This window comes from Scophthalmus maximus, chromosome 5, assembly GCF_022379125.1.
Source record: "Scophthalmus maximus strain ysfricsl-2021 chromosome 5, ASM2237912v1, whole genome shotgun sequence".
Classification (NCBI taxonomy): Eukaryota; Metazoa; Chordata; class Actinopteri; order Pleuronectiformes; family Scophthalmidae; genus Scophthalmus; species Scophthalmus maximus.
This window is the reverse complement of record NC_061519.1, coordinates 20971268-21114255: the sequence shown is the minus strand read 5'-3', so window position 1 is coordinate 21114255 and position 142988 is coordinate 20971268. Positions and strand designations below refer to the sequence as shown.

Genomic DNA, 142988 nt, shown 5'->3' with positions numbered 1-142988 from the left:
CCTGCTGGTTGGCATTGCTGCTGTGCTTTTCTATTCAGATCTGCCATATGCTTTGAAATAGCTTCGTCTCTGTGATGTGACTCTCCCATGGGATCGTGGTCTTGAGCCTTACGGACCTCACTGTATTTTCACCAAGGCCCAGCCCCGGAGTGTAGACAAAGACGCACGCAGAATGTGAACCAGGACTTCTCGGAAAAGAAGCAAACTTTTTCAAAACAAGAAAGTTCTGAACTGAAGATTTCTGAGGTGCATGTCTCTCTTCTTTTTGTTTTTACGTCTGTATGCCCTCAGCAGTTAAACACATAACTTACGAACGCTCCATCATGAGACGAGATCTACACTGCAACAGCAACATGCAGGTTTATTCAGCCTCACTGGACAGCATTTGACTCGGGGGTATGGCGGTTCCCATCACTGGTCCAGCAGTGCAGCTGCAGGAGGCAGGGAGAAAATACCTATTCGCCCCCTCTCAACTGAGCCAAACACCACACTGAGACATCACTTGGACCAATTAGCTTTTTCTGCCACTCTGCTGTCACACCTTGGCTCAGCGTATGGTAACACAGAGGCTGGATGTTACCGGCAGGCACCAGAATAGACACCGAGGAATGATGTATTACCCGCCGTGATGGAATCCAAACACACGGCAAACGCTGTCACCAAGCAAGGTTTTAAATAGACGCGCTATTTAGGGCAACGACTAATAATTCTTTTTTTTTTCTTTTTTTAATTCATTGTTGATTTATTTTTTTCCGATAAACAATTTGAAACAAATGCCGGCCTCAAATTTGTGAACATCAAGATTTTGAGGTACTTTATTAAAAAGCATCTTAACATTTAAGAAATCACAGCTGCTGAATATTTGTCATTGTTGTTTGATACATAACTGTACTAAAAGTACTTTTATTATATTTGATGGTTTGTGATGATGTGACATCCCCCCCACCCCCCCGGTGAACATGAAGCTTAAAACTAAATAAAAATCTCTTAGTGTCTTTCTCTGTAACATCAAGTGAGAACACCGCTGTGTATTGGAAGACTCCACACATTCTGTCCCCTTCTCCAGGAGTGAGAAGTGCCTGAAACACAGTCTGAAGTTGTGATAAAAACCCTAGGGGAAGTCTGGACGTTTCTCTGATTCATCCGCTGGAAAACCTGAAGCGATTGTCACCTGGTGTGTTAATAAAGAAGCTTTTGGGGGGAAGTTCAGTGTGGTAGACGTTTCCTTTCTCATTTCCTCTTCTACTCATCTGCATTTAAATCTTTGCCGTCTCTTTCTCTTAGTTCTAATTTATTCAATTTCCAGCCCATTTGCAACCAAATTCAATTTTGAATCATTTCCCATTCCCTGCCCCTCCCACACTAAAAGCTCTTCTCATTCACAAAAAGCATATGTCACCAATCTGCCCAATCAACTTTCTGCCCACATATTACAAACGAATCAGTTGTTGGACGCTAATGTTTAAAGGGCACTTACGTCATATGTCAGTCACCCTCATCACCATAATCTTCCGATTGTCTCGGAAGAGTTGCCTTCTTTCAATCCTTAAAATGAATACAATATTTCTATTATCTGTTTTTATCGTTTTACGTATCATGTATGAAGCGCTTATCCAACCTAATTCTATTTGTAATTTATATTAATGACAATTAACATTAATAAGACTATTGATAATTTAGTCATAATTTCTACTTTTGTCATTCCAGTGTGCCCTCGTCTGCACTCTGTACATGAGCAGTTGTTTTGTTTGGGATTTGGTTGTGTCGGGAGTGTGTCTTGCCAACACACAAATAACAACATGTCATTAATAAAACATCAGACTGAATTAACCTGGGACCAAAGGCGGAGGTTTGAAGCATATTAAACAGCGGAGAGAGTTTTGGCGTAATTGGGCTGCACTGAAAGCGCAAGGTGCTGCCCCAGTTATGTAATTAGAGAACAACAACTACCAGAGCACAAAGGCACTTATAAATTTCTACATGTGACATGCTTTGTGCACTCAAACATGTGGACACACAGGCTCGCACATGGCGACACGGAGTGCAGCTTTCACCGCTTTGGGTAAAACATATCCTTAAGGTGCAATTTGCATTACAAATCTGCCCGGAATCCCTTTTCGTGCTATCCGAGAATCTTTAAATATTGAACAACAAAGGATGCCTGTTCACCGCTCTGACATGAAAGCATTTTATCACATCAATGTTGCTGTTGTTCAGAGTAGAAATGACAACTTAAATCCACAAACGGGTATTGAACACCATCATCTCCCCTCTAACAAGTCCAGGACCAGATGTGTAAATAACGAATACGTACAAAAATACACACACAAACAGAGCATCTGTTGGGAATGTGTGCAACCTATGCATACGGTGGACCGTGTTCACACCGCTTTAAAGACACCCATGTGAAATATAGTGTTGAAATGAATGAACCTCCATCAATTATCCTGGTGAATCTTTGCCTTTGTCTTTTTGTTACTAATCAACTGCAGTTTTCTTGGCGTGACCCTGCATTCGGGTGTGATTCTTGTGAGGAACTCCCTTCGCATCACATTGTGATTTGATCTAATGACTTCATATGAAAATGAAAATAACAGCAGCTTTACATTTTTGTTAATTAATAATTAGCCGGTGTCACCAAGCTCGTAGATTGTGTTGACAGTCAAGGGTGCATTTGTAAACTTTTAAAAAATCAAGTGATTTTCATTAGATTTAATTTCATTTAACTGACCATGACCTTTTTAAAAATATTTTACAACAGAATTTATATTTATTTCTATGTAAACATTTAATAAATAATGTTCTGCATGAATTTCCATCAAATGGAAAGAGGTTTTCATTTGCATAATTTAGTTCTGCTAAACTTAATTATGATGTTAGATGACATCAGAAGCCATTTTTGGAACAATGAGATAAAACTGGAAAGTGAATCCTAACTGATTAACTTGTATCATCTTTTTATATAAATATAATAAACCTACAGGTCCGAGGTTATATTTTAGCCTCCCTGCCCACTAAACTGTCACCCATCATCCACCACTGTAACCACTATCCATGCTCCATTTCTTAGGAATCCATGTACCACTACTGAGCACATGTAGAGGCAAGTTTAAAATGAACTAGTGGAGATCCATGGTGCCAGACTAGCGCTGGGAAAACAAAAACCATGGAAACACATCCACATGGGGCATTCGAACACCATGGTAACAAATCCATGTGACGCCACGCAGATTCCAGCCGGGTTTAGAAGTTTTGCAAGCAGCCAAGGTGAGAATCCCCCGGGAAGCCGCTTACTGTGTTAAGCTGCAGAAGAATACGATTTGTTTTATCACCGATGCATCCTTTTCCTCTTGTTTTTTTCAAAGTCACTGCGGAGTGCTGCCATGCTCGGCAATGCCTATCACCAGGGAAGATTGTCTTATCCATGCCCGACAGGGTAAAGAATCCTTTAAGAAGATCAGGAGGAAGCCACAAACATGTTTTTCTGCTTGTATTGTATTGTTCAGATCAGATCACATCTGTGTTGATCACGGAATAACACAGCACTCATACCTCCCACAATTTGGAAGTTTAAGGGAGCACTGGGACGATATTCAATTTGCAAGGGGAAATTAAATCCGACACCGTAAGGTTTGTGGTCCGAGGGTTGGGACAAATTTATTTTCATTTGTGACTGTGAGGACTCCCTCTCTCGCCTGAGAATATTCTGGATGGTCCAGCATGTGTTCATCTCTGAATGATGCAGCACTGTGTTGGTGTCACAGCAGACTGGAGTGATGCGTTATGTGATATCTCATAGCCTCTGCTTCACTAAGTTGCGAAGACTGTGAGTGGGCTACGCCTGGAAATAGAAACGTATTTATAGGGGCAGGTCAGATTGCTGATAATAGCAGCACTGTACAGCACATGAAGCCTTTTATCAAGACATCCACTTCTTAAGGTATCTCTCAAGTGTCTCTGACTTCCAACACGTCTTGCACACTCAGGCCTGTCTCCACAGCTCTGTGTCAGTGCTGGACACTGCTCGGGCTGCACTCACTGTCATTCGGCTACAGGCAAAGAAAAACCCTCCGGAGACGGTTGCACCAACTAGTCTTTACTTAAGACTGGTCTTGACTGCCAAGACCCTCTCAGTGAAGACCAGTCTTTTGAAAAGACTTAACGTCGGTTGCACCAACCGAACTTACGTCTCGTCTTATCTACGCCTGGTCTTAGCGGTTCACGTGAACGCCAAATTGTGTGCCGATAGACAACGATCCCGGTGATGGTCAGAGCGATCACTGATGGTTATCGATTAAAATTAAATTTGCCTCGCCACATATGCCATCTCACAAACAACATTGCAGTTTGTTCCAATCTCAGTCAATGCTACGGCAATATTACTGGAGATTAAGAGATTCATTTCTCCGGGTTTATGAGTTGGGACCACACGTTGAACATTTGTATCAGAAACATGCTTGTTATATTATCTAACGTAAATTAGGGCAACTTGAATATAAGATGCAGTACGTGGTCAGCCCTCCTGACTCAGATCTAGACCATCTTCATCTTCATGTTCAACTCTAACTGAAATGAAATTGAATTGAATTTCACAAAACGCCACAAAGAGCGAGAGCAGATATCTGTAGGACATTTGAGTGCACAGCAGAATCCTAAGCATGAGGCAGAATGAAAGACTACACTGAATAAAAATAGTGTAACTACACTTTTGAAAGTTTAGTTTAAGTTAAGTTTAAGCTTCAGTTTAGTTCTTCACCATTGCAGCATATGAGAGAGAGCTGCCCCCGCCCCCTCACACAGCTCTATAACATCAGAGCTTATTGATATAACGTTCTTATAACAATAATAAATTACCCAATTTCCAAATTTCCCCATTACGGGACGAATAAAGGTATATTTTATCTTATCTTGAAACAGTCCGTTTAATGGCAGATTTCTGTAGCCGTCGCTTTAACAAAATTATTATCCTAAAAAGGGATGGATAATTCAGTTTGATAAGTATCTGAACAAAAGTGTGTGCTGTGTTTTTTTTTTGCCGTCAGACCTGCGTGCTTCAACACCTTCGGCTGAGCGAGCCATAAAAGCTGCGAGCTTTACCAATGAATAGCAATTCAATTAGTACACAACGGCGGCGGTTGTCAGGCAACACCAAGGACACGCCATTCTTTTGTACTGTGGCATTCAGCGGTTTCACAAACTGCAATGACATTTCACTGAAAATCACAGCCAAGGATGATTATAAACCTTTCGAGAAGCTCGGATGAATTCAGGTCCTCACCCACGTCCTGCTTTGTTTGATTCAGACAATTTATCCGTTAAGATGTGACGACACAATCACCTTGATGCCAATGAACTCTGAGCACTCAATCATGAGCCGAACAAAATACGAAGTCAGAAATTTTTCCATATTCTATCACTGTGTCTGGACACCCTGTAGCACACATACATTTGCAAAAAAGGTACCGTTCACAGAACATTGAAAAGATAGTGTTACGCTTTAGAACCAAAACCTTAAAACACAAGTGTTTTTGATTAAAGTTAGATTAATGTTAATATTAAAGTCAAAGCTAAAAACTACAGGTGACATTTTACAGAAAGTTCAGGCATTCTTTATCTTTCAGTGTTCATACTTTTATTTACAACCCACTCCTAAAAGTAATTTTATTTTTCAATTCTTTGTTTTACACAAGGCCACATATGCTGCCTTTTGTTTATACAAAAAGAATAAGCCTGATCTCTTCTGTGTCTACATGAAATGTACAATCTTGCAGGGCAAACTCACAAATTAATGGCATTTTTAAAAAGGATAATATGGCTCCAGCTCCGTCCCTCCAATCATTGGAGTCATGCCCCACACCGAGGCAGTCCCAGAATGGGAGGGGACGGGTAGACACCAGACCAGCTGCAAAACCATCACTGTATCACATTTCAGGACATTCCCCCACTAATCCATAAACCTTGTAATGTGGTATTTATCAAACATATCAGATTCACACTTGCATATCAGATTTATGTACTTTGTGCTTCTTTAGTGTCCCTCAGTTGTGGTTTTATTCCTTTTGTTCCATCATCAACACTGAAGCAGTGAGACGTCTTCACGCTGACAAAGTAGACATTTTGCTATATTTGAGAGCTTATCAAGACGTTATGGTAATAAATGTACATAAATAATACAGAGTCATATTAGAGAAGGAAGAAGTTCATGTGGAATAAAGAAGAGAAAAAGAATGGTAATGTAAACTTATTTACAAAAATCACAATGGCACGCTTGTGTAAGTCCATTTACAACAAAATACATTAACTTACATTTAAATGTTTTCCTGTTCTACAATGGAGGCATAACAATTACAACACAGCAAAGTCATGTAAACCAAACACAACTTATGTTTTTACAAATAAACCTTTAACTGGCGTTGTTAATCAGTAAATTACAACCTTATTTCACTAATTTGGACATAAATACAGTGGCTCCCCTGCTTTTTATTAAATCTAGAATCATGTTGAATGGAGAATTGATTCTGAATTGACAAATGACCACCAAGAAGTGAAATCTAATTGTGACTTTTCCCAAACACAGCATCACATGAAAATGGAAACATAGCACACACCCAGTATTGCAATTTGCTTTTCATTACTGCACATTACTATCAATGATACCAACTGCTGTTATACAAATCAATGAATTTGTTATATTTCCTAAGCTATTAATGGATAAACGCAAGAGCTGTAGATTCAGTAGGCGGACATGCTATTACAAAGACCAATAACACAACAGGCTGTTGTGATTGATGATGCCCTTCCAAACCTTTCTCTTGTCTGTATCACTCCCTTTTTCTCTCGACAACAGCACGAACACGTGTCAAGATGAAACTGTCTCCCACGCACACATATCTGTATGCCAACTGGTTCTTCTGACACTTTGGTGTATACGTGACATTTATAAAAATATCAACACGGGAGAAAGTCTAATGTCACTCACTTTACTGGTCTACGTGCAGGTCACACTTCTACTATAGAATACTGTATGAACTATCATTTATGTGGATGTTTATCCAACAATAAAAACTTAATTTACTTCAGTGAGCTCTATTGTAACATGTTGAAGTCCTGATAGTGGGCTCTCCTTTACATTTCTACTTTTATGACGGCAAAATTTTAGAAAAGACCATGTGAAGCTTTTAACCTGCTAAACCACAGTAAATGCAGTCCCAAAAGTGATGAATATGTCCAGCTGTGCTAGCAGCATGGTGCTATTAATGGCATGGTACCACTGGGTCCACCAGGTTGAAATGTGTCAAGAACTGTTGGGCGGATTGCCTTAAAATTTGATTTAAAATATTCATGATCCCCACTTTACTTTTCATCTGAATCATGAGGGAGTCGTGAACTTCACTTTTCATCTAGGACTGATATCAGGTAAGAATTCTAATGTGCCCAATACTTTGGGTTATGACTAAATACCTGCAAAACTAATTACATTCCCATCAGCCTCAACTTTACATCGTGTTTAGTGCTAAATAGAAATTTTGAGCTGATTTAGTTGCCAATTTTATTGTGCTAACAAGCTTAAACTAAGACAGTAAACATGATGATGATAATACGTGCCAAATAGATGCTTTTTAGCATTGCAAATTTATGTTTTTGATTGGGTGATGAAATGTTTGGTCTTCTGAAACTTCTGCAATTTTCCCTGTCGATGAAAAATTAATGATTAAAATAGTTGCTGATTAATTTTTTCTGATGATCATCTAATGACATTTCAGATTCATTTTCTAATTTGAGAAGAAATAACTGATGCCAAAGAGTAACCTGCTATTTTCTCTTCATTTTTAATCAATCTATATTTCCATGTGTAATGATCTAATACAGTACATATGGCACAATACGGTCCATTTAAATGCCAGTATTCAAACTGTGCAATGTAGCCTGAAACACAGTCCCACTGCAAATCCATTGAAATAAAAAAAGTACATGTTGCTTTTCACATCTTTTAATTTTGATGGATTTTCAGCAGATTTTCTTTAATGCTTCGAAACAGTACTTCTATTAAAAATAAGTGTCACGGTTACTTTTTCAGAATCACATATTTTTCAGTTTCTTGTCATACTGGTTAGTTTTAGAACATTGCTTCTTCTGTAGATTGATGAATGTCAAGTGTTTCTATTCATCACATTAAAATCTGAAATCTTTTACTTTTATCCTGTTTCATTCATCCAACCTTGTGGTAACTGTATGAAGCAGACATATAAAACATGGAAGGTTTTCCCCCATTATTTTCATGTCGTGAGATTCGTCCTTCATTTGAAAAAAAAATGAAAAAAGTATGATTATACAAAACAAAATGTACGCACACTTTTTCCAGCCTACTGCATGCAACAGTTCCTCTTTCCCCTTTCTTCTCAACAAGTTGTGAATCTTTCATCGTTGTGGTATAATGCATTTGTGAGAATACATTAAGTATAAGTATTTTTCACTTAATTTCCAAGAAAATCCGTTACTTTATTACATATCGCTTTTCGAAAAAGGATGTGTTTTCCCTAAACTGCGACTGAGAAACAATTCTGAAACCTCATTTTTGAAAACGGGGACTGATCCTGGCTGCGGGACTCATCACGATCTGGCCCACTGAACAGATTTCAAGGTGATACAGTGTGCTGGTGGCAGCTCAGTCAAGGATTTTCATCTTGAATCAAAGGTGAGTCCAGGAAATAGTCGTGATGAGGGAGACGGGGGAGTTGGGGGGTGTAGCTAGTCAGTTTTTCTGTTCTCTCCATCCTATAGTGCGTGAAGGTCATAACCAAGTGGCTGGCATATGTGCTGAAAATGGGCTTGAAGTCCCAATGTCAAAATAGAGGACACTTCCAAGGGTGGTTGAGACTGGCCGAGCTAAGATCCTGTGGGACTCCCAGATCCAGATGGATAAAATGGTGATGGCTAACCAACCGGACATCATGGTGGTCGACAAACAACAGAAGAAGACGGTAGTGTTAGATGTAGCAAGCCCAAGCGACAGCAACATCAAGAAGAATGACAAAGAGAAGCTTGAAAATTGCCAAGGGCTGAGAGAAGCTAGAAAAGATGTGGAAAGTGGAGGCAACAGTGGTGTCAGTGGTAATCCGAGCACTCGGGGCTGTAACCCACAAAACTGGGAGAGTGGGTCCTGCAAATTCCAACAACAACATCCGAGATCTCTGTCCAGAAGAGCACAGTCCTAGGTACAGCTAAGATACTGCGCATCCATCTAGCTGCCATCCATTCGGTTTCCTTCCATCTAGCTGCCAACCATAAGGTTTTTGTTTTCGTCTAGCTGCCATCCATAAGGTTTATGCTTCCATCTAGCTGCCACCCATACGTTTTTGCTTCCGTCTAGCTGCCATCCATAAGGTTTTTGCTTCCATCTAGCTGCCATCCATACGTTTTTGCTTCCATCTAGCTGCCATCCATACGGTTTTTGCTTCCATCTAGCTGCCATCCATACGTATTTGCTTCGGTCTAGCTGCCATCCATAAGGTTTTTGCTTCCATCTAGCTGCCATCCATACGTTTTTGCTTCCATCTAGCTGCCATCCATACGTTTTTGCTTCCGTCTAGCTGCCATCCATAAGGTTTTTGCTTCCATCTAGCTGCCATCCATAAGGTTTTTGCTTCCATCTAGCTGCCATCCATACGGCTTTTGCCTCTATCCGTGTCAGACACTCCATGTGAGACTCTTTGCTCATCAAAAGTGGGGACCTTTAAAACTTGCCTCACTCTTGCAGCCCCAATTGCGACGCCCTCTCAGTGGGCCTTTTAGCCCCTAGTTAGCATAGCTAGCCTCATTGGCATAGCTGTGCAGCGCTGCATCTAGCCCATAGACTGCACAAAATAAACACGGTGTAGCGGCAGTGTTTCTGGTTTACCAGCTCTGCGGTGAGCAGGTGGCAGTCGTGTTTACGGTGTTTACGCTCTGAACGACATCACGGCTCAGAAAAGGGGCGACAATTAGCGCGTGCCGTTTTCCGTCACTGGAGAACACGTTTAAAAATATGCTGTGGGCCAACAGTTTCCCAGGGAGGGACTTTGTGTGCACTCACATGAACCAAAACCGAGAACAGAGGAGCTCAGATCACAACACACAGAGAGGGAGTGTGACGTCATTCTCTGCTCAGGATGCCATCACTCCAATATATGTTAATAATTTAAAGCTGCTACTGTACATCATGTTTGAAATCTTGTGCATAGAACCTTAAAAATATATTTAATGGAATATGTTTGTCTGGGGACCTCCTGCGTCTGAACCGTTACTGCCTGTAGTTCATTACCATGATACGTCACCATGTACACGTGCAGCTCACAGTGGAAAAAACATTTGTGTTGGTAAAACTTACGTCCAACGCAGAGATTTACTCACCGGGGAGCAGCAGAGGATTGTGACAGCAGCGGTAGTCAACAAGAATGATGAGATGAAAAACTGTGAGGGGGGGGGGGGGGGGGAATCCATGCATAACCTCATGTCCCTGCAATTTGTAACTGCAGTGGGATTCATTAACCTGGTCTAATAAGAACTAATAAAGATGCTTTGCCATTGTTTGCTATTGATTTCTCTTTTTTGCTCCTCTTAATGAATGTAACGCCAGCCCTCGGAGAGGTGACTGGATCCATATGCTGGTTCATATGTCTGTCACAGCCTTGGCGGCTTTCACTGGTTTTTCACGGTGAGTTATTGAAAGTGATGTGGAAGGCTTTTATTAAGGCACCCGTGTGTTTGGGGAGATCTCGTCTCAATTGACCTGTGGTAAGTTGAAGTTATTAAAGCAGTCGCTCCTCGCCTTTTTCACACCAACCTCGTCCCTTATTCCCCTACCTCCCCGAGAGCCGCACACCTACTTGATCACTTTCTTTCTCATTTGACAGCTCCCGCCCACTCACTCTCATTCTTCATTATTACTGCTCTCTAAGACTATCTCTCACCCTCTTTCTTCCTTGCTACCCACTACCCACACTCTCCCCTGGGGTGATCGCCAACTCTCCGTAAACCGCTATCAACTCATTTTCCGTCCGCTGTCCTGTGAATTTACCTGTCCTCTGATGCCTTCGTTTCCCTGGGTCTTGTGGCGTCAAAAGTGAACACTTGTCATATTACTTTTGTGACAGAATGCCTCTTTCTGTTGGAGAAGTTCCAATTCCCACGTGTCCTTGTCCCAACTCCAAAGACTGCACCTGAATTCGCAAACACACACACACCTGTATGCACAGAGCCACGGCGTGTTCCTGTATTGGAGCTGTATCATCGGCATGACTGGATTGTGAAGCAAAGATTTGCTGTTATTTAAGTGTAAGGCAAAGAATAAAAGTCAACAGGCTTAGTAATTCGTTTGGTGAGACGTGACTCTGGCGTTTTGGACAATGTTTGTTAAGGTGACAAAACAAAAAACACTTTTTAGGGGGGTTTTCTACCTGTCAGGAGAGCTAGGATAGAAAAAACCCAGCCTACTGTGGCCAGTGAAGGAGAGAAACCACTAGACCTAAAAACAGATTAAGTGGCTGGAGTGCTATAAAATGGATCTATATATAAAGTAGGGAGGAATTGTGTTGCCAACATTCTAAATGCCTCTCCATATGTAAGCTGATATGTAAAGGAAACGGGGTGTTGCACTGTTTTAGAGACTGGAGAGAGTAAGGTTACACTCAGCGACTGTATTGTTCTGCTTAAGAGTGAGCTCTAGTGGCAACATGCTGCAAAACCAAATGGCAACAATGAAGTGCCAATCCTGTATATTCCCAGTTATGGGCAGTAAAATGCATCATACGACCACAGCACAAATTGTTTTACATTTATTTGTTTTTGCTGCCACACGTCACTTGTTTTCGGTATAACAGTGTTTTTACCATCTGTCTTCGTTAAGAAAACATCTTAGGAGCGTCGGCACACTGATGCGTTTGGGTAATAACAGCACTGGCATTGTCATGATTAAGAAGAAAGATGACGTGTATATATTCTGTGTTTATATTAAATGTTAACTGTTCGGCATATCAAATGCCTGGATCCACTTTTGTACCACTGGATATAGGCCTTTAATAATTCAATGAGTCCATAAAGTTACGGTTACGGTTCCTCATATTGCGGAAAACGTACTACCGAGTCACACAAAGGAAAATTCACTGCCTTCCTCGACACCAAAACAAACACCTCATTCTCTGACTGGGAACATAAAAACATCCAGCAACCAGAAGAAAAAAAACACTTGAAGAGCAATTCTGGTAAAGGAAATGGTACTTTAATGGCTCTCGCAAAGTGCTTAGGAGATCACAGTCTTCCAAAGCAAAACAATAATCTGCCGTGTGGTAGCCTGGAGATTTCACTAATGAGGAGAGATAGAGGGATAAACTATTGACTTATATTACAGTCGCAGCTGAAAGCGCTCTAAATGCTTTCACTTGGCGCAGATTGTGGCTTCAATGACTGATTGTGACAGAAGTTATGATGTGAATTTTGCACTGTTGCCTCTTTGTTAAGGGACAGGCCCGGGAGCAGAACAAAAAGGAAATGAACATAATTATGAGCGTAGTCTTGTGTGTAGCATTTAGCTGGCGCCTACTGATTAACCCAGCAAATATTTCACTCAAAAATAAAGAAGACTTTAGAGTTTGTTTGGGAAAAAATCAAGCCACTGACTGGCTCTGTGAGAGTGTGCAGCTTTCCTTCAGGTAACTGCCCGCAAGCAAAGCAGCAATAAATCTCCTGCCCATACGATGCCGTACGCACCTTGATTAAAAAGCACAGCTACCACGCTGCAGCTCGTTCACCTTCAGAGGACGGTCCTTTGCCACATATCATGGTGGATGCTCGGCTCTCTCGCTCCCTCTGTCTCTCCCTCTCCGAACGGCCCCTGCAAAAATGCCTGTTTATTATTCATGTTTATCATCACACCACGTCTACTGTTTGCTACCAGTTTCATGGATGGACTGGCAGCAATTTAGAGTTGCTACATGAAACCCCGGCCTTACCGTCAACACTGAAACGGATCCCACTTGGTTTAACACAACACAGCCAAACTGATGTGTGCTCGCGCAAAGGCGGCACACACGCACTTTTATTCAAACTGCCACTGCAGCCGCCCACACACCGAACATTCTCGCAAACACAGACACACACATCAGTTCTGGGAAATGCCTGAATGTCGGATCATCATTTGAGTTCATGTGTTTTCTCAACACCATGGGCTCCGGCCTCGCGGACACGACCATCACTCTGCACAGTGGAGCGGAGAGAAATGAGAGTATTACTGCAGCAATCGCAAATCTACTGAGATGGTGGATAATTACCCCACAATGACTTCCTCTGCTTATTAAAAACCTATTCCGGGTCTAATCCTCTTTGATATTACACTTGAAGAGATGATAAAAACACATGACCACCGCCACCCCCCCTCGACTCCCACCTAAACCCCGTGTTAGAACATAGGGTGATCCACATGCGCATATCTGTTTCATATTTCTATAGCCAGTGGTTGCTACGGTAGCTTTGCGAACTTTCACATTTTCTTAATTTTCAACGGATTAAAAATATGATCCTGACAAATGATATGCAACTGCTTGAGAAAGTCAAGGTGAAAAGTAGCCTCGATACCAAAATCCTTACGCAGAACAGGAGGCATATATCATTCTGAAATGACCAATAGGATTAGACAAGTGCATGAGATCATAAAAGATTTGATATTTACAAACAGACAAAGAAGCAGCTCAGTAACTTTGACAAATCAAGTCAAATGTAATCATGTCTCTAAAGTCAAACGTTGGAGAATCATGATCACGCTCAAAGGTTATGTCATCCTCTCCTAAGCTTGAGACTGGATGGGAATGCTCGTAGCCTCGCTGAGAACAAAGCTTTGCGAGGATTTGTCAACAAAATGTATTCTAGCATCCACATAATCATCATCATCGTCATCATCATCATCATCATCATCAGAGAAGTCATGACACTGATGACTGACATCTGACACCGATATTATACCTCACATCATAAGAGAGCTGTCAACCCACACTTGACCAACGTGGGAGCTCAAAAATCACCAGATTAAAACGGCCTGACCCTGTATTGACCACGGTGAAATAACAACGCCACCTCTCACAGTTACATGAGGAAGCAAAATATCCAACAAACTGTCTCGCACAGCGATTTCCTATTGGAAAGAATGAGGTCAACACATTCAGTGGAAAGACCAAACTTTTAACACAGGTCAGGGTCACTCGGCGATGAGATGCTTTCACAGTGTGAGGACATGCTGCCCAAAGCCAGCACACATCCTTATATACACCGTTTTTCCCGGAACACGACGGCAGCATCTGATTTAAAAAAAAAAAAAAGATTAAATTACTTCATTTTTCTACCGCACATATTTATTTCATGATGCACTCGGTGTTCATGTTTCACTCAGCCCACCCAGAGCAAAATGAGAGTCCGTGATTCCTGACAGGCGCAGTGTCATAGGGCCATAGAGCCCGTGATTCAGAGGACTTACTGTATCCACCCATCAATCTTTCATCGGTTTCTTTACATGTCTCTCTGGTTGTCAGGCGGCATATTGGATGCTTCTCTGTAAGTCCCGCCGCCCGATGCTCTCACTCCGTGGAGGAGTGTCCGATCCGTCCACTTCCCGCCACTCCGCCGACAGGAAATGAGATGGTGTCATGATGAATGTGGTCGATGCCTATATTACGCTGATGATCTCAATGATGACCGTGGCTTTGCCGTTTCCCGGATGCTGAGCGTGATGATGATGTCTGATAATTGGGCATTATTGCAAATGAATTGCCGTTGAAAGAGAGGAGGTGGTATTTAATGGCACGACGGTCGATAGACATCGCGGCCAAGGTTCCGCGTTTTTGTTCGAAGAAGCGTGAACACGTGTTGTCTCAGTATCAATTGCAGATCAACACCTAAAACACAAACACATCCACATGCATTCACACTCACATACAGTATATGTGAACTCTCTGAAAAAAGTTTTACAAAAGTTTGTCACTGGGGAACTTAATTTAAAAATTGGCAACCAAATATGACTCACCCTTTGTCGCAACTAATTTTTGTACCAGCACAATTTACACCTTCATAGATCAAGCAAGCAGTGCTGCATCTAATGATTGCTCTTTTTTAATCAATTATTAGTTTACCAAATAATTTGGATGACTCATTCAGTAATTTCAAAGAAAAGTAAAAAAAATATATATCACAGTTTCTCAGAGCTCATGGTTTTGTCTTTAAATATCTATATTTGTCCAACCAACAGTCCAAAACCCAAAGGTATTTAGTTAACTATCACATAAAAGTTTAACAACTTTATTATAAATGACTATAAATAGAAAGAAAATACAAATAACATGTAATATATAGCACTTGAACATAACAAACTTAAAATGTATCAACATTAATGCACATCTAATCTGTATTATTTATTCTGTGAAATAAAAGTATTCATAATGGCGCATGTCAGCAAACATAAACGCTTATACTGATGCCAGGCCCGTATCGGTGGTATCGGCAAAACCAATAAATCAGTCAGGCTCTGCAATGAACACCAAACATTTGGGGAGTAAAATCAAATATACTGCAGAGGAGCTGTGTGATTTTGATAAATCTGTTCTGAATCTCTCACTGCATTGTTAAAACCTGTAACCCTGACCTAACCACACCTTAAGGGGCCATATAAATCATTTTTAGGAAGCGCTGACAAACTACAACCTACTTTGTTCTGTAAGTATATCAACCCGTTGGCCGGTTGTGTTCACTGGGGACAAGCCCAAACCACCACTGTGGTTCAAGTCATTACCCATCAGTCTGTTGTCTCGTCTCCACTGTGCTTTTTTGTTCAGGCTCTATTAAATGTAATCATACCCCAAATGAATTATTGCCCCCCCCCCCCGCAAGCTGCCAATAAAATCAGTTATTTCAAGTTAAAGGTGAGTGAGGAGATATTTCTGTCATGGTGCTCCTATGAAAAATGTGCTTCTCCCTTTCCATCTATTTCTGACCTCACACAACTACACCAGCCTGGCATAGTCAGACTAATTCTCAAATGGGTATCAGTCTGGGACCGAGTTCATGTTCGATTTCCAAGAGACTTTACCAACAGAGGCAGACCATAGAAACATAATCCTTGGATAGACCGAGAGAGCAACAAATCATCTGACAACTGTTGAGCGACGCAAATATCAACAGACTAGAGCACAGAGGAGATACCTGTGATGATGATTCCAAAATGTCCGTGAACAAGTGTTGCCATCTTTTTTGTGGAAATTTTGAAATATCGTGCACTTTTAGTCATCAGCGGCAGCCTCGGTTGTTCGTAAAAGTTGCTTCTCTCCGCGTCATGGTATAAACCCTGCCCACTGTCAGATAATGGGTCGTGATTGGACCGGGCAAAGTTTTCTGCCCAAAGGGAAATCACTTTCCAATGGAGCGGATCCAGACCGTATTCTGGCAGAGCAAACGAAATGAGCTCCCAGGCCACAGCTACACACTACTCACTCCGAGGTGTGGATCATGATCTTCATGCACCACCCTCTTCATTACGAGAAAAGAGTTTGAAGAAGATTTCTAATTTCATAAAAAAACATTGCCACCTAGTGCGGTACATTTATATGCCCCTTTGTTTTTTACACATGAGCACGATGCATTCGCAGCAGCACACTGTGATTCTACATGAGACAATAGAACACTGCGTTGATGTGATTAAAGCACACCCACATACACACACCCACAGGCACAGGGACAGATGCACACACAGGCCATGTGAGACCTTCCATCAATAAATCATATCCCGATTAGAATTCTATTTAGTGAGTCAATATGTGTGTGTGTGTGTGTGTGTGTGTGTGTGTGTGTGTGTGAACTTGCTCTCATAATGAATTCATAATGGACATACATGTGCAAACATATTAGCGCAAGCTCTTTTCTCTCCCTCGCCAGCAACTTGGTTCATTCCCCATTCTCGAGAGAAGGAGAGGAATTACTTTAATGACCACGCGGCCGAGGTCGTTGGAATTTGATGGAGGATCATGGTTTTTAAAAATGCATTGGCAGGATGAAAGTTTAAACAGCTGCAAGCTGTTGCCTGCCCTGCGGCCCTGGCCACCGTGACACCGTGGCTCGACCTTGTTCCGTGCAAATTGGCGGCAATCACATCAGGAGGTACAGCAGGTTTCATTCAGCCCATTATCCTTTAATCTTTCCTCATAATGATACGTACAAATCCTCACAGGCTGGACAGGTTTTCGATGACCTGACAAAGTGAAGCAGAAACTTTTTGAGCGCAGATCCTCTTAATGCCGCCGCTCGCCAGTAGAGGAACATCTCTGCCTTGTTCTTTGACTTCAACCACTGACTCAATTAACAAGAGGAGGAAGCCACCTTTTGTCTAATGTCAGCCTAAAAACCTTTCCCCAGAAACCAATTACTGGCAAGTGAGTCCGCCTAATTCGTCGGGACACGTCTGGCTGCGCAAAAACACGAGGAGACCGAGACAGACTTGTGATGAGGGATCGGAGGTTCGGGCCACAGTGAGATGAATTGTCTTTTTTTTTCTCCTCTCTCTCGCGCCGTTCCCATTTCTGTCACTACGTGTTGACCTTAAGGTATAAGCCAACAGGGGCCGGTGCCTGGTGCCGGCAGCTTTAGTATTCTGCAGACAACCCACTCATCCATCACATTTTTTAAGGTCAGCTTCTATTTCCATTCACTCTATCATGAGATACCCAGGCACATAATACGTATACGTTGATGCACACGCATGACCACGACAGACGAGCACGGTGCAGGTGTGAACGGACGCATGGGCACACAGATGCTCAAAAAAAGAAAAAGAAAACATTTGCACGGATATGCATTTACACCAAAATTAGCCTTTCTGCCTTTCTGTTTGTTATCGGTGTATCACGTTCAACATCATGAACACCCTATGAATCAGGACTAGTAGAACCTTGAAAGCAGCATGGCGGCTCGTGACTTTTACAGCCACGGTTGAAGGATGTTGCATACGAAGAAAAAATGTTGTTTCCATAGACAATAAATGCTCCTGGCAATTGTTGCTGCAAACATCCAGAACTTGTCACAGCGTCGGCGATCGGCGCTGGAGCCGATAAATACCTGCGTCAGCGCAGACTCAATTGACCTCGTGATGAATTCTGATTGTATCTTTTCACACTGAAGGCCAACGTTGTTGCTTTCAAAAGATGAAAAGTAAAAAGGAGAATATTCGTATCGCATACAGAATCTAGCATCTCCTCCTTTTTACTACCGACGAATGATTAAATGTTTCATCAAGCAGGAATGCTGTAATGAGATATTTTGATTAAAAAAAGGCATGATTCATCTATATCAAGTCAATATGAGTCTATCCATTAATGGTTATGGCTATAGGATGGAAGATGTTACAGGACATGTTACTTATGATGTCATCCTGACACCCTTTGTCTGGTGGCTTCACACCTAAAATTCATGTGACTAATGACTCTCAGGTCGTCCGGGTGACCTCGTGGTTTAAACGTGCCCTGGACGACTCTCATGTGGCATCACGGTGGTTAAATGGCTGGGACTCGCCACAAAACGGCACAAGTCATCAATCGTCTTGGGTGAGATCGAAGATTGTTTCCAATTCTACAACCGCACTCCTGGGGATGGTCTGATTTTGACTTCACAATGCATCACCAAGGTGAATGAGTTGGACCCAAAGATACATGAGTGAGTTACGTTTTGTTTGAGTCAGTTACGTATGAAAACAATCACAGCAGCTATCTAACTAAATTTAAATAAAATGTATAAAGTTAATGCCTCTGATATTCTCTTTTTTTCCCCCTGAAAATTAAGCACATTTACTGTAATGTTAACACAAATGTATAGTGTTTATCTTACAGTTATCATTTTACGGAGGCTCTCTGTTAATCATCTCTCCGTTAAAGGACTCAAAAATCAAGAAATCTCCGTAGAAAAGAAAATCTCAGTAATACCGCTGAAACTTAATGCAGGATATTTTGAAATGCCAATGGAAATGTAACTGGTATTGACTATCCATATTCTGAGATGAATGACTTTAGTTACAATTCAAACCCTTTGTGATTCAAATAAATTCAAACTGATTATTAGAAATAAAACAATAATTATTTTGATATCCACCAGTGCTCTATTATCTTGTCATTGTTCTTATTTTTCAGCTTTGATATTTATTTTTGGGGGGGCTTTGTTGTAAAAGTCAACCCAAAGTGCATTTCCTCCCACCCGAGTGAAAAACACCAGTAGAGATGGCAGAAATTTGTAATTATAAATTATTTTGCCTTTAATTTGTTGATTTTATCAAACTATGTTCAGGATTTGCAGCTGTTTGGATCCTCTTGTCTTGCGGTTATTACAGTAAAATCTGGATAAGCTACGGCCAACCCTACATTGAACTGGTGATGTTTCGATTCCAATGAATTCCAAATTAAATGAACCCAACAACAGAACCCATATACGCAAACTCTATACACTGCTGGGTTATACTGTCTGTTGGTGAATCTTTACACTGGTGCATCACAACATTGACACATTACTGTACAGGATGGACATTCGGAAGACTACAAAGATTGTTATTATACAGAAACTAATAGATGTGCACGTGAATACGACGGACATAAAAATTTGAACACTAATCTGTGTCGTTTTTGACTGTACACTATATTTGCTGCGGACCAGTTCCTTGTTTCTTCTTGATATTTACACGGAGGTGGCGATGGAAGTTTTTTTTTTTCTGCTTTGTCACAGTCTAACTTCGGAGACACCCACAGGATATGCAAACAAAATAAGATGCCAGGATTCTCTCTTTTGTTGGTTTGTTTGTTTCAGTCCCTGCAGTGTCCCTGGTGATGGGGCAGCATCCGTTGCAGCCAGCATGTGTATATGCAACAAGGCAAAGCAGCTGCTCACTGCAGGTCCACAGAGTGAAGGAGGCAATTAATAAACGGCTGCATGTCTGCATAAAGGGTTTCTCAAACGTATGTCATAGACGTGAGACGGACGTGTTTGTTTTGCTCTAATCGTTTAGAAAGAGATGTGAACTGCAACGCGTGCTGCTGCATGTGGACCAGTGAGAGGCAAGACTGTGAAAATATACAGTGTGGAGATGTTGCCTTGTTTAAAGCAAAGCAGGATACGCTCGTTTCATTAGCAACAAATCAACATGCTTGGAGGAGGATATGTGCAGATTAGTGGGAATATGCAGCAGGAGAGAGTGTGACACAGCGTCCGCATGCTCCATTAGAGAGCATTGTCCTCCTCCTAATGTCCGTGTAATAAAGCTGGGTATTGAAAGTGCCACTGTGTGTGTGTGTGTGTGTGTGTGTGTGTGTGTGTGTGTGTGTGTGTGTGACATAACAGGCGGTGCACACAACTGCCATCCATCACCCACATACTGTCAGCAGGGGAGCAAAAGAGTACAGAGTCCACACACACACACACACAATGTGTTGTGCTCAAGCTTGGCACATATTAGAGAAAGATACACAAACACTCAAGTTAGGAGGGGGAAAAAAAAGTTTTGATCATTTCTCAAGAAATTATGGAAATCATCCACGGTCTCAAACCTGTGATACATTGAAACCAAACTCCCAACTGTAAAGCCCTTAAGTTTTAATAATCGACCATCACTGGATTAGTAATGAAGTGGCATTTAGCTCGGTGAAGTAAGGCAAAAGGTTCTGTGCTTATTATAGTCAGCAGCTAGCGTTGACGTTCCATTACTATCCGATGATCATTCCCCTACTTTTAATTGGATACACCATGTCACCTTTTGCTCCCAATGGCTGGTAATTTCTTGCGATGTCTTTATTTTGGAGTTTGTTATTCCCTGTGCCAAAAAGTTTGCAACTGTGTCCACAGAAAAGAAGGACAGGTAGAGAGATATATAAATACATTAATGAATAGGTTAATGAATGAACGTACATGCCATCGTTTCCAAAACGTCTCCCACAGAGGAGCCATTGGTTGGTACCTCCCCGGCTCCAATTAGACTCACGAGTTGATTCTTTGTGGTGGTTGTGGTTGAATGTTGTTGTTTTCTAGGAAGCAGACAGGCATGAAAACATTAAAAAAGGTAAAAGTTTCCCTTCGCACTTTCACTCAGTGACAGGATGTAGTGTGTTTGGACTCATCCGGTGGGTGGTTGCTCGTGTAAAGTAAACGGGTGAAAAAATGCCGCTTAATTATATTCACATCACATGTCAGCGAGGGGGGAGACGTGGAGGTGAAAACATGCCAACTTGTGCTAGGATAACGAGGAAATGTCAGACTCTTGTGAAGTTCTTCCTAAAACGTTGTTACACAGTCGTCACGCAATCAGCTGTGTCTAAACTGTGAGATGTCGGTTGTGTGAATGATCTCACTGATGAGGGAGACTGACTACCTCTACCTCTGTGCCATATAGAATAACCTTTTCTTCTCTGAATCTATATTTCATAGCAGGTGTTCGAGGGAAAAAAGCAACATGAACTGTTGAGAAGAGTTGGGAGCTTGAGAGGTGAAAATTAATTGGCCACAAAATTTCATAATTTGGCTTTTCAAATTAATCATTTGTCCACGTGAAATTTTGCCACTTTATCTCGTTAAGGAATCTCATATAATATCAAACACAAAGCATATCCACACATCTCATGCTGCATCGCTGAAAACATACAAAACCTCACAATACTAAATAATGAATTCCGCAAATTACATATTAATGAACCTCGGAGGACCAATACACTTTTCGCTGACGCAAAGTGTTGGAAGGTCAATAGTAACCTCTCCACTGTCAACAAGTCAAACAACTTCTTGTTTCATCAGTGTTCATTTTCAAATCCATCAGTCCGAAATCGCTTTACCAATATCCATGCGGTGCATCAATTTACCCTCCACAAGCATACCAGCATATGTTTAATACAGTATAATCAATTTTCATTCAGTATACACAGAGTAAATAAAGCCGTAAAGGCTTCTGTTATGACAACAAATGGTCTTTTTAAATATGAAATATGATTTGGACTTTATGTTGATCGTTAAAAAACCACCGTGCCACATTTCAAGAGCAGTAAAAACCACGGGTCTTCTTTAAATGCACCTTGTTGCACTTGAAGGTGAACGGAGGGAGGATGCGACTGGCCGCTCTGACACCTGTCAGAATCGTCTGTCTGACTTTTGGCCTTGCCGCGGCACCAGTCTCGTTTTAAATGAGCTCATTTGTGGCTACCTACGTCACGGGGCCGTGGCAGGGCATCGGAGCGCACCGTTTTTTTCCCCGGCCAGCCTTTATCGAGACGCAAAACCACGGTAGCTGTTCCGAGGCTCAACTTTAAATACTTTTTAATCCTTAACACATTTGCATTTGACAAGGTCACTGCTGCTGCTGAGGATGGATTTCAGGGTGTTTTTGTGAAAAATATTCCGAAAACCTTTAATTAAAAAGAAAAAAACTTTGCTTTTGAATTACATTTGCACCCCCAAAAATATCAAGACATAATTATCCTCCGACCACTGATCGTGGGCCCTTCGTGCAATGGTAATCAGTAGCCATGACAACAGTCTTTTGTAGCGTCCATTCCAGCACTGCATCGGGGTGGAGTCATGACCGACGACAGGCTCTCTCGTGCTTTTTCTCTCTCGATCACTGTTTCTGTGGCGTGTGATGCCTCTGCCCTTCCCCGGGCTCTTCCCCAACCTCTCTCGCCTCCAGCAAATCATCTCATCACTGAAGCTGGCTAAACTCAGGCCGGGGGGGAGCCTGAAATGAGAGCCGCCACGCCAGGCACAATACCACAAGCCACTGGCCACGGTCATTGTTTCCTGGTGTTTCTTTAGAAATATCTGGGATATGTGATCGAGCCTGCAGCCCAGGCTAGAGAGGCACTGTGCTTGGTGCTTAGGGATGAGCTACAGTGTTTGGAATGAAATGCAGCACACTGAAGGCAAATGTTGGGAGTATTTAATAGTTTTCCAAAACAGTGTGCTCTTTAATCTTTAATGAAGGATAGCGTAAGTGCTTATCAGCTGCCCTCTTGTTGCACTCTATATGTTGAGCAATATTTAGCAATGAAATACAACACTATAACACCTTATAGTATACATAAATGCAGCAGCTGTTGTTTCTTTCTATAGGAAGAGCAAATAGAGAAGGAGAAATAGTATCTCTGGATATTTAACCTGAATCTACGTCTCAGACCTTTGTTACATTCTAAAATATGTTTTTCCTCTGCTTTCAGGTGGACCGACATAAGCGCAGACGTAAGGGGCCCTTTATAGCGAGTGAGTTGTGATTTGTAGAAGGTCAAGCTTTCTTGCCTTTCAGGGAGGCTTTTGTCCGCAATTTCAATAGCAAAGTATTGACTTGACAACATGTCGCCCTCCATTCAGATGGAGACATGGATCATTTCTTTCCTGGGGGCTCTAAGTAGCCCTGGCCAAATGACAAGCAACGGCTTGTCTTATGAATAAATGCCAGTATGGTGCAAGGGAGAATTTTCAATCACTTTATTTCCATTGCACAACACACACACACACACACACACGCACACACACATTGCACAAAAGGCAAGGAAACAGTCTTGCATTGGGAATTGATCCGATTGCTGTGATTTGTCATAACGCCACGACTGACATTTCATCATCCAATAGGGACCATAAAGTCGGAGGGAAGCAGCCTTGTGGAATCTAATTAAAAAAAACAAATACCGCATCCGTAATGTCTGCTAGAGCACACAGATTCAGATTGTTTGGTTGTTGTGAATCACATGAAGCCGCAAAAAGGAAAACATACTGGTCATATTGCACTGTGCAAATATGGTATCTGTTACCTGTATTATATTCTTGATTTGAGGAACAATGGTGAAACTGACATGATTGACTGATTGATTAATTGATGGACAGAAACCAGGTGGCGCGAATGGCGCAAATTAAGTAACTTTTTTGATTTGAACTATTTCAACTCGAGCAAAATATTTGCCAGATTCTCTCGACGTCACTGTCGACCTCGTTCGAGAGAGAAGGGGCAGGTATTTGACGGGTTGTGACAAACTCGCTTTGTGTTTAAAGTCAATAAAGTCAAAGTAATAAGTAGAGACACTGTAAACCCTCCTGTGTGTCTGTGCAGTATGTGTGTGTGTGTGACACCTCCACAGCAGATTTCTCCTTTTGGATGAGCACCCACGTCTTTTTCTTCGTGTTCTATCACTTTGTGTTTGGTGTGGGAACTTGACTCTTCACAGTGACAGCGTAGCCATGATCAGCGTGCGATTCGCAGAAGACGCACACTTGACACCTCTGACACAAACAAAGAACAATGATCGCTGTTCTGTTACGAAGCGAGGGCAACTTGTACCTTAGTTAATCTCCATGTTTGCCAGCTCAACGCTGCAGATATGAGTTTTTGACCATTGGCTATCTTAACCCTTGACACAGTCTAATAAGAAAGCGGAGGAGAGTTTCACAGAGAGGATGAGGTAAAAAATGTACAAAAACTTATTGCTCCTTATTTGGCTCCAGTCAAGAGAGTGGACTCGCCTCTGTGTGCGTTCACTATTAAACTAGCACATATTGGCATTTTGAGGCTGGTAATTCAATGACTGTCAGCATCTGTCGGTGAGTGTTAAAGAAACAAAGAAGACCAGGCTACAGCCCCCGTGGCCTCTTATTCCTTTGGCTAACACTAACCCCTACTCAGTGTTAGTAGAGTGCAGAGAGGTGGCCGACTAATCCAGCTGACCATAATGCTTTCAACCAGCCCGCTCTCTCTCTCTTTCTCTCTCTTCCTCTCCACTCATTTTCCTCCTTTCCCTCTCTTAACTCGGGCTCCTTCCCTCCTGCCATCACTCCCACTTAAACCTGGGACGCAGGGGGCCTGACCGAACGGATTGATTTCCAGTAAGGCGGTGTCTGGAGCGCATTCTGGAGCTTTCCAGACGCGCTCATCCTCCTTTATTGCACTCTAATCTCAAGGGGCGGCCGTGTCTGCTCCTTAGGCTTTGCTGTATAAGCACACACACACACACACCAAATACATAAGAGCATACATACAGACACACATACTCAGCCACGTGGAGCCAACAGTACAGTAATATCAGTATTTGGCTCATCCCTCCATAGGCTCCTGCTTAATAGCTAAGCATTGTTATTGCCTTCTTTGTCTTAATGAATTTTATTGGCCTTTCACAGCTGAGCCAGTCTTATAGAAAAATAAATAGGCATTTCATTTATAGCAATGAATGATACCTATCAGTATTAGTGCTCCAGTACGAGAGGCTCATGCGCTGGTTTCACAGATTGGGCAACCAGAGTGTGAGAGAAAGTTCAAGCTCCCTTGGCCCATGCTCTGTAACCATGAACCCTCACCCCTTCGTCCCCCCGGGTAACTCTGCCCAACAGCTGCCGAGGGAGAGACCAACTCCTTGTGGGGAAAATCCCTCGCCCTCACCTGGTGCAGGCACACAACCAGTCATGCCCAATTAATGCCGGGGTCAAAGTTTTAATACACTAGCCGGCCATAGTTGCTATTCAGCCCCGTAGGCTGAGATCAGGACCTGGGATAATGAGATTTCTTTGCACATGGTGATTACACTGAGCGGCCGACCAGAAACAAAACTGATCAGGATAGCAGGATGTGCCCACTGATGGGGCCCGTTGCGTGGATCGACCCAAACACTCTATTCTTAGCCATGTTCTGCCTGCCATGTCCTCCAGGGTTAGGATTAGGGGAGTATCGCAGAAGTCTTGAGGTTTTTCCATACACAGAAAGGGAGGGCTTCAACTAACCCTTGTTTGTCTTTATTCAATTATCCGTCGATTACAATTAAGGTAGTAGCAAATGACACTTATTTTCTCAGTGGATTTTAATCAAATAAATGTACTTAAACCTAAAATAATACATTACAATATATTACAACATGCCCTTTATACCAATTGTAAGTCCATTGCCATTGTTTGACGTCTGAAAACAATTTTTCTGAGTTGTCTTTCCAAGCTATGGGGGAAACTTTCCCTGACTGCTCTAACACTTTTTTTTTAGCTATGTAACGTGAACAAGTTTCAGTTTCCCAAAAGAAGATTTCCTCACAGTCAGTCCCAGGCTTTCAGACAGTACATCTCTAACCATGTTGAGTCACCTGACCTGAATACTGTGCGCTGACTTTGCTAAAATTTACTAGCATTGCACTGTCCCTGGCCCTGCGATAGGCTGGCGACATGTCCAGGGTGTACCCCGCCTCTCGCCCAATGTCAGCTGGGATTGGCTCCAGCCCCCCCCCCCGCGACCCTTAAGTGGATTAAGCGGTAGACGATGGATGGATGGATGGATGCACTGTCGCTGAAATGCCAAACTAATTTGTGAGTCAACTTTAGTTGATTTTGCCCGGTCGCCCTCCGAGCGCTCGTTCGCTGGGACGTGATGTTCACTAAGGAGACAAATCTTTTAATACCTCAAGAGCCCGTCTAATAGAGAGCCTGTTGGAAATTGATTGCAATTCTCCAAATGGGCAGTTGCGAGATTAAATTGCCATCTAAATGCGGACCAGGAGGATTGCCGTGTTTGACAGCCAAATGTTAATTTGGGCTAATGCAGTGCCTGCTAACTAGTCTTGGTGGCGTTAATAACTAGTCCATGCTCACACAGAAACCGGGTCTGGTGAAACCAGCCCATAAACCGAAAAAACTAAAGAACATTGGCAATTGGCAAAATTCCAGCCCTCGACACAACCCTGAAGTTTCGAGAGTGGAAGTTCTTTCTATATTAGAAATTCTCCGACAGCTCTTTTAACGTGGGGCTGCCAACTCTCATGCACTGACACAACGACACACATGGATTTTCTCACACATCAGTGGACAGATTCCAAACTGATAACGCTGCGGTGAGAAAAAAGAGGGCTAAGACAATACACAGGGCCGACAAGACACAGCAGCACCGAGATATTCAGACCAACGGGGGAAAATATTGTAATTTATTCACAAGCATGCTGCACAGAGTTGTAGTCAGCAGCGTCTCTCGCACCATGCGCACGCAGGCAGGTAGGAGAATGAGTTACTATGGTTACAGGGATGCTTTAGGTCTACGAAACTTTGTCAGGATTTGCAGTAACAAGTTTTTAGGTTAGTATGCGATTGTAAAATCATGTAATTGTACCTCAATACTGAAATGTAGAAGATGATTTTACTTATTTAGATTCTCTACATGGTTGCAAATGTACTCTAAATTAGTTTTCTGTGCACATAAGACAAAGTCTGAAAAAATCTGGCTTTCCAGACCCCTAACGTCACAGTTTGTGTGGCTTTAACTGACATGCGTACATGCGTACATGCGTACGCACATACCGCTCGAAATTCTTGCAAAATTTAAATATGTTGTGTTTTGTAATTTTATTTCTACAATAAATACAATTTATTACTTTTTTGTAAGATGATTCTGGGCTCAACATTGTGATGACTCTCGTCCATCAGCCCAACGCTCATCAACACTTCAATAATCAAACAAAACCTCTTTGTGTGCAATTTTCATCTACAAAACCTACACCTGCTGGACACTGAATGAAGTCCAAAGAAAAAAAGGAGGCAAATTTTTACTTTGTTGTCAGGATTCCAGCCACATTGCGAGGAGCCTCTCCTCCGATGTTGTTGTGTCTGGTCCTGTGCACCACCGTTGAATGAAAGCACAGGCAATGTGACACGGGCTGATGGGGTGGCGGTCCCCAGCAGCTCAATAATGATGAGATAGATGTATGACAGCCACTCACAGGAGAGTGTCAGCCTATTTGTCTTTCTGTCTCCGCTGAAAGATGGATGACCCTTCAACCCCCGCGTCGGTGGAAATATTCACACTGCTGCCATGTCATGAGAAGCCAATCATCATCCCTCAGTGTCACGCCGGTGACACTTCAAGACATCACGCCTTGTTTAAACTGAATTAGTGAGCTGTTTTTTGACGTTTGCCACGTTCTTTAACCGCTTTGTGAGTTTCTGGGATCCTATGGAAAGTGATTTGATAAATTGTGGCGATAAATTGAAAAAAACTAAACCCATTGTGAGTTGTGATTATTACCTATTTACTAATTGACTATCATTAAATCTGTCAATTAATATCTTTTTTTTGACATGCTTTTCATTTTTCTAAAATGCTTCTGTGCCTGCTGTGTCTTGAAACGAAGATTGATGAGAGCAGTAGGCATGAAGCAAACTCATAAAACCAAACAATGAGCTGAAAGCTGCCAAAACACTTCCTACCTCTCCATATATCACATAACAGTGTAGTCATTTGGCCAATTGTTGTTGTTGTTGTTGTTTTTGTTGCAATAACATGATCACCACTAGGTTGTGCCATTTGATCTAGTGTTGATATAAGTGCAGATTTGAAAGAGACACTGCGCTTAATTAATACCGACATTTGAAATTAGCAGCCGGAGTCACTGTTTAACTGACGCTGATCCGCGTATATACCTTAAAAACACCTGATCTGGCAAAGAGAGCGCGCAATCCCAACCTTCCCACGCATCAGTGGAGAAAACAATGAAAGTCAGAAATGACTCGGTCAACACTTCTGAAGCTTCTGCTAGCGGCAGATGTTAACTTCTGCCAGAAGAAACTCTGAAGTGTAGAATAATTATGATGATAATGATAACTACTGAAATCAGTAGCCGTCAAGTCTTGTGAATGTCCTTTTTCTAATGAATTTCCAAATTTAGTGGACGGACAAGCAAAGAAGAAGAATTAACTGACATGTTAAATTAACATGTAATTCCTATAATAGAAGAACAACCGTTACAAATAAAAGTTTGCATGGGAACTTTGAATTAACCAGCCTTTGAATTTTGCTTCATAAAATCGTCTGTTTATTGGTAATTACTGAACAAGAATATTTAGAGCCATCCACACCCACACACACCCACACACACCAGCACACGTCTCTGGGGAGAGGGGTCAGTCACAGATGGCACACAGTAGACGAGGGCAGGGCAGGCCGGAAGATTGGAGGAAATAATTATCTCCATACATTTCAGCTCCTCATTTCCCTCGGGGGAATGCATCACCGATGTTCCCAGCCACCATTTCCCTGGATCACATCAGCTGTGCAGCCCTTCCACAGCAGGTAATCTCGCTCAAATGAAACCCAGTCTCATTTGAAGACAATCCCACTCCTCAACTTTTTCACATGATGTGCAGCTTTTGTCACTACAAGCCCCAGAACTGTGAGTCGGCCGTGTGATCGACTTCAAGGACTTGCGGCACGCTGTTTGGTTCAGACTCCTTTGGTGCATTTCACTCCTGATGACTCCCACTGTTACCTTGGTTACAGCAGGTGGTGCTACGGGGAGTTCACGGAAGGTGCGAATTGAGTTTATTGATAATGAGAAAATATGTATGGGTGGATGGGTTTTTCTTGTCAGATCTCCGGAGGTTTGACATGCCATCACGGCATCCGGCACATCGTATGCCTTACACTTACACCGTCAGTCATTATCTCCAATGCATTAACTACAATTCAACATTAACGGTGTGAAACATTTCCTGATTTACTGAAGAAATTCTTCTTTCTATTTCTTTTCCCTCCTGGTCAGAATTAAATCCTCATGAATTTTTTTTATTTTTAAAGCCTCCATCCAATTTGCGTTTCAGAAGGATGAGCAGTGACACCCAATACTTTTCGCACCAAGGTCGTTAAAAGTCCCTTCAAATTCACAATACAATTGATCATGCACAACACCATCACCTCACACTAATCCTTGCAAAGACCTATGCAATTTTCTTTACAGTATATTTTCACGTAAAAAACTGCTAATTATTCATGTTATATGGGTATGGATTATGTGCATGAGGTTTATCCCTGATATGTGTCCATGGTCAAAGTAACTTCTCTTTTTAATTTCATGTAAATAAATCTTATTAATGAATTAATTGTGCCTCCTTCCGTCTTAAACTGACTTTCTTGTGGTTGAAAGGATTTATGTCTGGTTTTTCCTCATTTTTTACAGCTTGCAAGATTTATACATCTGACAGTATGTTGATGACATCATTCTTATTTCCAGCCACTTTGTAGCATTTTTCTTTTAAGTTAATCCGTTAAATTTAAAAGAAATTTTAACGAAACAACAAACAACAAACTGTCCCAATCTATCACACACACTGAGACTAAAATCTTGATTTCATCACAAAAAGAAAAAGGCATGCAGCGGTCCACTCCAACGCCAGGTAACGCTAACCTCCATGCTGTGGTTTGAGTTTTGCTATGCTTTGTTGTGTTTGGTTTAACGTCGTTTTGAGGATCCACTGGAGCTACTCAGCCATCCCCACGTGACAGCTTGATGGATGTTGTTTTACGACTAAATGGGATATGCTTTACAGTCTGTCTGGTGTGTCACTGCATGTGGAACAGGACCTGGAGTCCAGGCTCAAACAGCACACAGTGGACCCTCGGTTATACAGATGCGGCTTATAAAAACAAATTAGCAATTACCTTATTATTTTTACATTTTTATTGTTGATTTTGTACATGACTTCATATCTTATCACCTCAAAGGGACTTTTGATGAGTGCGAGGCAGAGCAATAAGCCTTTTTACAAGCGAATTTATCAAGCTGTGATGGTCAACGTGCTACGGAATAATTGACCATCATATTAAGCACCACTTACAGCCAATGTGTAACAAACAGTTGTGTAATCAGTGTAATCAAGTATGACCCTCATGTGACAGAGTAGACTTGGCTGTGATTGGCTATGATGTAGGTGTAAGTAATTTCTCATAATCAATTTCACCTTTTGGGATCTTCAGGGGGCAGCTACAAGAACTAATAACTTTGAAAAGTTGATTGCAAAACAAACATTTAGACGATAAAAATGTGTTGCACGCATCTCTCGCTCTCTCTCCCTCACACACACATTCACACACACACACACACACACACACACAAACACAAACGAGCCTGTCCTCAAACTCTTGCAACGAACGATGTCATGTTTGAAACAGCGTGTTTTGAAATAAGCGTGCTGATTCCCTGCCATGTCACCCTTACCCTAACCATAACCCTTAGCTTTACAAGCCCATCAACTATGGGTTTGAAGCTCCGAGGCATCTTTTTTTTACCACATACGACAGAGTTCGTTGTGCGAGTTGGAGGACTTGTTGCACAAACACAATGATCATTGGCAGCACCGGGGAAAAATCCGACCCTTGTCGGAAGAATCGTTAAAACGTCCATTAACTACATTTTTTACCGTCCTTTGCAGGCGGGCATTTTTCAGCATAAGCGCAGCAGATGCCGCTTTCCCTGTGCACGTCCACTTAACGATCACACAGTTCTCGGCAGCAGGCCGACCTCGACTTAACACCGGCCCTGCTCTGTAAGAGTGTAGAGCTCCGATGCTGATCATTATTATCAAAAAATCCTTATCATTACCAGAGCAATGGACAAAACAGTCAGCTGTAGCTTCTGATCTTTACTTTTCAATGATGTTTTTTTCCAATTCACCATAATTAACAAGGAAGTGAAATACGTGAATAATGCCACCACACGATGACTCTCTGCAGCAGCACCAATCGACAAATTCAATTTCCTGTGGGAGACCATGAAATGGTGAAAACGTGAGACAATGAAATCAAAGGTTTTCTTTTCGGTAACATTAATTTGTAGCAGCTTGAGATTGTTTGATGGGTGGTACGATGGAGCCACCGTCTGTCTTAACGCCTGCACCTCCAGTGTTGCACAGAAGCTAATTGACTCGTGGGGGAATCTTGGACATGTCTCCAGGCTGAATGTTGAAAATCCTGGTAACAGCAGGTGACAAGACATTCATCAGCCTGCAGCCAACGTCGTCTCATTTCTAAAGCATGATAGATTTTTTTTTTCCTTCCTACCATTTTCTTTCTTACTCTCTGCAAAGATAAATAGATAAATGTCAACTAAAGAACACAATCTCCCACCCGAGTGTTTGATCAAAGGCTAAAAAGGCTAAGGCAATTCAATAAAAGATTTTGCCACATCTGGAGTCTTGCCAGCTGTAGTCTTGCCAGATTTTTTTGTGTTAAAATGCAATCGCTCCGAGTGTGAGTCAGAGGTATTGCTGTTATAGTTGGTCCAACAGCTAGTTCCCCATTCACATCTCCACGGCTCATATGGCTAAATCAACCCCACTGGAAGATATGAAGCTGTTGCTGCCAGGCACTTCTGGCAGAGTGAAAAGACACCATTGATCAGGAACACAAGAGAAAATTCATTTTGCATTAACATTTACCAGCCTTATTGAATGGATCGTCACTCGTCAGAAGGAAGGCAAACAAAAATAATTGCCGTGGATGGTCTAATAAAGTTTCGAAAAGTAAAGCTTGAATCTGCTTTCCCACTCTGGGGAAATATTCTCTCATTACACCGGGTGTGGGGGAGGAGGGGAGCAGCAATAAGCTAGATTTCATCCGCGGCTCGGGAGAAAATGAAATCTTCCGATGACAGTAGAGCATGTAAGGTTTTCATCTGGCTCCACCCATGGAGGAAAATTAAGCGAAAATTACTATGGCATGGGATTCCTTTCTTTCTTTCACTCGGTCTGTAAGTGATTGTTTCCTTCACAGAAGATGAAATTAATGTTGATATTCTGTCTCACAGACTTAGGTCTTCAATAAGCTATTATTTTCATTTATTAATAATGATATTATTTTGCTGATTATTATCTTGATTGATCTAAAGCTAAGTTTGGTCTTATAAAAAAGTCAAATCTAGTCATTGAAGGAACCGTGAGCAAAAAGGCCAAATACATACTTGCTATTTTCAAGCTTATCAAATCTGAGGATGAGCTGCTTTTCTCCATTTATCCCATTGTCAATGGAATAACTGATTGATAGTGGAAAAAAAGGCAGATTAATCCATAATAAATATGAATAGAAGCCCAGTTTAATTCAATTATATTTCCTGAAATCTTTCCTTTGTCATATACTAATCTGAGTATCTTTGGCATCACCCTGGGGTGGGAGGAAGTATTAACAGCTGTTTTTGTTTGTTCATTTGTTGTTAAATTTTATACACAAAAACTTTGGAGTATTGATCAATAAGCTTTTTTGCAACTTCTATTTATCCTAGTTATAAACATGCATCTCATTGGTTGAGTGGTAAGTGCTACTCAACCACAGTGGTTGAGTAGCACTTACTGTATCTCAATAATATCATTGAAATGCTTCTTTTCGGCAAAACAGATTCATGGACTTGAAGCTTCACTGTGGTTTCCTCGTGGACCAGTTATGGGAAATAGATAATTGATTTGGGTTTGAAAAAAACCTGGAGGAAAAATTGATTTCATACACAACAAATTTCAAATTGAGATTAATATTTTTCCTCCTTTTCAACTCCCTCTTCTCATTTGATACCAATTAGCATATTTTTATTCTTTCACGTACGCAGATCAAACCAATCTGAGGCATCATCACATGGCTTCCACGGGCCCCAACGTATCCAACTGATCTAACTGGTAAGCTTTATCTATCTTTTTTCAACGTATTTTGCATATCAATATAGGCGTCCTCAAATTGAAATCCCTTTCTATTTTAGGAGATTGCTTTTTGATGGCTTCTCATTACGGGAACGTTTGCTATGGGTCAAATGAAAATGTCATCACAGGCCCAGCAAAGGCTGTTCAGGCTACTCCTCTCCCGACAGACAAACGTCCCTTTCCCAGTTTAACCTCCTTCGCCTGGGAGATGATGAATCACGGGGCTCGGCGGAAAGAGGGCGCATGCTGGCGGGAGGGTGAATGAGCGTCTGACAAGGTGCCAGTCGGCCTGCTTGTGACAACCTTACACTTTCCTATGGTGTTACTCACATGCCATAATCACTGTACGTCAGAGAGATATGCTCAGGTTTGTTGTCTCAAATTTTCTTTTAAAAAAGAAGTGAAATGACACAAAGCATAATTTGTTGGAATCAACTCAATCGAATATAATTAATGCAGCTATATAAACTGTAATGATTAAATGTTCATACCTCTACAGAACTTATAGTTCCACAAAGGCTATAGTCCTTTGTGCAGGTGCACAAGACATTTGTCGTCATGGTAACAATAATAAATATGTGGTTATGAATAAAACAATGGACAACAACCAGTTGTCCTCCTGCGTCAAAGTCCTGTGTTTTGTTAACACATCCACTCCCCTTATTCTCCTTGGAATGCAAACGTTGTTGCTCTATACTACGTCACCTTTGCTCCACCTTGGCGCCCATTACATTTACTACAGTCGCTAGACGTCGCCAGCAATAAAACGTTACTATGGGTTGTAATAAACGACATTTGGCCTTTTTCTCTAACGTGAGTTCACTAAACTATTTAATTAAATGTGTTTTAAAGCCACGTATTTGCGTACTTCTCAGCATGCACTGCTTAACAGTTAAAACTTAAATGAGTCCCTTCTTTCTTTTAATTTGAAGAAAACGTTTCACATGATGAAAACATTCTGAATGTATTTTATGAGTCATCATTGTTTATTTTCACAGCTATAAAAACAATACTAACCTTGATATGGGTGAGTGTCTATATCTGCCCCGACATACATTGATTGACAAGACGACTAATTTAGACGTAACTAACTTGGACATTCATACCGTTTGTATTTTTCATTAAAAACTAAAAGCTCCATAAACTCTCCGTGGCATCAAGTGGACAACATGGGCGGAAAACACTTTTCTTATGTTCAAGGCAGAACCTAGGGGTCATGTTATTAGTAATGTTATTGTGATTTTTGACTCATCCATGATGTGTTTTTTTCACGTTAAGATGCTGACTCCATCATGATTCTTTTACCCATTGCTTAGTCTACACCTCAATTTTCAGCCCGATTTTCCACTCGCCGACAAAAGCCCCGGTTCGCCATTTTATCGGCAGTCACCAATCGCCAAGTGTGAAACCTTAAAAGACGAGATTTGAGAGGCTTGCCGACAGGTTACCTCCTTCAACCAGATCTCTCTCAGGCTAAATATCTACACGAATTGGGGACAACTACAGCCAATCAAAGCACAGCACTGCAGCGCAGTCGGGGGTTTGTTCTGGTGAAAGATCGTGTAGTGTGTGACCCCCCTGTCGCCATCACTCCAAAGACTCCCGATCACAAGACAGCAAGCGCGTCGTGTAGCGCGTACTGCTACAGCGATCCGACGACCTTTAAAGTTGTGCAGTCTACAACTTAAAGGTAATGTCAAGAAATACAATTTTAATTATCTATGTATTATCTTCTTACCGACATAAATAAATCTTACTCACACTGTTTACTTGAACCTTGAGCTTTTTAAGACGGATTTTTAGAGACAAGATAAAATAATAGTTAGTTGCAGCCTCGATAAAAAGAAAAAATTGTATGTTTGTGATTTTGCTGATCTGTCAAAGTTTGTTCCTGTGCACTCACTTTACCTCTTATCTGCTTCTCTCCAGTGGAACGATGCTCTTATAAACTGCCTCCGCTCTCTGTGGCATTGAGCCTCCTGAATGGGCTTAACTCGTTGAATGGGGAGACAAAACACCGTGAGCTGGACTCACTCCTTCTCAATAGACCCCTGAACACAAAAATCAGCTTTTCATGTCTCTTGAGCTTCACATAAGCTGCGTCGGAGTCGAGGTTTGAAATAGTTCAGCGATTTCACCTGTGTCTCCATGGTAACGCTTTTGCTATTACCTCAACATACACAACTCCCGCCCCGCTCAATGCCACGTCGATATTCTGTGCAATACAATAGGGACATTCTAAAGCCAAATGCTGCGTTCAGACAAAAAAAAATTATATAAAGTTTGCGTATTCACTTGTTGAATCATAGCTTTTCCCGTGTTTGTTTAATGATGAGCAGGAGGTGGAAAGCAACGGTGTTGAATCGTGGTGCTGGACAGCCTGATCTGCCGCTCTAAGAGTTTCAAGCTGCAAAGAGAAAGTCAAGCTGTAACAAGCAACCTGTGGCGTCGCTGTGATGATAAACTGAAAATGAGACGGAGAGGCGAGGGCAGGAGTGTAGGAGGGACATTTTTAAATTGTGAGGACATTTTGGCCAGTCCTCACAACTTCAAAGGGCTGTTTGAGGGATTAGACTTGTTTTTAGGGGTCGGGTTACAATTAGGCATAGATTAGGGTTGGGATTAGGTATTTAGTTGTGATGGTTAAAGTTTGTTTAAGGGGCTGGGGAATGCATTATGTCAATAAGTTTTCTCACAAGTATAGAACTTGTCTGTGTGTTTGTGTGTGTGTGTGTGTGTGTGTGTGTGTGTGTGTGTGCAGGGGTAGGTGGAATTAAAAGAGGAAGTATGCAGTTGTTCCGACCACTGATTAATTAAATCAAGGTCCTCTCATAATTATATTGTTCATCTTCTCGTCTGTGTCTGTGTCTGTGCGTGTGTGTGTGTGTGTGTGTGTGTGTGTGTGTGTTCGTGTCGTATTTCTGGAGCTGAGGTTAGCCGGCCGCCGTGGTGCTAGCGTGCTAATGCAGGGGGAGGCATTAACCCCACTCTATAGATGACCGCTTGGCGATCATCCATCCCCTGAGACCGGTGGCATGCTTCTGTCTGCCTGCCAATCTTATTTCTCGGATAGCTTGTACACTTATTTCATTTTGGCCTGTTTCACAGCCCTGTATTGATTTTTATAACATCATGTCGGTGCGAGGATGAAGGGCCCTCTTTCGAAAATAAGCTTGTTGAGTTTGTCGCTCTGCTGCTGTTGCATTACTTCAATAAAACAAAATCCCTTTGTGATCATGTAATTTGGGGATCTAAATACATTATTAATTAAATCGGTCATAGTTTTCAATATTGGAGAGTAGAGAATAAACTCTCTTTATCCTTCAGTTTCTTTTTGCATTACTCCAACCGTGCCAATATCTTCTTCGTCTATGCTTTCAAATGTCTTTTTCTCTATTTGTACAACTTCTCTCTTCCTCAGCTTCTTATTTCCCCGGTTGCTTTTCATACCTACAAAGTGTGCTTGCTTTGTCTGGCTTTGTGTGTCGAAAAACCAGCGGATATGAGACAGCGGGCTGGGTAACGGAGACGCCGCTGTCTGTATGTGAGTCCCTGTGGTACATTAGCCGTCCCTTACCATGTATTATTGATTCGCCCTCTCTAATCACTGTCTCCAGTGTTCCAGATGAGCCTTTACTGCCAGCAACGCCTGCACTCCAAGGAGTTTATTGCAGCCAGAGTCCTGGCTAAAGCACAGCTCTGAAATATACTTCAGGAGCAGCAGCAGCAGCAGCAGCAGCAGCATCAACAACAACAACAAGAACAACAGGTGGACTATCCTTAACTCATGTCCCCGTGACACTTAATATTAAAAGGGAAATTCAATTCACTAATGGGTCCTGTTAACTTTGCACTTGCCACCTCCGCTGTTGAGATTTGAAGTGTACTTAAAAATATTGAGGTGAGAGCTTTTTCAAAAAACTTGAATTCCACATGAATCAATATGAGTCACTCTGGATTAGCAACTCTACCAAACTGCAAACGGATCTAATCGATAGTCGATATTGCACCAACCTACACCTTCAACCATGCACCTATTGGACGGACCAGCTATCAAATCACATTGTATCCATGCTCCGACGTATACGGTGCTTTATCGTCTATTTTACTGTAAATGAGACTGCAATTTCCAAAATGAACATCAAGCTGAATTCAAGAAGACGTGTAATTAGCGATTGAGATCATAAACTGATCATTCCAGAGAATACAGGCTTAAGGCACTTTGCATTAGTGTCATTTTCTGGACGAGGTGACTCCGTTTACATACAGTCTATGATTTTAATCAGAGTATAATCAGAGCATTGTTCAGAGGACACAAATACCTTTTTAAAAAAAGCTCCTAAGTTGCTCAGTGAAGGAGTTAAACCTCTGGAGGTTCCGGCTCTTTGCCTGAAAGTGCTTTTCACAGGCTTTTTAGCCAACTCCCTGTGTTTGCTGTTAGCCCACCGTCAGAACTCAAAATGAATCATGACAGCGACCATTTACACTCACGGTGAAGCTGTTTATTTCTAATGTAACATTGTGTTCTATATTGTTCTGTATGTGTTTTCCTGAGGGGGAATTGCAAACAAGCTAAAGACTATAAATGCCGTTATGTGACATGCCTTTATTAAACATTAATATTACGTTTTACTAGCTGTAATGATGTCACGAGCGCTACATGACGGCCATGAGTGCTATTCTTTGACTGTGCCTCTGACAGGGATAAAACAGATGTAGACAGGGCGGTGGGATGAAGCCCAGATTTTCTCTGCCCTTTCAACTATTCCATCAGTGCTTGTTCTGTGATTCTGAGAGACAGATTCCACACAGCGGGAAATCAATTACATTCCTACTAATATGGATTAGAGATGGCTGGTGATCTGCATTTTTTCCCTCCTTTGCTTCTTTCCGCCCAGCGTCTTGCAGAAAGACCAGAGAATTCTTCTTAGTTTTTTGAAAGAAGAAACTCCTTTTTGTGTGAATCTCTGCTGGGTGCTTTTTCTCACAGAGTGAAACGCTGCACTCAATGGGGGGCTTGTACTGCATGTGGGAGGAAGTGGGACCCTGAGGGAATATCAGTTTATTTTATTTATTGTATATGTAAGGGGAGAGGGGATTCAAAAAGTGGGCCAATTAGATTGCAGCATCACAGGACCCTTTTGAAGTCACACTGACATCATTGCCTCCAGGCCCACCCACCATGCCCTCAGCACATTTACATCACTCTGAGTCACACTGCACCAACGAAGCTGTGGATCAATAGTGTGGTGTCAGGAAGAATGACAAACTTGTATCCAGGGCTATCCCAGACCACGCCGGCGGTAAACAGGGTGGGCTCGGCCCACCCAATTGTGCGTCATGTCCAGCTAATGGAAAACACAGAAAATACAAATGCTCTCTAACTGATATGGTATGCAGCCTACAGGCCAGGTCCAGGCATGAACACACAAAGCACAGACGCAGACCCCACTGCACAGTGTCTGTCGGAGGATGACGAAGGTGTATGGTACGCCAAAATCCCCCTGGTTATAGCGATGGAAAGCGTTACGTAAATGCTGTCGGGCTATCAAGCATTAAATAACTTGGGAGGTTGACTCATAATACATCTGTTTCTGCGTAATGGGTTACGTTCTGCTTTTCACAATACTATAGCCACTATAGTCCAAGACACACAGTGGACAATGAGAGCGTGATGGGTAAGCAAGCCTCATATCTAACTGGCAGCATGGAAACTGAAAGAGTTTACACTTTACTAAAATTTGAGGTGAAATCAAACTTGAGGAAAAAAAATTGGAAAGCTGCTCCCTGTTCCGACAAGCGCTGTGGCACTGAAGACAAAGTTCAGGGTTACGGCTCTCTTCACACTTTTGGACAAAGGCACAGATGGAGAAGTGTTTTGGTCCCTTTGAACGACAAAAGACAAATCTGAAAGGTTACATCACTCGTACACGATTCAGTGCAATCCTTGACTTAATAAGGTGACAATGCAGGCATGCATCTGACAAAAGAATGAATAGAGAGATAAGGACGTGGAGAAAAAAAAATCAAATTAAAAGGTGGAAAATTAAAAGGATGAAAGGGTTGAGATTGACTGAAGGGCTTCTATGGTTGATGAAAACACCTTGAGAAGCAAAAGGCAGCACAGTTTCCATGTGAGAGGAGGAGGAGAGCGTCACCGCTCCTCCACGAGGAAGGTGTGTGAAAAGATGAACGTGATAAACTCCTCTCGGAGAAGTTGAGTAACTGCCATTGTGCTCATCGCCACACTGCAGAAAAGTAGTGGCTTGTATTAAAAAAAGTAATGAAAGAGTTTTCTTCTGATATACGGAACTACCAGTCACTGTTGTTAACGGAAGACAAATCTTCCAAAGTTATAGTCTTCATCAGAGTGAAATTCACCGTTTCCCCAATATGGTGTTGAGACAGACAGATAATGGAATGAGGAGTTTATGTTATAGGGCCCAACCAAAAGTGGGAGTTTGAACCACATTCACAAGCATGATTTGTTGTTTTTGTTTTTGTTTTTTAAAGCAAAAATACATAACAAGCATTTTTAGATATGGCTCCCTTGAATTTGGTCATCGAAGGATGAAATCATGTTCAATCAAAGCCTCTCCAAAAAACATAATAACCTTACACAAAGTAGGATTTCAGAGCCATTGTCCTAGACTGCTAACTAGCTTAAACTGTGTGTACTGAATAAACTGACCGTGCAAATAAACTCTGCAAAAGCATAAAAACATGCCAAATAACAACCAAAACAAATTCAAAGCACATTAGCACACACGCGGCTAATATTATCTAAGCTAGCTAAGATTTGCTAATTGGCTAATGTTATATAGACAACGTGTAGATAGCTAGCACGTAGCAGCGCCGTACAGATATTAGCACAACAACAAAGAAATGCAAACACCAGAACATAAACCACAAGCAGCAAGACAATAACACATAATACTTCTGAGCATGAAAGCAGCAACACAATAACACCAAATACTTCTGAGCATGAAAGCAGCAACACAATAACACCTAGCAATAACAAAAACACTGACTCGACAGAACCCAAGATACACAACTTGCGAGTTAGCGCAAATGACAACACTGACCTGAGCTGGGAGCGAAGTGAAGTGACGCACTAATCCCTAGGAAACGAAGGACAGTTTTTTATTATTATTGCACATGATTATGCCTCCGTATTGCCTTCCCGAAGCAGCGCGATTGAACTGTGGGCAGGCTAGCTGGGCCGCGACACGTTGCATTAGCCACAAACAATGAAATAGCAGCCAAGTTAGCGAGCTAGCAAACAGCGCCGCAGGAATTCGTACTGCGACAAGAGAGGCTGTCAGGCCGCGGAACTCCTTCTCGGACCAAAACTCTGCGAACACTCGCGTTGTTTGGACTCAACGTGACTTGAACTTACCAATGAAATCGCTTCATCGCCAATGCACTTCCACAAATCCTCAAAAAGAGTGGCTGGAAAACGCTGCTCATCACAAGGTTTTCTTCGGTGTCGTAGTAATCCAGCGGCAGTTGTCACCACACCCACTGGCGCGTCGTGAACGGGAAACTGCTTGCGGCTCATTCTTTCAATGTTGCCAGTTTACTTAGAATCCAAAGTAAACGCTACAACGTTGAGAAGTAACTCCATGGCAACAGTCGTCTCTCTGTTTGAGGCCCGATGCTACATATTCGTTCTGTATGGAAGCCTGTGTCAAACACCCACAGAAGTCCTCGTATGTATAGAAGATGCTGGATACAGGCGTGGTACTCACAGCTACAAATTATTCTCATAAATTTCAGATGGTGGAAAAACTTTTTTGCTTTATTTGGTTCAATGGCAGCAGCAGACTCAAAGTGAGTCACAAGGAAGGATATGTTAATTTTTGGTGACTCCAAAAAGTACTATAGAGATAAATATGATGCTTATACTGTAGTATAAGTAGTATTAATGCTTGTTTGTCCAAAAACTCCAGGATTATTTTAACTACTTCAGCTTAATCTTCAAATTGACTTCACACGTTTTAGTCCACAGCCTTTTGTTCCACAGCTAATTTATAGCCACCCAATATATTTGACATAAAAGATATGATGAGCATAAAAAATATTATATTATATTATGCACTACATTTCTATGAAGTTCTTTAAATTTGCATGTATCTGATTAACCATCTACTGACTCCAGCAACCGCATGGCTCAATGTCACACCCACACAGGACCCAGTAATCATTAGTGCCATTTAGTTCACTCGAAGGTTTGCTGTAATGACACACGTCTTCATCATCATTAAAGTCATTGATTTATAAAGTACCGTTTTCATTAAATATTTGTAATATTCGTCACCCTCTTTGTGCCTTTACAGTTAAATAAAGAAGTGCCTTCAGCGGCACACTCGTACTGTACTACCAAGATGCACCACTGAACGCCACAGGAGGTTCTCCCACAGGCGCAATTATCATATACCTTCAAGTACACTCCTGTTCTTATTGTGTTCATAAGGTGCTCATCATCTTCCCTGCTCATCGTCAATAAAGTTGTACCTTATCTTAGATATGAAGATAAGAATAGCTGAATACTTAACCACGTCTGTGTCAGTTTGAGCAAGACAGTCCAGACATAGGCTGGCCGAGGGTGATAATGGATTATATATCACCTCCCCCCCTCTATCACAATGGTTAATTCACACACACCGCCATTCATTAATTTAATTACTCTACCGCCAAATGGGCACGACCCATCTCAGGTGCCCTCGGCGTTTCTTATTATAGCGCGGGGGGGGGAGGGGGGGGGGGGGGGGGGGGGGGGGGGGGGGGGGGGGGGGGTCTTCTGGGTCCTGCTGTATTTGCTCAGTAGCTCACAGAGACCTTTCGGCCCTGACGCAATCTCACCTCATTAACATTTTAGGTGACGAGTTTGTCACGGCCGTAATTAACAATTCATGAGCGCGGCTTATAGCTATATTAACATTTTACAACCAATAAATCAGCTTTCCTAATCTGCTGTGTGTGTGTGTGGGTCTGCCTGCATAGGCCCATGTGTGTGTGGATGTGTGAGAGGCTCGGGGGTGGGGGGACTTTGCATTATTTGTGTCCATCCACAACAGACAAAATACATTGCTCTCCTTTTGTCTCCAAATCTGTATCCAAGTCTGTCTTTGTGTACATTGTATATTTATTGCTCTGTCCCCACCGTCTGTGTCTCACCGTGACATTTGTTTGCACTTTCTCGTGGTCTTACGTTCATGATCAGGGCAATTTAGCGAATCATACCCACCAGCAAGTGAAGAAGAAAAAAAATCAAGCCAACAGCCCGATCCAGAGGAGGTCGTTCACAGTGTCATGCCAATTAATAGATGAAGTCGAGAAAGTGCCCACAAATGCATGTTTTTCACACATAAAGGAAAGGTTGACTAATAGGGTGCTATTTTAGATTAGTCGACTGCAAAAAAGTGACAGGGTGCAAGTCGGTCTCTGTCAAGACATTGTCTCTGGAAAGCGAAATAAAAGGCATGAAGGAGGGAAGAGAGATTGAGGGGGATTGATTTTAAAATAAAGGTGGAAAACGATCTGGTAGAGTCGACTCTCTGATGTCTCGCCATTTCTGCTTCCCTCACACCTCCCTCGGTAGGTGTAACAGCATGCGATCGCATCGGCAGAACTCAACTGCCTCACTGTGCCGTAAAATGTGTGTTCACATAGTATGTTGTGTATCCATGTAAAAGGAAAATGAAAATGATCAAGCGTCCTCTCACCGGGAGTGTGATGCGCGCCGCCTGTAGACTATAATTTCGACCCACAGCATCTGAACCCTTCAAATTAACTTCAGCTTACAAAATGTGCTGCAGTGTGTGAATATACTGCAATATGTGATCAAAAACCCTGTGTCTCGTATTGTGTCACTTTCTTTTTTTCCCCTCTCCTTGTTACTGTGTGGAGCTAAGGGAGAGAAAAGTGAAATTGAAGTAAGAATCCCATCACAGCAGCCCCCTTGACCCCACTTTAAAAAACCCCCGTGCAGGCTGTGTGTGCAGGCCCCGGCTCTCCCACTGAGTCACCCAGCGTGAGTGCACCAGTATCACGGTGTAATGCACATGTAGCATAGCACGACAGCCGAATGAAAGTGATCGCTGCAGCACTGTTTGCTCTCCCCCAGGTGACACAAAAAGCCAGTGTTGTTTTTTTGTTCACGGGTTTACAAGGGTCTGTTTATTGTTAGAGAGACACAAAGCCCACAGAATCCACAGTGCAGCTACGTGGACGGCTGGCTCAACCTGAATCTAACATGATCCACATGAGGCGAAGCAGTGTTTCTCAGAGCCTACAGTATTTGTACCGTATGTGGGGTAATGGCTCGGCAACACAGCACAAAACTTGTCCTTTCCAAGAAAAGCCCTGCTTTGTGTTGCCTTTGTAGCAGCCTTTGCACGCCCGAACCGGTGCACCAGCACATTTATCATAACACAAAGATCAAGGGCCGTGCTCCGGCGGGAGCATGCGGATTTGAAAGGATTCAGAAGCAGCCCTGGTGAGGGGTCGGCCTTGCAAAAAGGCATGTCTCAATGACAAACGCATTGTATGCAGCAATCAGTCCTGCAACTTCTGCAAATTCGAAAAACACGAAATCGATCCGAGGGAGGTGAAATGGGGGGAAACATCCCTCGGATTTAGTATGGCTGAAATCATGGCGTGTGTTTATGTGTGTGTGTGTGTGTGTGTGTGTGTGTACGTGTTTTCAAATGAATGACATCGGTTGTCTTCAATCAGTCTTGACTTATGATGCTTAACACACCAGAATTTTGGTCATATATGAAATTAATTAAAATTTGAACTCGTGCACAGGCGTGAGATGAGCGGCGCGTCGTCATGGCAAATGAAAACAGTAGGTGGTGAAGTGCGAAAGCTCGAACCCCACCTGTATATAGAGCAGTGAAAACAGTCTGTGCGACACGTGATGCTCTGGAGCTGCGACACAGAATTATCACCTGGTGACAATGGGCTGTAAATGTTAATGGCTGTCATCACAGAGACAATGTGGGATTAGACAGGAAGAGGGCATGGCTGCCGATGATTCAGTTTGACAGATCGCATAATTCCAATAACATGTACAGTGAGAAATAAGCAGTTGCTGGAGCCACAGCGTTTCTCATGAGCATATATACAGCATGGTAGAGGACTAGACAAACCCAGGTGCTTATACTATCTCAGTAATGAAATGTCTCTTTCTCACTCCAACACTTTGGAAAAAAGGGAATTGCCATGACTACAAGTGGAGGTTGTTGCTGTCTTTACTGCTGCTGTGCTGCCCTCTTCTGGAGGGCATGAGGCCTATTAAAACATTGTATTTCCCTCTCTGTCAAGTTTGCATGTTTAAACATGTGAGAGGGGAAAAAGCTGTCAATAATCCCATGATAGGATTGTGTAAACGAATTGCCTTAATGACATGCCGGTGCTAATAAAAAGGTGTCAATGAAAGACTTGAAAATCAAGTCCCCTGCAGACATCATTAACTTCCATAACCATATTCCAGCATCTCTCACAAGGCGGGGCCGGTGCACAGCGGTCTCACAGCCGGTTCAGGGAGAAAACAAAAAGTTTTGGTTTTTTTCGGCAATTAACGGTTCTTTTGAGTGAGGGAGTAGCGGTTCCGTGTGTACACGTGTGTGTCCGCATGTTGGTTTATGCATCTTTTTTCCCCATGAGGTATTCCAGCAACCATATCTGGCGCTGTGCATCCTCAGCCCTCATCTGCCTTGCACTTTCCCACACAGCGTGAAAGCAATGACAAAGAAGTCCTGCCTCAAAGTGCTGCCAACTGAAGCCCCTTGTGTAACTACTGTGCCACTCTCTGCCTCCGTGCACACACACTCAGACGTTGCTCAGCAATTTGCTCAGTTTGGCTTAAAAAAACTGAATAGAATTTTCTCAGTGAGGGATTCAAGTTTTTTTTGGAGAAAAAGAACCAAATGCACATTACATTTCCTACCCCCCCCCCCCCCCCCCCCCCCCCCCCCCCCCCCCCCCCCCCCATATCCCTCTTCACCAACAGGGCAGACAGACTGTAAAGTACTGTCCCCGTCCCCGCTCATGAATATCATCAACACCACCACTAGACACAACTCTGTCATCACTGGAGACGGCCTGCTGTCGGGTTCATCAGTGAGGTGTTAATTAATGGCTGCTGGCTGACAAAGACTTAATCAAGTTATCCTCTTCGTGAGTGACTCCTACAGAATAACTTCACTTCAGAAAAAAAAATAAAAAACCATACCACCACAAACTAATAGACTATGAAGCTTTGAAGATTTTTTTTTTTTGGGGGGGGGGGGGGGGGGGGGGGGAGTTTTCTCCTCATCTGAGAGTTTGGGAGGAGGGTGTAGGCCCTGCACGTCATTCCAGGGGAGCTGCAGTCGGTGTGGACTTGTTCCACAAACTTGAGTCGTTGGGAGTTTGGACAGTCACTGGGCCAGTGTGACTTTGGCGTTGGGGAGCGTCGCTGCGTGATAACAACAGTGTAGTCTTCTCCTTTTCTTTCTGTGTTAGGAATATTTTTATTTTTTTTATCTCAGTATGAATCACAGGCACGGCGAGGTGGACTGGCGGTGGAAAGTTTTCACACTGTTTTTAAACTTTCAGTTCACTTACGGGTCTCCCCCCTCGTACGACTTGTTCCACGGGTCCGCATACACTGGAGTGGCGCACAGACACAGGAGCAGGTAGGTCGTTGTTCTTGTCGGTTTTTATTATGGGCCATACTCTGGTTTAGGGTCAATTTCAACTTGTTTTCTATGTAGAAACCTTAACATCCAGCTTCCTCGCGGGCGTTTCTTCATCATGCCACTTTCCCCCCCCCGAAGGTGAAATCTGTGCGCTGTCGCTGCGCTCTCGTTGCGCAGTTGCCAAGAAAAAACGCCAAAAAAAAGCTTCCAGACTTCTCATCTGATCCGCAGTGACCAGGGATCGGCGGAGATTGTCTGTTGTTTTGGCCTGTTGTGGTCCTATGTGTGGCCAGCTCCCGTTCACTGTGCCTTTATCAACCTGCGACTAAATTTGGCTCGAGTGGGCCAGTGTGGCCAAAGGTGATAAGATCCCGATAAACGCCGGAATGTCAGTGATACACTCCACTCCCTCATCTAGCAAGAGACCACCGCTGCATTTGCAAACAGCTTCCCGACACATTTGATTAGGGCTGGCGACAAAAAAAGAAAGAAAAGAAAAACAAAAAAAAAAGGGGAGAAAAACAACCCTGAAATGACCCGCCCCAGAGGAGAAGTTCAGTAAAGCAAATGGACCTAATTAGGATATCTTTGCAGCCAAATGACTAAATATCCACCCACTGCACAGTTGTTCCCCCGGAAGAGACAAACTCTTGGACCTCTTCTCAAAGAAGTGTTCTGCCTCTCCCCTCAGGAACTGGTGCGCCTATGTGGTGCACAGGAACGTGAGCTGCGCCGTGCAGGGGAGTGTGGAGAGCTTCCAGGAGCCCGTGGTGGCCCCCTGCCCGGCATACCAGCCCGACTGCCAGCACCAAGTGACGTGAGCATCCGGGGGGGGGGGGGGGCAACAGGGGCGAAAGGGTCGAGGGTGCATGCTTCCAATGTACGAGGCCGAACCGTTCTGATGCAGAATGTTTCTTCGAGCGAGACCGGGAGGCGGAAATGTTCACTGTGCGACTGAGGAAATCTCATTTGGCAGAGCGCAGAAATGCACAGCCTTTTTTTTCCCGAGTGGGTTAAAGGATCACTCAGAAAAAAAGAAAGAAGGCAAATAAACAGCAGCAGGAAACGCTTGCTTAAAGATGACTAAGACTATAGAGTCGTTTTCGGACACGAACTCCAGATAACATCCCCAAAGTTGCATCCGGGGAGTTTCCGGAGCAGCCCTTTTTTTCAAATGTGATGAATGCATCAGGAGATTGACGTGTTCACAGCAGCAGGAACATTTCAGGGACATTCTGTGGCATCCGGCCACGACGAGAAATCCTTTTCCATAGATTTCAACTACTGTATTCTCACACAGGCCTTTTCTGGACATTTTCCAGAAGTTTCGCTCAAAGGGGCTGGCGGTAAAATGTTCGGATAATGACCAGAGCTGCGTTTGCGGACGTCTGCGTTCTCGCATTGCAGCCCCTCCGGAAAAGTTCAGGAAGATGTCCAGACTGCAGTGCATGTCTTGAAAGCAGCTCAGGACGGTTAGATAAACACTAGCAGAGCTCCAGAGTGACTGGCAAATACATTTTGAAAGTTTAGAGATGAGGTTTGGTTCAAGTTAAGGTATGCAGAGACATACTGACAGAGAAATACGCTTAAGTTTAGAGAAACACAAACCTTGGAATCTCATGCCAACTATATCTGGAAAAAAAAGGTCAGACTATAATATAAAGTAAGAAACATCTTCCTGATTGAAGTTACAATTATCACCCAACAGACACGTGGTTATCTTCTCTGGGATAATATACCTGCACTATTTCAAACACAAATAAAAGCAATAAAATGTGTTGTCCCAAAGAAGTTAAACACACATTTGGCTACATGTATGTCTACATGGACTATATCTTGTGTCTTTGTTGCTTCAGACATGAGTATCTGCCAAAGCAAATTTAACTTTACCCAAACAGGAGAACTGACGCTCCACAATCACAAATGGCCAAATGGTAATATCCCTCATTATCATTAACTCAGAACGTTTATTTATATTCAGGCCAGAGCTCAAGTTGGCTCAATGCATCAAATCATTCTTACAAATTATTTATACGTCCAGACGAGATCTATCTCTGCCTCTCTTAATCTGCAAATGTTCCACGCAGTGTTTAATTATGTGTCATCATCCAACAAGAGATGGCTCACAGCTGCTGATTTGTCATTATGAGTCGTGTGGCCCTCAATGTTACACAACTCAGAGCATTGTTGTAGCTTTCATCATCGTTATTGAAACATTATGGACTTTGCTATCATTTCATCTGGGAATCATCCTCATCTAAGTTGTATTCGGGAGCTGCCCTCCACACTTCTGTGCTGAATTAATGTCCCTGCATATAAACAGTTGGGAGCGGTACAAGTGTGTAATCCAATTAAAAATTGTTTTCTCAGTGTATATTTCATGTGGCAGATAAACATTCTGAATGTTACAGTGTTATGGGATTTCTCTCGCCAAAAGTATTTTCTTAATTCCCTTTAACTTTGATATGTTAAGAAAGAATGTTCTAGTAGAAACACAGTTTGAATCCAGGCCACATCTAAACTTGAATAAAAACACAATGTTCCGTGCTTTAGCTTTTTGTTGCACACACAAACATGTGCACAAGAGCCACCGTGATGTGGAAACGACCCATGGAAACTAATAATTCCTGGGTCAAAGGAGGACAAGTCTGAGTAAAGCAAGAAGCGCGGCCAGCTAGAACTGACACCTCAGGTCTTCCCATTTCTGAGTTACGACATAAAGCATTGGCTTCATATTATCTCATCTAAAGAAGAGATTGAGATTGCTGATTGCAACCAGAGTTTAAAGCGTTGTTGTCCCACAGGTTTTCAGTTTCCATGTTTTTTTTATATTTGTCAACAGTGGTATCAGTGAGGGTGACAGTTGGGAAATGTGCGTGAATGATTATCTCAGACATCAACTTTCCAGATGTTTTGCATGACCCTTGCCTTCAGGGAAATGATATCATCTATTGTTTCTTGGGGAACTGTTTGCTTTGGCCAGAACATTTAAATGTTCATGTACCATGATAAGCTCAAAAAATGTCCATTATTGGAAGTTTCTTATTTTTTGAATAGCAGAGGAGCTCTTGCATGGACAAACAAACACATTTTCTTAAAAGAAGACAGGCCTAACGGTGATAACACTTTGCAAACTTACTGTGGAGTTTAAGTGAGGACCCAAAGTTCGGTGTTCCCCATTTCATGTTCCTATTTTCTTGAGATTATGAAAGACAAAAGTTATTGATTGCTTTGCCTTGTTTTACAGATATAAAACTCGGTTTCGACCCACATACAAGATTGGCTACAAGACATTCACAGAGCTAGAGTGGAGATGCTGTCCTGGTTACCAAGGTCTGGACTGTAAAGATTCAAAACCACCCCCAGATCGACAAAGAGTGCAGGGAACACAGCCATACCTCCCACCAAGTCCTGGACATACAACCAGACACACACAGAGTAAGACAGCCTTACCAATTCAACCATGTGTTTTTGTTTACACTGGATTACAGTGTATTACCTAAGTTTACTAATCACCACTAAACTACAAAATTAAAACAATTCTGCTTAAAGGAGACATTTGTATGTATTTAGTCATGAAAAATGTATTACTTCTTTATGATTATAGGGCCAGAGCGGAGAGAGACAGGCCACCATGAAACCAGGCATGGTGGGACAGACAAGGTGCGTCTTCTGGAAGGGGAAGTTCAGCGCCTCTCTCAGACAGTTCTGGATCTCCAATCTGCTTTGACAGGGTTAACTGCTAACCTCCGCACAGACCTACAGGATGACACAAAGAAGATGCTGGTGACACTTCTTAACAACATGCATCCACCCGACAGTGCTACGACCACAGGTACAGAGGAGAGCCCAGCAGTGCTAGATGGTCATCAGGCTACCAGAGGTGGGATTGCTGGAGACAAGGCCATAGAAAAAATAGTGGCCCGGTTGGATGATATCAACAATGCACTGAAAAGTAAGGATGAAGCCCTGGAAGACCTAAGAGGAACCATGACAAGCCATGAGGGGCAGATCCGTGTCCTTATGGATGCCTCTCAATCTCAGACTCCAGCCATAGCAGAGTTTGAAGTTATACAGACCTATATTGATGGGAAATTTGAGAAGCTGAAGAAGGAACTAAACCAGAATGCGGAGGAACAGATTGCCAAGGTACACAGCTCATGCAATGACAAAATCCAGACCTTGCAGAAGACCTGTGAGGACAGCCATGACCAAGGTTTGGTCAGCCTGACCAAGCTGGTGGATGCTAAGGAGGCTGACCTGAGAAAGGAGATCCGGGCATTGCGTTTGGACATGGCTGCCGCAGACGGACCTATAAGAACTCAAAGGCAGACTGATCCATCTAAAGAAGAAGAGAATCGTGGTGAACACAAAGACCTGTGGCGCGAGATTGATCGTATTGCAGACGCTCACCGCATCCTGAATGTACGCATTGACAATGAGCTGGCACACCTGTCTGAACCTCAAGAAGACAATGATTTCAGCATGCAGATTGAGGAACTAGAGGCACGTATAAATATCACAGAGCAAAATGCAGAGACTCACTGTTTCTACATTGAAGAGAAGCTGACCCGTAAAATTGCTGACGAAGTGGCAGCACTTCGTCTGCTTCTCGATGCGCGTCTGAACAGCATGGAGGACCAGTTCACAAACATGCTGGTGGAAATCAGCAACAGTTCATTCCCAGGGATGTTTGGTGACTCAATGGATGCCATCCACGTAGAAGTCAACAACAACAAGTTCCTCCTCCAAGGTTTGGATGATAAGATCAATGCTGTTGGAGAGCTGTGCTCTGCGGGATGCTCAGGCTCAGGAATTACTGCTGGTGAAGCAAGTTCATCATCCAAACCGAAAGGCGTAGAAAACATTCTGAAGGACCTGATCAGGTATAGGAATGATTTGGACATTCTTCACACAAATGTCAGTGCCACCACAAACAAAGTAAAGCAACTAGAGGAGAAGGTTGAAAGGCAATCAGTCGAGAATGAAAGACGCGCCAAGACGATGGATGACTTCCAGAAAGGTCTGGTTAATCTACAAGATAATGTGCTTGGTCTGGCTGGTGCTGTTACAGGGTTGAGTGACTCCTTGAGCAAATACCACCAGGATATGGACAGAATAAACTCAACATGCTGTCACGCAGAGCAAAGTGGCACTGGTAGTCCAGCATGGAACAACCGGGCATCAGTCATTGCAGTACCCGGCAGTCAGGCGGACGACACCAGACGTCAGGTGGAGGAGCTGAGTAACAGGCTTGACATGTTCAGTAAACAGGTGGCGTCTGAGCTGGTTCAATGTAAACAGAACACAAAGGTGTCTTCTGATGGCATTTCCGCTGTGGATGGACGAGTAACCAGACTTGAAAAGGTGTGCGGAAGATTAGACGGGGTCTCTGCGAACATCAAAGAGCTGAAAGATGGACTGGAGAGACACGTTGGCAGCCTGCGGGACTGTGTCTACAGGATGAATGTCACCTGTGGACATCATGGTGCTGACATAATCACACTGCAGAATTCCTTGCAGAGGTTCCAGGCACAGCTGTCTTCGATGGCCAAGCATGTTTTGAAAGACGTCGCTGCCAAAGAGCCAGGTGAGTTTGTGAGTTTGTGGTTTGGTGGTACTTTGATTCAATTCAATTTATTTGTATAGCGCCAAATCACAACATACATTGTCTCAAGGCACTTCACATAGTGAGGTCAATATTACAATATTACAGGGAAAGCCCAACAAATCCCACAATAAGCAAGCACTTGGCGACTGTGGGGGAGAAAAAACTCCCTTTTAACAGGAAGAACTCTCTGGCAGAAACGGACCCAATGATGAAATCATCAGCTGTCTGTTTTTGTGTCTTTATAAGGAAAATAATCACAGGACCGCTTAGAACTCCAGTGAGATAAATCAAGTCAAATTCACTAATATACTAGTAATTCCATTTGATGCACAATAGCCTGACGTTGGAGCCCATATTAAGATTCATCACTGTAGAACATAGGTCAGCAAACTCAGGTGGAATTGATTACCGTAGTGCAGAATATGTACAACCTTGATATTTGGTGTCTAGACTCTAACGTGGACACTCCCTAAAAGGAAGCATCGAGCTCAACACAGCTTGGGATGGGGGATGACGTTGATTAATTCCCCTCTGTAGAAACCCAGGCTCAAGGCTGGGGTAATTTAAGTTGTATCATCCAAACTTGTTGGAAAGCAAACGCTTTTATAGCTTTTTAGGATGACCACACTCGTTGGTGGGCTGAAAAGCTTGTTGAAAGGCACGTTTGCTACTTTTTTTAGCTAACAGGTTTAACTTCATTGGGGGGGTTGAAGTTATACTGTAACAATATAGTAATTAAATATGGTTCGTGGTCTTTCTTTAAAAGTCCATTGGTTATACTGTATTCAATCATTTCCCACATTGGTGCTGTCAGGCACTGAAATGCACTCAAAATAAGTTGAATAAAGATATACCATCTAAATACACACAATCTGTTTGTCAGCTTCCATCATAACTTTCAATTTATCAAGTATGATTAACATCTGTGTAAACACAAACTGTTCCTGGAGATAATCCCCCATATAATGCATTCTGCTTGCTTGGTTTACATGGAGGCTTGGAATGAAAGGATCAGATCCCTTGAGTTGCCACAGGGTATTTCCCTGAGTGGGAGGACACAAGTTCACTGGGCCTCCTTTGCTTGCTTTGAGTGTGTCATTCAATATATCCCGGCACCGAGAGGCAGAGGCCCTCACTGGAAACTTCCTGTGACTTAGATTCATGTTGTCCCAAGAATTCCCCAGTTTTAATGTCAGGAATGGGACAGGTAAACTAACTCTTTTTTACGTCTCGGAGCTCAGTTTATACTCCAGTCTCAGCCCCTCCTGACTACTAGTAATAATTCACATGCACTGTTTCGTGTCTCATTGCTCCCTTATGTGAATCTCAGAACGTCCTGCAGACTGTTCCATCCTGGCCACTCCCTTTACGAACATGTGAGGTCTTCTTTCTTGCAACATGATGTAGCTTTTTACTCACACCACAGAAATGCAGGCCTTGAAGTCAGTACCCAGTCACTCTTAAGCGCACGGACACACGCACGCACAGGGACACAGACGTGCAGGAACACACTCGCGCACAGACACACACACACACACACACACAGACAAGTTCTATACTTGTGAGAAAACTCATTGACATAATGCATTCCCCACCCCCTTAAACAAACCTTAACCATCACAACTAAATACCTAATCCCAACCCTAATCCATGCCTAATTGTAACCCGAACCCTATAAACAAGTCTAATCCCTCAAACAGCCCTTTGAAGTTGTGAGGACTGGCCAAAATGTCCTCACAATTTAAAAATGTCCCTACAATGTCAAAATGTCCTTACAATGGTTTTGAACCCTCACAGCCCTCACAACCATAGAAAGACAAGTATGTGTACTCACACACACACACACACACACACACACACACACACACACACACACACACACGCACACACTGTCTCATACACAACACACTTCCCTCCCTCCTCTCAGTCTCCTACACATGCACACATACCAACCTCCAGAGATTCCCGTAGGGTGACCTCAGCCTGATGTGTGGAGTCTGGTCCTCATTAAGGGCCCTGACTCACTGCTGGAGCCAGTCTTGATGGAGCGGGGAGAAGCAAGGCCCCCACACCCAAGACCAGATGCTTCGACTGCCCCTCAGCAGTGATGTCATGACTGGGGCCCCATCACTGGTGCCTCCCTTTCTTGAAACCCCCATCCAAAACAATGGAGTGATAGGGACCTGAGGAGAAGTGGAAGGTGGATGGATAAATGCTTTTGGGTGTAGTGAGAAAGAGTGCGTGAAGGCATTTTGTAATCCATTTCGGCCTTTGCCAAGTAGCTATGGGCTGTTTCCAAGCTGTGATGTACGATTTCATTATCGTTCATGGAACATTATACAGTACCTCGGCCCAGCATTACAGTATATCAGGCAGAACTGTGCGTACTGCAGCAGGATTGTGAAAGGTCTTTGTCAGTGATCTCACTTCATGAGTATTGTTTATATAATACTAGTTTATCTTTTTATTTCTATTTGTATTTTCTAAAGAAAAGCTTTGACATTTTGGGAAGTGTGCTTATTTGTTGTCTTTGCAAGAGTTAGACGAGAGGCTTGATTGCCCTCACATGGTCTGAGGGCCAAGTGTGAAACCACCACCAGCAGCTGGCTAACTTAGCTTAGCATGAAACTGGAAACGAGTTGGGGGGGGGGGGGGGGTCAAGCTATCTAATTAACACATTATCTTGTTTGTTTAGTACGTACAAAAGGTCTAGCCGACAATCGTTGTTTCACTTTTTTAGCCAAGAGCAGTTGTCAGGCAACCAGTACGTCACGTGACCACTCGTACAACCTGGCGTGTCATTTTCACACCTCGTGTATGAAGTGTTAATTCTGTTTTTTTCACGGCGTTGTGGATAATTGGTGGTGACTTAATGGGAAGCGAGTAGAAATACACTTACTCGCTTCCTTTTTTTTTTTCTATGAGTAAGATGAGAAGATTGATACCACTCTCATGTCTGAATGGCAAACAGAAAGCTACCCCCAGTGGCTGGCTAATTTAGCAGCACAAAGAAGACTGACTCTGTCCAATTGAACAAAATCCACCTGTAAATCTCACAGATTATCAGTAACTTCTTGGAGTCGCTGCCGGTTGTCTTGCAACTGGTCAAGAAAGTTTGGCACATAAACCGCAGTAGTGTGAAACCTGTACAGTGTATGTACCGATATGTATGGATTTCATCAACAAACGAGATACGTCTCGTTTGTTACTGCGCTTTGGTGGGTGCCTAGATTTTATGCTAAGCTAAGTTAGCCATTTGCTGGCGATATCTAACCGACCATTCAGATATGATAGTGGTATCAATCCTACTCTTGGCAAGCAAGCGAATATGCATATCTCCCAAACTGTCAAATTAGAACATAACCGTAAATATCCTTATATAATCTCACTTTGAGCCCTTAAATCTCGCGAGAAAAGGAAGTTGAGCTGTGTGGTTGAGGATGTTAACGATTTCCTCAAGTTTTGGCGAAAGGGAAATTGTCTAAATAGAGGTAACAATTTCCCTGAAAAATCCCAGTTCTGTGGGTGTGGCGGTGTCCGAGAGCCCTACTGAAATGTTTCCTCTCTGCGTCTGCGCTCATATTCTCCACGCGGCCATACGAAGACCCCGAGGAGGCTGCGAACAGATGAGGCGTTGTATTAACATAACTGAAAGATTGACCGAATAGCTTTGCCCTTACTCAATGTGACTGCGGAATGGAATTGTGTGACTTCAGCTGCAAAATGTTGGCATCGCTTCGCCCTCAGCAGCTGCAACAGCAGAGGTTTACTACAACCGCACCACAAGTTGTGTGTGTGTGTGTGTGTGTGTGTGTGTGTGTGTGTGTGTGTGTGTGTGTCTTCTGCCGTGTTCTTTCCGATGTGCAGTCGGAGTTCAGCAGCGAAGAACTCCGTTGCATCGTTTAGAAGTCTAACACGGATGCATGCATATCTTGACTGCTCAATAGAGGATATTATGAAATGTCGAAATATGGATGTGCTTCTGCTCTCAAAGAGCTTGAGCTCTTGTGTTCCTAATGCAGACAGTGACTAATCAGTTTTCTTGTGCTGAATTTTGATTCTCAAACTGTTTTCTTCTGCTCCTCCTCCTTCTTTTGGAGGTGATCCCAGGCCGGCTCAAATCACTTCCCTGTTGGTTCCTTCTCTCTCTCCCTCTCTTATCTCTCAATTGCTCTCTCGTTACTCCCTTGTCACTCTCTCCTTCTGTTCAATCTTTTTCCTGCCAATTTGTCCTTCCAAGAGCGCCAGAGGACTTCTCTTTTTTCCTCTTTCTCCATCCCGGGAGTATGTATCGACAAGGCAGGCCGGCCGAAGAAAAAAAAGAAAAGAAAAAAAAGAGGCAGTTTTGTTAAAGCAGGGATTAAAATAAATGCTTTGATTTCACGGATCAATGCTTTTGAAATTGATCATTCTGACTTCATATTGGAGAGACGGGGAGTACGATTAACTGTCCGCAGTGATGAGGGAATACAAGAAAAACAAGACATCAAAGGACGTTTTGAAGTCGAAGGGTGTCTGTTGGGAAAGAGAGGAAAATTGTATTAGACACTGCCACACACACACGCACACACACACGCTGTATATATTTATTCAGCCCCAGAATATTGAGGGGGCGGCTTCGACTGCAACCTCCTCCCCGGAGACCTTTCTGGAGCTGCGAGGTGAGGTGTTTCCATCTCTGACCCGGGAACCCATCTGTAAGTCTTCAGGGGAGAATGGAGCCAGATACACAATGGGAGCTCCTGAGGTCTGCCATGCAGTGCACAATTCGAACCTCCCATCGTTAATATCACTGGGGGGGAAATGGGGCGGAGGATGAAATTGTGTCCATGTGCATTCCTTGAAAGGGAAAAGGGAAAATGTACGTCTGTCGAGTGATGCGTTATTGTGTGTGTGTGTGTGTGTGCGTGCGTGCGTGTGTGTGTGTGCGTGCGTGTGCGTGCAGCCGCCACACCCCGCCGTGCCCCTTGACACCATTTTCCATCGCGTGATCTTCTTGTCTGCCGCGATATTCCTTGAAGCTTTCACACACTTCTGAACACTCGTGTACCGTCGCCGGAATTTGTGAAAGCACCAGTGAGTAAAGCATCCCCCAACACCCCCCCCCCCCCCTTCAGTGTCCCGATCTGTTTGCAGGCGATTACATCTGGTTCTGGTGAGTTGCACCAGCACTCTTGTGTATGTGCGCGCCTTATAGTGTGTTTTTCGACTCTGCGGTTGCCCCCCTTAGTGCGACCGAGGAGTGAGAGACTCTCATGGGAAATATGCACTCAAGGCAACCGGTGTCCTGTCGGAGGCACGGGGAGGAAATGAAGAAGAGATTTCTGATTATCTCAGTACAACATGATTGCTGGGTTTAATTTGTTTTTGATTATACACGTGGTTTCCGAGTAGCTCGTGGTATCACTTGCAGTAAGAAGGGAGGAATTTGGTTGATGATGTTTTGTTTGATAGGAACACAGAGTGTCGGATTACTTTTCTAATCCAGAGTAACACGCAGACTAAGGTTACACGATTACTTTCAAGTTTGGATTGATCACTTTGCGCCTCGGCACAAGACGGAATGTGTCACGTGGCGTTGACTGTGGCAGATCTTACAGTTATCACATTACATAATTATCATTATGAATCCAATTTTTTCGTCTCAAGAAGTGACAAAGTCCTGTGGCTGGAATTAGTGAGAATATTTACTCTTGACCTTGGAAATAACTGCAGGACAAAATTAACTGACTAGCTTTTTCCAGAGCTTTTACTGAAGTAAATCATGCTTGAAGGAGTTCCATTCTTTGCCCTCCTCATTAACACACTGCAAACGTAGTTGATTTAGACCTATGTCTAAATCTGCATTGCGGACTTGCGTGTCAAATACTTCTTCCCTGGCCTTTTGCTCAAATATTGCACCAACCGTCAATGGCTAATTCCATTTCCGGCTTCCGGCAGCGCTGGAAATTCAGCACGAATGCGACGTATTCTGGAACGCTTTGTGCAACGACCGTATTCAACACCACGCAGCAAACACGGCGACTCACACGGAGGTCGGGTCCACCTCATGTGACTATATTTAACTCATTCAAAGTTGGCGAAAAAGACATCGGTTCTTTCTGGCAGGTGATTATACCTATATGAACACAGAGTTATGGACAATATATTCAACTACTGTGAATACGTTCTTTTAAATATTACACACTGTAGCTTTAAGTTCAGGCCTGTAAACTAGCCTCGTAGGAAACAGAGCCCTATCAGGCACCAGCTGCCCATCAGCTGGTTTCCACACGTTTCCACGGTCGGGTGTTAAAGAGCTGTTGGTCGACCTGCTCACATTGAACACAGATGCACGAGGTGGTCTTGTAACCATTCCACTACTTATATCTACATTGCTTGTTGCATCAGTGTTTGCCGTCCCATCTAACTCATTTGAAGCTTTTAGTGCTCGTGACTTTGCTAAGATTCAACATGTGTCTGTTTAAATTCTCCACTCAATAGTGAACGTACTCATTCTCCCCGCAGTGCCATTGTTGTTGCTGTTTGTATTCTGAGAGCTTCCCCAAAGAGCAGAGCCTTTTTCTGCCAAATCATACTGTATAACCATTTGCAATAAGTGGTCATTTCCTTAATGTAACTGTCTCTGGCTGAATGGCATCACTGTAATCCGGTTACTTACAATGCGCTCCATTTATGCCCTAACCTCCCTCACGAGGTCAGAGTGGCTCTGCAGCGTGTGTGCCCAGAGCAACAAACAAGCTAATTTGAATCCTTCACCGAATCTTATATACGGCGTGACGCAAATCTGTCTGACACCCGGTTGTCAAACATATTTCTTACTTGTCCCTGGGACGCTCACGGCGTCTCTATGCGCCGACCTAAGGCTCCGGTGATGTCTGTGCCCTCGGGGGGGGGTGTCTGGCAAGCGGCCAACTGGTTTCCGTTCAGATGGTTCTCGTTGCTTAAGAAACTCGCGCCCGCTGGCCCGCATTGCTTTTATGAAGGGTGATAACGCTACCAGGTGAAAACAGAAAGCAAAAAAATACTAAGTGTGCAGTGCAGAGCGAGCCAGGTTTAATTTGGACTGTTATCAGAATACAAGTCGTTAAGGAGAGTTTACAAGAGGAGGGAGGGATGCGGACTGACTGCGAGGGAGGAAGTGGGATTTTATAAACAAAAAGTATATTGGAGGCTCGTGCGATTACTGAATTTTCTACAACTTTTAATTGGATTGTAAGCGGTGACCCGAAGCTTTTTATGCTTGATGGTAAAAACCATCATATGGTTAGAAAGTGAATCGTAAATTGATATATTTATAATCTCCGCCACTGTGTTTCCTTTTTCTTTCGCTTTTTCTAGGAATGACCTTAAGGCCGGAGAGGCCTGCGTCTCTGCCAGACGCAACTCAGACCAGGACCAGAATAAAACAAATCCAGATCCCTATAATCATCCCGCCGCCGCCATCCAGCCCCAGGCAGCCGTACAATCCCGGCCAAGCAGCGCAGCCCAACGTGCACACAATAAAGATCAACTCGCCGAGCCAGCCGTCCGGCTCCCCGCAGCAGCCGGGCCACCACCATCTGCCCCTGGTTCCCATAAGGCCCGTCGTGGAGCAGGGCGAGGCCGGACCCCCGGGGTACATGCGCAGGGTGACCGTGCGGAGGGGCTCCGAGCAGTCGTCCAGCGTGCCGGTCCAAGGGTTCGCTGGAGCACCAGGTGAGACCTGCTACCAGGATATGACCTTTAGTGTTTCCAGGCTAGATTCAGACTGGAAACACTTTGGATGTTCTTCTTATATAAAAGCCTCCGAATATAATAAGACAAATCTGTTTCTTTCTGTCCGTGTGAAAACTAAAAATCTGCACTTTGTCTCAATTTATTTGTCGTCTCTCGAAATACAAAATTCATATGCTTTGATTGTCAGATGGATCCTACAGATGGATTCAGATGGTCCCAAAACTCATTTTAACAACCTTTTTAAAAACATACCTGTCATAGTAACAAGTACAGAGGAAATCTTCTTTCCAAGCTTACCCATCCTCATGATTTGTTCGCCAACATCACAATAATGTAAATTATATCAACAATAAAACATACCTCATTGAGCCATTATATTTTTAAATGCTACCAATTCATAAAGTATGATATGTTGACATATGTATTCACATAAAGTAACATCCATTCTGTGCAATTATTAATTGGTAACCACTCCAAATTTAAAATATTTATTAGTGTGCTAGTTATGTTTTTTAGAATTACCCCTCTAATTTTTTATAGTACAGTTATTCTCTTGTACAATAATAATAAAGGCTTCCTATTCTATTCTAAAAAGACAATATAATATCCCAAAACCTTTTTGTTGGTGCAGTTCAATAAATGACACCGTAACTATTTTGAATACAATATCAATACTATTACCTAATTTCCCCCATTTCCTCTCATTACTATTGACATTACTGTGCCCTGTAATTAATACACTGCAGCCCTCTTTGTCTCCTGCTCCTGCACTTATGTATTTGTCCCAGTGAAAGTACCCAATAAATATTTTATTGCTACCTCATGTGCACTAAATAACCACACCATCTACTTGTAACGTGCCGAAACCAGACTCTATCATCACTGCAGCAACAGAAAGTACATTTCATGACGCTCGTGTGACGACACGTCTCGCACTGTCCTGGCGAGGCCGCGGCAGCCAGATATTCACGTAGTCGTTCGAAACCAAACCGGAATGACAAAACTCTGAACTGAGCCTGTTGCTGTTTTGTTCCTCTTAGCCCTTTTCACACACGGGACCCATAACAAGGGATTCATTATATGTGTATTTAGGGTATTTTTTGTCAACCACACAAGAATGTTTTAGACTAAAGGGCCTTTGAACAGGGGCCAAGTCAAATTGGACGGATGAGACAGCGGAGAGAGCCACAGATTTAGCCGGCTCTGGACGGAATTATCCGGACTGCATGCAGTGTAGGGTGATTAGGACGAAATAACAAACAAAATATGCTTTGTTATAGCTTTCACATGGGCATGTTTTGGCAGTAATAGAGACAGTTGCGCTGTTACTGCTCACCGAGTGTGGGAGAAGAAGCTTTTAGTCCAAGATGTAATTCATAAAAAATCTCCAGGCTTCGGCGCAGAGTCGTAAGGAATTTGTCTCAGGTTTTCGCTTATCCCTCAGAATTGGAGTGAAGCTTCTCACATCATCATCATCATCATCATCAGCAGCAGCGTCTTTTTTTTCAGTTATATCTTTGTTGAGTTTATTTGGAACTCATACAGCACACATGCCAACACCTGAATCTTCTCATAGATCCCCGAAAGACCAAAAATCAACCTGGTTCAAGACGGGCACTTGCAAAAAACCAAAATGGTCTAGATTATAACCTGCCTCGTCTTAATTGCTACCTTCTCTGGGAAACTATCCCAGTGTCATGCCACGATGTCACAATTCTGGGGGGAAAAAAATCCCCCAAACATCTGCCTCTCTGGCTAACCCGTCTTCTTGGAATAATTATAAAACATGATGTGTTTCTCGTCTGTGTCTTCTGCGCAGGCTATCCTCCCGTGCAGCCGGTGCCTTTCAAGCCTCAATCAACCGGCCGCCGAGGTACTGCAGCAGTTCATTGTCAGGTTACAGCGCACGCATCCGAGGGCTTTTAGCGTTTCTTCCACATCAGCGTAGAAACGTTGGAAAAAGCCGAGAATAGTTCGCAGCTTTAGAGTTGGAGGGGAGTGGGAGCTGGACGTGTTTGGTGTAAGGAGGTGTGGGCGGACTGTGGAAGGGTTTTTGAAGCTTGTCTGCAGGCACTTAGCACAAAGTTTCTCTCCCTGGGCTGCAAGTCGAATGATACACTTGGTGACTATAATGTGGGAAATTGTTTTATTGAAACGGATAATGTTCGTATTGTTTTTTCTTCTTCCTTGACATAACATAACGCGGCATATCATTATTCTGGGTATTAATTCACACACAGCCAGAGGCTCACGTGAATGAAGCCGCTACAAAAATATAAAAGGTGTCACCCTCTCGACTCACAGCCTTGACGGGAGGAATTAACACTTTTTCTCTCATTTGTACCGTGTAGTTCCTATAGCAACAAACGTGGCGTGGAATCCGATGCATCAAGCTCTGTTTGAATCGCCAGGTAAAATGATCTCTCCGTCTGTAACTGCATGGAATAAGAAAAGAAAATTATAAAAAGCATTAGCTCCACCATGAGTTTATGTAATGGGTTATATTCACTGTAATTAATTGGGAATTGTGCAGTTCAATTCATCTTTGAAGTGAGACACAGACTTTTTTTATGTTTCTAGTTTCCGTGGACAACAGCGCCTTTGCCGACCCCTTCTCCTTCTCCGCGGGGCTCACACTGCAGCCCTTCTCCGGAGACTTTGGCATCATTCGCTTTAACAGGGTTCTAGTCAATGACGGTGGAAACTACAATCCCCAAACAGGTGAACACACACACACACACACACACACACACACACACACACACACACACACACACACACACACACACACACACACAGAAAGTACATTAAATATATGTTTAAATGTCACAATGATATATTACACATGGACTTGCTGAGAATGATGCATTTCATTTCATTCATTCATTTCAAGTTGTGTAAAGGACGCGTTTCATTTACTTTTTGACTTTTTTTCATTTCTTTAGTTTATCACCAGGATCCCGTTCTTCAGATGTGGTGAAACTAATCCAGGGTTTCTTATTTGACCACGATCCTCTTCATTTTCATTCAGTCTAATGTGAATTCACAGATTTTTGCTCAAACTAAATTAGGGTTCTGTTACGGATTTAATTTAGTGAGTTAGCCATATAGTTCAGAGCTGCTGCTCCGACCAACATTTTTATATAAAATGTAAGAATGTCTGTCCCTTGTGCAATGCGGAGGGCGATGCTAGATACCCCCTAAGCTCCATGGAGCATTTTGGCTTCTATCGGCTCATTGTTTGGGCTTTTTTATAGCCCCACTGATTTGTGCTTAAACTGGAATTATGCTTCCCCCCCAAAAATGCATGGGCGGCCAGCGACGCGACTTCAAATGAATGTCAATGCTGCTCGGTATCTTTTGAAAGTGGTGTCGCCAGTGAGGCCAAAAGAATGAACTCAAAGCTACAGTGTGTAATTGTTGTACGTTTCTGGCGACATCCGGTGGTAAAGTTGTAAACCGCAACCAACTGAGCACCTGACAGGGACACTTTATGGTGGCGCAACGTCAGCGCTGAAAATTCAGCACGAATGCGACGTATTCTGGACCGTTTTGTTTAAAAAAACATATTCAACACGACGTAGCTAACATTGCGACTTACACGGAGGTCGGGTCCACTTCATGTAACTATATTTAGCTCATTCGAAGTTGACGAAAAAACATTGGTTCTTTGTTGCAGGTGATTATACATATATGAACACAGAGCTATGGACTACATATTCAATTTCTGTGAATAGGTTCTTCTAAATGTTACACACTGTAACACGAGCTATACTCTTTATTTTTCAAATTAATTTGCGATTTACACAACAGATTGTGAGCATTTTTCATTAACTCGTCTTAAAACCAAAATGTATCACCAAAAGTTAGAGCCTAAAGAAAAAAAGTGTCACTCATTCTTTGGCCATAATTGACACTGCAACGATGTCTTTGCATTTCACTCTCATTCCTCTATTGGACGTGTTTCTCTGACAACTCTTAATTTCGAAGAATAGGGCCCAAGAGTAACAAACATCTGGATCCACTTAATCATCCTCCCCTTTCCTTCCTCTAACAGGGATCTTCACTGTACCACTGGATGGCCGATACCTGATTGCAGGCCTGCTGACCGCCAAGCAGGGCGAGCACGTGGAGGCCGTCCTGTCGGTGTCCAACCGCAGCGTCCAGAAGCTGCAGAGCGCGTCGGGGCCCTCGGCTGGTCAACAACACCGCGGCTCCTGCGGCTGCGGCGGCAACTCGGTGTCCTTCAGTCTCATCCTGCCCCTGAGGAAGGGAGACCGCGTGGGCCTGGTGAGGACCGGGGGCCAGCTGGCCACCAGTGAAGCAAGGGAGATCCTGTCCACCTACAGCGCCGTCTTCCTGTACGCACAACAGGCCCAGAGATAGCTGGAGCGCACGTCACACGGACACTGAGAGGAAGAGACTGGTTTCGTTCCCCCAGAGAGAGAGAGAGAGAGAGAGAGAGAGCTGGACCGGAGGACACGCCGGAGAGACGATAGTTTTCACTGGATTGCTGTGACGTGAAGATCCTCCAGTTATAAGATTCAGTTAAGAAGTCATTGCATTGTCATTTGTAAGCCATTTGCCTTAAGACGCCTGCATACAAGTAGGATTTGCTCCTAATATATTTGATTATCAACTCGGCTTTTTTGTACCTATTGTGAATGTGTAAAAGTGTAAATTATAAAACATTGAAAATTCATAAAATGAATTTTTTTATTATTATAATAAAACTATATCAGAGACTCAGTTGTCAGCACGGGCGGCATATCAGTGGAATATAATATTGCTGGTTCTGCAATAAAACCCTAATGCACCACAGCTTAACGTGAGCTCACTTCAGCTCACTGTGTAATAATCTACTGTTGAGATCACGTTTAATAAAACCCACACAAAGAGATTCATGTGTAAAAACAACGAGATTCGGCAACACAAGGATTTATTGATGTTACAAACTTGGCCACGTTACAGAAGCTGCACTGAGGAAAACCCCCCGTTTGGGTCGGTGCGTAAAAGTGGGTGTGGATGAAAAATAAATTTCTCCTCTCTGCTCACCCGAGATTTAGAAAGTTCGCCAGGCAGCAAACCGTTAAAGAGCCAGGACTGTATTTAACCTTCACTCCAGCCTCTAGCAACACATAAAAAGGGAGAGAGAAAGATTACTTCATTGATTTTCACTCAGACATGTATCGTCACTTAAAAAATAAGTATGAGGGTAGAAGTTATTCACTAGCCTGTGGTAACGTTTGAACTTTTAGACCCAAGAAACTTGTTGACACAAACCGTCATTCACTTAGAAACTTTATTTAATACAAATATGACCACAAGCCACACTCCGTTAGCTTCATTTAGGCCTGAATTTCTTCTTCTTCTTAACAATGGATTCTCTTTTTTTAAACATATTTGCAACCACGTCTCAATACAAATCAAACACAGCATACACTTACGGTATCTCTGTCGGTCAGACATTAAAAAGAATGAGCATCACCTCCAAACAGAACGAAGCAAACTGTCCCGCAAAAGATCATCGTTTATCTTAAAAAGGAATAATAAAACAAAACAATCAAGAAAAAAAGGCATCAGAGACAGAAGAATGTGATAAATGAGTATATGAACTGGAACGTTTTTCCCCACAGCAGTCGAGCGGTGAAAACAATATTTTACACCACGTGTCTCAGGATCAAAGAGGGTGAAGTGTGATTCTTCCACACAAGATGCTTCACTTTCATAGAAAGAATGGAATTCATTTAGTTAATTATAAGATAGATTCATCCGACTTCACCAAACTTCTTAAGAGAACAAACAAGCAAAAACGAATCAAAAGCATAAAAAACGTGCATCTTAATTTATCACAAACAAACATCAGCGATACAGAGTGAAAACACTTCGGCCAAATGATGATGACCAATACCTAGAGGACAATCTCCACAGAGTCTATTGTGCTTTTAGATTCCCCCCCGTCATGTCTTGCTCCTGCTCCTTTTTCCTATTTTCAATGCTCTTTAGCACAAATCATCATCCGAGTTATACACTTTGTGCAGGAGGTATGATCCAGGTCGGCACATCTGCCAATCACAATTGTTTTCCTACAACAAACGCAACACGACGACGGCGGATCGCTTCAAAGAGCTTCCTGTGCACGGTCAAGTATTTCCTGTTTATCTCCAAACACGACCCGATGGCTCTTCCCTTGGTCACTGGAGGCACAGAATCAGTCTTTTTCACTGTTCGACACACACACACACACACACACACACACACACACACACACACACACACACACACACACACACACACACACACACACACACACACACACACACACACACACACACACACACACACACACACACACACACACACACACACACACACACACACACAGGGGTGGCTGTGATACTACTCTCATGTCTGTTCTGCATCACAACCCCCCCCCCCCCCCCCCCCCCCCCCCCCCCCAACACTCACCGCCCTTCATGGGTTACTCACATTGACACATTTCAGATATATTATATATCAGAATAGCTGATTTGTCCGTGGTGTTTCCGAAGGTCACTCACAACAACTACGAGGTAAAACTACAACTCCTTCATCCTGTGATAAGTTGCATAACTCTGGTCTGGGAAGCGGATGTGGGTGAGACGTGTGCTGAGTTGGAAGTCTGCGTCTCTGGATGCAGCTTTAGACAAAGTGCGTCGGTAGAGCCACTGAGGGAACATAAGCGGAGGGTGCAGGATACCGTCACCCCGACAGCAGCCGCTCACCCAGTGACTAGGTACACGCGGGGGCGCACACGCACACACACACGCACACGCACGCATCATCCCGTAGCCATCCTACAGGCAACACACCGCACACGGAAAATCCTTCATTCATCCTTCTTTGTAGATCTCCTCATTTCCATCGCTCCGACTCAGAGTTACGTCTACTCACATATTTTAATACTATAGCTGCAGATTCTGAGGTTTGCTCAGGAATGTGTGAGACCATTATACATGTTGAAATGAGGAGTACAGGTCATAAGTTCGCACAGGGCGTAGCTGTTAAGTGCATGTCAACCTGTGACCAATCGTACACAATACAAAGTTTGAAGTATTTCCACGTTGCATTTGTGATGTCTTGTTTTCAGACATGCAAAAAAAAGAAAGAAAAAAGGCATCATGATAGAAATCAATAACTTAAACATATCAATTATCATAAATAATGAGAAACAAACATACTTGATTGGCCAGAGCTTGTTGAACAGAATAAACAATAAAATGACAGTAAGACAATATATCATGAAGCTGCTTCATTTAGTTTGTTGTTTGTTTCTTTTCTTTTTTAAACAGCACTTCTTCACATACTTGTTGGCAAAAGTCCCGAGTACAAACCCAACATGACGAAGATGGTCGTAACGTCTCCGGGGAAAAAGTGGTCGTCTGGAATCGGTTTGAGTCCGACGGCGTCACCGGGGCTGATGACTGAAGTCTGACCAGAGTCCAGAGTGTGAGGCAAGAGAACTGAACACCAGCGTTAGCTCTCCTGAGTGTTCTATAGTAGGTTCCTGGATACTGCAGACTTGCCAGCCACTATCACTTTTATTTTTATAAAACTAAAAATAAAGGGATGGATACGTGCGTCTGGGCAGCAGCCACAGCTGAAATATTACCAGCACATGAACAGAGTCCTGTGTTAATTTAAACATCTTTTTCTGCTTTTAATAATTAATATTACTTCTTAGGGAGTTCGGAAAACGTTTCCTTCCGAACAGCTTGGACTCCTCATAGAGATGGGGACTAAAGAGTGCTCGTTGGATTATGCTGCCTTCACAGGCATGAGGAAGTAATAACGATAATAATTTAGTAACGTGGTTAGACTCTTGTCTCCCAGGGATGAGATTTTATTTTTATTAAACAGGATTTGCAGTTCTTCTACTCATAACTAATGGGTGATTATGGTTCAACAGCTTTTTTTGTGTTTCTGGTCAAACCCTGTTTCCTGTGTCACACTCATTGTTTTGTTGCGTCTGAAAACTATGGAGGGAAGTTGGAGGGGGGTCCAGTCCACATGTTTTTTTCCTGGAGATGCGTTTAAGTGCACAGTCTAGTCGCGTGTATACCTGGGTATCCACATGTGCTGGATCAGAGCAGCTGGTCCAGGTCGATGTCCGGTATGGGCTGTCTCCAGTAACAGAAAGAGCTGAACTCTGGCAGAACAAAGGCCTCGTTCTGCTCTTTGCTCAGCAGAGGGAACACGTGCTCCACCAGCTCACTGAGCCTGCTGTAGCTGCGGAGATCACAGAGAACAGGATGAACGACCCGAGAGAGAACATGAATTATGAAGCGTAGTTTAATTTATATTTCAAAATGTATTAGCAAACACGTCCAGAAAACGGTGAACAACGTTAGCATTAAATTCACTCCAATACTGGCTCTCCTATTAGCTTAGTCCACATCTCCCCCAACTCCTCAGCTGCTAAAAGCTTCACTGTGTTCACCAGCAAGCCGCTTACTCTAGCTTTTTTTAATTTTAAACATCAACTATTGAAAATGTCCGGAAAATCGAGTTTGGACACCTTTTGGGAGATTTGCCGTTCAAGAACGAACACAGCAGGAGATTGTCCAAGTCAGACACGTTCCTAACAGCAGGAAGATTTCCGAAAACATTCAGGCTGGGTGGGGCACCCACTCGCTCGTGAATCTTCCTGAGATTTTCCTGCTGTATTCTCACATGGGCTCAGTCGGGACATTTCCAGAACTTTTAATCGAGGGCTGACAGGAAAAGTTCAGGGAAATGTCCGGACTTCAGTGCGTGTCTGATAGCAGCTTTTGTGTCTGTCTGTTGTTTAGTGCCGGACAGGTAGTGTACAGTCTTTTAATCCGAGAAACAGCTGCTGCTGCTGCTGCTGCTGCAGGGAAAACAAGAGGCTGTTAACAGCTGTGGGAGTGAACCAGCTGAAACATGCTCAGACACAAAGCTGTGTAGAACTGCAGAGTGGCATGATGAATTCTGTTGGTTCCTCATTGCAACTCAGCACTAAAGATATTGATCAGAGCAGCTTTGGGCAAATGTTTTCTCCCTTCTCAAAATATCCCACTATGTTATCAAATAGGAATCATCATTGTGCGGTACTAATGGGTGCACACATATACAAGGTCTTACCCTTAACTGTTGTGAATCCAAACAGTAGGACAGACTGGAGGAGACGGTATGTCAATGTACTTACGAAGACTTGTTGCTCTTGGTCTGCTCCTGGATCAACTCTCCCTTGGGGTTGACAGTGAAGATCCTACACACAGGAACTCCCACCTCCTTGTAGGCAAACGCGTCCTGTGTGGAGACACAATGTTTACTGGTTCAATCTCACAATATAACGATTTTATTCTTGAAATCTAACATTTTTTTTCTCTCCTTCATCTGGCCCTGATACTATGTCGTATAAACCTATAATTTACATAATTTAAAAACGTTTAAAAAAGAAATAATGATAACTCAATAAATGAAAATTTTTAAATTAGCACATTGAAGCAGGAGCAGGATCTGTATGCAGGAGCTTGCATACATAATATACATGGGTTCAAACTGACATAAGTGCATTAATAACAGTTACACCTAATGTGCGTAATGGCAACGTTTCTGGACTGAGTGTTTTTGTAGGAAAGAGGAGGACTGTGTGTGTGTGAGTGTGTTTGTGTGAGTGTTTTTTTGTTTTATATGTTTTGGCAAGTGTCAGAGACGGACAGATTCGACGGCTGGCCCGCTGCTTCATCTGGGTGTTTGCGTTTACGCAGCTGAAGATGAGACACTGTGCCTGGCTTGAGGTCCCTTCCACAGACAGTCACACGGGACCGAACTCCGCCGGTGACCTCAGCTCAGGTTCAGCCCAAACTTGATTTCAGGCGTTCATGTCTGCTAATTGATAGCCAACATGTCATGTTGATCTAACGATACATCAAGACAACCCAGGCTCCTGGAAAACACGGCTCACGCTGACAAGTACAAGCGAGCGCTTTAATGTCCTGACGTCTGACATCTTCAAACATCCATTAACTCACATTAGCTCGATTCCCAAAGGCGGCGTAGAACGGCTGCTTGTTATGCTGGAACAGGTTCTTGATGTCTGTAAGGCATTCAATCTTGAAGATCTCTGGCTTCTTCTCGATAACCTCCCTAAAGGAAACAGACAGTTGGATTAGGAGTGACACACGCTGCATGTCCTTACAACGGGTGAAGAGTTAACTTGGCCAAATACATGATTAATTTCTCTCAAACCTCTTTTTTTGAGTGTAGATTACATTTTGCTCTTTATGGCATGACAAGGCCTGTATTTTATAGTTTGTGTGTGTGTTCTGTGCATATTTGAGCGTGAGGGGACGAGTAGGGCACAATCATTTTTGGTGTTGCCAAGAAGCTGCCGACATTTATTTCCATTAAAAGCTTCAGCTCTCTATGAGTAGTGTAATGGTTGTTTTATTAGCTTGCTTTCAACATTTGTATATGTGGAAAGCAAACTAATTCTTTCCCACACTCGTCTTCCTCTGGACATCTTCTGCAGAGCTCCATAAGATACAAGGATTAGTAACTTGGTAAATCTTGTTTACCAAGACCAATCTTTTTTTACATTGATTCCAAGCTTACCTACACAGTGAATACAAAAAACGTTTTCAGCGTCATTTGGATGGAGCTCCTTCGATTTTTAAGGTAAGAAATCTAGACAATTTTTTTATCCATAGCTTAATGCTACACAGACATCAGCATCTTGCCTAACTAGCTAATTAATGGACATGTCGATCAAACATCAAAAGGCGACGCCTTGGAGGCTTTCCTCCAAGGCTTCCCGTTTGTGAAGAAACTGTTCAAACCAGGAAATTACAGAAAAAACACAGACACTGACAAGTCATTGATGATGTACATACCGGTGGAAGGCAGAGAAGAGGCTGCTGGGAGACAGCATGAGAGGTCCTCCGGGCAAAATGGTGCCTCCGTCGTTGACCCACTGCAGGTAGCCTCTTGTCATGTCTGCCATGCCGATAGCCCGAGCCGAGCAGTATAAGAACTTGTAGCCGTTCCTGCCAGAGGGCAGAGTGGTGCTCATTAACGCTTGATCCAAATCCACTTAAATATCATGACCATCATTAGCGACCATTGAGAATAGCACTTTAATTAGATCAGCAACACTGGACGCTTTCATAATGAGCAGGACTCAAACCAACTCCATGGTAATTTTGCTGAGGAAATACTCACTACATCCTTTCCTCCTGTGTGTACTAAATGTTCAACTCTCTGCAGGAGGCAAATGCAGCAAATAAATAAGTGTTTGAGAAAAGTAGTCAAACAGGTATGTGAGTTTCATGGTGTGTGCGTGTGTGGTTTTTTTTTTTGTTTGTTTGATAATAGTTTAACGTACTGAGTCATCCAGCTCAACGCACCCCACACAAACACTGGGAGGAAACACCGACTCCACAGAGATGATTGGAAATCAAATCCAGACAGTGCTAATCACTGACCAGTCACTCCTCCATCCTCTGTGATTAATCACTGCTGTTGTTGTTGTTGTGCACTTACTCAGCTACTGAGTGGTAGAGCTTGGCAATGCCTTGGTGGGTCCAGTCCTTCCCCAGTTGGGGCAGGATCTGTCCGAACACGTCCGACCTAAAACAGTACACGATCGCGTACGATTATTAATGACATGAAGACATGAGGGACATCTCCATCTGCCAAATCACAGACAAAACATACATGGCAGATGTTCAGGAAGAGACAGGGAAGGCGTTGCCGTGAGAGAAAATAAAGTAGACAGGTCTGCCCAAAAGATGTCACACAAAGCATCATAAACGGAGAACATTGTGAGCTGTTCTCCACTAATGAGAATGACTGGCCCATAGGGGAGGTACCGTCTCAACCTCAGCTTGTGACGGCGTGTGCTTACAGACAGAAATGTAAATGGGCTCATTACAGCCCCGGTGCTCTTCACCCTGTTGCTCAGAAAAAAAGAGCCACATGTCACAGGTTGGCCTAAAGGGTCACAGAGATAATAAGCTGCAGTCAGATAAAACCTGTTTGATGTTGACCACCTGTGAACGTTTTGTGTCAAATGAGACAGAGGTGGCTTCAAGCTAATGAAGAAGCTTTAAATAAACAGAGCTGCATTATGCACTTAATTCATATTTGCTATGTGAGATGTCTGAAAATAACATTGCACTTCAGCAGAGGCTTGCTAATGCGTGAATTACTTCCTTTCTTGGAATATAGACACTTAGAGATTAGGAGGTAAGACTGGTATGCGTCATATGCTACACAGGTACTTCTGCTTGATTTGATTTAAAATGAACTATCCACTATATTTTTACAAAATGTGTAACAGCCCCCTTGGAATTAAGAATATGTCATGAGCATACACAAGTAGCTCATATTATAAACAACTGATGGTAAGACATGAGTGAAACACCATTACTGCAAATCCAATTTATAATGCTATTTTTTTAATGTCTTTTTAACGTATCTTCTGTCTATTTTTTCTGTACCTTTTCTTTCTATTATTACACTCCTAATTCCTTTTCCTCCTTTGCCTTGATTGCAAACCACTTCGGCTCAACTCCTGTTGTTATTAAATGTGCTACATAAATGAAATTGACTTTCTAAATTCAACAAAAGGCTGCCAGTTTTTGTTCAGCATGTGTGATCTCTGTAACAACAGTGTGTGTACGACCTTTGTGAATGACTTGCGGTTACATACTTGGTGATGGTGCCGTCGATGTCAGAGATGATGACTTTGTCGTCCCAGTTCCACAGGTAGATGGTGCCCTCGCAGCGGCATGTGCCCTGGTACTGAGTGGTGATGCTGAACGTCACATCATTGGGTCCCTCCTTCAGTTTCAGACTGGCCTAGTAACACAAGGAAAGCCGTGAATGCATCTGGGATCAAAGTTTATATTCGACATTGCATTGAGCTCTGGTATGAATTGCTATTCAATGGTACAATGAACATGTGCAGGTCTTGAGAGCCCCCTACAGAGTCAAAGTGGAGCAAACACATTCAATTCACAGCTAGCCAGCAGAGGGAGCCCTAAACTACCAAATAAACCCTTTCATGTGCAAATCTCATTGAGTACTTTGAAATCCACTGTGTAATATAATCAATTATACATTTTGAGAATCAAAATAAAATGTGTATCTCACAATGAATTTGTCAAATGATCTGAAAACTTTGAAAAATATAGAATTTAATGAAACTAGTAACTGGATACATGAGTTTTGAGGAAGTTAAACCTTGTGTGAGAGAATGCACTTACTATCTGATCAGAGGAGAGGCGTAGTGACTTCCTGTAAGTGTGTGGGCTGGGGTGGTGCTGGCCATCGATTGGCTGCAGTCTCTCTTGGCAGGATGCAGCGCTTACTTCCTTGGCCTCCTCATCGCTGGAGGAGTCTCCTGCTGGAGGTCTGAACAGAAACAACAACAACAGTTCAGGTTAACTATTAATTCTGAATGATAAATCGAAACCAATCTGCTATTTGAAACACCAGTGTAAAACTACTGTACACAAAACATATGATTGTTTCGGTATAGAGGCCTGTGGACTTCATTCTCTCACAAGGTGATGTGTCGTGTTGTGATAGAGCACAAGTTTTATGAACTTAAAAAAAAATATATATATATTCTTATTTTACAATCACATGATTCACATCAGCCTCACTTGACTTGACAAGCATCAATAATTCTTTAGTGTCACTTACAGTAAGGCCAACTTCTCCTGGGATATGGAGGGCCCTTCCCCCTCTTCCAAATGAGACTCCTCCTTGGTCTCAAGCTTGGTTTCTGACTGTAAAAAATTTAACAGAAGAAATCCCAAGAAAATTAACACAATACTGCACATATGGATGTGAGTTTAACTAGAGAATAAAACAAATTTTTGCAGTGCAGGTTCATTTTTCGGTCCTTCTGTTCATACCTGCTTGATTGTACTATCCGCCCTCTTTCGCCAGAACCACCAGCGGCCTGACTTCTTTGGCATTTTCTCCTTCACCCAGGCCTCCTCTGTAGCCTTGAATTAAAAAAAAGAAGAAAAGCACATGAGCCAGTTGCCAGTTTTAAATGATCTACAGGTACGAACTGTACATCGCAAAAATAGAAAGTCTCAATTACCTTTGGTAAATTCTTCTGAAATGCTTGTAGACTTAGAATCAAGGGTGCAGCTAATGTCCAGTTATAATATCTGATAAGAGGCGATAGTTAAGAGACAAATATTGACCATGTACTTACACTGCATATGCAAGTGAAATTAATGAAATGCTCACTTACCTATTTCCTATTTTTACCACCAAGTTGGGGTTATCTATAATTGCTGGATTTTCTGCAAACTCAAGATAGGTGATGATATGCTCCATGAACCTCTCTGCAAACACACAGAGGGGAGAGGGACATTAATTAAGGATAGCAGATGAAAAGGTCAGTGGTGGTGAGCCATGAGATCTTACTTAAAGCCGCATATAAAGGTCAGGACACTTTTTTTTCCAGCAGATAATAGTCGCTGAGGGATTCTCAGAAACACTCCCACAAAGAGTGAATATATTTTTTTGGATACCTTTGGATATTTCAGCATTTTCTGTGAGGCCTCCACACAGAGAAAGGGTGACGTCAGGGAGGTCGCTGGCTGAGTCAGAAAGACACTCGGTCCCACTGTCAGCTGCAGCGCTGCCCACCGACTGAGGGGACTGTGAGCCAGAGCGCATCTCAGAGTCCATCCAGTGCTTTGTGGCTGCCTCAGACTCACTGGAACAACAAAAGGAGTGCAACACATTGTGATACCCGTCTTTAAGGTGTTAAGCGTTGCTTTTTCATTAGAGGACGACTATTTTTTCGATGCACATTCAGTTGCAGAATAGACCCCCCTTCTAGCAGAAGTTGAATTAAAAAGGTCAGGCTATAAGATTCATTGGGGACTCATTTCATATACTAACCTCTTAGGAAAATATCTTGCAGCAACATCGGGCTCAAGTACATTCAGGTCATCTAGGTAAATATCCTCAGGACCCTGATGCTGACTCCTCTTTGGGACCCCTGCATCCAAAAAACTCAATTATTCCTCATGTTTCATAATCTTTAAAAAAAAAAAGCAGAATAAGAAAGTGAAGACTCACCTTTCTTCCTCGAGGGTGAATCGCTGTTGGTTGGGGTGGAGGTTGCCACATTTGGGGGCAGGATATCCAGGGGCTCAGTGGGGGTCACGGGACTCTCGGAGGTTATGGTGGAGACAGATGCGAGAGGATTCAGTGGTGTTTCCGTGGTGATAGGAGTGCGTGGCTCGGGCTTGACAATAGTACACACTGAGGAGGAGGCAACGTGTTCCTTTTCGGTATCTATTTCGTTCTCCATGGCCTCGGAGCTGAGGATGACGCGGAAGTGGGTGCTCTCTAATGGGGTGATGACCACTGTTTTCAATGGTTCTGGTTTCTCTTTCTTGGTGATCTTGAGGTTGGATATTAGGGAAAAAAAGTTACTTTTAAGTTGAGTACACTTAAAAACAAAACAAAATTTTTAAGGAGTTTTGAGAAGTGCAGCTTACCCTGGTTGTTTCTGGAAACTCTCCCCAGGTCCACTGCATGTGGGACTCGGCTCTGAGCAAACTCTCTGAAGGCCTGACCAACAGTTCTGAGTCACTCTTTGGGGAAAAGGCCTGAGACAAACCATGACTGGAGGGACATAATAACGAATGCAATCAATCAATAACACAGATCGATAGAAATCTGAATTTTCCACTCGCGGGAAAAGTTGTTGATCGATTTCTGTGAGTTCATGTCGATAAGTACCTTTTATCTGCCGGCCAGTCCCCATCAGACATTGCATAACCATCGACGTTGTGTCTCGCTGCTGGTAATTTGGGGTCAATGTCACGCATTGTGGTCACTGACGGCGACCTAAATCAAAGGTTACAAAGATCAATAATATTTAACCCGTCTCTAAACACATCTCGGCAAGAGTAACAATCACTGAACTTACCTAGAGACATGTGCTGCCGCCTCCTCGTCAGAGCTCATCTCTATCTCGAAGATCTCTTCATTTTGCCCAGTACAAGATATAGCAGCAGTCGTAGCAGCGGGTGCGTTAGCAGAAACAGCAGCGTTGCCGGTAGTGACTGACATGGGTGGGGTCAGCTCCTCTCTTCGGGGGTCACCCTTGTGCTTTCTCCTCCGTCTCTTTTTCTTTTTTGTTGACATGGTGCAGGGAGCAGGAGGCTCATGGGGGTACTCCGGGTCAGCGTGGTCATCCTCCAGATCTATTGCTGCCCTGTGCTCCACCTCTGACATCCAGAACAGGTGACTCTCGGTGGGGATTGGGGAGGTGGCCAGGTGGGCAGGGACAATCTGCTGAAGGATCAAGAGAGAATGCAGGAGGCTTAGGATGTGTTTCAAACGAGGGCAAACCAAATCACTTCTACTCATCCCTAGAGTCAAAGAAGAGGATAAGCCAATACTTTAAGCCACAGAGGTGATGCACCACGGTTGACCCAACTAATGCGGTGATTACAGTGTCTGATGAGTCCGAGACAACCTTTAAAAGTTTAAACCAATCAATAACAATCAATATCTCCTTGGTGAAACACCTGAACAGACAAAGATTCCTATTAATAGAACTACGCTAATGAACCTCGTGAGACCTCAAATACCATTTCAAAAAAACCTCCTGTCAGAATAGTGAGACCAGTGACTCGGGTCCTGTAGCACAGGGTGCCTGTCAGAGCTGAGCTGTCACAATAAGAGCTCGGGAACTTGAGCAATAGGTTAGGCACAAAAGTGGAGTAACTATTTCCTCACACAAATGTTACACAAACAATGACCTACACTTGTTGTTCGAGTCTGCTTTAGTCATTAAAGTTGTTGTCGGGGCAAAGGCATGAAGAAAACTGCCAAAAATGTTTGGTAAATAAAAGTTATTGCAATTTTCTTCATTGCATTATCTTTGAATCTCTCTGATTAATAAATATAATCAGACAAGGATTATATTGACTGGATAGTATACTTCATAACAATCTCATTATAAAAAAGGAACTGGAAATATGTTTTTGTTGATGTATGATAATAATTCAATATCTCCCTTAACATTAGTTAAATTAAAGGGTTTAATTTAAGATTATTTTAATAACTCGCTGTGGTCCAGCCCCCGGATATATTACGGAGCTACTAACTCTCTATGCTCCAAGCTGTAACTGGAGAGCTTTTAACAAACCCTTTGCTAGTAGTTCTTAACTCAAGGCTGGTAACCAAGGGTTCACCAGGCTTTTGCCATCAAGGCCCAGAGGCTCTGGATTTTCTAACCTGGTGAGATCAGACTTTACCAGCACTGTTTCTAAATCATTACTTAAAAAACATTTTTTGGACGAGAGCCTTTTTCTTTTGTTCTGTGCAGTTTTATTCCTATGTATGTTGTAAAGCACTTTGTAAGCTTGTTTAGAAGAGTGCTATATAAATAAAGTTGTATTATTATTATTAACTACAATGTTTCGAAGTGTACAAAAAGAATTATGCTATTGAAAGTATTGTTACTGTATATGTGTATTTTTGTTTTTTAAAATGCCGGGCTTCATTCCACTGCGTAGTAAATGAGATGCTTACATTCTGCTGCTCGGATTCCTGGACAAAGAAGGCCTCTCCATTGTCACCGAGCTTCATGTGCAGGACTACGGGCTCTCCATTCACTTCAATGTCAATCTGAAACAGTTCAGCACAAAGTACAAGATGACACCGCTGCGCTCACATGACAACAACGGACAATCAAATGGTCATGGTGAAGTAATTTTTATAGGAAAAAAAGAAAGTAAAAGAAAGACACTGATAATGGTGTTTACTTGACAATCACCAGCATGTGGTCTGATTTCATCTTTTTAATAGGTTGAAAAACAAATCTTGTTTATTATACTTTTCGTGAGGTCACAGAAGAACTGTGTCGCATTACAGCCACATCTTTTTCCCAACGATTTACAAGACCTAAAAAGTGTATGGCTCCCTCTGGGCTTTCCTTTTTGTGGAGCCTATCAATAGAACGGGGTTATTCATGTTTGTCAGGCAAACCCACATGCGACCCGAGGCCATTCAGAAACTTGACACCACAAAAGCAAAAACCAGGTCACGTCTGGCAGAGACTACATAGGAGACAGACTTAGACTCTCAAGTGCTCTGGCTAGTCTGACAACCTGAAACCAAATCATCAATATTAATTTACAACCAATGGCCGCAAACATAAGTTGAATCGTTTTTTGCCCCTTTTGCCAATGAAGAAACTCCTGGTGAGGTTTCTCAGCTCCTTAAGATTTAATTTCAACCCCTCAGGGTTGCTGAGGGGAATTTATGTGTGGTGACTGATGGCTGGGACTTTCAATGCCCAATTAATAATGAGTAAGAATAAATGAGGGTCCTCTTCAACGTTTCACAGACGGTGACAAACCTGCCTCCACTGGAGAGGTTGAATTCTGGATTTGCCAACACCATGCGGGATTACTGGATTTTACTTAAGGCAATGGATGCCTGCTAATGTTCGAAATTAAAACAGTATCAGGCTATTTCTCTCCGACAGCACAATCTGACTTCAGAAAAGAAAAACTATTTATGAAAAGATGAGTTCAATTACAATCCCAAGCGTTATCATAAGAAAACAGTGCTTTTAAAACATTTCTGGTTGCCAAGCGAAGTGACTGCAGAATGGGGACAGACACGCCGTGCTCAGCCAAAGTATAATTATTATTTGGCTAGAGACTAACAGTCTAGTTCCAACTCCAGTTCCAAACATGTCAGGAACAAATATCACAGAATTTGCTTGGTCCAGTAACTTCTAAAAAACAAATAAAACAAGTTCAGAGGCAGCCCTCAAGGATACATACATAACAGCCCTTGTTGAGGCCATCTTCATCCTTCCTCCCCCGCCCACACATTCAAGTTGTGGGGCTGTTGCCATAGAAACCACTCATTCATTCCTCCCCTCTAATCCCATTAGCATTCTGGGTAGGTGTTGTTCCCCAGCAAATCATCATCATCATCATCCACACTGGTGGGCGAGGGAATAAGCCTTCTGCAAGTCAGAGTGTTCACTGTTCTAAGATTAGAAGTGGTGGACAAGTTTGCCATTCATGTACAGATGTCGCGGGAAAACCGCATTAAATTATAATCTCCAATTTTAGCTGTTACTAATTACCAACTGAACAACAAGGGAAATTCTGAATCGTTATATATTCAAGTAACCTCAATCTCACTCAGGCTGTGTTAAATGTTAACTAATGCCAGTGCAGTTTTCCACCATTACAATCCCACAAGTAGATCTTACTTTTTTTAAACCATGACATTTAGCTCGACATCTACTAATGAATGCACCACTACTGAAAAGGCTTTACTTGCCCTCCTTACCCATCAATTAGGCCACAGAAAAGGTGCCATCAAAATCCTGTTTTCTCGAGTGAGAGGCGAGGGCTAAAGATAGCACCATTGTTCCTCAGTGATGATGAACTGGATCTCATCTCCAGGCAAGAATGTAGTAACAGCTACAACCAGGCTCAGAACATCCCAGCTGCAAACAGAACCGCAGACTGATGCAGCTAAAGCCCCATTATATAAAAATGGTTTAACCTGACTAGTTAATAGGGCAGCTAATGTCAAGTGAGGCACACAAGCCGGATATCTTTTACATTTAAATGTTATCTGCCACAGGTTACTTGTTTTTTTCTTTTTATCAATTGGTAAGAAAATGAAACTGAAACGAAACCTCTCCAATCGTAATTACACTTTCATATTGACTTACACACCCATACGTGTAACCAGTATCAACAAACCAGCCAGCACAATGGGAGTGCAAACACCCTTTTCAGTACAGTATTACCCTACCAGATTATCAACTGCAGCCACACTAACACTGTTTAATCTATTATCCACATTCACTTTTTATTGACAGGAATGGCTAATGTGACTTTATTTAGGGAGATGTAAATCACGCACATTTTGGACACACCCTCACCGAACTGAAAGGGGATTTCATCAAAATCGGTGAAAACCCGTGTGGGCAGCTCATTGAAGTGCAATGCCTCACATATAAATTGTACATTCAGTTGTCTGGTCGCCTTTTTTGAAACCCAAAAGTAACCAGACTTAGTTTGGACACAATTTTATGCAACAGCCCCTAATTTTGTATGAATGTTTGAGTTGTCCTCAAGACAGATTACACTGTATATTAATCCAAAATATTCATTAAAAGTAGATAACGGGAAGAATAGGTCCTACTTCTTCAACGAAAAACCTGGTTCTCACTCAGATGTCCAGAAGCTCCTCGTTATGGAGCTTGACAGTGTAATTCCATTCACTATTTAAACCTGTTTGGCAAAATAGTCAAATTGTTCATTAAAAAAAATGACATTTTCACTTACCACTTTCTCTTTGGAACGTAGCACGCCCAGCTTGCCGAAGCGCACATGAAACGGTGAGCACTGGTATGTGCCATCCCTCTGGCGGACAACCACAACATCAATGCAGCCCGATAATGTGGCCTGATTAATGCCCTTATACAGTTCCTTGACGGTCACAAGCACCTGACCCGCCAGCTGGCCCACGTAGTTCATGGTGTCCGCCTGGTGGGGTGAAAAGTAAAAATATTAGCAGAGTTAAAGGGAACGACAGGATGATGGTGTATTGTTCAGCAAGCCTCCAGAGGAGAAGACAGAATTGGCCATTGGCAAGTCATGGAATCTAGGAGTTTTCCTTGATTTCACTTCACAAATCCCTTGGCCTGTTCTCTCCCTAGCTCTCTCTCGGAGTCCATCAATTGTTCTGTTTTCTTTAAGTATCTTCTTCCTGACAGTTGGGCTGTATCATTTGCCTTTCGCTTTCATCTCCCAGCTCCCTCGCTGCCTGTTTGCCTGCCCTGTGGTGTCTGTTATCTCCTGACCTGCCAGCCTGCCACTGTTACTCTGTCCCTGGCCGCTGTCCCACATGAGCAACATCAGAGAAAGGGGGGGGGGGGGGGGGGGGGGGGGGAGCTGACACAATGACAAGAGACAAGCTCACAGATCGTTTCCACTGCCCTGCTGCCTAGAAAGCAGCAGAGTTTCTGTTTACATTCACAACCTGATACTATAAGTCAAGTTCTGTGGCTATAAATACATGGGCTTGAACAAAATTAGAAAAAAGCACTTTTTGTCACTTGACACAAGTAGTTTATGGGACTACATTTCATAAACAGGCTAAATAATATTTGCAAACTCCTGTGACCTCGTACTAGATTGTTTGCAGTCATCTGTGCACTGTGACACAGAGTGTGTATAACATTAACTCAGCAAACAAGAGTCAGGTTTGCTCGGTTCAGGGTCTAATTTAGTGGGGTTCATAAACACATTCCCTTGCCGACTTTATGCCAGCTTTATGCAACCTGAAATATAATTCCCATCTCACACTGACCTTCTGTCCAGCCACGAGGGCAGTAAGGTTTTAAGCACGTACTGACAGGTGAATCTAGTGGAAATCCAAACTTGGTTAATGTAAACCAACTGTTTAGAAGGGTGTAGGGAGGGATTTAGATGATTTGATGTGAGGTCTTCTGTCAACAACAGCAAGTTCTCAATTATTTCTGAACCCCCATATTGGTACACAGGGAGGACCGAGAAAAACACCTACGTCTAGCGCGAAATGGCGGTATATATTGTGTGACATCTTTCGTTTCATATTATGCACTGTCTTCTATTTCGACGACACGGCAAATCACAGTTCACAGCAATATCTTTCGTCATCTGGCATGCTTTGTTAACACGTACCAGAAAACTGTAAACATGCATATTATGCCTGTCTCCACAACAGACTCGAACACCATTAACCTCTTATACTGTACCATCTCCTCAAGAATCAGGCCAACAGTATGGTGAGTCTACTGATGAAAATCACAAAAGTACAAAACCAAACCCAGACGAACCCACTGCAATATGCTTTAACCCACAGCACAATGGAGATAACCGTTACCATTGTAACTCGTAACTCTTTAGAGGCACGTAGCCCCTATTGCCCCAAGAGTTGTTACAGCTCGAAAAATGCTAAAACTTTCAAGTTCACTGCCAAGTTTAAAATCAGTAAAGAATGCTGTCTTTGCAGACCATGCATACTGTGGCAAGTGAAACTGAAAAAATAACAAAAGCCTGCTATTACATTTGAATATGCTGGTGAGTTTGCAAAACTCCTTCGGGCATGTAGTGAGAGACGGTTTCAGGACAGGAAAAGAAAACAAACTTGCTACGCTTTTTAATGTGGAAGCAGCTGATGTGCGTGACAACCGAGAACACAAAATCATTGAGTGCAAAAAGGCATGAAAACAAAATACTAAAACAATTAAAGATTAACAATCTTAACTACTGGAGCTGTTTGGATTAACAATCAGGTAAGTGGATCACATGGAATACCTGGAAAAAATTGTATCTGTCACAGACAAAATCAACCACTAACATGTTTGTTGTCTCCAACAAGGGTTAAGATGGCAAAAAAGATTTTCCTTTAACTAACATATGTAGCCCTACAAAGGTGCTGCTAGATCCATCAATGCTTTTTATTGGGAGTAAATATTTTTGGTAAGAACAAACATAAAAAAACCTCCTAGCAGCAAAATTATTCATCTCATTATCTAGGTTTCTATTGTTTGTGTATTTAATTTGTGTAAAGTGAAAATATCACGTATGTACTTGAGCAAATAACACATTGCATAGCAAGTTGTGTATTCTCAGAAGTATACGTAAACACTAGGAGCTATAATACCAGACCCAAAAACTACAATTAAACAGGTTGGTATTACGCTTAAGAGGTGATTTGGAGATTAGACAGGCGATGGAGGGTTCTTAATCCAGTCAATTTCCAGTGTATGTCAGTGTCCCACCGTCTTAATTAAGTTAACCCTGAAAAACTTTCCTGAATGGAGCCCACACACTGACATTGTCCTTCTGATTCACTGTGGTCAGACGTCAAGCCACCCAAGCTTGGCTACAATATTGACCCAATAAGCCTTGCAACCTCACAGTGTAGTGGAATGGGCCCTCCATCTGAAGCAGTGACTGACTGAGATTCCACCGTTGTGACTCACCAGGGACCAGGACAACGTCCGAGACAAGGTCTCATACTGGTCACCGCTGTCTGAGTTGTCTGTGCTGTCCTCTGTATTGCTTCCAGAGAGCTCCCAGCCCCCCCAGGACCTCGGCCTCTCCATCAGCAGAGGCCTGTACTACCAAGCAGGATTTGCGTTTATCGATGTGACTTCAGGTGTAACTCTGAGTTTTCTGTCCTACGAAGCTGGTTCTCTTCTTACCTGGGTAAATCACCATGGTGACTTAGGCTGAACTACTAACCAGCTCCAGAATAGGGCTGCAACTAATGAGTATTGTAATTATTGATTAATCTGTTGATCATTTCTCAATTATTCGCTTAGTTGATTGGTCCATAAAACGTCATACAATGGCTGAAATCAGAGAATTTTGATTTTTTTTTTTTGTCAAAATAGTGGCAATTAATTTAGTAGCCGATTACTACTCGATTAATCGGTTGAATGTGCCAGCTCTACTCCAGAGCAGGTTACCTTCAAGGCAAGAGATCAAAGCCAGTCACCAGTCCAACTACTGAACAATCAGATCACTGGAAAACCAGAGTCATCATTCTACAGGATCCTGACTGGGACAAAAGAATAGCGTGAAGTGACGAATAATCAAGTGCAGCAGATATTGAGCTCAACAGTGACCGCCCTCGTTTAGAGCGGCTCCTGTTCCGGAAGTGAATATTAAGAGTTTTAAGCCTAGAACCAGGCCAATAAATGACGAGGTGAATCGTTGCCATAAAAAATTTTATCCAGCGCAACAAAAAAAATTGGAAAACAGAAAAAAGGCAAAAAGGCAGCCGTTCTATTTATTTAGCAGAGAGACTCAATCAGTCATGAGAGCCATATGTTGTCGAGGTTCAGCACAGAACACACACTTTCAGTTTCCCCTCCTGCACGCTAGAGAGAGAGTTGATTATTTCATGGTGGTTATGTTGCAAAGCAGAATCAAACATGGGCATATCTCTGCAGAAGATTTTTGTGTTTGCAATGCAGTCGCAGTAGGTCTCTACCGTTTTTCTTCTTTTTCAGGAAAAAAGGAAAAGAACGATGAGTCATCCTTCTAAAAGGTTAATGTATCTTTTTGAACATTTTCATCATATTTTAAAAGAATACTGTGATAATACTGATTACCGTAATAATTTTGGTCACTATAACCATGATGTTAAATTTTCATAACGTTACATCTCTAATTACACTAATAAACTAATTAATATTACTTCAGCAGCAGAAACAGTCTGACATAACTTCAGTTTCTCTTCATCTTCATAATAGTTTGATCCTTGTCAGACAAAAGGGCAAAAATATTAATTAAATAGTAAACTTGATAAATTCCGTTGCTTATTTTCTCTGTATTTTTAGGAGGACTTTAAATTTTGAAAAACATTATTTATGGTCAAGACGATGTTGCATGTAATTACCGAATCTGCCTCTTCAACATGAAGAAAGGATAGGAAAACCCAGGGTTGACGAGACAGTTGATGTTCAGCTTCGTAGTACAGGTAATCCAGGATGGTCAATGTTAGGTTAAGTCAAACCAGATAACGAAAACATATCCTGGGCATGTTGACCTCGCTTCGTAGTACAGGCCACAGATCTTACTCAACCATACTCCACTGTGATCAATGTTTTCCTCCCTCAGATTATGATAGTAATGTCTGACCTGGCATCCTGAATCCAATCGCAAATACAGCCCACCTTATCACGTTGGAGTATCCCTCCCAGGGGTAAATACCGATACTTTATCTCACGCCAGTGGAAATTGCGCAACTGGCGTGCAACATAAACTTTGTCATCCTTTTTCCTGACTGTTCTATGCAGGATATGCATTTATGTCCATGTAGTCATCTGACAAGATAAAAAAAACAGCCAATGGGATGGCCTCTTTAAGGTGGTGGTGTGTGGCTGATAAGGGAACGCTTTGCGGTGTTTTTACCTGATAAGAGTACGAGCTCGGGGAAAAAGACCAAGCAGTATTCTGCACTTATGACGAGTACAGTCAGTCACGTGTTTGGTACAATTGTTGCTGCATTTGCTTGTTATTGTGCATGACTAATAAAGGAGAGGCGGCAGGAGTCAAACAATGGGGCGTTCAATGCATTGGATCTGCACAAGTTGGTTGTTTGTTGCACTTTACCCTTGAACTTTTTGACATCCTGACCATGTGATCCAAAAGATAAACAGGTGAAAGTACAGTAAAAAGTCCTGTAAATCAAAAGGAATAATCTCTTCAGGGCTACTCCTACTTTAAATAACAATTCAGCTTACAAAAATTTGTCAAAGTGCTAATTTAATCACATCTGCACCCAATACAGACAGAGCGGGTACACTCATTTGAACTCATCCAAACAATGATGAATTGAAACGTGTTTCTGAAATCAGGATATTCTCTGTGGTCTGACTTTCCGCATCCTGTCGTCTGGTTTATCTCCTAGGTGAATTTCTGAGAAAACATAATGCATGAGATTCCACCAAAAAAGGCCTTACCTCTACTCTCCCACACTCTCCCTGCTCAGTCTACTGTAAACACCACCAAAGAAAACCAGAGGCCCACTGCGATGAAGGCTGTTGGTTCATCATCCCACTGTGTTAGTTTCTGGTCTTCGTCTACTCATGACTCTTGTCAGCTTCTTCAACAAATACTTGTTATGATGATTAAAAAAATTACACGACTTGTAATGAGACACTGAGCAATAACTGAATACATCAAGCTTGAACCAATTGAAGTCCTTGCTTTTACTAATAACTACATACTGTACATGTACCATTAAAAAAATACAAGACCATACATGGGAGTATTGTGGTGACAAAGAGTTGCGTCCTGTGGCTGAGCTGGCTAACCAGACCTCGCAAGACTCATGTTACACTCTTTCAGGTATTAGGTTACACCAAACTGCACCAAAATGAGCCTACTTATATGTGCAAGACAAAATCATTATAACACACAGCTCAGACAAAGGGTGAGTAGTTGCCTTTCATTGTATACACTACTTTTCAAAGGAATGTGTTAATCAATTCAACCATTCAAAAAATCCTTGCTACTGTGAACTTGCTGATACAAAAAATGCAAAAAGGGTTAACTTATCTGGCCATGTAGGATTTTATAAAAATGTATTAAATGTATTAAATGGTAAAACAAAAAAATCCATTTATTTACTTCAGTTAGCGTAGAAAAGGGGAAGTCTGGAAATGTGCTTTTCATGTTTGTAAACGGAAATCTTCTTCGCTCAGATTTAATCCGCTCTGTGAAACCAAGTCAAAACCAAGACCGCGTCAGTTAGCTTTCAAACTGAGCAGTATAAACTGCTGCCATGTTAGCAGGCACACCTAGCCCTGCAATAAATTCAAATATCATGAAGATAATAACGTTGAATCTTTCTAGCTTGGTGGGCTGTAGTTTGTTGGGAGGCTATTCTATTGTGCTATACTGGAAGTTTCTAATATTTAGTCGGCATTAAAGATGTGACAATTATTTGATTGGACTGACAAATTTTTTTGTTAATCTATTAATCATTTTAGTCATTTTTAAGCAAAAAATGCCACTGGTTCTAGTTTATAAAATGACAGGAAAAAATGTCTTTGTCATTTACAGCAGACTGAGAATATATGAGTTTTGGACAATTGATCAAATAATATTTTTTCTCCTCCCAGTTTTCCACACATTTTAGACAGAATGCACAATCAAGTAAATAACTGCCAGCCGCCCCTTGTCTGCGCTACCCAGTACATTGTAAACGCCTCTGCAAATTACAGCCCCTGGAATGACCTTCAATTCCATTGAAAACCTCTCAAAAAACAGTTTCGACAAGAAGTGGACTTTTTACGACAGGCTTTGTTGCAAAGGCTTGTTGAGTGCGCCCTCGAAGTTGGACAAGCCAATAAACTGGCAGCTTGTAAACGGGCGGCTGTGGCTCAGCAGATAGAGTCGTTCGTCCAACCCGAAAGGTTGGCGGTTCGATCCCCGCTTCCCTCAGGCCACATGCCGTCGTGTCCTCGGGCAAGACACTTGACACCTAACTTGCCTCTGGCGGCTCTTCCGACAGAGTATGGATGTGTATGGATGTGACAGAAAGTGCGCGGTAAATAGCAGCGCTTGAACGAATGTGTGTGAATGGGTGAATGTGACTTTCCTGTCAAGCACTTTGAGCGGTCTATATGACGAGAAAGGCCTCTATATCAATACAGTTTTAATACCATACGTTTGGAACGCACTGCTCGAGTCGAGGACGTGTCATAACATGGCTCCATGTGGAGTTGTGTAAGGTTTCCAACAACAACAGGTCAAACGATGACCTGACCTGAGTGTGCCTGATTAAGTAACAGGACCAGCGTGAGGGTCGTTATCATATCACACATTTACATAAAATGCCCAAACGTATTTGATCCTAATCTACTTAGGTACCAGTGATGTTTTTACTAGCCGTGTTTGTCAAACGACACCAGCCAGGGGCAGGTGGTTTGTTTACGGCACGAGCTCTCTCTCTACCCTTCGAACATCACACTCAGATGGGACGTTAGCTTTAGCTGTCGATGGCTGATGATGCTAATCCCAGAGACTGACGCTGTCACGGTCCCCAGCAGCAGCAGCGCGCGCGCGCACACACACACACACACACACACACACACACCGACTCCCACGTCACATGAAAGGAACGTCGCGGAAACACACAAGCATGAAACCGAGAATGAAAAGAACGTGTTAAAATGCCGCGTGCCTCGTCATGGAACAATACATATAGACGTCTCTAGATGAATGGAGTCGCAGCTCCGCTAGCCGGTCGGTTGACCCCTCAGCTAGCCGCCGCCGCCGACGCCGCTGCTACGCTGTCGTCGGGGTTCGAGTTACCGTTAACAGCGACGCGGCGACGCCGTCCAACGGCGAGAAGCCGCGGCTCACGCGCCGAGTCGCCGGTTGGTACAATGACGACGTGGCTCGTGTGTTTCTTCATGCGACGACTTCGTTTCAATATCGCGCCTCGAGTTGAATCAAATCCATCGCAGCTTAAAAAAAGACGTTAGCTTCGTTTGCACGCTAGCTAACGTTAGCCGGGCGGTGCGATCAAAGGGGGAGAGAGATATAAAAATGTGGCAACACACGAGGCGGCTGCGGCGGAACAACGGGCAGCGGCTCGTACCTCTCGGTGACGCCGGCGGGCTGCTGCCGGTGAAGGGACGCGGTGGTTGCCGCCGCTCAGTGGGTCCCCATGTCGCCGCCCCGTGCGCGAGTCGTCCTCGGAAGCCTTTCTCTTGACGTGTCCGAGCCTGGACCACCGTGGCGGACTGGTGCTGCTGGGTGCTGCGAGCTGCTGCTGCGGCGGCGGCGGCGGGAGGAGGGTTGATGGGACGGGGGGAGCCGCACCGCGGCGGCGCGCTGGTGACCGGGTTAAATGAGGGTTCAGCCGCGAATCCTTCTTCTCTCACATAATGAAAGGGGAAGTTGGGCAACATCCACTGCCCCTTTTTTTTTTTTTAGGAGTTTAACAGTCAATCTTAGGAGTGCATACCTGTATGAAAAAGGGGGATGTCATCTTAGAGGAGTGCATACCTGTATGAAAAAGGGGGATGTCATCTTAGAGGAGTGCATACCTGTATGAAAAAGGGGGATGTCATCTTAGAGGTGTGCATTTCCTGTATGAAAAAGGGGGATTAACTCTGACACTTCACGACTCTTTACTGTGACCCCACTTTATATATAAATATATATATATATATATATATTTTATATATATATATACAGAAATGTCACTTGAAAACCGTTTTATTGTTGTTGGAATGCTGATTTTAATTGTCTGTGATTTGTATGTTTTTTGTGAAAGCACTTTGTGAAGCTAACCTCTGAAAGGTGCTAAATAAATAAAAGAATTATTATTATTATTGTTATTTCTTAGTGTGACCTTTTATTAACAGCACCGGCAATGAAAGCAGGCAAAAAAATCAGATGCCACCATTAGTTTTCTGATAGGCCATCATTAATCCTCCGAAACCCTGAGCTTTTAAAAAAAAAAAAATTACACCATTAAACTGAGCTGTTTACAAGAGATTATGCAATGACAAAGGGAAACCTCTCCAAAGCAGGTGCAGCTTTATTACAGTGTCAGGAAGAGGAAAAACAGACTTTATGTTTAACTTGTTGGTTAGACACACAGCCTCAGACCAAATGCAAAGCGGGGCAGTTTATCTGTGTATGGCTTCCTCGCACATTTGTCCTCCGCTTTCAACAAAAATTGTCTGACGGTGTGTGCGACACACACAGCACTACTTTCCCCAGAAAGACCTCACAAAGTATGCCAATTATGTCGGTGGGCTGCATAACGACTTACAAGACATCTTGAATGAACCAGTTTGAACTGTCACGTGTGTGTGTGTGTGTGTGTGTGTGTGTGTGTGTGTGTGTGTGTGTGGTCGTCACACTTCTCTGCATATCAACAGGGTTTAACTGCTCCACCTCTCCAAGAAAATGTTGTAGTGAGTGACTGACAATTGCAGCTTGCAAACGGCACATCAGCGGTACATGACATACATACTGTAGAGTTTACACGTAATAGGGGGCTTATAAATAGACACAGAGCTTGAACCAGTGGAAAATGTGACATCACTGACACGTTTTTCCAACAACACAAAGCAGATAGCTGGTACAGCAAGAAGCTCATGGCATCCGTTTCTGTGCTTTATTATTATTATCAATAATTTTTTACAGTACATAAACCTCAGTGTGACATGGTTTTATGAGTCAAAGATCACCTTAATTTCATACTTTAATATTATAAGAAAACAGTGCTTTGCATATGATGACCTTTTTAAAACAAAGATTAACGACAGGTCAACCATCTACCATTCATTACGTTAACTGCTGATAGTGGCCAGAGGTGACAGAAGACATGTCAAGCAACTAAAAGCGCACAATTATCATCTCTGTTTCACATTCACTGTTTGCCTCCTTGACAGGCGATGCCCAAAGCTCTTTAGTCCGGCACATGGAAGACGCAGGGAGGGAAGCAGCTGTACACAAGATTTATTTAAACTGCTTTGGGGCGCCGGCATGTGCCGGGGTAAAATGCTTTGGAGATTGCCCAGCCATGAAATCTTTCCTCCCTCGTTTCATCACACTGGATCATCCTTTAGTCTTTCTTCCCCTCCTTATGATCCTCCTCCTCTGGGTTGTAGACGCTGACGGTGAACTCGCCGGCTTCCGTGCCGTACTTGTTCTTGACCAGGAGGGCGTACTTGCCAGAGTCAGCCGTGGTGACGGCGGCAATTGTGATGCTGGCAAACTTCCCGTGCTCGAACTTGAGCTGGTAGCGTTCGTCTGATACCAGCTCCTTGTCGTTCTTTATCCAGGACACCTCGGGCACAGGCTCACCCCAGACGTTGCCGGTCAGGTTCAGGGACTGGAGAGAAGAAGAGGATTGCGTTGTGTTTCGTACAGAGCTCAGAGGAAAGAGATGCTCCAGGGGAGCGATACAATGACAAATCAAGTGGGAGGTGAGACAAAGCACTTGACACGGTGTATTGACAAAGTGAACATCTAATTTACTTACCTTGCCCTCTTGGATTGCAACCACATCTGGCAAGCCTCCAACAACACGAGCGCGGTCTAAACAAGAAAAATATGAGAGTCAGCCAAAAAATGTCCTGTCAATCAGTATCTGTCTGTGCACAACGTAATATTCACATGAGTCGGAATTAGAACCATCCTTAATAAAAGACACACCATTTTTGTTCATCCAACTCTGCGAATGAATGATGTTTTAAATGTTTTGACTTCCTTTTGTCACTTCATATCTGAGTGGTGAATGAAAATGTAATATTGTAACTTAAAAGTGTCTTAAATCCCACTGAACCCAAAGTAAAAAAATATATGAAAACAGAAAACACATCATGTCACATCATTTCACGGAGCGATGTGTCTTCGGAGAAGTACAATGATCACTTACTTCTCTCTGCTATTGCTGCCGCCCTGCGAAAGGAAGGAGACAGACATTGTCAGAAAAATCTTAGACTGGTACCACGGGCAGACGACTCGAGCCATACAATGCCAGGAAATGTGTTTTCGAATGCTTCTGGAAGGACTCTCAAAGTACACAGAGACTATTTTAAGCATGCGATGTCTGTAACTATTTATTTGTATTAACATCCTCTTCAGACAGAAATACAGATTTACACAACACAAGGGTCGTATACTCACTTGAGCCTTTGGAATTCTTCGAATGCCTCTTCCCAAGCTGCAGCAAAAAAAGTAAAGTTAGTCGAGAGCAAAATAGTCAAAGTCAACGGGACACAACTCTTTCATCTTTGACATATTTCTAATTTTTCAACTTGAAAAACTTTGACTGACCCTGTCCAGTCAGCTCGAAGACTCTCTTCACACCGTCCTTGCCATCAAAGACGTCCATGGCGTATTTGCCTTTGTCCTTCTCAGTGGGCTCATTGATCTTAAGCCAAAGCTGCTCTCCTGTGACCCCAGACTTGACTCTCTCTGAGGCGGCGATCTTAGCATCTCTGAGGTGGAAATGAGAAACACAGAGATCAGGTCAAGGGAGTCTTTTATTTACCACTGTCCACATTTATGCAGTGATATGATCATGTACACTGAAAAGCAAGATTCAAATAGGTCATTAATAATTCCAGCTAAGCCTTATGTGTTTTATATGATTCATTTAAAGATCAAGAGTGACAATTATTGATTAAATTTGACATACATACTACATACTATGTGTGCTGTACTATGCGTGATGATTGCCTTGTGTCTGCTTTTCTTTTTTCTTTTTATAAATGTGTGTGTGTGTGTGTGTCCTGACATATTTACATCATTGTGTTGTTGATGAATATGTCCCTGATCATTAAATGAATAAAGTAAAGCTAATATCTTATAATATTTATCAATTTCTTTCACTTTTGAATGTGTATTTACTGGTGTGTATGTGTATTTACTGGTAACTTCTGTTTTGTTAGGTTTTTGTTTTTTTTGGTTTCTGAAAAATTCAGGATCCAAGTCTGGTAACAATTGAAGTAAACCACAAAATATTTTTGGCGAATAGTGATTTTCTTATTGTTTTTTTGTTTAGTTTTTCATAACGAGCGCAGGTGTCTGGCAGACAGGAAATCAGTAAAAATGACGTAGAATATATGGGGATAAAGTAATTTACATACTTGAGGAGCCAACCAACACGCAGGTCCTCATGGTAATATGTAACATTGGAGTAGAGGACGATGCCGTGTTCAGTGCTGAGGACTTTAATATCACTGGAGGAGGTGGCTAAGAGGAAAAGAACAAAAAGCAGGCAATTATTTACAGCCCATGGAAACCACATTGTATTGCATTTAATGGCTCAATCTAAGGCTGTTAATAGTTCATGCTGAGGAAAAATATATTTTTTATTATATTTTGGCACATTCTGCTTCTTCTGGTTTTCTGTAAGTCCATGTCTGGTGCTTCGTTGTGTGTGTGTGTACCTTCATTACTGCTCGGTAAGTGTGAAGATTAATGACTCACCAATAACCCTGAACAGCTCATTCATTACAGCTTGGTATCCTGGGGGGGTGGGGGGAGATGAGAAGAGCGATTGATGTCATATTCACTTCATATGCACTGATTCCCACTTCTTCATCCGTTTTTGAAATTCGACTTTACCTGCGTCTGTCAGATTGAAGGTGCTCGTATCTTTGCCTCTCTCGTCCCTCAGGACGACCCCATAAATACCAGCATCTTTCTTGGAGATCTAGAGTTTGAAGTAAAAGCAACTTCAGTGTCAATGCGACAACAAAAATTAAATATTCTGTCCCCTTAAACAAACTACAAAACAGTATAATTCTCAGGACAGATAAAAGACAGAAGAACAGCCAGACAGAGACCAAACTAAACGGAAAAGGCAAGCTTTTCTGCCGCCCGGGATGCTGCAGGCGTTAAAAGGAAAACATGGAAATGGTAGGACGAGAAGGACACATGGAAAAACGACATGGGTCAACTTATGGCAGCAAAGATTATGTCCAGACTTTGGCTCTTGGTGGCGGGGGAACGTCATCTGCAGGCTGTTTTTTTCCTTCTTTTTCTTTCTGTTCCTGTTGCTTAATAATCCACTGTGAATTAGACAGATAAGCCAGTTAATGCAGGTGCAAATGACAGGAGTGGTGGTGAAGAGACCGCCTCTCCTGAGCTCATGCAATGACACAAACAATGCATTGGTGCCTTGAAACATCAATATAACTTCACCGGCACGAGCACTGACTGACAGGTCAGATTAAAATCCTCAACAGAGGTTTGCTCTCCAGCTTTTAAGTGTTTGCGTCAGTTGGCCAGAGGAGTTAAATTGAATACAGTTAAAAATGAATGAATGAATGAATGAATGAAGCACACAGATAGACCATACAATGTATTCACACTATATGGTCATAAATGTTGAACAAAATGAGAATGAAAAGTGAAAGCTTCAAAAATAGAGTCAGTCATTCCAAGTACGTCTATTCTGATTTCCAAGGATGACACACTGATGTGCAGACTCTCGCAGCACTCAGGAGCGTGAATATTTAAAAAAAAAAAAGTCTTTCATCATTTATGAATCTGTGTGTCAGAGAGGGCAGCGGAGCATCTAGTTTACCCCAAACATGGAAGCATAGCTGCATCAGAAGCGTCGCAACCTAGCCCTTTAGACACAGACTCACGACTCCTCACAAAGTATGGCCTGCGTCTAATGGGCTGACCTTTCCGATATTAAAGGTCAGATCGCCGTCCTGTCTCTCGATTTTCTTGGCATCCTCATCATCCTCTGCAATCTCAATTTTGTCCTTAGACCAGGTGATCTCAGTCTCGGGTCTGACATTTCCTATCTGTGGAGCGAAAGAAGAGAAATAGACATGGGAATAAGTTGCCTTAATTACATCTGCTCCTACTTTTTTTTTTTATATATCAGCATCGGTAAACACAATATTGCAGTTACTCTTATTACCTTGCACTTCAACAGCACATTACATTCGGGGGTAACAGCAAAGTCAAGGTACTTGACAAAGTGAGGACCTGTGGGTAGTGATGGAAAAAAATTAAAGAGCCACGTTTGAGTAATTAGTGTTAACTTATGTAACGGAGGAAGTAAAATCTCTTACCTTGTTTCCTGACCCATTCTGCCCTCTCAAATTCTGACTTCTTTTGAAGCTCCCTGAATTCTAGATAGCAGCAGAAAATGTAAAGGATGAATACTAGATTCTAACTTATTGCAATACTTTTTTATTCATAACTGGTAAGTGCTTCATAAAGTCAACTGCAAAAAGAATGAAGAAGACAAGACAGTGAAGAATGGGTTGTCTTCTGCTGCCCCTCAATGGACATGTACCTTAACTGCAGTAAGCAGAGAAGTGAGATAAAGTGTGTGCCATTCAAAAATAATCTGCAGGTTGGGGTGTCTATTCTGTATTCACATTCAATATTAATATTCTGACAAATATGCATGCAGAGCATCAATATGGAAGTGGTCTTACCATCTCCAATGAGCACCAGACTGGTTGTCCCCTTGGCCTTGCCGTCCACCAGGTTAAAGGTGAACGTTCCCTCGTCGGTGACCTCCAGAGAGTCCATGAACATTTCAATGATGCCGGTGGACTTGTCAAAGTTCATTGTGTATTTCTGGAAGAAGTAGAGCAGGGAGATTTAGAAGTGGAAAATCAGGACACGAGAGAGAGGAACAGTTCGCTCGGAGCGTGATTCCTACCTTTCCCTGAGAAACGATGACGTTGTTAAAGACGTACTCCACTTCGCAGGAAGAGGTGCATTTCTCCACCTGAGTCCAGAATCGCACGCGACCCTTCTCCAGCAGCTCCATGGCCATTTCACTCTTGAAGGGAATAACTAGAGAGCACCATATTTTTCAAAACTCTAGTAGAAACAACAGTACTAGTTTCTATACAGCTACTGTATGTACTTGTATATTCCATATTTAGAACAATATATGCATGTTGATTATATTAATAAATAAAGTAGACATTTTTGGATTGGTGAAAAAGTGGTGTAACATCTGTGCTGTGTGGATATTCACCAGGGAACTTGTGCTCATGGCTGATGTCCAGAAGACGCATGAGACCTGTCGAATAACGACAACAGCAGCAACATTGTTAATTTCGTGACCTCTGCAAAAACTTAAGAATCACTCCTCCAACTACAAGCTTTATTGCTTTTTTTCTTATCTGACTGTTTTTAGAAAATATTGCAAATGCAGTAGAATACTAAATATTACTTAATACTTCCCAACTTTCAAGACAAACACATATAAACCGCAGGGTGCAAGACGTCTCTTGATAAAACAGGATAACGGACAGGGGCCTCTCTCACAAATTTAGCACTTATGTCACCGAAACTAAAAACAAGTGAATCAAGTTTCAGGCACGCAGGAGCAGAGATTTCAAGACTGTCGACTGACTCACCCTCCTCTGTGAGAGTGTAGCTGGAGGACATGCCGTCAGTGTTGGTGACCACACAGGAGAAGGTGCCCAGATCTTCCAGGGAGGGACTGTTGAAGATGGCTCTGGACCTGGAAACAAGGACACGTGGGGACAACCGGGATGTGAGGAAAGGGGAAGGCTGCATGAGGAACTGGGCTCACGCGTGATACTTACCGGCCGTGTTCATTGACAATAGTCAGACGCGAGGTGTCTGTCATGGCCTGGTAATTCTTGGACCAGACAAACTCGGAGCCTTCGTTCATCTCAGAGCATTCAAAGATCATAGAGATGACACCATCGTCATCGACGTCCACGTAAATCTCTTTTGTGCCTAAAGGGAAAATAATGGTTACTGTGTGTGTGTGTGTGTGTGTGTGTGTGTGTGTGTGTGTATCACTCACAGATTTCAGTTCGTTAACTCAGGATTTCATTTATTACAGAAGCAATAATAAAATGTAAGATATCACAGTTTGTTTGTTGTTTGTTTACAACTATATAAAAAAGAAGGCATGTATCTGTAATGAAAAAAGCCATTTCCCCTTCTTATCTAGACTTTCCAGAGCTGTGTAAGAACACTTTGCGACTGAATGTGTGAGTTATATAACAATCACACCCACCAGGGCGAGTCTGAGCCAGAACTGGACCTAAGACTGCGGAGGTCTTTCCAACTCCAGCAAGATTTTGAGCACGCACGCGGAAGACGTAGGATGTACCAGCCTTCAGGCCGGTTACCTGAATGGGTACAGAAGGAGTCAGATAGGAGAGACAGTTATTAATTCGATATTTAACGTTCATATTTCACATGAAGATGTATGTAAGAAGTACAATTTACAAAATATGTTTTTGTTTTCTTTCTCACCTTCATGTATTTCTTCTTGTTGGCCTTCTCATGGACAGCCTTCCAGCCCCCCTCTCCAGCAGAGGTCTCCTTCAGATCCAAATAATAACCATTGACAGCCGTGCGGCCATTAAATGCAGGCGGCTCCCACAGCACCACGACAGAGGTGTCGCGAACCTCCAGCACGTGAAGACCAACAGGAGAACCTTGGAGGAGAAACGAGTCAGGGAAGGTTTGCTTCACCGGGCTCCTGAGGAATTGCAGGACACTTTAAATAATGTCAGGATCTATGGTAAGGATCAATTTTGGATTCTTACACATTTACCCACATTTAAAGAAAATATATTTGACCGTATCTACAGTTCTTTTTTGAGTATTAAAAAAAGAAGTAGAAGTATTAACCATTTTGAAATGTCATTCTGTTATATTTTGAGGAAAACACACTATTTCTCTGTTGTTTACACACAGTATATAGCAAATATATTTCAATGTATTTTAAGTTGCGCTATTTTCGGAACTATTTTTCATGAACAGAAATACATTTTGGAACAGCACAAACAACATCATTTTAGTCATTGTTGTACTACATGTATTTACTGATAATCGCTGATGTCACCAAAACAATATTTATATATTTATCCTGATTTGCATTTTAGTTGCATTCATTGTCTTCTGTCAAGTGTGCAAAGACATTTTCATGTGATAGCAATTAATCCAGCCTTGACTTGACTTTTGTCAATTTACTGCCGGTATTAAGTTTTCCTATACCTGGCACAGTAATGGTCCATTCCTTGCACTCCAGAGATGCACTGTGCACAGAGGCTTTGCTCACACCTGCCATGTTCATGGCGCGCACCTGGAACTGGTAGAAGACGTTCTCCTTCAGGCCCTCAGCCTAGAGAAAGGCGAATGAAGATAATGAAAAGTTTGATATTTAATAATGACAGAGTTGACAAACAAATATTTGCTTCACACAATGCTAACATTAAAGTCAACTGTTTTCATTTCTCCAATCACAGAAAACTGTTGGGTCATACATTTGGTAAATGTGTGCTCGCGACAGAACTCACTTTGTAGGTGGTTGTAGTCAATGCCTGGTGGTTCATCTCATGCCATTTCCCGACAACACTTCCCTTCACAGTCCTGTAGTCCACAAAGTATCCCCTGATATCAGCACCTCCGTTACTAGCAGGCTCGTTCCAGCCCAGCACCATGAAGTCCTTGACAGCCTCCAGCAAGGTCACACCAGTGGGCTTCCCAGGGATGGCTACGACAGAAGTATATACGATGGGTCAGTATGTGTTGTAAGAGGAAAGTGTGCCAGAGAATATCTTTTTCCGATATTCAATGCCCATTCATTGACATTTCTTTGAATGAAAAAATGATGTCCTGTACATAACCCCACACAGATGACCTGGCATAAGCCAAATACAGCACAGACCTTCATTTGTGTTAACACATCACAGCAAACACTAGTGCGACAGCTGAACGTGCTACATGCTCTGGGTACATAGGCAAATCACATGGATAATGTACTTACGCTCAAGGCCAGAAGCAGGGTAACTTTGAAGCTAAGAAAGTCTCCGGAGCCAGACGAGACTCTCATTAGGCTCATGCTCTTTAAGAACTCAATGTTTTAGCCCTCACCTTGGCCATGCACCAAGAGGTCCCCCTGAATAGTTGTCAAATAGCAAAACAGAGCTCAAGCAAAATTTAGTTTATACAGAAATCAATACTTACACAAGGGAAAAGCACTGTAAAGTGTGATCTAATTAGTTAATTAACCATGTCACTAATAAACGGGAAACAGCAAAATGACAGAAAAATTACAAAATCCACTGTTAGTGATGAGTAGGTCAGGTAGGTGCATGCAAATACACTTGTGTGCATGGCATTCACAACATATTGGAATATAGCAGCACATGAGGAAGTATTTGGGCAGCCAACTGTATCAGAGCCAAATCCAAGAGAATGGATATAACGTAACTGACACCAATGATTACATATTTTTGTTTAGGAAAAGGAAGAGAAAAAGATGAATGCTAACAATGTTCATGAACAAAGATTAGTTAAGAGAATGTCATGGGTCAGCGGCGAAGAGCGGAGGGCTCCAGGTCATGAGTGTGAACTGTGTGGAATTTAAACAGGTCTTTCTAAACAAATGAGAAAAAAGTGCACTCTCAGCAATCATTACCGCGATGAATAAATGTTAAAAAAAAATGAAAAATAAATGAAAAATCAGTTAAAAGAATGGCTTCAATGCTACTGGCAAAGTGAATAATGGACATGAGTTATGATGAGGACACTCACAGATGGCGGCCTGTACGACCACTGCATCAGAATTGGGGGAGCTCTGGCTGTATCCAGCAGCGTTGACCGCCTTCACCCTGAACACGTAGTTTTGTCCAGTGGTCAGGCCATGGCACACAAACCTACACACAGTAAAGAGAAATTATTAAGAGCTGCGTGTTTCATTAAACTCATTTTGATTTTTTTTTTCAACACTATAGGGGAAGGCAGAATTGATCTTATAAACCTCTGTGGATGAACCAGTGTTTCATGTTTGCATTACCAGTTTACAGTTACCCCCAAAAAACAACAATAAAAAATAACTGATTATAACATTCGCCTCCAGAGCATCAAGACGCAATGAGATGACCACAATCACAATTCAGTGACGACGCTTGAGTGAAATTGTGCTTTAACGGTAAAATTGCCAACCTGGTCTGCTTGACAGGTTTGTTGTTGCAAGGCATCCAGACCTCAGTGCCAACCACACTGCATTCAATATAGTACCCGACCAGGTGTCTGACGTCCTTTGACGCCCCCCATAAGACCGCCACGGAGGTGTCAGTGTTCCTGATGGCCACTGTGTTGCCCGGAGCAGAGGGCAGGTCTGCTCACAAGGGTTGTAAGCAAATAAGAGAGAAAGAAAGAAAGATAGATAGATAGGGCATTAGACAAATTACAGTGAGCGTTGATGTATTGGACAGCGATTAGACCAAAGGAGTCAAAGGAAGAAATAAAGCTGTACCTAAGCGATTATATTATGATAGACTTTTGGTCATACAGTCCAACCCAATGGAGAACTCTGCTGATAAAGTGTGACGCCTATGAATAATGTCATTGCAAGTCTTGCTGGCTCACCCAGCTTATCTCCAACGGTGATTTCTCCTGTGGATACCGATGCCTCGCTGACGCCAGCGGAGTTGCAGCAGCGCACGCGGAAGCTGTAGGACTTGCCCTCTGCCAGGTCAAACAAGGCAAAGCGGGGAGACTTGACTGGCATGCCAGTGTTCACCCTCTGCCAGGTGTCTGTTCCTGAAATACACTGAGGCGGACAGAGAGCCAGCGACGTGTCAGAGCCATATCTGACGATTCGGAATTCAAAACACACTGTATGTAAAGGTAAGTCATGATGGTTGTCGGGTCTTCGTATGCAAGTATGTAAACTCAGAAAAAAATCAATGCTATTTGATGCAGCAGAAAAAGAATAAACGGCACATTTGCAGAGATCAATGTTCACCGGCCCAGTAAAATGATTAAAAATACTGTTGATCATCTTGGACCCATGCTCTATGATGTAGATAAGAAACGATTTAGAAAATCACATAGCTTGTGATATTTAGATATTGTACTAGGAAAGGAATTAGCAGTGAGGCAGTTTCAAGTGTGTCTGATTGCTTATTCATGGATTTAAATCGGTGCAAACAATAACAACGGAGGGATTAACTTCATAAAAGCAATATTATTTAACTAAACTGATTCTCTATAACAAAATTATTTCAAAGACATTGCCCCTCACCTTCTCAATATAATACATGACTCCTTCATGACCTCTCTGGACTGGGGGCTTCCAGGCGAGCACCACGTAGCTCTTGGTAGCCTCCGTCACCGCAACGTCAGAGGGCTCTCCAGGGACAACGCCCGCTGAAGGTGCAAGAGGGCCAGGAGACTTCATCAGTACAAAACACATTCATTTCATTATCCATAAGAAAAACCAATACCATCTTCCACACTTTACATTTAGGAATGTAATCAAGTCTGAAAACGGAATCTATTTTTCCCCATTCAAGAAAAAATGTGTCAGGCTTCTCCAATAATCTGTGTTTAATGTTCTCTCAACACAAGTAGCCTTGATTAAATAATAAGTTAACCACGTTACAAATCTGTCCAGATGTCCAGTGTTTACATGACACCACAGAAACATTTTAGACAGAAAAATGTAATGTCATGTCTGAACTAATGGCTAAGCCATCTGGAAATTAAAATGTCTGACTATTTGACTGCAATGCTTTGCCTGTGTCATGGAAATAGGAGATTTTGATGCTGTCATACCAGTGGCATCCTCCTCTGTAAACTTGATTATCCCAGTCCAGGGAGCTGAGGGGCCAGCTGTTGGGAAAACAGTGAAATGAATGCATTAAGAATGCAGTTGTCTGCCTTTTTGCAGCATGTCTGCACCAGATTTGTCTCTTACCTCTGAGGCGTGCTCTGTCAGAGGGATCCATGGCAACCACTGCCTCGGAGACGCGGGACGGACGGCTGACTCCCGACTTGTTCAAGGCCCGCACCCTAAAGATATAAGAGCGGCCCTCCACCAGCCCTGTGACGGGGAAGCGGGCGTACTTCACCGGGGTATCATTACACTGCGCCCAGTGATGGGTGCCCACCTCACACCTGCCAACACAAAACACACCCACAGGTACTGTACAAATTAGAATTGTGAAGCAACACTAGCAACACTGTGATTTGATTATCGGGGGAGTATCATTGGAAACTTCTGACTCATTAGGAGGTGATTGATATGTACAAGAAACGAACTGCTCACAATTCATAATAATCTTCCCACACAGTAACCGAGAGGCTGACTGTTACAGTGGGCATGTAGGAATGCGCGTAGGTGTTAACTGTCTGATAGGTAACAGCAAAATGTGTCAAGACGCCAGTTTGATGGAAATCAAGGAGGAAACTGAAGCGAGTGGCGTATGCCTGCGGAACAAAAATAATCCTGTATATAGAATGGTACAGTCAAGTAAAATCTAAATAAGATGATAAGACCAATTTATAATTTCACGATTTTACGGAAGATATGTGGGGTTGACCGACCTGTCGATGTAGTAACCCAGGATGGTGCTGCTGCCCTCCACCGCTGGCTGCTTCCAGGTCACCACCACATAGTCCTTGTTGGCATCATGACAGCACACATCCAGGGGGGCCACGGGAACCCCCTCCACCTCCACATCGGCATCTGACACACACACACACACACACACACACACACACACACACACGGTGAGTAGTGCTGCTTCTATATCAGGCTGAGCTCTATTACATACTCAGTTTCCATTTTCTCACCTACTTGTGCCTTTACAGTACAATATGTGTGGCAGCGCTGTAGCTTGCTGTGATAGATTTAGCGTTTATTTCTTGTAAACACAAGAGGGGGGTTGCGAAAGTTCGCTCTTGTGCAAAAACCTGCTGATTTTTTAATGCAATTAAAACACACTCTGTGGTGACTGTCCTGACTGATTTAGATGCAACATTCCTCAGAGGAAACAAAACACCTCAGAAAGACACAGCAGGACTGAGCAGTTGCCGAACATATCTGTACCTGTGGTAATCTGTAATGTGCTGCTGTACTTTGCACATGACACTGTTGATCAAATCTGTACAATTCAGCAGCTTCGTGGATTAATTACATTTTCAATGACCAAAAGCTAAAAAAGCCAAGTTTCACGAGTCCCTCGTTTTGCAATTAAATCACCGGCTGCAGTTGAAATATCCGCCTGGTACTTTACCTCTGACAAACACATAGGCAGAGTACGCGTCGTAGCCGGATTTGGTGTTGACACGCAGGGTGTACATGCCCTCATCTTCCTTGTTGAGGTGGACAAGGGTGAGTGTGGCACGTTCCCCAGACCAGTGGGTGTGGACCCATTTAGAGGACGTCAAGGGCACAGCTGATGGGAGAAGTCCAAACAAAGGAGGTGTGATTAGTGACACGTAGTGGATTCATACATACTGGGAAATTAAGGAACTATTTTCCATGTTATTCTTCCACTCACAGTTTCTGTACCACACGACGTCAGGCTGGTATTTCTTCACAACCGGATAAACGATGACAGTGCAGCCCAGACTCAGCGTCTCGCCCTCGCGGCCAAAGGCCACTTCAAACTTGTCAATGATGCTGGTCTCAAAGGTGACGCCATGCTCAGAGCAGAAACCATCTGAGGAGATGAAAGCAAAACTAAGAGTAAAAACAAGCAGAATCACTGCTCATCTTCCACTGCAGGATGAATCCCCACCTTTTCAGACTACAATGTGAACTGCAACTGAATATGCTTGTAGTCATTAATATAATATTAGCCCCCCCCCCCCCCCCAAATTTGGATCCAGCTCCTGGTCCGAATGCACTTATACTGTAAGTCACTTTGGACAAATGTTTCTGCCAAATCAATGTAATGTGTTTGCCATTACATTACTTTGACTGTTGACACACCCAGTAGTCATTCATTTGAAGTTTGAAGACTTCAGAAGTCAGATAACCACTCTCCCTGTTTGCTGTGTTTTTGCTCTCTACCAGGTCCTAAGTGAAAGGTGTCTCTCTTAACAACTCAACACTCCGCTGTGTTCACCAGCCATAGCTGCAAATTGTCCGGTTGCTTCGAGGCAGGTAGTAAACAGTCTATTTATGAGGCCTTCGTGCCTGAAAACAGCTGCTGGCTGCCTCTGAAGTGACACAGACGAGAGTGTCAAGGGTGAAACGGTTTTCAAAGGATCAAAACAATGAGCTGGAAGACGCCAAAGAGCAGCCACGTTTGACTTCATTCTGTTGTTTTTCTGAAACATTTTGATTATGTCCTATGTAGAGCGCTTTTAATTACTCTGCTAATGTGAAATGTAAAATGTCCTCAACACCTCAAATGTCTTTGTTTTTAAAATAAAATGAAAACGGACTCACGTGGTTTGGGATCAAGTGGGCCTGCTTCCTCGCCCTCCTGGAACCCTGTGGAAACACATGTCAGTCAGCAACCCGCCTCAACACCAGCAAGAGAGTTCTCTGTCACACACGTCAAACCCCCTGAAAAAAGACCCCACCAGACACAGCTGGACCCTGCCGTGTGTACAATGGCACTATATTTAACCTCCAAATTAAACCGTGACCTTTAGCGGGGGCTGCTGCCGAGACGGCGGCACCAGAATTAGTTACCTACTTTTGACAACGACGGTGGCCACATAGGAAGCTTCTCCTTTCACGTTGAGGGCAGAGACGTGATACTGAGCAGTGTCGAGGAAATCACAGCTGAAAATGCAATGTAATACAACATAATTCAACATTATGAATCACTGGCATCACAATTACATTTACTGGAAAGTTTTGAACGTATTTCCAACATTAATCTTTCAGTTTGCAGCAATGTGCGTTTCGGGTAAATCTCATTAATTCCAACGGAGGCCGTGCGGCGTGAGCTGAATGATCACCTACTTCTTGATCTCCAGGGAGTGCATGTTATAGTTGCTCTCTGCTGTGTACTTCTCGGGGCGGGCCTTGGCGTCAATGAGCACGTTGTTTTTGTACCTTGAAGACAGCAGAGAAAGACAGTTGGTTTATTTTTACCGTTGTCCTCAAGAGTCTGCAGTCGCAGAGGACGTGCGCGTGCGCTCCTGTTTTTCGACTGAGGGAAATAAGACTTGACCGATGACGGGAGCTTTGGACGGAAACTTCTCTGTGACGCACTCGCGGCCGTTTGCTCTCATCAGCATTTTCGGGGTTCCTGTGACTCAGAGGAGGCGGGGACCGGGGAAAAGTCCTTACCAGGCGGTCCTGGGTTTGGGCCACCCGGCCACAGTGCAGTGCAGCTTGACAGTGTTGCCCTCCCAGACAGTCTGTCCACGGGGCTTGACGATGAACTCTGGAGGGTGTGTCAGGCTGTCTGGGTTCATTTTCTTACGGAACTCTGCCCACTCCTCCATCTATGCAACATGAGAGTGAAGCCACATTGTGATGATACGTGCAGGGGTAGCTGTATAGGCTTTATACCAGGGATTGTTTGTCCAATACAACCAAACAAAAGAATGAAAAGGGGCGTACCGTCTTTCCCAGCTCCATGCGTTCGGCCGTTTCCCTGATATGCGTTGTTCTGGTTTTCTTCTCCACTCTCACCTCCAGGGCCTCCCTGGCCTCCCTGACGAACAGGTTCCTCATGGCCACGTACTGAATCCCCTCCTCCGTAGCATCCTCCTGGGCCTCCATCAGACCCCGAACCACTTCATGACTACAACAAAACAAGAGGAGCTTAGGAAGTAGGAAGGAAGATGTCTCTAAAAGGAAATCGCAGATTTTTCTCCTTATTGTGCACGATTTGCACGCTCTTCACTCACTTGGCTCTGAATACGGGTACGACGTAGCCGATAACTTCTTTGTCCAAGTCCATTGCCAAGTAGGTGCGTTTCGCTCTTTTGGGTAGTGGGCTCAGTTTAACCACCTCCTGCCCCTTCTCTGTCTTCACAGACGACGTCAGGCTTAGAGATCACAGACAGCAACACAGTCACATATGCAAAATATAGAAATCAATTCTTCACAGGTTATGCTCTGCTTTGTTTTGCTAACAATGCAATGATAATAGACTACAGTGAATACTTAATACGCCACCAATGTATAGTAATGAACAGCTGAAAATATTCCCCAACAAATACACCATTTCTTATGGTTTGCTTAAAAACTTCAGAAAACCATATTTTGGATAAAACTATATATTTGTGCCCTCTTAAAAACATGCATGTTTTCAGTCAGGATATACAGTCTAAAAATACTTAAAACATCCCATCTTCATGAAAGTCACTATGGTCTTTTCTTGTTGAAACCTTTAGAGGTTTGAACTGTATATTTGATATTTAGATATTTTTTTGGAGGCTGTAGTTTATGGTGCTGATAAACTGAACAGCATTGTACAGAAAGGTGTTTACTGTCGGTTTCAGGAAAGACGGAGCCAAAAATCTTTAGTGCAATCTAAAAATAATAACAACAAAAACCCTGCTGCCTCTCTGCATTTATAAAACTTCAAATAAATGTGCCGGTTACATAAAGAACACATTGAGAATAGGACATAAGTCCAGGTACTCGGAGGAGGAAGGCGTATTTCTGTCCACCTTCTAGGACCCTGACCTATTTTACACTCTGACTCATTCACCTAGCTGGCCCTCGAGCCTCCCTGTTATCAGCTCCATTTTTTTTTTATAAATGGAGCCGGAACTGGTGGATATGCAGCAGGGTGGAAGTTCATTTTTAAAGCCTCGCTTTCACTCGTAATCTCTGCCAAGTCTGCCCCGCTCCATCCATTTGGCCTGGAGGAGTAGCAGCGGCGGCATAACGCGGCTTTGATACACTGTAGTCCACACTGGTGAGGAGGGATCAGTTCAGCGGAAGGGCTTGAATGCACAGCGGGGACGGACAGATGGAGAGAGTCTCACAAAAGATCTCTGCCGTGCCAAGACGTTATTTCGACTGCCGACTCACCGAGTGTGTTGAGAGGGGAAAAGTCTCTGCTTGTGAAAGTCAAAAGTGTTCAAAAGGCAGTGTTCCAGGCAGATAAATATTTGCTGGCAGAAACAAGCCCTGGGAGCAGTTTTAAATCTGCCAGGAGAATTGCGCTGCTTTATCTACTTGATTGTCAAACTTTGATACTGAACCAAGATGATCGACTATTAAATGTCCAGAGTCCAATCGTTTACATTTTCTTGACTTACATAGAGTGTCTTTACAGTTGGCCCTAATGGCAGCGTGTCATGTCCTGCCTACAGAAATAGCACGGCAGTCCTTAAATAAATCTGGCAGCCTCACACTGCAGCTGAAATTCCTCCCTTGACCCCTTTTAGGAAACGACCGTGGCTCCAACATGTGCACGGAGCCCTGCGGCCTGAAGGACGAACACTCTGACCACTCGACATGTCGTCAAGTGTCGGTGACACAGTGGACCATTTACGAGGAGCTGCGCTCGGCAGCCATTGATCGTGGACTTGTTTCGGTAGACAGCGTCTCATTCAGGCGACACGTATGCTATAGATTGTGGGTGCGCTTCGATCAAGCCTCCTTTGATTCCAACACAGGATTTCACAGTCAAATTAAACACAAAATCAGCATACAAATGAATAGAGCTGGACCGATATGGGTTTTTGAGGGCCCTTGTCAATATATCGATAGAAAAGGTATGGATAGAGGATAGTATAGGTACCAATACATTTGGCGATATATATTTATATGGTCGGGTTCCACAAATGAGGCAGATGTGACATTCCCTGCATTTATCACTCTAGCATACCTGTGGCCAACCAACTGGAGTCTCTTCACCCAACCGGTTTCTTTCAAAACTCAAACACACATCCATACTTTCCCTCCTCAATGCTGAACAAACAAACTTCCAGCCCACATTTTTTCCTTCTTCAGCTTCAGGTGACGAACTTCACCAAATGTTTGGAACGTTTGATTGAACAACTGAGCTCCTGTGATCGTTTCGGCTGTATCCTCTATTGTAACTGTCTGTGTGGTTTGTATTCACTGGGCTTCGTGCTGCTGAATTTGAAAGGCTCCTGCACAGCGTCTAGACAAACTAAGTAACCTCTGAATACACAAATACATTATTATAGATAAGTGAAACGTAATTATTACCAAAAGCTCCGGAGCTGTGGGCATGACACTCAAGACTTGGCTTCAGCTTTGACAAGGACTTGAGACTCAACTTAAAAATGTGACTTGACATTTGACAGCAGCGACTGCAACACATGCAGCAGGCCTCACACAGACTCACAGCTTGGTTTATCTATAAACTATAGGCCTGTGCATTTTGTCATATTAAAAGGTTCACATCCTTGAAAGCTTTGACTTGCAAACTGCACATGAAGACTTGGGAATGGACAAACCCTGGCTTGAACCTAAGAATGACATGAGGTCTTGTAAAAATATAAAAAACCCTGAGATCATAAAAGGTTAACGTCCGTGGGTAGATGCCCACCGGCAGAGTGGCGACGCCTGCTCGTGTGTATTTTTTTCCCCCTCCTGCTGCTGCACACTCTTCCCCCTCGAGCCGTACAGTGCTGAATATTTGAAAGCGGTCCGCTTGAATGCATTCATCACTTCCCTAGGTTATGGCAGTGGCAGGTTACACGAAGGGGGCCTCATTTTTATTTCACAGTTTTCAAATATCAACCATCGGCGCCTGCGTCACTCCCTCCCTCTTACCGACGGCTGGTGGTCTTGTGAGTCGTGAACGACTGCTTGCTAACAGATGACTTGGTGCTGAGGTAAACGTTGCTCTCATAGTGATGCTGCTGCAGCTTCTCCTGCTGTTGTTGATGCTGCTGCTGCTGCTGCTGCTTCTGCGTCACTCGTACTGATCCTGACATCCTGAGGGCCACTGTGCCAACTTATAATGTCAGACTGTCCTTTAGCAGCTCTGCAAATCAACCTCATTGTTATCCACGTATACAGTAGATTGATTTCTGATGGGGGGGTTAGCTGAGGCCACTACGTGATTGTTAGGTTCTTCAAGTTAAGTTTGTGTTATGGTTGTTTATTTTGTGTGAACAGATGAGGTGTTAGCTCTGGTTAAAAATCGAATTCTACTGTGTTAAATGAAGAAGCAGCAGGTAGGAAATGAACTCTGGCAGCATCGATTGCTTTTCATATCTAAAAATATAATTTAGTCATTGAAATGACGTCATGGAAATATAAAATTTTTTGTGTTGAACTGGGAAACAAAATGTGGCTGGACATAATCCAATGACTGGTGAGAGGATCAACTGGAAAAGGGGTAAAAAATGATATGAGTGGGGGCGTGAGGAATAATTTGAAGGTTTGATCACAGTCATATATTACCCTCAATGGGTACAAAGACTGCGACACACAAGTTTGTGCTTTATCAATTATTGTCTTGATTATTTGTCACTATGTCAGGACATAGTGAAAAATGCACATAACAATATTCTTAAGCCACTACTGTATGTGGAAATATTCAAATTGCTAGTTTTGTCCAAAAAAACAGCATCAGTTTATTGTCATAGAAAACTGGCAGATAATCTCATTAAAGAAGCAGGAATTAGTGACATGTTTGGCGTTTGTGATAAATAAGACAGTTAATAGAAAATAATCAATTAATAGTTTCACTCTAGTATGTATTTTTTAGATGTGTTGTTAGACAGCTTGAAAACATGGAACAGCTTCAACTCGGCACAGGCCCAGCACTGTAAGACCAAAGAAAGATCATGCAATAAGATAAGTTAAAATAAGATGACAGCAATAGATTTAAAACTGTGTTCTCTGCTTGTTGTCCATGAGCAACACATACTGCAGGAAGCATTTGCCTCTTTACTTATCAAGAAGAGATAGAAACTGTAAACTGGCCCATGAGCCATGAGGGCACAGAGGACACAAAGATCTCTAATGGTTTTGAGGACAAAAGTAAATGTTAATTGAATTAATCATCTGAAATCAGATGAGATTTCACCACAACAACACATGCAAGAGCACAGAAGCGTACATTTACATATCAGTGTAAAGGACAATAGAAATGCATGAGTAAAAAAACAGTTTAATAAAGAATAATAATAAATAAATAAATAGGTTGAAAATAAGCTTCAGGCCCTGCTGATTCAGGATTTTAAAAGATAACTAAATTACAAGAATTATAATAACAATCCCTAAGGGTCTGACGTAGACTTATCAATGAAAAGAAAAACATATATATTTAACACTCACCACAACTACGAATCCACTAATCCACCAACCGTTGAAAATGAGAGGAAGGACGTATTAATCCAAAAGTAGCCAAAGCAGGTTGGGATCCAGGCAAAGCAGCAGGGTGAGGGGCAGTGGACAGGACAGCAGTCCACAGAACAAAAATAATGCTGCCACTCGGCAGAATGCACAAGACACCGCCAGGGCCTTTTAAGGCTGGGACAGCTTTAAATTTAGACCAAGAGACCACGGGAAGGGCCAGGCGAGCCGAAGGAGCCGCTCCTGGGCCTGACCCCCTCAGCTGTGTGTGCAGCACACTTGAGAGGAGGGGAACGGGCATTTCTGGTGAGCAATGGTGGATCTGGTAAATTAATGGTAGGTAAATTAAAGAAAACCACAACGTGGTCTGGAATTAATTGTTTCAAGGTCCTATCTAAAATAGGTGAAAGACATTACAGCCCTTTAAGAACAGAAAGAAATGGACAAAAAGATAATAAACTCATATGTCCTCATGTGTTCACCAGCCAACTCTAATGGAAGAGCATCTCCCATGAGAGAACTCCAAGCACTTTTACATCTTACTCCCTCAGAGTTTAAGTTTGTCAAACTTACATGTTAGATTTTGTTGGTAATCTGAAAATAAAGTATTCTACAAATAGGGCTTTTGAATGTAAATTGAATAATAGCTCAACAAAAATAAACACTGGCGTTCTGCCCATGGGAGGTTTACAAACGGTTGTCGTGTGACTGCTGCCATCTAGCGGTGACACATATTAACCGCAGCCTTTGTAGTAGTTTGTGTACGAATACGTTATCAAAATAAGAACTGTCTTTGTGTAGCCGTGTCTGCGTACTGTCCTTATGTTACCAGTAGCCACACACATTAATATCCAAACGAATTAATCTCATCCAGCGCGCTTTAGAAATATAAATATATATAAAACACCCTGTACACCCGGAAACAACATGGTATATTCCAGGCGGATGGCGCAGTCCAGCTCGCCTCTGATTGGTCGCTTTCGGGAAGAGGAAATAAAACATTGATGGTTCCTGTTCTGCTTGTGGATGCTCTAGTTCCTGTGTGCGAACAGCGCTTTGGCGAATAACTCCCGTGTTTTTCTGAGGTATGTGATGTGTTTTCTTCCGTGTGCCCGCTGTTGGTTGAGGCCTCGGTCCTTTGGGACACGGGACGTTCATATGTTTCCCAGCGAGTCGGTCTCGGCTGGTTAGCTCTGTGGAGTTAGCCTCGTCAGTGACTTGTTGAGGTCAACATTGGGCCATGTAAGCTAGCTTGATGCCGTTCACGACACACAGCACACACAGAGGCGACGGGGTTCAAACATCAATAACTTGGTTCTTGATTGAATGTATTGTATTTATCGTGGCGCGTTGACGCTAGCACAGGTTGACGTGTTGTTGGAACGTAGTGTACAGAAGGCTGCATTCTCCCTTAGTCCCAAATCGCAATGTCTTCACCGAACAAATATTAATGCTCACTTAGAAAAACAACAAGCAAAAGAATAAGCACGGGTAAAATAATAATTTACACTCTAGAAAATGTGTCGTTCCTTGTCTTGTTTACCTTTAACTCAACATGCATACGTCGTCAAAAGTCATAATAGAAGTGTGAAGTTTGTGCATGCACAAGTTTTTATACTACTGATATTAAATTGCGTGATAACCAAATGTGCTATAGTCCTTCATCATGTTCATCTGCATTCACACAAAACGTACAATGTAAAGCTGATCGACATGATTTTGGAAATAATCTTTTCCAGCAAATTAGGAATTGGATCAATTTTAATACATAAATTCTTTTTATTAATAAAGTAATCTTTATGTTATTTAAGTATTTTTTTGTGCAAATCCTATATCTGTTGACAGTTGGGGCTTTAAAGCCAAACTAAACCAACTGAAACTAACTTTGTGAATTGCTCATACGTCTTAGTTTTCCCCTCATCACATATAGTTCAAGTCAACAGCAGATGTTGACAACCACATATTCAGTCGGCTCAATGTCTCTTTCACAGGTCCAGAACCTCAAATTGGCCATGCTGTCAATAATCCTGACAAACATAAAAGTCAGCAAGAGACATCCTATTGTAGCAATTATTGTCACCAAGATGAATTTGACGTGATTTTACTGTCGAGCTCTAGTTCAGAGCCTTTTTTTTTTTTGAATCATTTGCAGGAGGGGGGAACCAACATCTGCCAACATGTCGAGCAAAAGGGCCAAGGGGAAGAACACCAAGAAGCGTCCTCAGCGCGCCACCTCCAATGTGTTCGCCATGTTCGACCAGTCCCAAATACAGGAGTTCAAGGAGGCTTTCAACATGATCGACCAAAACAGAGACGGTTTCATCGACAAAGAAGATCTTCATGACATGCTGGCCTCCTTAGGTAGACTCGACAATGCACTGTGTTCACACACATTTAGACGGTGACGTGAAATTACAAACTCGTACAATAGTGGTTGTTTCAATTTAAAAAAAAAAAATCATATTACAACCAGGAAGTTCAAGGAAGAAAATCAGTCTTGTAATTTAACAGAGATTAGAGATAAAGAAATAAAGGTAGTCAGAAACATCAGTTTGTAACTGTTCATATAGTCAGTAAGCTGTAAGCATGGGGGGGCGATGAGAGCCAATATATATACAGTCCTCAATAATCTGACCTTTTCTTTTCCCAGGCAAGAACCCCACGGACGATTACCTGGAGATCATGATGAACGAGGCGCCAGGTCCAATCAACTTCACCATGTTTCTGACCATGTTTGGAGAGAAGCTGAACGGCACAGATCCTGAGGATGTGATCCGTAATGCTTTTGCCTGCTTCGACGAGGAAGGCACAGGTGAGGGTCAGTGTCAACTGAGACAAAATACATTCAGCAGTTACATTTAAATTGTGCTTTGTTTTGACGGTAGCAGCAGCAACCTGGTGCACATAATGTTCCAGCTCTGCCACCTGCCTCATATTTGAATTTTGCACGTCGTCTTACCCTACAGGCGTGATCCAGGAGGAGTACCTTCGTGAGCTGCTCACCACGATGGGGGACAGGTTTTCGGACGAAGAAGTGGACGAGCTCTTTCGCGAGGCCCCCATTGACAAGAAGGGCAATTTCAACTATGTGACTTTCACGCGCATTTTAAAGCACGGTGCAAAGGACAAAGACGATTAGCGATAAGAGGTGTCGCTGGCTGAGGTCTGTTCTATACATCCTGTGTATTGTTAATGGTAAGAACAGCAGCGTCCTGTAATTTTGGCTCATGTCAAAGCTTAACTGTGGCATAGGCTACTGAAGGTCATTCGTTTAAGCTGCTTTTTCGAAAAAGTACCTCTGGACCAACATCTCAACCCTACTCTTTAAGCTCATTTGCACATCTGTGATAACACCACGAAGGGTCTGTGTAAGATGGTAACAATGTATGTGAAGACCCTCTGGATAAAGCTGGAAATAAACTCAAATGTCTTCAAGTGGAACTGGTTTGAATCCTCTGTGTTCTGTAGATTAAAGTGTGGTCTGAGGCACTATCACCAATACTTTCAAAACGTTTTTATTCATTTTTTTGAACGGCGTACGTCATACTGACAGATGATTTAAATCGAATACAATTCCACAGTTCTTACACATTTCAAAGACACATGGGATCACTCAACGGATTTAACGAAAAGGTGCTAGTTTGGTGTTGACTCAATGAAAATCAAATAGTATATACATACACTATATGGCCAAAAGAATGTGGACAGTGTTCTGTAGGCTACAGCAACCGTAACTTATTTTCTTGATTAATCCTTTGTAGAATGTCCACACATTTTTCATAAAATACCAACAGTCCAAAACCCCAAAGACATCCAGTTTTTACAATCACATGAGAATTGACAAAGCAGTTCGGCAAATCCTCACAAGTGAGTAACTGGAGAGAACTTGACCGGGCCCTATCCTTAACACCACCCACCTTTGATGTGAACTGGAACAGCGACTGCGAGTCCAGGTTTCTTGCCCAATGCTTTCTTTTGTATCTGAATGGGAGAAAATTTCTGCTGCCATGTTCCAAAATCCTACAGAAAGCCCAGCGGGCCTTTAGCATAGCAGATTAAAACTCATCATTTGGATTCAAAACAATCTCATGCATCTATTTTGATTGTCCACATACTTTTGGCCATGTGTGTACAAACTGCCATGTTTAACACTCAGCAGTTGGAAAATCACAGTCACCAAAAAAACAGACATGATTTCTCTGTTGTTGTAACTCATGGACAATTTGAGAGATATTTTGGCAGCAGTGGTTCCATTGATCACTAATTATGGACGCATTAAACAGATTTACAATATATAATTTGCCACAGTTTTCAAAGCACCTCGGAGTGTCTGAGGTTTTAAGTATCTTAGAGAGCCCCTCACATCTGTCTTTACCCCCGGAGAATGTATCCGTGGTGCACCTATAGCCTCGGTGTCGTTAAATAGCCTCCTTCCATTCAAAGGACTGTCGTGAGGGAATTTCTCAGACACATCACACCAACAATAAATAGACGAGGGTCTTGCTCCACACTCGAAGCGTTCTGTACATGTTGCTCACAGAGCAATGTATAGCACATGATGAGGGAGACATTGTAGCTCTAGTCCGCCAGGGCGAGGTTTTTCGACTGGATCTTTGATAGGTGATCTGATATACAGGCCTCGATCTTGTCACACTGTGCCAGGAAATCCTATTGACAGATAAGAATCTCACTTAATAAACATATTCATCATTCTCATTGATTTATTTCAATCATAATGTAATAAAAAAAGTTCACCTGCACCGTCTTTACAAGTCCCTTTTTCTTCATTTTGCAGTCATTGAAGTTGTCTGGGACAGTCTGTTAGAAGAGGAGCAATAGATATGTGACACATGAATAAAAACATGCACTCACACACATTAACACCTAAACCACAATATTATTACCATAGTATCTATCTGCTCCAGAATCTTCATGAACTGCTCAGCGGCTATTTTCACCCTGTGGTCCAGTTTACCCAGCGCCTCTGCCTGCAGGTCTTTGGCCAGGAAGCCCTGGAAAAAAAAGGAAACGACAGATGAAAATCTACTGACACAAAAAAAAAGCTGTGCAGGACAAATATTCAACTGTACCAACTGCTAAATGAATGCGCACATTTTTAAGTCCAGTCAACTCCCCGTCCACTTTCTCCAGCTTTTTCGCCGTCTGTTCCACAGACTTCTCGATGTCCTTGAGCTTCTTCAGTTCGCCTTCTTCCTCAGGACTGTTCTGTTTGGAGACTTTGGGTGAGTTATTTGATCCCATGGCCTCTGGCCAACTTCACACATGTTAAAATGCTTTACCCGCTTTCCGATCATCATGAGCTTGCAGCCTTCTTTTATCCCATAGCTGGATAAACTCTCCTCCATGTCCTTCAGCGATTTTCCTGTGAGAATGAACTAGACAAGGTTAGAGATCCGTATAGAAAATATGACATTCGCGATCGCCCGGTGTTGTGAAACCGAAGACACAGTCCAGTCTTACCTTTGAAAATGAGTTTCTGTGAGGCTGCTGGGACTCCAGTGGTTTGGGTGAGAGCCTCTGACAGGTCTTTGACGGTCGGACCCTTCCCATCCTCGTGCACAGTTAACGTGATGCTGTGCTTTGTAGATCCTGACATAGGAGGAAATGAATAGAGCGTAAGTCACAAACGATCAGCATTAGCACCTCTCTATGTGGCAAAAACAATTTTTCCTCAAACAAAGTGGATGACTTGAATGAATAGTGACGTATCTCAGCATTCTGATTTCTCACGTGTATAAAGCACAAAATCAATCAAATGATAGTATGACCAAACTAAATGTGTGTGTGTATTAATTGGAGGGTACTTCTTAAAAGACTATTTACGAAATACTAAATGATCCATAATTAGTCTTGAGGGATAAAGTCTTTTGAACGGAGCCACAGCCAAATGTCCGGTGAGCTACTGTTCATTAGCTAACCGTTTCTAAGCCACTCGCCCGTTGTTCGATAGTAAAACATACATTTTTAATCCCGTCTATCCTCTTTTAGTTGTAGCAAAACATCTCAATAAATATTATTACCGTTCGCAACTGTCACCGTGATCGTTTGCTGTGACATTGTTTCCTTCCTAGAGTCCTGCAATCACATCAACACGGACCACACAGCCGCGGCTAACTGATGCTGGTGGCACTTGCTACTTCCGGTAGCACACCGGAAGCACTTTTTTCTGGTGCTTTTATTTCTTTAATTCAAACACAAATCATTAAAAAAAAATTACACATATATATATACGCACACAAGTAATCGTACCATACAAAAACAAAACATTTTCATTAAAATATATATTTTGTTAAATACACTTTTTTAACACGTAGTTTATTTTGGTGGGTCATCGGCAAAAGTGTTGAAAACAAACTTGTCTTGACAGAATAGGGCTCACAATTTTGCATGTATTGCATTTCACGAGGAACGACCTGGCTCTGTGGCGCAATGGATAGCGCATTGGACTTCTAGTCGACTCAACGAGTTGTAATTCAAAGGCTGTGGGTTCGAGTCCCACCAGAGTCGGACTTTTATCATGTATATAAGTTGATGCCACAAGGTTTACGTCATCAGAACTGTTTCACAAATACCTGTGATCACGTAGTCAAACACAATAAACCTTGTGGAACTACTCTTGCTTATTTTTGTAAGGGTTAGATCAATGTAATATTTTAATCTTTGATTTTTAGAGGTGCTGGCAGGCAGATTGCCACTTTTTTTTCATGTTTAAGGTTTGGCTGATTTTGTTTTTGTGTCATTAAATTATCTGGCTACTTACTACCTTGTCACTTTATATATATATATTTTGTGTTATTTATTTGACATTACTGCTAATAGGAATGATGTTTTACTGAACTCAAATACAATTTTCATGGCACTTAATTATTTGACTGCTTACCATGTGAATGCTTGTGCATCGTTTAACACACACAAACACACACACACACACACACGGATGAAAACAATACCCTGCTCCCAGCTATGACAGTGCGCAGGGTAATTAACCACAACATGTTGATAGTAGTTCACCTCCCAATTAAGTGCAAAATTATGCATTTTTCTTGGCCCTCAGTGTATATGTCAAGGTCTGTGAGTATCATGTGAGCCCACGAAGCAAGAACAATGACGAGATAAAAGTCAATTAATTCAACGATTCAAGGTTACATTAAAACACATCATTTATTTTTGCATTTTTCAAATAACCCTAAAGACATTTTGGAACCGATGAGTGGGAATCTCCTAGCCTGGCGTAGTCAGACTAATACTAAAAATGCGTATTAGTCTGGGACCTCTCGGTTCATTTTCAATTTCCAAGAGGCGTGACCAACGGACGCAGACGAATCATGTGGCTGATGTCTGTTGAGCGACGTGAACATGTCAACAGACTACAGCGTACAGAGAGGAGATGTCTGTAATGATGATCCTGCAATGTCTGTGAACGACTGTTGCTGTTGTTGTGGGTGAAATGTAAAAATATCGGGTACTTTTAGTCAAATGCTTGTTTGTCAGCGGCAGCCTCGTTGTTTACAAAAGTCGCTTCCGTGCGCGTCGTGGTATAAACGCCGCCCATTATCAGATAATCGTTTGTGATTGGATCGGTATGTTTTCTGCCAGGGTCAATCACTTCCCAATGAGCTCCCAAAATTCATATGGGTCCCAGGCTAGGGAATCATCTCCACTTTTGAGAACTCAAACAGATTGGTAATGTCTAAACAACACACAAAACTAATAACAAATAAATAACAAATTAATAATAGGTAATACTGGCGATGGATAAGAGGTCAAGTGTTAGACAGGAGGCTGAAGAGGGCAAAAGAAGAAGAATAATGTCGTTGTTTTTAAAAAGGCCACATGCTAGCACAGTAGCAGTAACAACACACAACTCAAGTCCAGGACGGCTTCAAAATCGTAGTGTTTTTCAGGTCAAATGTTTTTTTTGCATGTATAAGTGTTACTCTACATATAAAAGTGTTTTCAGAAGAAGTGCAGTTGTTTTAGTCCACTCCCGTGTTTATGTGGCAGGAATCTGTGGGAGGCCGAACTCATCCACCAAAACACCGTCCTGAGAAACAAGAGAAGGAAAAACGCAATTAACTACAAACTACAAGCAGACAGACCTCGTAAACAGACACTTGCATTTCACTATTCTTTTAATTGTTTGTCGTTCAACAGTGCTGAGATTCTGGCGGAACATATCAGAGCTGCGTGTGAACGAACCGTACCAACAGCTTTTCACATTTCAGAACGTTTACTATACAACCACATGAGCTGCTTTCAGACGTGCACTGAACATTTTCCATAAGAGCTGTATTTGAGAACGCAAATGTCTGCAAATGTTGCTCCGGACATTCTCCAGAACTGCAAAAGCTTTCACAAACATTTGAATTCTCTCATAAAGCCCCTCCGGAAAAAGGTTCGGGAAAATGTCGGGACTTCAGTCACACGTGGACTCGTACCTTGTTCGTCTTGGTGTCACTGGGGATTCCCTCTGGGATGGACGGGGCAGCTGAGGCCTCATCCAGGTAAGAGCTGTCATCATCCAGCAGAAGCTCATCACCCAGCGCGTCCAGCTCTGAAACCACAGTTACACTGTGACTGGAAACCGGTGAACACACTACTGCTGCTTCCAATGTCGTGACCGTTCATTTTAAATTTCTCCAAATGAAGGTGTCAATTAAAAGGTGTCAGATCAGTCGGGCAAACCTGCTTCGAGATCATCCTCGTCTATCTCTGGAGTGCCGTAGCTGCGGCTCAGGGCCTCTTGTACCTCGTTGGCGTCTTCCATCATGTCCTCCAGTTGGTCCTGTAAATCCTGGAAGAACCAAAATACATGCGATCACTTTTAGTAGCAGATATCTCACCAACTGGAATACTGATCTTACACTTCGGACCGATATTACGCTGTCATGGAAGAGTCTGGTTTTATTCACTCACTGTTCAAAGAGTTTAATGTTTGATTCACACCACCAGGAACAAATAATCATTGCACAGACATAGTAAATGAGCAATAACTGGCAAATTTACTCAACAGGCCGCTTTTAAACATAAGAAGTAAGAATGTGTTATGTATGTTTTATCGATGTCTTCCGTATTCTAATTATTTCAATGTTAAAATTATTACATTTGACTAAAGTGAGACAAAGGAGCTTGGAAATCTGCAGTTTCACATGAAAGCGAGCAGTTTTAGATATTTAAATTACAGAAAAAACGTCTTTTTATATCTCAAAAAAAAAGGTGGTGATTCAAACTCTCACTGCTGTAAACGTACTGACACAATTTTCTGAAAAATAACTTTGTTGCTTAAACCATCAATAGAATGACTGCTGAGAAATATTAGAAAATAGTGTAGTGGTATAGTGATGAACATATTAACAGACATACGTCAATCTGATCAATTTTCACGTCCTTGTAAGCCCTCTTCATTTCCTTTGCACCGATCTTCATGGCCTCAACCTGGAAAACAGAGACAAAGGACAGTGTAGTTAGTAACAAGCAGCCGTTAAAGGACTATCTGCACTGGGCATCTGGCTGGTATCTGACTGCTGAATGTGCTTCCCTGGTAAAGACACAGGCTGATGGTCACCAAGTCAGATCTGCATCTGGAGATCACTGAGGTTCAGTAAGCTGACTCAGACTCAGTCACCGTATAAATTTAATTTTGATTAACTGACATGACTGAACCTCTTGGCTATAAGTCCCACCAAGAATATAGCATGAGAGGAATCAAATCAAAAAACATTGAACGTGATTCAGAACTTCAGTTGACTCACAGTGGGAATAATTTAGTCCAACAACTTTGACTCTGCACAGTGAGGCGTAAACCAGTGTCCATCAAAATACAACCCGTCGTCACGTTGACCATGTAGTCCTTTTATTAGTCATGTGACAAATGTGTCATTTGTTCACCAAATAAAATAGAATATTTATTCATAATAGATTTTTAAAAAGACCAATTTATGGACTATATATATATATATCAAGAAACAGTCAGGAAGTCAGAAAGGTTTATGAGTGAATAGTGAAGATCCGTGCGACACCTCAAACTTTCAATGACTTGATCTCAGGTTTTAATCAGTCCGACCCTGAATTAAAGCACCGTGTCAATGTCACGGCGCGTCGCTCTTACTGTTGTTTTTGTGTCCTTTAGTGTCTGGATGGTGTAGTTTGCCTGCTCCATGTTAAATGACTGCTGAGCCAGCTGCTCCCTCTGACCTTCATACCTGTGTGGAAATAGTTCAGTTAGTTCTGAATGTCACAATATAATGTGACAATACACACACACAAATATGTATAAATATATATATATATATTTTTGAAATCTTAATTATAGTTGACAGCCCAACTGACACTACATTTTCTGAGGCTGATATCAGAACTGATGTTTGAGTAGAGCTACAATGATTAGCTACTCATTTCATTAGCTGTTTCGAAATTACCAATAAGCAATTGATTAATTTCATTTTCTTGACTTCAAAAATGAAAAAAACATATTATTTGGACAAAACAAGGGACACAATAAATCCCTAATACTACTATTTTCAAACACTGTAGCCAGAAAATATGGTTATAAATTTTTAATAACATCATATTAAAAATAATTAAAACAGTATATATATATATAACAGTATATATATATACAGTTATTGGTCAGGGTAAACGCACTGTGTATAATTGCACAAAGAAGGACTCACATTCTCTTCTGCTTCAGCACTCTCATGGCCTTCTGTTTCACCGTGTTCTGCATTGAAAAAACAAAAAGAGAGAATAAACACAATTCTTGTTTGCTGTGTTTTGAAAAAAAATAAAATAATTTGTGTGATCCCCTCCTTGAGCGCCTGTCCCACCTTCGAGGGCCCGTCCCTCATCTTCTTCAGCTGATCCTTGTACTTCATGAGCTCAGCGTCTAGTCTGCCAATCTTCTTCTCTATGGACTCTGACCTGGCATCCACCTGAGGGGGGGGGGGGGGGGGGGGGGGGGGGGGAAGATATGCGCAATGTTTTTTTAAATGCCACAATGCACACACACACACACACACACACACACACTGTTATACTGTATATATAATGAATATAATCAATGTTAATGTTGTGTTAATGTTTGTATTTCTGTTTTTTGTGTTCTGTCCAAATGTTCATAAAGCCTCTTGCTTTGGCAACATCGTTGTTTAAAGTTTCATGCCAATAAAGCTGTTTGAATTGAATTGAATTGAAATTGAGAGAGAGAGAGAGAGAGAGAGAGAGAGAGAGAGAGAGAGGAGAATGGAGCAGTTCCATCATCACTGGTGTAATGACTTCCTGTTTCCCAGCAGATCCAACACAAACACACACACACACACACACACACACACACACACTGTTAAAATGCCCTGCCTCTGTCTCTGTGTGTGTGTGTGTGTGTGTGTGTGTGTAGGAAACAGCAGGAGTTAGAGCTTGTGAGAAAACTGAAGTCTCGGTGAACACATGAGTCTGGCCCGGGCTGGACGTGCAGCTGCGCCTGCTCGTCTTCGGTCACATCATATAAAGACATAAACAACAAACAACAATGCGCCGCAGCCTGCCAGTCAGTACTCACGCTGCCGATACAGTCCGACAGATTCGGAGGAGGCGCTTTGGGTTTCCCGCGTCCGAATATTCGGTTCATTGTCTCAACGTGGTTTTTAATCAACTCTCGACTTTTGAGCCTCTTCCTTTTGAAAGAAAGCACCAAAAAAAGCGTCAAACGTCAAAGGATTTCTTCATAGGGGGACACCCGGAAGTAACGGTCCGGACGCAAACGGATCCCATTGGTTGGCGTGAATAGTTGCGGCCAATGAGGGGTTTAGGCTTCTGCCCTCCCCCGCGTGGCGGGCAGAGGAACTGCAAGCTGTATTGAAAGGCCATTGTCCGCAGTCCACATCGTCCATCAGCTCCGCTGCAGACACACAGGCATGAACTAGGACGATATCTGACTCTCCACGAAGACATATTATATTATTAATATTATCTGACAATGTTGACATATTATCTGATTTATTCCCACATGCAATCTGACCACAGGATGGACAGTTAATCAATCAATCATGTCATATAAAACATAATAATTATAACCCTGTATTACTGAAACATCCAAAGCGCCTGCAAGTCACATTATATTGAAACTCTATGAATGTTATTACAAGCAGGCCATGTACTACAAATACACATTTATATGTGTACAGTACCACCTACTGCTTTTTAATGAAGTATCATGTCACATTGCCCATATATGATGTATTATGGCAATACTTGTTTTCTTCCATAATTCTTTCCTTGTTTACAGCTTCACAAAGTAGTTAACTTATGTATGGCTACATTATGTCCATTAGTTATATATAGGTGCCTAATTTTCACTTGATTTAGATTTTCTTTTTCTTCGTTCCTTTGGCCATATCTTTTCTTGCCATTAACAGCACATTGTCATGCAGTTTCCCAGCTGTACTGGTATTTGTAGCGTGTGCTTGTGACGTCTTTTCTTTTGAACAATGAAGCATATTAAGAGCCTTGTTTGACTGGTTATTTCCTGATGGCTTTTTAATACACATGAATCTTTAACAGAGAGCAGAACAACAAAAAAAAAACCCAGTAATCTGATGGATTCATCAGTGTTGACAAAGGCTGGCTGATTTAGATTTCCTCTTAGTTATCCCAAAAGAAGGGAGCAGCTACCATTAGGGATGAGGGTGTTGTTGTGTTTTCCTATTTGCTGTTGGGTTTTGTGATTTGCACTTCATGGCCACTGTACAAATGGGAAACACACTTAGTTGTCCAGCGTCAACCAACCACAGAACTGAGGTTTTGCTGGTGTCGCCCTCCTGAACTCTTTGTCATGTCAACATTAACTTACAGTTAAACTTAGTTATTTTAACAAACAATGAGTATTTTTCCTTTCCCCATCCTTTATCTGTCTGTGTTTCAACGTGATTGGCATGGGTCCAGTAAGGTCCAGGGCGAACTGCTCCTCCACTGCACACTGTGTCCCCACCGTCAACATGTTGTAGACACACACACCTGATCATAGAATTGATAAATCCTAAACTCAGAGAGGCACAGCGACAGCAGCTTACCCTCATGCTGCGTGTGCAGTCACTGCAAATTGTGCTGCAAGGCCACAACACAAAACGCGCCACAATTGGTGCGCTCACCATGGCAACAGCGACTGTGTGTCTGAGTTGAATAGCGTTTGTATAAATTGAAGAAGAAAAAATCGAAATAAATAATCTCATGGTCAATTTGTGATGCAGATTCATATTTTTTCCCTTTTTCCGCCCGACATGAATATCATATGAGTAGAAACTCTTCTTGTACAACAGTTTCATTAAAAGAATCAGTCTCACATGTTCTTTTTAGTGGTTTATTGTGATCAGTAGCTTTATTTTGACTTAGTTGCGCATGTACAGTGCGTGGCATGTTCTGACATTCATAGCTAAAAGATTCAGCAAAATATAAACACAGTATATAACAGATACAGAGAGTTCACACAGCAGCAGCACACTGAATTCAGCGGATCATGTGTTTATGCGGCAAAGAATGAAATCCTTTCTTATTAGTTATGAGAGGAATAATTAAGAAGCACACTGTAACTAAGCACGTCCACTGCGAGACCAATAAGGGTCAGATAATTCTACAATAAGGCACACAAAACAAGCCACAAACACACGTCTGCTATGACTACATCTTTATCAGATTTAGGCGGGTAATATTTGTATGGTTAGTTCAAAATCCTCAAAAGACTTTGATTTGATTAAATATGGTTAATTCGATGACTCCTACAAAAGCTACAATAATGCAGGCAAACCAAGACATTAAATGAAATTACATTTTACACAATGACAAAGATGTGAAATGCAGCGCAACAAACGATGGCACGTGAAATTACATAAATTCAATGTATACAACGGAAAATGTTCCTCATCTGGATACACCAACTGATCATTAGTTATAACAAAGGCTAGCCCACACGCTTCTATCAAAATGAACTACTCATTATCACATTTCACGTTGTCAGTACATTATACACAAAAAATAGAAGAAGAAAAAAAGGATTTTACTGAGAGAAAATCTGAAAAATCTGAAAACCTTTCCACATGTACTTATTGTTTCAGACAGTGGAGAACATACTATGTGCGATATACTTGACATCTCCTAGGTTTGACGTAGTTGTCACAGCGGGAAATGTCCAAAGGTGTGGAGCAGTGTCAGGTGTAATAATAGATTCTCAAAGCGCAAAATTCAGCTGTGAAGAAACAGGGGACGCATATGTTTCGAAAGCCACGACGAGCATCTTGTCAAGGAGAAAAAGGAAAAGAAAAACGTTGAATCGGTCTCTGTTTGTGGTGAATTACGGAGATTGATCCCTGAGAGGTTATTAAATATCCTAAATGGGTTTACTGCCAAATGAGACTCTTCAAAGAAAAAGGTTACGGAAATTACAGTACAGCTAAGCACCAAACTACAATTCACATAAAAGACAATAAGTGTGGAATAATGCTCATGATACAGGTTGTTCCTGACAAATGAAATACATACAAATCAGGGACAATTTCTCCTTTTCATTCTTTGCACAAAACACCACTTGATCTTTTTTTTTAATTAGATGTGAGAACGCTTCAAATGCTTTTAATTGGATTTCAGTTTTTTAATACAACAAGTTTTAGATTTCAGCTATAAATATAAATACTGTACAATGGTTTAAGATCGAACTGGGGTGTGATTCCAGAGGTTTCTGGCAATCACTGTCTCATTTGCTTTCGATCTCAACTTTATTATTAAAAAGACCAAAACCTTGTCCTAGTACTTCTCTAAATACTTTCCTATACCCCTGCCCTGTCTGTGGCACTCCCCCTCAAGCCAACTGGTTCCTACAAAAAATTATTACAAAAATTAGCAATAATCAAAAAATATTTTTTGAATGACAAATGCATCCTTCCATCAGCAGAGCAACAAAGGATCCAACACGTGGATCCCAGGATCCATTGACAAACTTTTTCATAATGTGGGCAACTGCAGCTCCGTTGCTAGGCGACAGCCGTACGGGCGAAAACCGACTGGTGACGGAAAATAGGGAATCCGCCACAGACCTGACCGCTTCATTTCGGATCGGCCTTTGTGGTCTACGCGGCCAACAAAGGCGGGGGTGGAGGGTCTTCGTTGGATGTAGACTGCGTCCTTTGAAGGATGCGGCCATTACATTGGAACACGGCTAAACTCAATGTCCCCATGTTTATTGTAATGAGGGGATAATGTGGAACAACAGTGGAGGAATTAATCATGTCAGGCTTTGGATACACAGACAACACTTGTTCGTAGAATCAATTTCCTCATTGGTTTTGGACTTTTCATGGGATTTTGTTGACAATGAGAAAAATACAGAATATCACAAGATTGTCCTTGGCGTGAATATGTCTTTGAATTCTCTTGCCAACCATTTGGATGAATAAATAATGATTAGCCATCTGTTAGATGGCCGTGGTGATCTGAGTCAAACCTAGGTCATTGGAGTCCTCCCAGCCCTGATAGTGTGTAGAGGACGTCTCCATGGCTAGTCATACTGGCCTGGCCTGCCTCATACCTCCCTGAGCTTCTGTGGGACATGAGTGGTCTCGCAGGGTGCTCCTCACCCGGCTCACCCCCTGGCCGCCCCTGTGTCCTTGGGCACCGGGGCAGCAAAAGTCCCTGAAGCACCTCTTGAAGTTCTCGTCCAGGAAGGCATAGAGGATGGGGTTGAGGCTGCTGTTGGTGTAGCCCAGCGCCACGCAGAAGAAGTACGCCGCCATGACGGCGGTGGTCTCGGGCACGTTGCCCGACAGCGCCTTGACCAGGATGAAGATGTGGATGGGCGTCCAGCACACCACGAAGACCGCGACCACCACCAGCACCAGGCGCGTGATCCGGCGGAGGTTGCGGTCCTTCTCGCGCGAGCCCGACAGGAGGCGCACGCTCTTCAGCCGCATGACCATCAGCGTGTAGCACACAGTGATGATGATGACGGGTGCCACAAAGGCGAAGATGAAGACGCAGATCTTCATCATCGTGTCCCAGTAGATGTAGGGCTCAGGGAACTGTAGGGCACACTCTGTGGTTCCTGTTAGAGAGAGAGAGTTAAAGAGATTTGACCGGTCAAAAACAGAGATGGGGTCATTTCTTATGAAGGAGAAAACAAGAAGATGAACACTCTGCTGAAATGCTAAATGCTGATGTCAGCAGATAATTATGCCCACTATAATAATGCTATCATGGTAATGTTTTTGAAGTTTTAATCTTTTAAAAATCATAAAACTTGAGATTCCTTTTATTAACATTATCCTACGTAAATGTTCCATTTTGACAATGTTTTTTTTTCCATCATATTTCATTGAACTTTGACTATTTCATGTAATCCACTGTACTCATACTTTTTGGATATTTCTTTAATGGTGGTGTCATGAATCAAAGTTTTAGGTAAATAACTATTTTTAACCGAAGATGGCACGAGATGGAAAGATCCTTAAAGACATTACAATTCATCCTCAGAGGGACATGAACGATGAATGTCTGAAATAAATTCCAAGGACACCCAACAAGTAGTTTCGGAGACATATTTACTAGAAACCACAATAAAAGCTAACCTCACGTTGGAAAAGTCGGGGCATCACCGAAGTCAGTAAGATTCTTTGACCGGGAACACATGAATATCTGTGCTAAACTTCACGGAGATACACCCAGTAGTTGTTAAAATATTTCAGTCTGAACCAAATAAAAGTGTCGGATGAACCGACTGACACCGACATGCAGAGAAACAGAATCTGACACAAACATTTAAAAGCCGGATCCCGTGGTGCAGTGAAGTCGTCATTAGAGGGAGGTGAAGGGCAGACTCCGATTCATCCGCGAGTCTAAGCGCTCCGGGTAAAGTGCACTGTGCATTATTGAATAGAGGCTAATTGTTATTAAGCTGTTGCTGAAAGAAAGAAAAATAGATCTTTTGAGCTCTATTTTTAGTCAGGGAAGACTCATTATGTCGTCATAGCTTCATCTAGTGAAGTAGCTGTAATCCAGGCTCTCATCGAGCCGATCGTATCCCCTTCATGGAGCTTGAAGGATGCTTACTGCAGCTAATTGATATAATTCTCCACGTGTATGTTGGAAGGCGGTTGGTGCTTCAGGTTTGAAACTGCTTATAAGAATCCCTTTGCAGCTGATAGTATGTGTCTATAGGAGACACAGACATGGAATTAACCAGATAAATATGAGTCAAAAGATCCCTGCTAAACATCAGAGGTCGAGTCAAACCGATGTACATCAGTGTGAATGCATACGCAAGGCCACGGTACCGTTATTGGTCTTAGTGCTGCCGAGTATCATGGCAGGGATGCCGGCGGCGGACGACAGCATCCAGATGATCACGTTGATGATCTTGGCCTTGACGGGCGTGCGGAAGTCCAGGGCCTTGACCGGGTGGCACACGGCCACGTAGCGGTCCACGCTCATCATGGTCAGGGTGAAGATGCTGGTGAACATGTTGTAGTAGTCGATGGAGATGAAGACCTTGCACGCCACCTCGCCGAACGGCCAGGAGCTGAGCAGGTAGTCGGTGCTCTGGAAGGGCATGGTGGTCGTGACCAGGGCGTCCGCCACGGCCAGGTTGAAGATGTAGATGTTGGTGGCCGTTTTCATTTTGGTGTATCTGTAGTGGGGAGGACATCAGGTTTTATTTTTTTATTTTTGAAAATAAACAGATGCTGAATATACACATGAATGGGACAAAAGGAAGGACATTATCCCATGTTCATTTTCCTCTTCCATCCTCTCTCTCTCTCTCTCTCTCGCCAAATTCAAAGCTTTATCATGACATAAATCAAGGCTTATTCAACACAACCTTTATGAGAGAACCTCAAGTGAAATGGAACATAATGGAGAGGATTCATTTACAATCCCATGGCCACGAAAGGGCATTGTCGTCACTGGCGAAGTGAAATAAGCTCAGGGTAATTGCAGATCTACAATAACGGAAGAAAAAATGATTCCAAAAGCTGACAACTCACCGGATGATGACATACATCACCAGACAGTTGCCCACCAGCCCCACCACAAACACCGCGGAGTACACCGCGACGATGATGGGGATGATGGGCGACATGGGCTCGGGCTCGGCGTCCCATGTGCCGTTGGGCGTGTAGTTGAAGGGGTCCGGCGAGCCGGGCTGCCAGGTGACGCTCGGGACGCACTCCTCCGCCCGGGCCCCGGGACACCGGTCCTCCTTGTAGATGCGCACCACGCTGCTCTCCATGCCGGCGCCGAACGCGGACCGCTGCGTAAACTGCACCACACGCGGCGTATGAACAGACGTCGGCGAAGACACTGCGAGTGTCTGGCGACTGCTGCGGAGAAGAAACAACAAAAAACAACACGAAAAACATCGGCACCGGTTATTGCCCCAGTGAATAAGCGCGCGCAAACGCACAAAGTACCACCTCACCTGAATTTCTTCGTCCCAAAAACAAAAAGTTTAAAAAAGGACTGGCGATGAGAGTGTCTCACAGGACATCAACACCACAGATTAAAATCCGGATGCTGGATATGTGACAGAAAGAAAACCCCAAACCAAAAGGGTTCTGGGTGAGTTGTGTGGACGAGCAGAAAAAGCCACTGCCTGTGCCACAGCTGCCTACCCGAAGGTGCGCACTGAGGAGCCCGACTGCTCATTCAGTGACATCAGAGGCTGAGCCAACAGACATGACGGGATCCAGCCCGCAGGAAGACTCCGACCACACACATGCACCTGGAAATGTTTTTAATCACACACACACACACACGCGCGCGCGCGCGCACAGTGTGCATTCAGCGCTGTATTTACATGTGGTTGTTTTGGGCATCAGGGTCTGGTGCGCACATCACCAGTGACCCCTCGCAGCTGAGACCATCCAGACATCATCCAGTCGCAATAACCTTAAATAAATCTTTGGAGAAAAAAAAAATACACTAAAAAAATAAAACCAGGTCTGCTACAGCATCACGTCTTCGTGACAATGTTTTAAATTCCCATCAGTGGCTGCTGTCATCAGACGTTCCCTAGCAACTCCCGTCAGAACCGGCGCACCGCCGCAATGCAAACACGCCGAGTCCGATCACACGTTGAAGAGGCGCCGAGTGAAGAGGAGACACTTAACAGATGATTGCACCTGTGCGCCAGCCAGCAGCGCCAAGACGAGCAAGGTGTGGAAATAAGAGCTCGAAACAAAAAAACACTCCACTTCACGTCGGAATTATAGTTTTGCTTCGAGCGGAGTCAGTTTCATCAGCTCCTTTCAGTCCGGTGGGCTCACGACTTCTTCTTTCTTTTTCTTTTTTAAATGTGCATTTTCTTTATTTCATCAATTAGAAAACAATTTCCCCAAATCCTGAAAAAGTAATCTGCTAATTCAATTCGATGGGATTTTATTTGTATAGCGCCAAATCACAACATACTTTGTCTCAAGGCACTTTACAGAGAAAACCCAACAAACAAATCTCACAATGAGCAAGCACTTGGTGATTGGGCGACTGATGTGGAGAGGAAAAAAACTCCCTTTTCACAGGAAGAAATCTCGGACAGAACCGGACTCAGTTGCGGGAGAAACATCTGCCTCGACCGGTTGGGGTGAGGAGAGAAATGGGGGAGAGAGGAGAGGGGGGGAGGAGAGACAGGAGGAGAGAATAGAGGGAGAGAACAGTTGTAAAACCGCTGCTTTAATCTCTACCATACTTATAATTACAAAATCAATACTCACACTTATAAATGCAATAATGTGCATTGAATTGAATTGAAAAAATAAAATGCAACTAATCCTTCACTCTCTCACAGCAAATCATCTTATCATCACCACAGCAAGACCAAAGCTCAAAATGAAGAGACTTTAAAGAAGAAGAAGAAGAAGAAGAAGGAAAGAAACCCTCTGTCAGCCCACGGCTCCCATTTATTTCTCAACAGATAAGACACAGTCTTGAACCAGCACATAATTAAGCAGGTGCCGTTTCCTTTCCCTCCTTTATGCACCAATACTTGTTGCTTAGAGACCCACCAGGGCCAGATGTTGCTTACGCAACAAAGCCTCTTTTTTTCCCTTTTCTTCTGTAGGTGTGTTTCTGTGCAGGCTTGACTTTTCGTCAATACGTGTATTTGATGCAACTTTATTGAGGCCCTATACTTGAACCTTGGACTGGCTGCGGCTCAAGAGTGAATCACATCCCTCTCTCATATGAGAGGGGGGAGAGGGAGGGAGGGAGGTACAGTTTCAGTATTTACCTTTAATTGCAATAAAATGTTGCCAAAGGTCTGTTTGCACACACAGATACGATCTGACACTCTTCCTCCGGCACTTGACACTGGTGGTTTTGTGTTTGAGTTCCAGAGGAGGGGAGGACATGTTTGCTGAACGTGACCTCCAGCAGATGATGAGGTCAGGAGAATAAATCCACATTTTTTTAATGTGACCCTTTTATGACCTGAGGTGCTATCTTTTCAATCAAATGCTCTCAATTAATGCTTTCGTGGTCATTTTTCATGTTTGGAGGAAGAATGTGTCGTCGTGGGAACCTTTTGTTGGAATTATTTTTTCCTCGAAAACGCCAAGGGATTTTGAAGTTTGAAGATTACTGTGATTCATCCTTTTTTTTTCATTTAAAAGATTATTCTTGGGGGCTTTTTCCGCCTTTAATTTGACAGGACAGCTTGGCGAGAAAGGGGGGAAGACATGCAGGAAACTACCATAGGTTGGATTTGAAACCTGGACCTCTTCATCGGAGCATAGACCTCGAAGTACATGCATGCCTGCTCTAACCACTGAGCCACTCCGACCACAATTCATCCTTTTTTAATTTGAAAATAGAGCACATGGTCAGAGGCAATGCAACGCATGAACAGACCCAATGTCTACAGGATGGAACGGCCGAACAGATGAAACAGATTCATCACATGATGGGGATATGATCTCATTCAACAGACGAGGTTGTTGTTATGAAATTGTAGATTGTAGCAAATTGCTAAACATCAGCAAATAATAACAAACAGCAGATAACATAATCTGTATTTATGGCTTCAATGTCTAAAGAGTATAACATATCACTGACTGTTTTTTTTTTTGTCTTGGTAAATCACAGTACACCTGCAGTCACTTCATCTTGTGCTCTATTGATTCTGGCTCTTTCATTGCAACAGCAGTAATTCCCCTTCAGTCCAGAGAGAAAGAAAAAGAAGTCTTATAAAACCAGTCCTCAGACATGTAAGGCAACATTCACCCACAGTGTGAGCGGGGCTGAGCAGTCACTCTGTAAAGACGACATGTTCACAATAATGCCGATCACTTCTGTCAGAACCTATTTCCCTTTCATATGAGGTGGATGTTATTTCAGCACTCGCCCTCCACAATATACACTCCAGTCGCCAGTTCATTAGGATTCAGCTCGCTAAAAATAAAGCAGTCTAGAACTGCAGGGCGATAAATCCCATGAACATTTTTGGAGGCTGTTGCACTGTATTGCATTATGAAGAGTTTTTTTCCTTTAAATGAATTTGTCCATCCTATTCATATCAGCGAGACTTGACTCACCCTTTCTGCATAATGCAACATCAACGCAGTGAAACTAATAAACAGGAAACTGAATGTGAATAATGTTCTGGAGCTTCTCAATAATCTAATATTACCTCTTCATCAGCTGATCGAATTTTGTCCAGATGTTGCGGAAATTAGAGAAATCGAATTGCTAAACAAACATTCTGTATGGTGAAGCAATGACTATATGGTTGACACGTTGATTTAATGAGCCATTCGCAGTTTCACTGTACCGGCCGTGTGTACTTAGACTTGCATGGCTTAATCTTTGAGACAAGCATATGCTACTGGCAGGATCAACCAGCCCTCTGTAGTTTAGCAAATCAAAATGAGAGAACGTTTTTATCATTGTTTGAGAATTCAGATTGAGTCAAAGGGTTTATTGTAACAGCAGTTATCTGTAATTCTCTCTTTATGACAAAATAATCTTCACGTCTCTGTTTGTTCCAGGCATCCTACTCTGATTTCAAAATGTAAAATTATCCAAAAAGCAGTATTTTGGAAATTCATATCCATTCGCCTCTCTTCACACTGATGGTCAGGGTTTGGTAAGATTGTATTTCCTATTAATGAGATGCGGAGTAATTTCTCAAGTTTTATAAGTACAGATTATTCCCATCAAGATTAATTTGCAATCATCTTAGAGCTCATAAGAACGTTTCATTACCACAAGATTTATATTAATCGTAGCACTTTTGTTTTTTCTTTAACCTCCCGAGAGGGTGAAAAATGAAGAGGGTTGAAATTACTTGTTCGTCACTGACCATTGAACACCACGCTTCTTCAAGACGCTGAAGACATGGATTTAGAAAAATAATTGTCTTCTTATAAACTTGTGTGAAAATGGATTTGTGAAATCAACCAAAAGGTTTGATCAGTCTTAGAATTAGGAGAGTTCCCTTGAAATTATGATCGGAAAAATGCATAATTTGGAAACACATGGAGTTACAAATATTTCGCTAATTTTCATTATCCTGAATTTATATCTCGACACACTTTCACTAATGTACTTTGAAATGAAGTCATCATACCACATCAGTATCCAGGATTGACGAGGTGAGGGGTGAGGAGAGAAATGGGGAAGAGAGGAGAGGTGGGCGGAAAGATGGTGAGAGGAGAGACAGTAGAAGAGAAGAGAGAGAGAGAGGACAATTTGTACAGCCGCCGCTTTAATCTCTACCAGACTGATAGTTATAATTAAAAAATACAATTATGTTGTTTTTATTATTAGTGATGATGATGATAATAATAACAACAACAACAATAATAATAATAATAATAATAATAATAATAATAATAATAATAATAATAATAATAATAATAATAACGATAATGATAATAATAATAATAATAATAATAATAATAGTAATAATGCCGGGTTTGGGTCCTGCAGCTCTGGGGTCAGAGATGAACAAAGTGTTCTTGGATTTTGGTCATGCTTGTCTAAACGCTGTCAAAGAACATTTGCTCTCAGCAGCATACAGACATTTGAAAATGAATTGTGGAGAGAGCGGTGCACGGTGTGCATAGACCTAGTCAGATTAACCCAACTTCTTAACCAGTGCACGGAACCACATGTTCATCCTCTTACCAGTTTTCTCCCAGTTGGTCATCACTGATTGTCAATGACGGTTCTCATTTTCCATGCAGTTGTTAGCCTCTGCACTGGATTATGGCACATGAAATTATTCCCGTTATCCCCAAAAAATCTAGATGTGGCTCATGTACATTCAACATGTTGTGGTTGTCGCGTGGCCTTTTTGTTAATGTTGACCACGCATACAAATCCAGCACACACGGAGCAACATCATCATTGTTCCTCGGGCAGAGACCCTGGAGTCAGTCAGACTGAGAGAAAGTCAACATCAGAATCAAATGCAGAGCAACATTTCAGATTTCAGTATTTGAAAGGTTAACAACATTTGACACCAGGTTTGGAACATTTCACGTTACAACCTGAGCACCAACTTACTGTAGGTCCGAGCAGCATATTCATCGATGGACTGTTCACACACACAAAGCAGGTTTATTCTTCCCCAGACTTCGGGGCCTCACGTCATCCAGCCTACGACACGTTGGTGCATTGGAAACCTACAGAAAATGAGAAATAAAATACACCTAATGTTCTAAAAAGAAAATCCAACATGCTACTATGCTACTCTCCAAAGGTTTCTCTTGGAGATCAGATGAAATAAAGCCTTCATTGAAACTTTTTTGCCTTCCAGATGCACCCCTTGCTTGCTCATCACACACTAAATGTTGACTTAAGAATTAAAATGGTTATTGGTTTTGGTAAATGAGCGATAACGAATTCAAACTTTTCAGTGCCGTCACTCAGCAGCTGAGTTAAGAAGGTAGACGACAGTCTTTAACCCCAGAGTGCATCCAAAATCTCTACTATACAACCCAGTGAATCAAGATCGACTTTCAATCGGACTTTTCTGATCGAATTTACAGGGCAGATCACTCAACATCACTTACAAGGAGGATTCAGTACGGCCTGACACCTCCGTCCGAGCGTGACTGCACACAGCCCTGCAGGTCATAAGCGAGTTGAAGCCCAGCCCTAAAAAAAAAAACCTTTGGGAATTGGATAACCCCGGCGTCCATGCATCAGAGTTAACTTGACAGCAGGAGACGCAGCTATCCACGGACGTACTGTAATGTCACACATGATGGGATGACCGTCGGGCTTAAGAGTGAGAAGTAATCACTCTGGTAGAGGCTATTTGTGATTTTCTGTTTCCTCAGACGCAGCCCTAAATTGAGCCTCCTGCTGCAGGGCCGTCGGCAGAATCTTGTTTTGATTGTCACCATGGGAACGGACGGTCTCTGGCCCATGGTTACAGGAGCTAAAGGGATTTGTTCGATGAAGCAGGGCGACGACACTCCTCTCTCTCAGTGGGGTCATATAAGAGTCTGCCAGGCTGAGCGGATGAAGAGGTCAGACACAAACAAATTTGGAGGCGTGGGACTTTTTAAATTACCCGAATATTGATTAAGTATCCAGGACATCGTTCAGACAAAACTTAATTGAAAAGTTGAGAAAGGAAGCAAGGCTGCCTTGGCCTCAGGGTTGGAGTTTCATCCATAAAACTAACAGCTGCTTTGACGGCGAACAACAAATGTGGGCAGCATAATAAAAAAAGGCAGCGGGGGAAGAAAAACCATCTGTCTCAGGGTCCAGAGTTCACGGCAAGTCGCTGCAGGTGAGCGTGCACAGGGACCACATGGGTATCGGCCACTGTAAATAAGCGCTCAGGAGAGCGGAGCCAGGGCCGGGCAGCTGCAAGCCAGAGGCAGTGATCCTCGACAAAAATATTGACTCTGTGCATCCCGGCCCTCCAGACCTCTTATGTGTCAAAGCGTGAGGGACGAGCGCACCTGAGTCCGGAAAAGGACAGGAGGCGGAGTTGAATGCTTGCCAACAACAAAGTTTCCACACTGCAGGGTGTTAATGTCGAAGGGGTTCTCTTCATCCATACCCGAGAAGACTGTCGACGTGTCTGTGAGGAGAGTCTACGTCGACTTGTGTTTCCTGTAAAGGGTTTAGTGAGCATGGTACAGTAGGCTGATTTTCAGGGAGGAATAAAAAAAAATTTGTAAATACTACAAACTCTTTCCCTCGTGGAGTTTCACATAAGCACTGACGGCATCTGGCAGCAGATCGCCCCTGGGTACGCTGCTGCTGCGGCTGCTGCCAGCCTTGTGAAGTGGAGCCGACAGTAGCTGTGCTAAATACTAATACTGTCCATGTAGTGCAGATCTTGTTGGAAATGTTTCGTTTTTTTTTTTCTTCAACGCTGCCTGTACAAATTGAATATTAGAAAATAAAACTATTTAAGGAAGGACTGAGCGGGAAGTGTTTATCTGCCTCCAGCTGAGCTGAACTGTGATCGTATGCAAGATATTTATGGTCCACCATGTATCTCTGACGCATGAAATGCATGTGTGAAGTTCCGTCTGATCGTGTGCATTGGACAGTGGAAATCAACGTGATTATCGTCTGTGATTTGTTTTGGAAGCGGAATCTGCCAGTATTTATACAGTGGATCGGAGGTGAGAGGAACGAGAGAAGAGAGGGATGAGGGGACGACCTGGGACCAATTACTGCGAACAGTTGGTCTGGTTCTTCAGCTCAGGACATCACTGTTGACATATTGTGGAGTGGCTGTGGGTTTCTTTAAAAAGATAATTATAGTAACTGTTGTTTTATTCATGAAGAGTCTTATTGACTAATAATCATGAAGACCGACCTGTATCAGGGGATAACACTATCGCAGCCAAATAAAGCTATAAATTAATGAAAATAACCTGTAATATTTTCCCGTCATGTTGCGCTAGGAACTGATCGAGGGGCTGTGGTTGTCAGGAGTCAGTTTATATACCAAACACACCCTGAATGAGATATTACTCATCTTATTTGGCATGAGCTCTTTGAATCTAGAGTTCTGTAAAAATACCCCAAAAAAATCCATGCAGCAGGAAAAGAGATATTGTATTTACCCACAATGCAATACGACTTGTAGTAGTAGTGGTCTCAAGGCGGGAGCCTCGAGCAGCAGCACAGTGATACGACAGATGTGTGAGTTCCTCTTGATCATATCGTAATATGTGAGACATAATCATGGGACTGTTACAGGCAATTTTATGCCAAGATACCCAAGTCGTTATTTGAAATTCCTGACAAACACAAGACTAATTATACCCATGGCTCTCCATTCAAGGGTGTCGACACTGACGGATCCATTAAGGGATTCATTACAGAGAAAAACTGGAATAGCGCGAAATAAACAGCCTCGGGCGCCGTTCTCTTAGTCGCACTCAAAACTCAAGGCGCACTCCCCTCGCCAAAACCTTCCGACACAGAAGCCAATACACTCGAACAGCTGTCTTTTCTTCTACAAGACTTTTTCGGTGACATTGTTGTAAGTAGTGAATGACGTTTGAAGGACGTTTGTCGGTTTTGGCCTTTTCTGTGTGATTGAATGAGAAAAAAAATAAATCTGGAAACCACTCGGCAAGTCTTCTTACAAATCCTCCATTCCTCGACTGTGGAGGAAGATTCACTCCTACTTCATGTTATCTTTATAAACTTTATATTTTAGGAGGACGGAAGGTGTTTATGTGCTTCCCTTCCCTAACATGGAAGGATTTGACCAAGATGTTAGTAAAGATTAGCAAAAAAACATCTCAGGAAGTGGAAGGGGCCTGGAAACTCCACAACTGTGGGACCAGCTGCTGTAAAGTACGGCTGCAGCTAACATTTGTTTTCTATTATAGATTAATCTGTTCGATTATTTTCTTTTAAAATCGTTTGGTGGTCTGCAAAATGCCATCACCATTTCCCAGAGCCCAAGGTGATGTGTCCAAATGTCTCGTTTGACCACCAATTGTAGAAAACAGGAAACAAGATGTTTACATCTATGAGCCTTAAAAAAAAGAGAGAAGAGATTAACATAATTTATTTGATTAACAAAACAGGTGCAAATGTATATTGTGTACATACCTGTGTATCTGGTCAACTCTATTTTGTTGGTAAATCTGAAAGATTGAGTTGGTTGCACATCGGGTTCCATGTAGGAGTTTTTAAAGATGGGACAGTTTGAATGACGAACATGAACAGATTTTTTTGCCAAGTGAAGGCTACGTTCATCCTCCGCTTGAAGGCAAATGAGAGTAACCATGACAACTAAAACATTTAAAAAAGTAAATTGTGTTAATCATTTGGCCTCGATGTCCACTACCGTCACGCCTTGGGAGCCAATTGAACATGGTCTGATCAGAAAACTCAATAATCTTCTCAAATTCTTTTCAAACCTTTGTTATTCAAGTCGAAAACTACAACTGAACGCTGCACAGGAAGAGCCGACATGTCACGGAAACACCATAGATAAGCATCTTTATTTTGAACACATACACTGTTGTACACGTTTTAGATTTAAATAAGTTGCAGTTTTGTACATCATCACAGACATAAAGTGCGACGTCAGTCACCACACGACACTTAGCTGAAAGGGCACGACACGAAACACACGACAATCAAATCAAGCAGCAGCAGCGAGGATCGTCGGCGGAATGAGACGGAATGAGGGAAACCACATTGTTTGATTTTCAAGTCATTTCACAAAATGTGCTGCTGATTATTAAAATGGCCAGTACACACACTCATCCACACAGTAATACACAGACACGTATATGCACGGGAGCAGTTCAGCTTCGGGCCGCTACGACCGGAGCCTGCGGCTGATCGCTGGACTGGAGTTGTCGTCCCAGGTACTCCCTACGACAGAAGAACACGCAGCAGATCAGAATTCTCAGTTCCAACAAAAAAAACAACATCAGTGCTGAATTTGAATTCCCTCAGTGTGAAGAGTAGAAGGTCTAATGTCCTTCGAATACTCAGATGAGAAGAATGACACCGCTTCAATGTCTAACGAGCAATTAGCTTAGCTTAGCAAGAAGACTGGAACCAGGGGGAAACCGTTAGCCTGGCTCTGTTCAGAGGTAAAAAAAATGAACATTATGCTCAATAAATAACATTTAATTTATTTTTTTGTGTAAACCGTACAATTGCCAAAATGTAAAAACGTAAAGGGGTGTGGGTGTGTGTGTGTGTGTGTGTGTGTGTGTGTGTGTGTGTGTGTGTGTGTGTGTGTGTGTGTGTGTGTGTGTGTGTGTGTGTATGTGTGTTGGTGGCAAGCCAGTCACACATTTAACGGACAGTGGTTTCAATATTATTTTTCCAACTCTAACCAAAAGGATAGTAAGTTTTGATGAGGTGGAATCGGGGCCTTAAGAATCTGTTTTTACGTCGAGCTTCTGGTTCCCAGGATGAAACACGATGCCATTTTAAACCTTGAAGTGTAAAGTGTCACCATTTTGAAAGGTCACGGTTCTTCTTCACATTTCTTTGCTGGCAGTAACATTTTCAGATGTGCTATCAGGACACTCACCTCACTGCTAACAGAAATACCAAAGCCCTCTCAGAACACTCAAAAATGGAAAAGGCTGAGAAAAATACTTCTGATAGTAGAAAAGATATCTCCCTCAAAAGAAGATTAATATTAATATCACATATCTATATTTTTCAACATATCAACAAAGGTTAGAAGAACTGATGTAAGCTGCGGGTTATTACGGAACAATATTTCTGATTCATACGAACTCATATGAACTTTTCTGCATATTTCCATTTCCTTCTCAGGTCGCTCCACCTTTAAATACCAAACATTGATAAACACTGTGGGAAATTGTTTTTTTGTCGAAGGTCAGGTCTGTGCGTGTGCCTGGGAATTTCACTGCTTTAGCATTCAGTTAAATAAAGATGGAGAGAACTTTATTTTTTTATTTCTGGTAGAACTGAAAACACGCTGACCCCTCCAAAGACCTCGATACCGCAACACCTGCTCAGGATCAAATCAAAAATCTATCAAAACAACAGCCTATAAGCCTCCGTCCCCTATTTCTGTCGATTACTTATCACAGCACTAGCGAAATCTTCAGCTTTGAAGAGGGAAAGAAAAAAAAGGAGTTCCTCCAACATCACAAATCTCCACACAACCCTGAAGCCGTCAGTGATAACCTTTAGCTGGGCTGCAATTAGCAGCTACATGTTGATGGAGGGAGCAGCCAGCGAGCTGATAAAAGGCAATAATTGGACGGATCCAGAAGACAGAGTTATGTAGCCAGTGCTCTGCAGCCAGGATGCTGCTGTACAAACTAATACAAAATGTGTCCTGGAGGTTGAAGCATATGGAAATAAAACATTTTTAGAACAGCTGAACAAATCCAAGTTTGGGCCTTCAAATTGAAATCGGAATCATTTTCGACAGTGATCAGGTTATAAACTGTTGATGTGAGGATGGCACCGGCCAATCAGAGTGGATCATAAAAAGTGATGAATGAATTGGATACAACCTAATGTACAATACGTGTTTCTCATGATTTCATTTTGCCGGGGGCCTTTCTGCCGAGGGTCTATTAGAAACCTCTACAGCGAGATGATACGACTGCACCAGTAAATGTTTCGCAGCATCTTCAGAACACGCTTCACAAAAGGGACTAATTCAGAACGAGATTAGACCCGATTTACTTATGATACTGCTGCATAAAAAATGACCTGTTCTGCCCTTTTTTTCCCCACCAGTCTTGGTTTATTAGATGTAACGAGCACCGAGCCCTTTTGCACAAACACTGGAGAAGCTGCGTCACCTCTACTGTAAGAATAAAAATGAAGATCACATGAATGACATTCAACAACAGTAAAAATGTAAACAGTGACAATTCCAGTAAAAGATGATGGGTGAGAAGAATATGAATTTAAGAGCAATCGCTGCACTCTCTTCCTCTGATTTAAGAAAAACAGTGGTCTTGAACACACAATGGTGTTGCTTTAAGTGTATGATAATGAATCTAATTATAAATGATGACGCGTTAACAGCCATTAGACGGCGTACAGCACAGACTCCCTGTCAACAGCCTTAAATGGTCTTAAAGAATAAAACCAACAATAACTACTTCACGAAGCCGCTGTTGTCATGACAGCGGTGAACTTTCAGTCAGCAGGACGAGGGGAATATCTGGTGGAAACAATAACGACGAAGGGAGGCTCACTCGAGGTGACGAGGGTGTGGTTGAGCTGCTTTGATAAAATATCCATCACTTCGTAGGAGAACGGAGACCTCGCCTTTTTTAGAGAACATCAGCGTCAATCGATGATCACCTCGCTCTGCTGGAGCGTTCGCGAGTCGTCGTGAAGGCCACGAGCGTGGGCGGCGGCCACGCGCAATTCAATGTGACAACAAAACCTTGAGACCTGAGCGTTCCTCACGCGATAGTTGCGGTCGAGGTAAACAAACTACTTGAAAAGCAGCTGGTATATATATCAGAGAAAACCGACTCCCCCCTCCTCTCATTGTTTCTTTAAAAGCCATTATGTTCTGTCAACACTGTCACCTGAAGCAGAGTTAATCACAGGGGGGAACGCGTGGACGGATGAGTAGAGGTTAAAGAAAACAATACAAAATAATGTCTTCAGATGTGATTTGTGTGCCAGGCGTTTAAATGACAATGATGATACAAATTACAGGCTGCAAATGATTAAATAGCTATTTTTATATCAAATCAAAAGACAAAAGACTCCAATGTACAAAACGTGTTGAATTTTCAAATTTTCATCCCTGCATTTTTTTTAAATTTTTCCCCCTGCAGATAGATATTTGTATACAGCTGCCAGGTTTCTCTAATCATATCTGCATACTTCAATCCAATTTCGAAAACTTTACTCCTGTTCTCAAAGTTTTATCAACAAAGAAAATGTATTTCATGTAATTAGCCCCCTCACCTGCCCCCTCTCTATTATTTGACCCTGGAAGATGCTTTATAGATCTAAATCAAATCTATCTTAGAAACCGTTTCTGTACAACAGCAAGTGAATAAAGTCCTGCTCGCACTCGAGTGAACGCACCGTTTACACAGAACATTAAGATCACTTAGGTGGGAAAATGCCTGATATTACACACAATGTCTCGATCCACAGTCGCTTTGGGAGCAGTGTGTTTAAGATAGTGGCAGCAAAACAAACACACTTTCCCTTGTTGCTTTTTTTTGTGTTTCCAAGCAATCCAGTGGACAGAGAACACACACACACACACACACACACACACACACACACACACACACACACACACACACACACACACACACACACACACACACACACACACACACACACACACACACACACACACACACACACACACACACACACACACACACACACACACACACACACACACACACACACACACACACACACACACACACACACGGTTAGTCGAGTGTTAGCATCAAGAGTAAATCTGAGGACTGGTGAAGATGAAGTGTTGACCAGTGCTTCACTAAATAAAGCATGTAGATTGTGTAATGGTGCCGGAGAGGGGTTTAACGAGAGGACTTTTGAGAAAACAAACCAATACCTATCATCTGATGCATAGTTTTCCATAAACATGCAAAATTAACAAGACATTTTGGCAAGAATTTCTCAGATTTTGTTATCAGAGAACTGTGACCAAAATATATACTAATGCAGACATTTTATAGCAGTAAATTTAATTTGTTTCCACATTAAATACGCAGCAGCTGGTTGCCTAACTTGGACTGGAAGTCACTGCTAATCTAAGATAACCAGCTGCCGCCTGCAAGTGGTATCAATCCTCTCAGCTCACTTTCAGCAAAGCAAATAATGTCATTTCCCAAAATGCCACACGCACGAAGGTACGTACGTACACTCGCACGCACGCACACACACACACTAAACAAGCATAAGCAGCAACCAATCTAATGAAGATTGAGTTTAGAACATGATGGAGAAACATGTAAAAGTAAAAAAGTTAGCAATGAGAGCAAGTTTATCAATAACCAAACAAATGTCCATTATTCTTTTTTTCTTTTCTTTTGCATTCTCCACGACCAACACAAAACACAAGGTTATCACCGTCAGTAGTTAGCAATATCTACCTGGATTTCACTAAATTAATCTTTAAATGTGGAATTTAGGATTTAAATACCAATGAAATAAACATATTTGAGGATTCACACATTTTGCTTGATTCCGCTTCTGTTTCAGAGGAGGGAAAGTGACACACTAATCATTCTCATCAGAATATGGAGTCCATGGACCTCATGTGTGTGAGGGTGTGTATGGCTGTTAATCTGTAGCATGTTAATTGTAGACAGATAGTTTATTGTAAAGCTTGGTTCCACTGAGGCTACAGCCACATTACTACGTTTGAGTTTTAAAACCACTGCTACGTTTACGCCTACCGTCCACACTGCTCTGGATTCTTTAAAAACCTAAAATGGAGAAGTTTGGAAAATGCCACTCGCCCCGTTTTTCTGTTTGAAAACTCTGGGGGAGCGTGATAGTATAGACGTGGCAAAATATTGTAAACACTTACTGTCAGTAACCAACTGCAGAAAAGATAAATCTGATAGAGATTTAAAACGCTTGTCTGGACAGAGATTGTTTTAGTTTTGAAATGAAAACGTAGTAGTATGGATGTAGCCTGAGACACTTGTGTGATGAGTAGTTAATACCTAAAAACAGAAAACATGAATCATATTAGCAAGGCTGTAAATGTGTCCATACCAGTTGTGGACCATCAGCTTCTGCACGGCCAGCAGGGCGTTGTAACGGACTAGCTGGTCCTCGTGGTGCATGTGATTCATCACCAGCTGTTTTCCACCCAGCTGCTCAATCACCCTGAAATGGAAGGAACGACAGGAGTAATGGGTGAGGGCCTTTATCCGCACAGAGAAAAAAGGGTCAGAGTTTCATCTTTAGGGTCATTCCGTGGTTCCCGCATCTGGTAATCCAGCCCGACTGAATTTTTCTACTGGTCTCGTTAAAAGGATGTAATGCTCTGAAAGGGCAAACAGGCCTGTGGTAATACAGTGAATGGTCTGAACAGAGAAAAGTGGGGGAGATGCATTGGTGACGTTGCAGCAAACTGAACCTAATTACCAATACAAGAGTGGAAATAGGGCAAATAAGTCCGGAGCTTCTGACTCTGACAGATGAATAGGATTGATATGGGAGACAAGAAAAACCATTACTGCTCTATGAGTCACCCAGTGTCACAAACCTGAACCGGAGGGAGATGATGAGGAAGTCTCAAGGCAAATGTTCAGATTTTAACACACAGCTAACTACAGCCACACACAGGGCTAGTTTAAAGTTAAAGTTTTGCATTTACTCTATTAAAAGTGTGCCACAGTCGAGGAGAAACATGGCTCACTTATTATTAGATAAAAGATAGACAACTTTTATGTTATAATATGTTTTAGGTACATATATTCTTTAGGGTTGATACAGACGACAGGAAAAAATATCAAATATTAAGCAGCAAGCCACACAACAAACCTCACCTTAGACCCACTTAAGATGATGTAATAAAATTAATATCATAATAAGCATCCAAAATGCTCAGGGAAGTTGATCCTGATGAAGCACATTTAAGTGTACACATACACAGAATATTGCATTTTGAAATCCTCCTTCCCTAAATATTTTTTTTCATGTTTGAGCTTCACTTAATTTTTATCTTACTACCAGCAGTTTTTTATGAAATATTTACATATATATGAATTCAGAAAATTTGAATGAGGGAGAAGTAGATGTCAATTCAAGCATTGTAACAAAATTTAAATTTTTTGTGGGGGAAAAAGGAAATAACAGGTACAAGTTATCAAAAATGGATAATATTTTTCAATATTTTCTGATTAGAAAGTGAAGTTATTTATTTGTAAGCTGCAAAACCTTTGATTTCACCCATTGGCCTTTGTGCTCCAAAAATGCTGGGACCCAATGTGATTTTAACATCTTCTAAATGATTCTGAAAGTCACTGTAGCCTTTAAGCTTCGGGACGATTCGGTATTCATTGACAGGTGCCTCACCGTTTGCCACGTGGGTAATGTCGCACGTACTCGCCGATGTCGTGAGCTGCCACGGCTATGACTTGAGGATCATCAGACACCTCCAACAGCCTCGTCAAGATCCTATTGAAGAAAGGCAGAGAAAAGAAAAGCAGAGGCGTTCAAATGGAGAGGTCTGTCTGCATCAAAAGGAAAAAAAGGTTATGTGCTCTGAAAATTATACGGTTGTCAGAGACTCCTGGGCAAAGACTTTCCGGACAAAAGATTCATGAAAGAAATTGATTAGCTGAGATTGTTTATCCATAGAGAAGTGGCGGGAGCAACGTACCGATCTCTCAGCA

The 142988-nt window shown here is 42.6% G+C and overlaps 8 protein-coding genes and 1 non-coding gene across 21 annotated transcripts in view; 3 read left to right on the top strand and 6 right to left on the bottom strand.

The window, feature by feature from the left end:
- The first annotated feature begins 45851 nt into the window (after positions 1–45851).
- On the top strand, positions 45852–64256 carry emilin2a (elastin microfibril interfacer 2a). 2 transcript variants are annotated; one of them, XM_035635589.2, is made up of 9 exons: positions 45853–46178; positions 46873–46998; positions 49429–49619; positions 49789–51771; positions 59134–59490; positions 61331–61384; positions 61863–61922; positions 62092–62232; positions 63569–64256. In XM_035635589.2, the coding sequence occupies exons 1-9, from the start codon at positions 46033–46035 to the stop codon at positions 63895–63897; spliced, it is 3387 nt and encodes a 1128-aa protein (XP_035491482.1). In that variant the 5' UTR covers positions 45853–46032; the 3' UTR covers positions 63898–64256. The 2 variants fall into 2 exon arrangements, with proteins under 2 accessions (XP_035491483.1, XP_035491482.1); XM_035635590.2 differs by lacking the exon at positions 46873–46998 and having other exon boundaries at positions 45852–46178.
- A 539-nt stretch (positions 64257–64795) lies between these two features.
- Positions 64796–87969, bottom strand: lpin2 (lipin 2). 8 transcript variants are annotated; one of them, XM_035635594.2, is made up of 21 exons: positions 82805–83037; positions 82583–82715; positions 79896–80096; positions 77104–77199; positions 75491–75858; positions 75301–75408; positions 75057–75183; positions 74632–74959; positions 74452–74551; positions 74076–74263; positions 73793–73886; positions 73637–73706; positions 73443–73535; positions 73228–73313; positions 72786–72933; positions 72230–72378; positions 71059–71145; positions 70410–70562; positions 69549–69663; positions 68720–68823; positions 64796–67779 (listed from the first exon to the last, which is right to left on the bottom strand). In XM_035635594.2, the coding sequence occupies exons 2-21, from the start codon at positions 82703–82705 to the stop codon at positions 67635–67637; spliced, it is 2883 nt and encodes a 960-aa protein (XP_035491487.1). In that variant the 5' UTR covers positions 82706–82715; positions 82805–83037; the 3' UTR covers positions 64796–67634. The 8 variants fall into 8 exon arrangements, with proteins under 8 accessions (XP_035491487.1, XP_035491489.1, XP_035491485.1 ...); XM_035635596.2 differs by lacking the exons at positions 82583–82715; positions 82805–83037 and adding an exon at positions 87721–87969; XM_035635592.2 differs by lacking the exons at positions 82583–82715; positions 82805–83037 and adding an exon at positions 84284–84927 and having other exon boundaries at positions 75491–75855.
- Positions 87970–88650: 681 nt separating this feature from the next.
- On the bottom strand, positions 88651–108760 carry myom1a (myomesin 1a (skelemin)). 3 transcript variants are annotated; one of them, XM_035635586.2, is made up of 38 exons: positions 108604–108760; positions 107089–107302; positions 104235–104375; positions 103945–104128; positions 103669–103826; positions 103339–103431; positions 103067–103155; positions 102814–102858; positions 101918–102079; positions 101651–101812; positions 100959–101100; positions 100330–100529; positions 100188–100244; positions 99655–99779; positions 98997–99180; positions 98571–98745; positions 98160–98281; positions 96920–97116; positions 96618–96744; positions 95871–96055; positions 95629–95743; positions 95186–95342; positions 94994–95100; positions 94609–94653; positions 94285–94421; positions 94055–94199; positions 93683–93742; positions 93529–93596; positions 93284–93409; positions 92579–92662; positions 92217–92304; positions 92079–92117; positions 91736–91841; positions 90921–91084; positions 90771–90807; positions 90520–90542; positions 90124–90179; positions 88651–89973 (listed from the first exon to the last, which is right to left on the bottom strand). In XM_035635586.2, the coding sequence occupies exons 2-38, from the start codon at positions 107250–107252 to the stop codon at positions 89704–89706; spliced, it is 4539 nt and encodes a 1512-aa protein (XP_035491479.1). In that variant the 5' UTR covers positions 107253–107302; positions 108604–108760; the 3' UTR covers positions 88651–89703. The 3 variants fall into 3 exon arrangements, with proteins under 3 accessions (XP_035491479.1, XP_035491480.1, XP_035491481.1); XM_035635587.2 differs by lacking the exon at positions 92579–92662; XM_035635588.2 differs by lacking the exon at positions 107089–107302 and having other exon boundaries at positions 108604–108752.
- Positions 108761–109552: 792 nt separating this feature from the next.
- On the top strand, positions 109553–112062 carry myl12.2 (myosin, light chain 12, genome duplicate 2). 2 transcript variants are annotated; one of them, XM_035635601.2, is made up of 4 exons: positions 109553–109706; positions 110774–110982; positions 111272–111433; positions 111588–112062. In XM_035635601.2, the coding sequence occupies exons 2-4, from the start codon at positions 110799–110801 to the stop codon at positions 111758–111760; spliced, it is 519 nt and encodes a 172-aa protein (XP_035491494.1). In that variant the 5' UTR covers positions 109553–109706; positions 110774–110798; the 3' UTR covers positions 111761–112062. The 2 variants fall into 2 exon arrangements, with proteins under 2 accessions (XP_035491494.1, XP_035491493.1); XM_035635600.2 differs by having other exon boundaries at positions 111272–111439.
- Positions 112063–112120: 58 nt separating this feature from the next.
- bag1 (BCL2 associated athanogene 1) lies at positions 112121–114789 on the bottom strand. The gene is made up of 7 exons (XM_035635599.2): positions 114663–114789; positions 114103–114231; positions 113922–114004; positions 113734–113847; positions 113526–113633; positions 113377–113439; positions 112121–113289 (listed from the first exon to the last, which is right to left on the bottom strand). Exons 1-7 carry the CDS (start codon positions 114697–114699, stop codon positions 113200–113202), a joined length of 624 nt encoding a protein of 207 aa, XP_035491492.1. The 5' UTR covers positions 114700–114789; the 3' UTR covers positions 112121–113199.
- Positions 114790–115057: 268 nt separating this feature from the next.
- trnar-ucu lies at positions 115058–115149 on the top strand. Its single transcript is given in 2 exon segments — positions 115058–115094; positions 115114–115149. It is a non-coding gene; the product is annotated as a tRNA-Arg (tRNA).
- A 931-nt stretch (positions 115150–116080) lies between these two features.
- Positions 116081–120398, bottom strand: chmp5a (charged multivesicular body protein 5a). The gene is made up of 8 exons (XM_035635232.2): positions 120197–120398; positions 119469–119573; positions 119316–119362; positions 118751–118844; positions 118006–118077; positions 117328–117436; positions 117081–117196; positions 116081–116686 (listed from the first exon to the last, which is right to left on the bottom strand). The coding sequence occupies exons 1-8, from the start codon at positions 120263–120265 to the stop codon at positions 116636–116638; spliced, it is 663 nt and encodes a 220-aa protein (XP_035491125.1). The 5' UTR covers positions 120266–120398; the 3' UTR covers positions 116081–116635.
- A 1598-nt stretch (positions 120399–121996) lies between these two features.
- On the bottom strand, positions 121997–127815 carry oprk1 (opioid receptor, kappa 1). Its single transcript, XM_035635231.2, has 4 exons — positions 127097–127815; positions 126663–126998; positions 125952–126304; positions 121997–124723 (listed from the first exon to the last, which is right to left on the bottom strand). The coding sequence occupies exons 2-4, from the start codon at positions 126905–126907 to the stop codon at positions 124185–124187; spliced, it is 1137 nt and encodes a 378-aa protein (XP_035491124.1). The 5' UTR covers positions 126908–126998; positions 127097–127815; the 3' UTR covers positions 121997–124184.
- Positions 127816–136093: 8278 nt separating this feature from the next.
- atp6v1h (ATPase H+ transporting V1 subunit H) overlaps positions 136094–142988 on the bottom strand; it is an 18870-nt gene continuing 11975 nt past the window's right edge. For both annotated transcript variants that reach the window (XM_047332152.1, XM_047332153.1), the window contains 3 exons: positions 142669–142770; positions 141361–141474; positions 136094–136491 (listed from right to left, as the gene is read on the bottom strand). In XM_047332152.1, coding sequence (XP_047188108.1) covers positions 136422–136491; positions 141361–141474; positions 142669–142770 — 286 coding nt within the window. In that variant the 3' untranslated portion in view covers positions 136094–136421. The remainder of the gene's footprint in view (positions 136492–141360; positions 141475–142668; positions 142771–142988) is intronic.

Coding starts and splice junctions, on each gene's coding strand:
- emilin2a (XM_035635589.2), top strand. CDS start 46,033: ATGAATCACAGGCACGGCGAGGTGGACTGGCGGTGGAAAGTTTTCACA. Junction 46,179..46,872: donor GCGCACAGACACAGGAGCAG/GTAGGTCGTTGT, acceptor CTCTCCCCTCAG/GAACTGGTGCGCCTATGTGG. Junction 51,772..59,133: donor CGTCGCTGCCAAAGAGCCAG/GTGAGTTTGTGA, acceptor CGCTTTTTCTAG/GAATGACCTTAAGGCCGGAG.
- lpin2 (XM_035635591.2), bottom strand. CDS start 84,415: ATGCATATCCTGCATAGAACAGTCAGGAAAAAGGATGACAAAGTTTAT. Junction 72,934..73,227: donor CAGGAGAAGTTGGCCTTACT/GTAAGTGACACT, acceptor GTTTCTGTTCAG/ACCTCCAGCAGGAGACTCCT. Junction 67,780..68,719: donor ACCAAGAGCAACAAGTCTTC/GTAAGTACATTG, acceptor TGATCTCCGCAG/CTACAGCAGGCTCAGTGAGC.
- myom1a (XM_035635586.2), bottom strand. CDS start 107,252: ATGTCAGGATCAGTACGAGTGACGCAGAAGCAGCAGCAGCAGCAGCAG. Junction 101,101..101,650: donor TGCCTATGTGTTTGTCAGAG/GTAAAGTACCAG, acceptor TGTGTGTGTCAG/ATGCCGATGTGGAGGTGGAG. Junction 94,654..94,993: donor CTACACTCTCACAGAGGAGG/GTGAGTCAGTCG, acceptor GTTATTCGACAG/GTCTCATGCGTCTTCTGGAC.
- myl12.2 (XM_035635600.2), top strand. CDS start 110,799: ATGTCGAGCAAAAGGGCCAAGGGGAAGAACACCAAGAAGCGTCCTCAG. Junction 110,983..111,271: donor TGACATGCTGGCCTCCTTAG/GTAGACTCGACA, acceptor TTCTTTTCCCAG/GCAAGAACCCCACGGACGAT. Junction 111,440..111,587: donor CGAGGAAGGCACAGGTGAGG/GTCAGTGTCAAC, acceptor CTTACCCTACAG/GCGTGATCCAGGAGGAGTAC.
- bag1 (XM_035635599.2), bottom strand. CDS start 114,699: ATGTCACAGCAAACGATCACGGTGACAGTTGCGAACG. Junction 114,232..114,662: donor CACGGTGACAGTTGCGAACG/GTAATAATATTT, acceptor CTCCTATGTCAG/GATCTACAAAGCACAGCATC. Junction 113,290..113,376: donor GACTTGTAAAGACGGTGCAG/GTGAACTTTTTT, acceptor ATCTGTCAATAG/GATTTCCTGGCACAGTGTGA.
- chmp5a (XM_035635232.2), bottom strand. CDS start 120,265: ATGAACCGAATATTCGGACGCGGGAAACCCAAAGCGCCTCCTCCGAAT. Junction 119,574..120,196: donor TGTCGGACTGTATCGGCAGC/GTGAGTACTGAC, acceptor CCCCCCCCTCAG/GTGGATGCCAGGTCAGAGTC. Junction 118,078..118,750: donor TAAAGGACACAAAAACAACA/GTAAGAGCGACG, acceptor TCTGTTTTCCAG/GTTGAGGCCATGAAGATCGG.
- oprk1 (XM_035635231.2), bottom strand. CDS start 126,907: ATGGAGAGCAGCGTGGTGCGCATCTACAAGGAGGACCGGTGTCCCGGG. Junction 126,305..126,662: donor GTGATGTATGTCATCATCCG/GTGAGTTGTCAG, acceptor TCCCCACTACAG/ATACACCAAAATGAAAACGG. Junction 124,724..125,951: donor CAGCACTAAGACCAATAACG/GTACCGTGGCCT, acceptor TCTCTCTAACAG/GAACCACAGAGTGTGCCCTA.